General features: G+C 41.5%; 3 protein-coding genes and 1 non-coding gene across 16 annotated transcripts; 2 read left to right on the top strand and 2 right to left on the bottom strand.

Annotated features, from left to right (window-relative positions):
• The first annotated feature begins 23,412 nt into the window (after positions 1 to 23,412).
• On the top strand, positions 23,413 to 26,901 carry SAP18 (Sin3A associated protein 18). The gene is made up of 4 exons (XM_067290269.1): positions 23,413 to 23,536; positions 23,678 to 23,787; positions 25,377 to 25,499; positions 26,411 to 26,901. The coding sequence occupies exons 1-4, from the start codon at positions 23,465 to 23,467 to the stop codon at positions 26,565 to 26,567; spliced, it is 462 nt and encodes a 153-aa protein (XP_067146370.1). The 5' UTR covers positions 23,413 to 23,464; the 3' UTR covers positions 26,568 to 26,901.
• Positions 26,902 to 38,610: 11,709 nt separating this feature from the next.
• On the bottom strand, positions 38,611 to 55,452 carry SKA3 (spindle and kinetochore associated complex subunit 3). 6 transcript variants are annotated; one of them, XM_067290295.1, is made up of 9 exons: positions 55,108 to 55,452; positions 50,728 to 50,792; positions 49,665 to 49,830; positions 47,787 to 48,213; positions 44,318 to 44,418; positions 43,334 to 43,518; positions 42,922 to 43,125; positions 42,620 to 42,738; positions 38,611 to 40,864 (listed from the first exon to the last, which is right to left on the bottom strand). In XM_067290295.1, the coding sequence occupies exons 1-9, from the start codon at positions 55,415 to 55,417 to the stop codon at positions 40,798 to 40,800; spliced, it is 1,644 nt and encodes a 547-aa protein (XP_067146396.1). In that variant the 5' UTR covers positions 55,418 to 55,452; the 3' UTR covers positions 38,611 to 40,797. The 6 variants fall into 6 exon arrangements, with proteins under 6 accessions (XP_067146396.1, XP_067146422.1, XP_067146404.1 ...); XM_067290321.1 differs by having other exon boundaries at positions 38,611 to 41,717; XM_067290303.1 differs by having other exon boundaries at positions 42,922 to 43,122; positions 43,337 to 43,521.
• An 11-nt stretch (positions 55,453 to 55,463) lies between these two features.
• LOC106500464 (uncharacterized) lies at positions 55,464 to 56,802 on the top strand. The gene is made up of 2 exons (XR_010883275.1): positions 55,464 to 55,543; positions 56,642 to 56,802. It is a non-coding gene; the product is annotated as an uncharacterized protein (transcript).
• Positions 56,803 to 61,888: 5,086 nt separating this feature from the next.
• Positions 61,889 to 110,890, bottom strand: ZDHHC20 (zinc finger DHHC-type palmitoyltransferase 20). 8 transcript variants are annotated; one of them, XM_013962164.2, is made up of 16 exons: positions 95,564 to 95,581; positions 95,199 to 95,370; positions 92,244 to 92,767; positions 91,969 to 92,123; positions 91,368 to 91,394; positions 87,359 to 87,453; positions 80,973 to 81,093; positions 79,529 to 79,598; positions 78,380 to 78,412; positions 77,422 to 77,542; positions 70,671 to 70,803; positions 68,930 to 69,056; positions 67,560 to 67,649; positions 66,387 to 66,502; positions 65,889 to 65,966; positions 61,889 to 63,678 (listed from the first exon to the last, which is right to left on the bottom strand). In XM_013962164.2, exons 4-15 carry the CDS (start codon positions 91,991 to 91,993, stop codon positions 65,929 to 65,931), a joined length of 996 nt encoding a protein of 331 aa, XP_013817618.1. In that variant the 5' UTR covers positions 91,994 to 92,123; positions 92,244 to 92,767; positions 95,199 to 95,370; positions 95,564 to 95,581; the 3' UTR covers positions 61,889 to 63,678; positions 65,889 to 65,928. The 8 variants fall into 8 exon arrangements, with proteins under 8 accessions (XP_013817618.1, XP_013817621.1, XP_013817619.1 ...); XM_013962167.2 differs by lacking the exon at positions 95,564 to 95,581 and having other exon boundaries at positions 91,969 to 92,053; positions 92,690 to 92,767; XM_013962165.2 differs by lacking the exon at positions 95,564 to 95,581 and having other exon boundaries at positions 91,969 to 92,053.
• Between the last annotated feature and the right edge of the window lie 4,893 nt (positions 110,891 to 115,783).

The following is a 115,783-nucleotide window of genomic DNA, read 5'->3' on the forward strand; positions in this document are numbered from 1 at the left end:
CTATGTACTCTGCCCCCAGCCCCACACTTCTTGTCAATCATTGACTTCAGCAGGAGCCCAAGCAGCGCTCGAGAAGGCTGAAGGAACATGATGATTTTGTGTGGTATTTCACCAACATGAGCCAGTTGCGCTATCTGTTTGTGAAGGAACTGGCCAAATTTTCAAGGCCCTACCATCGACTTGCTGTCATTTCTTTGTTCAGTTACAGTGCAGATTGCTTTGGGCACCACATCCAATCAATTCCAAAATTTTAGGAACTGTTTTTAGGCATTTTTAGGGGCAGCAACCCTCTGATCCTGGAGAAAATGAGAAAGGGGAAATGGAGGACACATGAAGTCCTGGCAACTGACGTGGGCATGCAGCAACCACCAATCTGGTCGGTAATTATCTGTTCATCAAAGGCTGGGCACAGTAGCTGTCAGCATCTTCCAGCATCACAATACCCCCAGCACAGCTCTGCCCTTCCTGCCACAGGCACCCAGAATGATTCACCTTTCAGACAGAAAGAAAAGGTGTGGAGGAATGAGAGCGCAGTCAAACCCTTGGCTTGGGGCAGAAAACGAGGGACTTTGGACCTGGGGAGGACAAAGGTAGCTACATAAAGTGTCTGCATGGGGAAGCAAAGAGCGGAGGAAAATGAGGGAGCTGTGAAGAACCCCTTTCCTGAGGGAACAAATAAGGCACTTTTCTTCTCCAGTACTCTGGAGAAGAAAGTATGAAAGAATGCACAGAGCCCCTAGTACAGAGGTGGGAGTTTGGGACTAGGATGCTCCTGGGGTAGAAGCGGTGGGAAAGGAGCACCAGAGAGCTTGTGGAGAGGAATGAGCCATGTGCGTAGCTCGTGAAGGCTACACACTTTGCCCCCCCCCCCCCGACATGCACGCATACAAACACACATGAGTGAAAGGATTTCAGATCATCTTGCAACCGTACAGAGACACGGCATTATGGAGCTATCCAAGGCTTCAGACGGGTAATACTCTGCCAAAACGTTTCATATCGATGATTGGGGGAGGGAGTAGTAGTCAGGCCCTTTGAGCCGAAAATAGCATAGTTCAGCTTTCCTCCATTCATTGTCACACTTTGGGGCTGTCAGCAAACCACTTAACTTCTGCACCTCAGTTTCCCTGTCTGTAAGGAAAGGGGAATGATTCCTGTGTTTGGAAGGACTAGGAAATTGCTGGATGAAGAGCTTTCTCTATGAGCTTTCATTATTTCAGATTGATGCCTCAAAACCCAGTGGCATAGTTGAGCGTTAATTTGAAAGAAAGCTTTGCTCATTTCTCTGACAATTTACTCTACCTATTTAGAAGGCCTGGTATTAAAGTCCTGTGTAGCTCTACCCACTAGAAAAATATTACTTTTTAAAATATCTGTCAAATTTGCATTTTGACTGATTTATCAATTTAAAAACTGTTGGTTACTTAGGAATTTATTTTACTGTCTTTGTAATAAACGACATATTTTCAAGTGAGTTTTTCAGGAAAGGAGGTTTTCAATATGTTTCAACTATTAATTTGAATCCAGTGTTGTGCTGTATTCTGTTACCAGCAGTTGAGTGTAGGGGAAGAAATCTCCTATTTATTTCCTGTGATGTAGTAGGTTTATAGGAAGTCTGAAATCTGTGGAGCAGAAAAAATGGTGTCTCATTTAGTTGAGATTAAACTGGGCTACCTCGGCTGTTCAGACAAAGAAGTACAAGTTGGAAAGCAAAATTCTTAAACAGTTACAGTTCTGGGGTGAATTCATGGGGTATCCTCTGACAAGTTGCTTAAACTGGCTTTGTTTTTCACTTTTGCTTTGCAGGACAGAGTGTGGCTGGCTTAATATATGTGAACTCCCATTACAATGTCAGATACCATGCCACTGCTAAGCATTGCAATTATACCTCAGGCCATTTTATCTCATACAATAGTGATGTAAGCTAACGTATATGGAGGTAATACAGAAATAAGTTACTATATCAGTATAAAATGACGCATGCTCTATCCGTTGAGTAGTTCATTACTATTATGCTGTGACGGTGTGCTCCTTCCCCCCCCATGATGTGCTCTCTCCCCCTCAACCTGACCTCCCTGTAAACAGCATGTATGCAGGGGCTGGTTGAGCATGTGCCAACTAAGGCCCATCTAGCATGCAAATATGACTATGAGTCAATCATCTCCCCCCCCTAAATAGGGGGCAGCCCAGAGCCCCTTGAGCTCTCCTGCATGGCAGCAGGCTGCACTGCAGAACCTCCCCCTGAGCAGGAACACCTCTCAAGGTTACTCCTCGAGGTTGAGAGATTCCTTACCCGTGACAGATCCTTGGTAAGTGATTAATAGCATGCTGAACTTTTGCGAAATTCACGAAACTTTGCTGAGTTATATCTCTGACTAATTGCGCACATAATCCCTTAGACATAAACCGTTGACCAAGTCTGAGACTAGGACTGGATCCAGCTGCACCTAGGCTCCTCTCCGAAGGAGTTTAGAAAGCAAGGGCGTCCGGTCTGAACCTCGTGTCTCAACGGGAGGGTCTCCGTTGCACACGCATCTGACCCTGTCCTTCATGCAGTAAATAACTGAGTGAACCTTGCCAATCAAACTTCATTAAATCGTTCTTATTTACAATTGAACTTTGTTAAGTCGCTGTCTTACTGCAATAAATGTAGTGCTGCTTCCCTCTTACGAGTGAAGTGCGTCACTCCTTTCGTGACATATGCATAGGGGAAGTCTGAGATTTTTGCAATAAGACCCTGGGAGAAGAGACAAAGATGACTCATGTGACAGAGACTGTGATCTACTCAAAGGAAGCCCAAAAGAGTTGTGAACAAAACTTTCCTAAAAATGGATACTTTCAGTTAGTTACCTGCTTGGATGTCCCATTCCCCCAAATGTACCTATTAGACATCTCACTGGAGAGACCTAAGAGAAGTTTGCCAATAGGGAGATTGCTGGCAAAATGTCATGCAGCCACAGCAGGCACAGTAAGCGGGGATGCACACAACACAGCCTCAGGGTTATTTAGAAACCCATGTCCATTTGGTTGCAGACTACACTGAGTCATAGGCATTTTAACACAATTATGGCTAACCCTGCTCAGAACGAAGAACCAGACATTTTCAGAAAGCTTCAAGGTGTCCACATCTTAGGAACTGATAAGGAACCTTCTTGTCCTAAAATGAGGCTGAAGGTATTGCTAGAGAAAATAAATGTATTAACAAAGATTTTTGACAGAGAGGACTGTCAGTCCAGTATCCCTGGAAAATAAAACTAGATAGGCTATAACCATCTCAGCTTAGAAACATATAAATGGTTCTCTCCCAGCAAAAGGGTAGAATTGAGTCAGAAGTTAGTACTTTTAATAGGCTGCTTTATCAAAAGTAATACAAGGAAAAAGGCTTCAGAAAAGGACATCTTACAAGAAAGCATCAGATTAGATATCATTTGGACACATTTTGGGTTCCCAACATACTATGCATTTTAGACTAGATGTGGGACTCAAAGGAAACCATTCCTGTTCTAAGATGTTATTGGATCTCCCAGAGTCTGTAAAAAACAAGGAAGTGTAGTTGGAAAATTATCAAAATATAGAGACCATGGTCATGAGCTTTGGAGCAGATCTTTCAACAAGATTTGGATCTTTCCCTGTAAGCCTTGTTATTATGACTAAATCAGCTCAAAAGAGGAAAAAAAAACCCAACAGAGAATTTCAACTGATTAAATTCTGAAAGAAAACTAGACATGGAACAAAGTAAATGAATAGATGGGATAGAAAAATGGCTGCTGACATGTGTTCAAAAGTACTATTAATGTGTGTTCAAAGACAAAAAAAACAGTAGTACAGATGGACAAGGAAGTACAGTCGGGGATAAGAAAAAGACACATACACAGTGCAGAGGAAGAGAACAAGACAGACCACAGACTGACATCAGTAATGCACAGTGAAAAAAGGATGAGCCAATATAAAGCACAAAATGAAAACTGTAAGAGAGACTGAACTACATACATTCATATATTCTGTATATACTGAGTAAGACAACAATAGGAACAAGGACAGAGGCCAACAATGTGCTTTTAAAAAAATCCATTTGTACTTCTGTTTTTAAAAAGTCTCCTTTTGTATCAAAGGTGGTGGGGATAGGTTGTTGAAGTGACCAAAATTAAAACTGTTACAAAAGAAGAAGGAGTAATAAGACCAGCTAACGCAAGGCAGCCCCACATGTAGAACAGCTACTAAATGTGAACGCTCCAGACAAGTGTGGATCAAGTATCAGTTAATCTTGCTGTATTTGATGGTGCACTTGTAGGCTTCAATTGCTCTTGAAAAACTTATAGTAAGAGACAACCTCTTTGGATTGAGATTACATCTCCACAGATAAAATGGATAAAAGGTGAAAGGAGAAACACAGCTAGGTTACATGGCTATTCACAAGGAACCCAGCAATTCAATGGCAAAGCCAGGACCATCATCTCCTGAACCAAGATCCAGTGACTAGATCATACTGATGGGGGGGGGGGGGGGGAAGGCTGCAAAACATGAAGAGTCAGCGGGGATGCTCGATCTCCTTGGTTCTAGGCTGTTGCCCAGACACAGACTTCTGGTGGAAACCTGCAAGACTTAGGCCTTTTCTGAGATAATTTGCAGAAATTCAGATCCTCACTCCTTAGCCTCTCTTTGGTGCACAGTGGTTTTCCAGTTGTGCTGTAAGCCTAATCCTTTGTCTCATTTCCCTTGTTTTTTACAGCTGGCTTTTCAGGCGATTGTGTCAATTGAGTCGGCCTGATGCTGGCATAGTGGCCCAGCCCGTCACATCTGCAAGACACCGCTGGTGAGCACAGACACACAGGGAGGCAACGCAGCAGCCACTGGCCCACGGCACCATCTGCGTTCGGAGCGCGGCAGGGTTGCAGCACTGCCCTGTTCAAGGTCCGCCTGTGGACGTGGCAAGGTCTCCGAGCGCCTGCTGGCCTGGCCCGCAGCCACTGCCTTTCTGCAGCTGAGCAGGAGCGTGGTGCAGTTGTGAGGGGCAGCCTCCCTGGTTTGGGTTGCCTGCAGGAGGTAAGTGGGATAACATGCAACTTGTCAGGGCATCTCAAGGCAGAACAAGAAGCTCCAGTCAACAAACCTTACATATTTTGTTCAGGGATAGAGAAAGATACTGAGTAGAGAAAAACTACAGTCACACCTCTGTGTACTCAGGAACTGAGACCTTGTGTGCTTTGCATTTGTTTACATACCTTTATCAGCAAAGAAGGACACTGGAAAACTGAAAAAGAAGTATTTGCTATTGTCTATGAGATGAGTGACTTGAATGAATAAAATAACTTGGCTTGACTCCGACAGATCAGTTAGTATAATCACAACCAGGATGGAAGGATAGGGGTAACTATTGCCGTAGCCTGGCCTTTCCAATAGAAACAGAAAATTGCACATTGGGATTTGTCATCCACATGGGTCAAACCTCCATTTTAAAGCTAAAAGTTTTATGGAAATCAGGTTCAGGCTTACAGCCCCTAAAAAGTTGCTGGGGGGGAAATTCTGAGTACCCCCTGCGTAAGAGAGGGTGAAAACCCCAAACAGTCCATAATGCTGTACTAGAATATCATCACAGAATAATGTGAATATGAAAACAATATCCAAACTGAAAGACTTTTCACTCTAAAAATGCTTCACAACCACATGTTCCCATTTGATGACTATCATTAACACTGCTTGTCTCCTGGTCTTCCACACAGTCTTTCAACCTACATCTGTTTTGAACTTCTTCCCACGCCAGCCACTGTTTTTAGCTCACTTCAGGAATACTCACTTGCTTATCTGAAGAGCTCCGCCACAATTCTGGACATACTTTCAATTTTTAGCTGTTTTCTTTCAGTTTCTGCTGTATGTTACCTTTGCATACTGTGTCTGCACTCATAAAAGCTAACCTCCATGGTTAAAGAAAAAAAAGGCTTTGAACATCAGCGGTGACTTTTATTCATCATCAGTCACTAAAACTACAGAGTGGATAATAAGTGATTTGCAAATAATTAAATAAAATACAGAATTTGGTTATAATGAAAATCACCAATTATCTGACTCTGTAACTTAAATGAGTAAGGCCTTCTATAAATCTTGGAATATCACAAACATTAATAATAATATTATTATAACGTGAATTAAAGTGAAGAGAGACACACAAATCACAATAAATTGTTTTAAAGCAGCATCTCATGACAGCATGAAGAACACCTCAGGTTGCTCTGGCTTTTCTATCACCATGACTACAAATTTTCTCTATGCCCTGGCCATTACTTGCTTCAGGTTCTGTAATTTACTTATAGTTACTCTCCCTGCTCCTTTGCACTCCCTTTAGCCTAACAAAATCAGTCTGTCTAATTGCTCTTGCCTGTATTTTCCCCCTCTCAAATAACCACATATAACTCTGAATGTCTTAACATTCTCTGCAATGCCAAATCCTTGATCTGCACGTAGCAATAGGGCAGGCTCAGGATATATCCTGAGTTTCTGTGCACACCAGATCTGTTTAACTATCCGCTGTGTACATAGCAATAGGGGTGTGCAAATTTAAAAGTTACTTTTTAAGAAACCTTGTGAAATGTTGTGAAACCCGAGCAAGGAATGTGTTTGTGTTCAGTGAGTATTTTCTTGGCATTTGGAATTTCATAGTTATTGCTGTGCTCCACTTGGTGTCCATCGGCCCTGTCAGGGTGATGCCTCGTGCTGCCAGCTTGCGGAGGGGCACACGTGGAGCCGGCCACCTCGCTCCGTGCGCCTGCGGCTGTCGGAGTCGTCCGGCTGGCTGGTGACTCCTGAAAACTGCGCTGCCACTGGAGCTGCACTTGCCTCCATGAGGCACCGTCATTGCTGCCTCTGCCTTTCTAGTGGGGAAATGATTTTCTGTTCTGCCTCATGTCTGTCCAGTTTCACATCCCTGCCTTTCTGATTTCTTTTCCTGAAATCCTTGTTGCTATTACATATTCATTCTGCCGCAACTTGATTTTTTTTCAATATAAAAGTATCAGTTCCCTCTAAATCTACTTTCGGTGCTTCCACTATTTTTTCCTGTTTTGGGGTGAGTTTTTTTCTTTTCTGATGGCCTCATTATTCTCCTCATCTCACCATTTTTGACTCCCACTTTACTTTTCATTCATTTTATTTCATATAACCCGTCTCTCATTAAAGGCCTAATCTGAAGCTTTTAGTTTGTCTCAGTATCTTCTTCTTCTTGAAGTGGCCTTTGCTTTTCTATCACCATGACTACAATTCTTCTCTATGCTTTGGCCATTGCTTGCTTCAGGTACTGTGATTTACTCATAGTTACTCTCCAGGCTCTTCTCTACTCCTTTTAGCCTAACCAAAAGGTTGTTAATCTACATTCTTCTCCCCCACACTTTAAGGATACCATCTTGTTTCTTAATCTTTTCCTTGGCTCCCTGCCTCCTTACTCACGAGGAGCTCTCTCCTCTTTAGTGCTTCTCTCTCATTTTTCCCATTCCCCCCTCCTGCTTCCTGTGTGCCTCCCAGCACTCCCTTGCCACAATACCTCGTCTCCTCCCAGCCTCTCTTCTGCAGCCTGCCTTTATTTTGGTAGCTGCATGTGTATACAGTGAAGTAATATCAATTTTACGGATGGGAAGAACTCATACACAGATCGATTGAGTGATTCCTAAAGCTCATCTATAAGGTCCACTGCAGACTAGACAAGAGACCGCAGCATTTCTGAGTGCTGGCGAGTCATTCAGCCCCGGGTTCATTCAGCCCCAGAAGCCTCCCTCCGCAAACCTGGCCCTCAGACCTGCTGCTCTGGCGACTCTTGCTCTCTGCAGGATCCAGTTTTTCCCTCAGGACAATTGCCTCATGGTTTTTCTTGACCATTTTGACTCTGAATTCTTTGGGAATGAGGTTAGTGCTTTTGTATTTGCAAAGCACCCAGTTCACCTTTATAGTGCCATATAAATGCTTATCCCATTGTAATTATAGTAGCCAGTGGCTTAGACATGCTGTACTGTACTCTGGGAGGAAGCAGACAGATTTCTGTGCGTCACACAGAGGGAAGCGACAGACTGTGTTTGCTCGTTAATTAAAACATTTCAATGACTTGAGCTTGAGCAATGTAAAAACTGCCTTGGATAGCCTAAATGAGCCTCAATTAAGATTTCAGATAAGATCTCCTGCAAGAACTGAAAAGATGCCCTGGTAACAGTGACGGTCTGGGCAAACCGCCGGCTCAGACATACGGGAGCAGAATGGGTGACCCTGTCTGTCCCCTCGCTTTCGGGAGCCTTAAGGGACAAATATTCCCAGAAAACTCTTGATCTCTTAAAGGGTGAAAAATCTCCATCGGTTTTCTGGATTTATTGTTGTGACAGCTTCAAAGGCCCCTGGGCCTCCTTCCACTAAATTAACACAGCATTGCTTAGGGTAATGGTGACTTCTGTCCTGAACCAAGAGAGCTCCCGTGGGGCCACAGTGTGTTAAGCCCGTGCATCGTCTAACCTGCTCTTCGACTCTCGGCTTTTCATCATTAAGCACCTGCACAAAGTATGGCTTAGCCTTGGCCCATAAAATTATACCTAGTTATATCCAAAACTTGAGTCAGTGAGTGAATATCAACTACATTTATGAAGGTTGTACTTCTATTTAACTGCTTACCATGAAGGCAGAAGTTAACCAGAATGATCTACACTGACATCAGGTCTCTGGTCACTGCCTGTCCATCTTGCGCTGGGTCCTGCCCAAGTTTGTATCACCTACATGTACATGCTCCCCTTAAGCAGCCAAGAGCCGTGGTACATGGGATGCGAAGGCCTTTGTCCAAAACCAGAGCAGGGCGGGGGAGGAACCGCCTCGGCTGGGAATGGAAGTTCAGCTGGAGAATTGTTCCCCCCTAACCTTACGCTCCTATTCACATTTTTGATGACTAACACTTGGGAATCCAGAGTACAAGAGGCTGAATTTATTCATAGTCCGAACATTATGAAAGCGCCCTCTGAGGCAGTTTCCTCTCCTGCTGCCACACCATTGAAGGCAGCCGTGACCTTCGGGGACCACCCTCTCCAGGAATGGCGGCTTATTAAGCCTGCATCCTGTCTGCGAGCCACCCGCCCTCCGAGCAGCCGCTTGCCCTCAGCCTGTTGTGTCGGAGCGTTTCTGCTGCGGATCGGCACTCCTGAAGCGACTGGCCACATGCCTCGGAGCCGCTCTTCCTGCGGCTGGGTCGGGACTGAGCTCCCGCTGGGCATAGTGGCTAAAGCAGACTTGAGCCCGCAAAGCTGAAGGTGGCAGCAACCTGGCTGGCACCAGAAGGAAAACACACCCTCTGGGCATAGCGGTGCGTGTCGGTTAACCTCAGCTGAACACATGTAGGAAGCAGTGATCTGGCTTCTGCTACTCCTTATTCAAGATAAGCCCTTTGAAGTCCATGCAGTCCAAGCAGGGCCAGCTTGGCATTTTTGCCAAGTCAGTGAAACGTTTTGACGGCAACTGCTTTCCTTTTCCCCAAAACAACAACTGACCCTTGTTCTGCCTATTTTAGTCCTGAAATAAACCTTCATCGCATTTCCGTCTTGCTCTGCATTACTATGAGGGAACGCCATTACCACCACAGTTCCTCCTCCGCATGAATGCAGAGACTCAGGGCATACAAATCTCCCTTTTTGCAGTGCCCGGCCTCGCTAGGCTGAGAGTAATGTCTGTCCTAGGTTTGCGCTGGTCCCAGCGGAGAGGCTGGTGAAAGAGAGCAGGCTGCAGAGCAGAGAACAGACTGTGCCACCGTTGCTCGTGCCAGGGGCAGCTGAGCCCATCCTTCCTGACAGAGAATGGCAGGAATGTAAGGCTGGGAAGCATCTAGATTAGTCTGTCCCTCTTCGCTATTTTTGCCGCGTCTTAAAAACTCAAGTGCTAAAGATTACATGTGTTTCTCCTTGGCAGCTTGGACCAGTGTTTTGTGTAGTGTTTGAGGTTCTGGCTTGAGGCCTACGTCCAGATTTTCTAGGTGTTTTCTTTTTCTTCCCAGAAACGTAGCCTGCCCAGATTTTTGAGGATTGTACTGTACCTTGGATAGGAAGGCTACACATTTGGAAAAACTAGACATATCCCAGAACACGTGCTGACCTATTGTACAATATGTGTGCAGGAAATCTGACTAGGAAGCACTGCTCTTTCTCTGTGGTTGTGACACACTTGCTTGGATGAATACACAGTAAACTCATAGCATCCCAAAAGTATGGGATTTACCGCGTGTAAGCAGCAGATCTGCTTACAGAAGTGGAGAGGAAGTACTGGGTGTTCTGCGTGGGCACTACAGAGTATGATGGAGGCAGCGATATACTGAAACTGTGATTCTTAATACATGTAACAGCAGCTGCATGATGCCCGAGGCATCAGACACTGACATTACTGCAGGGTCTTTCGGACTAATCTTGCTTTGAGTCCCAGCCATCCTTTGTGGCCTGGCCCAGCTCTCCTGGGCCTCCACCTTCTCTTTCTTCCCCAATTATCTTTTTTCCCTACATCAGACTCACTAAAGTGAATGTGTATTTTGGGGGGACACCCTGGATATAAACACAGCAGCCCTGTACTGGCTGCAGGAAGCCAGTTATGTTAAATGTCTGGATGTGCTGCTGCACTATACCCTGCTGCAACCCCAATCCTGCACCGCAAGCAAGGGGTGCCATGGTACTGGGGTAAAGAGCGGGGGGAAATCAAAAGATACCACGTGAGATAGCCAGAAGGGATATGTAATTTTGGGGAACTGTTCCTCCCCCGCTTCTCCCACCTGCCTCAGTCATGCCTTTGTCCCAGCACAGCTGTTTGCGTGACTGCATGGTGACGTAGAACGTGACCTACATGAAGGGGAATTCCACAGCAAATAATATTTGGGGATTTGTTTGGGTTCTTTTTGTATCAGCCAACACGTGGTTGTGCTGCTCTGACCAGAGGTGCCGTCTGACTGCCTGTGAGTAGAAGTGAGCGGCCGGGGCGGAGGTGTCTTAGAGCAGTGCCAACTGTGGCAGGGTGGCACGGCAGCAGCAGCGATGCTCAGACCAGCTTCAGCCGTGCCCACCCAGCCCAGCTGACCCCTCCACCACCACTTGCCTACGGCACGCAGCGACGGGGTTGCCTCTTGGGTGAACCGGCCTGGGGAACTGATCCAGCCGAAAAATAGTTCACTAGAATAAAAACAGCAAAAGAGAGCCCTTGCGGTGCCAGCACTTCCTCGGTGTGGATCACGGCACAGCCCCGCAAACGGCTCTGAGTGCAGCCTGGACTAGAGACGAGCAGCCAGCGGCTGGCGCTGGTTGAGCCTGCGCCGCTGCCAAAAACGGCCCGTGTAACCCACAGCTTTGTCATGTGAAACCACAGCCTGAGGGTGGGCAGTTTCTTCACGCCTAAATTAACCATATTCTCAAATATTGTTTCTTTTAGTTTTCTCAGCACAGTCATCTGTTCTGAAGGGCAGGGTGGTAATTTTTCTTGAAAATTCATATTGTTTTGTTAGCAAACAAACTAATTTTTGACCCAACATCCCCCATTTCTGCCAAATCGGCAGGCTTTTCTTCCTTTCCTCTGGCTCTTTTCCGCCTTGTTTTTTTCCTTCCAGTGTTATTCTCTCAATTTAGACTGGACCCTCCTTTAACAGCAAGTTAGTGACTTGCTTTGGGCAAAACAATTTGTACACTAGATTTATTGTCTTCCTGCTTGGATGTCCATCTCGTAATGCCTTCCGCATACAAGCCCATCCAAGTTTCTTTCTCTCTTTTTTTCCTCTTTACTTTGAGCTTAGTGTTTTGAAGGAAGTTGATTAAACTGAGCATTCTTGTGAATTTGAGCTTGGTTGCCAAGAATGCAAGTGATTCATCCCCCTGTAAGGAAAAGTGCTGGCAATAAAACATTCCCCATTCCTCTTTTTTACATGCAAAATACTGTTACTGCTCAAAACAAGCAAACCTTTCTACTCAGAACAAAATGCTATGCCATCAATTGCATGACAACTAGAATTCTTAAAATACTTTTAAGGCCTATTCTTAGAAGAAGGAAATATTATCACCAGAGGCCTTGACATAGATGAGATGTGAACTACACAATGAAATGGTACCTCACCTCGCATCCTTGATATTGTTACCTTGTCCTCAGCAGGACCCAATTCCAGCAGTTTTTCCTTTACACTTTGTCATGGCTATTTTAAGAACTCTTCAGGGAATTGCAAAGTAATTTCAGGGGGGAAACGTTATTTACTTTAACGAGGACAGCACCGCAGCTGGAGTTTTCCATGCCTGTTTGTCCCCTGTGACGGCGTTGGTGCAACAGGACAGGAGTTTGCCTTGGCACCACTTAGCACGCTCCCGGGGACCTTGCATGGCTGCATTCCTGACATGTGGAAACCCCCTCTGCACTGTGCCTGTCTAATCCGTGTCCAGCTACTGCACTCCAGCAAGGGAAAAGTTTCTTAAACGTCCGTCAAGCAGAACGATTTGCATTCTGCACACTCCTCCCTAAGAAACCAGAGCGACTGTTTATTGTTTGACAATAAAGAAAGATAGTTGTGGATTAAATATGCATTTTTATGGTCAGGAAAACAAGATTCATTTTTTTGAAGAGTCTTCAGTTAAAAGTTGTGGTGTCAGTAAAAGACTGCATTGCTGTTTATCATAGCTTTATCTTTGTCCCTGACTTAGCCAGGAAACAGCATGCATAAAAATATAATTTCCCACATTTCAGCAGTATCCCCACAACCTTGATTGCACTCACAGTTAGTGACACATAGACAGGATCAACACTTTTATCTGACGTTTTTCAAACCTACCAAGAAACAGCCACCTTTGAGTACCTGTTACCAACTATTATCTCTGCCAGCTAGTTTCTGGTAAAACCAGCCGTAACCCTGAAGAATCAGGGATCCTGATGACTTGGGACCGGAGGGTCACAGTCCCCGCAAGAACCAAGCACTCGCTTAAGCAGCATAAAGAAAAGGTAAAATCTGCTGTTCTGCTGTCAGTCTCTGGTGTTTGTGCAGATAAAGGAGCGGTACAACTCGCACTCGACAGAGCTCAGAAGGAGGATAAACCTCACTGCCCCCAGCATCAGGTGCAGAGTCCATTTCTTACTGGCCTTCCATCACTGACCCCACTGAAAATTAACAGCTTAAGAAAAAGTACTCAGTGCAGGATGGAATGAAAGTGTTCACTCACATATATCTACTTGGGATTATACTTGCAGAGTGCAATGCAGTTTATCTGAATAGACAAATTAGAAGACACACAACCGCAGTTGCATTGCACACGATGCATGCGTGGATTCTGGCTTATAAAATCAAGGTAACACTGAGTGCAAGATGAAGTGAGAACTTCTCCCTGACTGACCAGTGACTTCATCTGCCATGTAAACATAAAATCATGAAAAACGTGTAATGTCTTTGCATCCCAGATCATTTGCTTCCACTGGCCATAGTTCGAAGAGAAACTGCAAGTTATGTTAATTCCTGCTTCATTTGCAGCCCAAGAGGGAGGAACATTCATGAATTTCTTAGTCAGTCTGACAAATCTTTGTTGTTTCTAATCAGAAACTGATTAATAACTTCTACAGCTTATAATTTCAGCTTTGGTCTTGGCTAAAATTCTTTTTGAATCTCTTTTACGCTGAAGCATGCTTGATCAGTAGTTCCATATCCTTTTGGGTGAAGTCAGACCCAAGTGTGAAACAAGTAATCAGCAGCAGAACTGCTGTACTTTAATGGCATTTTAACATCTGGCCAATACATTACACTTTGAATGCAAGAATTTAACAATAAGTGTGCCCTGTGTTCTAAATATATCACTTTTTACATTGTGCTAAGCTAATTGATCATCTCTAATAATCAGTGAACCTATTTGTAACAGAATTTTTGCAATTCTTGTATTTGAGAGTTTGACCTCCTTTCATATAGGATATCTCTTTTTCTATTTTTTATTGAAAATTCTGATACCTGTTTTCTGAAGACAGTATTAAATGATAACGGTCTTTTCTAAATCTGAACAATTAAATTGATCTATCAGCTGGAAATTATTATGCCTTTCCATTCCCTAAGACCAAATAAGACAAATTTTATCTTCCTTCATCTTGTAACAAATCTAGTCTAAAAGGTGGAGAGGAACTTTTTCTCTTGCTCTTCTATGCCCCGAAGTTTTATATAAATGGATCTGAATTATTCTTAACTTTGCAACAGGTGTAACAACACATAAAGCTGACTGCAAAATAGCATCAAGCTAAATTTTTTTCAATACACTTCTTTTTAAAAAGTTTCTTTCTTTCCTTTCTCTTTCTTCATCTGCAGGATTCCCCCCCTCCCCAAACCATTGAATGAGGCAATGTATTTATTTTCTGAAGTGTTGCACTTTCAAATTTCTGGTATGAAAACCAAAATGAGTAGCACACATAGCAATCTAAAATGTCGCAGTCTGCTCTATGAGTGCACTGCGCGTTATCGGAAAGCACTAGGTCATGGGCAGATGTCATCTGCTGGCCCTGGCTGTACCACTGCAAGGGGATGCCCTTGACCACTGTTCCCTCTGGCCCACTCCTGTGCCAGCAGAGCTGCTCATGTGAACCCTTCCTTACCCATTTCAGGCCATATTGACAAGATCATAGTACACAATGTAAATATGAAGTCTTTGCTAATCCATTTCATTTTAGTAAATTTGTGGGGAGCAGCTCTGCCAGCAGAGCTGAAGGGGACTGTGCGGCAGCAGCATGACAAGGACCAGCTGGAAATGCGAAAGTGGTGACTTCTTCCTACTAGCACACTGTCTGCAGTGTGCACATCTGTCTCTGCCCTTATGGTTGTTCATCTGTGACCTGGATGTGCCTACGTCGCTCCATAACAAGACATCGTAACTGTGCAACAAAACGTCCCTTGACTTCGCAGGGGAGAATTTCCCCAGCATCTTTTCCCATGTGCAGAATGTAATGTGATATAACCAATAACAACAGTCACCAGTACATAAAAGAGGTTATTATTTTTTAGTCAAAGGAATAGGTATACACAAATTTTTCTATTAACTTTTCTTTGAAAGAAATTGAAATCTGGGAAGCCTAACGGATTCTGTCTTACATTATGCCTACAGGACATACTAGTTTACTGGCACCATTCCTGCCACTACAGTTAAGATTATGTCAGTGTTTCCACTAAGCACTCTGTCTCTGAGGAGTTTATGGCAACCAAGCTGTCAGAATTCATTTTGGGTTCAAACTTCACATATTGTAAATTCTCAGTGATGGACATTTCCTTTCTTAAAAAAAAAAAAAAATCAAATTAATTGATATCACAATACGTATGATGTAGCATTCAGAAAAGAATTTCATTTTATATTGAACCATTCAAAATATTGCCGGTAATTTACAGCAGCCAGAACATTTTGGTCATGAATGACCATTCAGGCAAAAAAAAGTTACAGAATTGGGTTTTCTGACCTGCATGTTTAGCCACAAAAGATATTTCTGTGATTTCGAGGGACTGTGTAGGATTGTGGAGGTTTGCTTTATGCCTGACAAGGCTTGCCACATGGAACTACTTACTTTGGAGAGAAGTTTTGCTCCATCCTTTATTATGATGTTTTTAGAAGCAGGATACATCTAATGGCCTACATGACATCAACCTTTGTCATGTAGGATATGGCATTGCTCTCATAAACTTTTTTTATGGCTCCGTGAACCCCAGAACAATGCTGAATAAAGCTGAATATTACTATTGTTGTGGGCTTAGTCTGACAAGAGAGGATTTATTTATCAACAGTTTAGTTGTAATAAAAGAACCAGTGTGAAATGCCATAAACACAGGGAGACTCTTTGTGTTAAGACCATCCTGGGGCAGGAGAGAAAAAGAAGGAAATATCTTGTCCATGTGTGGGGGATTCATCATTATTCTTCTACTATTTTCAATAGAAACTGTGTGTGCCACATACTGGTAACTTATAGAGAAGCATGGGAAGCTGAAGAGCAGCATACCCACAGAGCTGCATAGGAAATGTATGTGCTAAGACGTAGTCAGATCTCTTGGAATTTTCTATTCAAAAAATATTTATAAGAAAAAGCTTGATTCTTTTAATATCATTCTTCCATGGAAAGAGAAAAGAACAGATATTTAGGGGGAAGATGCTGGCATAACCATCAACCTGATCTGTTAACTCTTACTCACTGAAATGTTTCCCCCAAAGTGCGAGCCAGACTGCGACTACGCAAAGTAGATAGTCGCCTCCTTCTCAGACGTCTCTGTGCCTCATTCAAGGATGGGATAGTACGAACCCAGGAGACAGCCAGGGAGGGGATGTGCCTGCACAGGAGACGTGGAAGGCAGCGTTAAGGACACCTCTGCCAGGGGACGGTGTTGCGAGGGGGACGCGCCGGCATTGCCACAGCGGTGCCTTGAGGACCGTGCTGCCACCCTCTGAGCAGCCAGCCCCAGCGGCCCCTGGCAGACTAACTGGGTGAGCGCAACGGGGGCAGCAAGACCGGCAGGTCACGCTGGGAAAATCACCAGTGATGAAAGAAACCTTCGCACCATGGTTTGCACCAGGGTTTCCACTGCTGCTATCACTAGCGGAGCTGCCCTGGCAAAAGAAAAAATGGGAAACATAGCTACGAAGGAGCACAAAAAGGGGCTCAGACTGCCAACCTAACTACTTCTAGTGAATTATAGTCTCACAAACTTCTGATGTTAGCTGTCCTCTCTGTAAAACATATCTATAGGCCATTTTAAAAATGTCCACTTACCATAACAACCCATTTATTCCTTACCTGCAGTGTACGAAAATTTCTGTATTGAGGTATTTAATACAAACAGTAGGGGGGAAAACCAAGAATCTATGGTAGAATATTGTCCAAGTTATAAAATCAGTTTACTACTCTATTGTGTATCTAAAATTCTGGAACACTGTAGCAGATGTATTTTATAGTGAAATGACAACACATTTTAATGAAATCCAGGTTTAGATTCTGGCAACATTTCTTCCTTAATTTTATATTTTGTAACTCTGAGTCTACTACTCCACCAGGAAAAATCAATAGAATATTTAGTGCATCTGACCATTACATCTTAATATATATTTACATCGAGAAGAAAACAATTGTACACGACATAGTAGGACCTTTTCCTTACTTGAAACTGAAGTCTGTCTTCCTCTGTTGAAAATTACAAGTTCCAGTATGTTCTGTTCTCTTTCAGGTGAAATTCAAAGAATCACTACAACTTTTGCCAGTGGACTTCTCTTGTATGTGGCATATGTACTCTACTGGTCATTTAAATTGCAAGTGATTTTTCTCTAGGCTGGTCTGAAACGCTACAAAGCTGCACTCCAGCTCTCTCCTTACACTGCTCAGGGAACCGGGACAGTATCACATCCTCTGCCCCTCACTGTCACCTACCTAAGAGCATTTAGTTGCCCAGTACTAGCACATATCTACTGACTATGGATAAATTGCATTTTTAAAAAGATTATAGCTCAGTCAGACTTATTTGCTTTCTAATGAGAACATTCTGACACGTAAGCACCCCTGCCAAACTGTGCTTCTTTCTCAAAAGTACGTAGATGCTGCAGCTTTGCAGAGAAACAGCTGTAGGTATGTAACGTGAACAAAACATAGTAGAAATATGGTAAGTAATAACTCTAATCTGCCTAATATTATCCGCAGAAACATTTTTTCTGAAACTGGAAAAGGTGCATCCTGAGGAAACACCTGATCTGGAATAGTTCCATCTGAATGGCAAAATTATGACAGCTGGCAACATCACAACAACTAGAGACAGGGTCTTACAGTGGTAAGCGTGAGGTTACTTGTTTACACAGCTCTGCCTTTCATACAGTGTTTATGTTCCTGGAGAGTATGCAAGCCCTTGGACATTGATCAGTGCTATCATGACTTAACCATTAAATAATAACTTTGCAATAATGTATAATATTAAAAAAGCTTCAAAACCTTTTTGTCAACTTGTGGTCTCTCTGATGACTTTGAGGAGTAAGCAGAACCCATATATATGATCTATACACAAGTATAGATGCCTCCCAGGCAGTCAAGTCTTGGTACTCTTGAGTTAGTATACTGCCTTGGCATCTCCTCATGTCTTAAGTATACAGTGATAGAGTCATTTTATATATTACAAACTAACAGCCAAATCCTGCTAGTCTTTCACTTTAAACTCCCCTGTAATATGCATGCAGGTTTAGATCCCATGTCTGATTTTGCAGAACCCAGTGTTTAAGAGCAGCGTCTGATTAGCAGTACACAACACCACAGAAGATGCTCTTTTCTACGTACCTGCTCATATCGTGCTTCCTGGCAGCATGCTACGCACCACAGCGCTATGCAGTATGTCATGTTGCACTATGACAGTAGCTAAGCACCTTCCAGCAATGCATTCACTAGAACAACTAACAACCGTCACAGGTGCGTTCACCTGTCCTTGGGCTGGAGAGAGGATTTTGCGCTCTGTGTACTTTATAAGAGACACCCGAATCACTCATTACTCACCAGCACTGGCATGTAAGAGATTAGCAAGGGCAGGGAATCCAGGTGCACTCTTCGACTCACTGACCAATCGTGTTTTTGTACTCTCGGCCAAGCAGATTGCACCACAGTTGCAAACTCTCTCAGCTTCTTCCTTTGCTTCCCTTTGGTGAGTGAAATAACTGCTCCTCGTCTGTGAACTGACCACGCTCAAGTGCTGAGCTATTTGGCTGCAGTGTCATTCGCACACTGCTGTTGCATGAGACCACGCTGTCCAACTCGCTCACCCTGTGACTACACATGCGAGTTGAATCGGACCAGAAAAGCCCAACAGCTGGTTGCACCGTGGTGCATTTTGCGATCCCAGATCATCCCAACGCAAGACAGGACAGTGAGGCAGAACATCCTACTCAACTGAAGCTTCAATGAAATTTTGGAGCAGCACTACAGACATGGAATCACTTTTCAAAATCTACACTAACTTTAGTACAAAATACAGGAGAAAAAATACTAATAAAGGAAATACCAGCAATCCTATTTGCAAAGAAAATGTAACGGTATTCTTCCAACTTTGACCCACCAGTTAAAGCCTGTCTGCAGTAGAAGCTCCATCAAGTTTGAGTTTTCACTCACTGGGTTGATTGTAAAGATGTTCAAAACATGATCGTGCTGTTGCCAAAAATGATAAATCTGGATAGAAAGGCAGTTGAACTTTCCACAACCTTGATAAAGACCGTCAGCTCTTCAACAAACAAGCTTTACTGGATACATATACGACCATGAAAAATTAAGGAGTGGTATGTAGTCCTGGTTAGCAAAAACTCACAAGTCCATAGACCAGATATCCTGGGAGCCTTGGGCACCTATTCACAGATCTGAAACGTTCACAGTTCCTTGTTCTGGTCATCTATTATGTTTTTTCCAGTTTCTCTGAGGTTTACCTCAGCAGTTGATTTTCCAGGCACAGCTCTAATACTACTTCCTGTATCTTTCCAATCAGCTCTGTTCTGCCTAGAAAGTTTTAAGTCACCTAATGTCAACTGCTCTTTTTTTTTTTCTCTCTCTCCTCTCCTTTCAATCACAATTTACTTACAGTAGCTGTTTCTTCAGCCAGCTACAGGCTACTTGGCCTACATGGCTCTGCTCTGACTGGCTGTGGAAGCTTTGCCAAGCTCCATATCCCAGTGGCACCAAAATGTGATCTCATTCATACCTTTTCAGATGCTCCCATAAACAATGAAAAGTTCACTATTTAAATAACCACTTAAATGGGAATGTGTGTTAACAATTATTGAAGAGGTAATTCACACATCCAAGACCACCTGTTTCAGTTCTCTACAGACTTAACAGACACTCATATGTGAAAATGTTTGATTCATATTTTGTATATCTCCTTTACAACAATCAAGGCTGGAGACTTGCTTGTATGTACAGTCTTCTGCAATTTCACTACTTCAATGAAAAGCTTTCATTTTCTTTATAGCATACACTAGGGCAAGTTGAGACATAACACAGTATCCCTGACAAGCAGGGGGGAAAAAAGGCCTCCCCAAACAAAAAGATATATAATAATTGAAGCAAATGTTAAGACAGGGTGAAGCAATCAGCCGTCTCACTGCCCCTCAAGGGACAGACCCTGCTCCAGTCCTCCCCCCTCCCCGCCACTCCTGACCGCTCACTCCCACCAGGTCTATTGAATCGGCCTAGAAAGTGTCAAACACAATAAACTGTCAGAAAACTAACTCCCAGCTGGATAGTTTTCTCTTAAATTAGTGAATTTAATCTACTCATGGAGGCATCTGGTGAGGGCCAGAGCTGGCAAAAGGGAGGAAACAAATCACATGATTGAGAATAAGGACAAGCAACAGGAAGCTAAATCCCCCTCTTCTGGCAACAGCAAGCTGTGAGATTAACTCAGGTACATGAGGGACCTCTACTAAAATTGGTGGAAATCCAGTTTATTCTGCTGTGCTTTGTTTAACCAGACTGTGCTGTCTCCAATAACACCTGCATGCTGAAATCCATGTTACAAATCACATACTTATATTTTCATTGTCAAATAAGTTCTACTTTTCTCTTCCAAATATGTTACATAGATAAGAATCTAAATTTCAGACTGAAAATAAATTGTGATTGTTAATATAATTCATGAATAATAAAGTCATGCTTGAATTTTCTTAAAACTCAAGCACATTAGGTCATTTTCACATATATAAAGCATTCAAAAGTACTAACAGAAGGAACTGCTTAGATTCATAACAAAATCATGCTTTATTTGTTACAGCTGTTCTTTTATGATACCTGATCCTAGACATAAACTCCTTTGTTTTGAAAATGGTGGTTCACATCCTAAGCCCAAAGCATATTATTATCAAGGCAAATATAATTAATTTTAGCAATGTAATAAACTGTATCGTTGCCTGGGAAATCAAATCCTGCAAATGATGGCACGGCTGAGTCATTTCCTTCGATAATAAACTGATGATATGCTATAACTCAATATAGACTAAAAACTATACAATACTATCCAAGCCAGCACAAAAGAAAGTTAATAAAAGTTGAGGGCAAACTCTAATGGGTTGTTGGTTCTCTTGTCATGTGTTAACTGTGCCATAAATCAACATTTTAAACCAGTGAACTGCAAGTTTTTTTTTCTTTTAAATCTAGATTCATGTTCCTTTTTCTTCTTTTTGATATCTACAGAAGCCTGACAGATGAGTATATTTTTATCATTTTTCCCCCCTTCCATCTTTTAAATAATTAATAGACTGAAAACACCCTCTACTGAGTTTGGAAATGTGAAATCAAACTACACCACCCTTTGTGCATATTTATTTCAACAGTTATAACAGTTACAACAGCAAGCATATGCTTTTTTCATAGTGCAGAATTTGTTATATTTATATCTCTTTGATACTAGCCTTTTACTCAGGAAAGCAACCCAGCACATGTGTAAATCTGCCGTGAATTGCCTTGCTCAGGAAAGTACATTGCTGAAAGAGGACCCTAGTCCATAGGCTGGGCAGCACAAAATCCTGTGTAGTTGTCTGCAGCAGATATCAACATAAAATTATATGAGAAACATAGCCACATTGAGAAACACCTAAGTAGTAAATATGCTACAATTGTAATAATTTTAATTTATAAATAACATAACTATTTATTGCTTAGTTTAGCACTACTTTTTCATAAACCAAACTCATATCAATTGTACCTCCATAATAATTCTTAATAAAATATAGTATTAAGCATAGTTAATGGGATGATTAAGCAATTGGCGCATCTGTCATGCAAGGAGAGGCCGAGAGAGTTGGGATCCTTTAGCCCGGAGCAAAAAAGGCTGGGGGGGAATCTAATCACTGTGTATAAATACCTAATGAGAGAGAGTAAAGAACACAGAGTCAGGCTCTTCCCAGTAGCATCCAGAGAAAGGACAAGAGACAATGGGCACAAACTGAAATACCGGAAATTTCATTTAAACATAAGAAAAAATAAAAAAAGTTGTATTTCTTCTAGTGGTCAAACATTGTAACAGGCTGCCCAGAGAGCCTGTGGAGCCTCCGCCCCTGGGGATATTCAAAACCTGACTGGAAATAGCCCTGAACAACCTGCTGTAGCTCACCTGCTTTGAGCCGTGGGGTTGGACTAGATGATCTCCACAGGTCCCTTCCCACTTCACTGATTCTGTGAGTCTCTGATACCTGCATATTCTGCATCTGCAAACACACACATTTCTGCATAATCTTACAAAAGAATTCAATTTCGTTTTACTCTTGAAATGAGAGATAAATTCTCAGCAGTTCAGTAAATTATGTAAGTATGAATTCCAACAAAACAAGTACACCCTCCCAATTCAGACCTGAATAACAACTCCCAATATAGAGTTATCACATTAGAAGCTCACATCTCTCTGTCTTATTTTGTAATACATAACAGCAGATTCAAATTTAACTTAATCTAAGAATCTTTTCTTGGAAAAACAAAACCATAAATGGAAAGCATGTGTGTTTGGTCTTTCCAGCATATTAAAGGAAACTAAATTCTAAATACAATTTACCCCTAATTTATTTACTCTACCCCTAGTTATAGCAGTTGATTTTATTACATATTTATCTACATTAGACATCTGTTTAAATCTTTTTCCCTATAGAAATGTCTTTCTCCACGAGGCATAAATATCATTAGCTTATTAAAAGCTTTCCTAAGTATTAGAGAATGCAGGCAGTGCTTTAGAGAATTAATTTGTGAACATGAAATGGAACAGGAGAGAAGCCCATTACAACGCACCCTACCAAAGCCAAAGCAGCTCTGAAGAATGAGAGATTCTGCTCAGATCAGTGACTCTATCCTGAACGTTTTCGGGTTTTAGGAAGAACCATTTGGCGGCCTGTTAAGCAACTGCTGGTAACCGTGACGCTGCAGAAGCAGCTTCTGCGGCTAGCAAACCCTCGGCCAGGACGCCGCCGAGCCGGGCTCGGGGGCGGCATCTCACAGCCCGGGCAGCCCCGCCGCCGCGGCCCCGCAGAGCCGGCCAGGCTGCGCCCCCCGCCCGGGCCGCCCCTCGCCCGGGCCGCCGCCTCAGGGCCATGGGACCGCCGCGCAGGTCACGGCCAGCTCTCGCCGCCGATGCTCAGGGCGAGGGAGCCCAGGGCCGCTGCTCCGGCCGCGGCAGGCAGCGCTCGGTGCAGCCGTTTCCCTCAGACCCCGAGGCGAGGCCTAAGAGGCCGCGTCCCCTTCCCCGCTGCAAGCCGCCTCCTCGTCGCGGACGCACCGGCCTCCAACGGCCACCAGCCAACAGCGGCGGGACAGGAGAGGTAGCCCCGCCCCGCCCGCGACACCCGCGTTCGTCCCCTCCCCTCCCCTCCGCGCCTGCGCGCGACCCGCCCCTCCCACAGCGGCCGCCTCCGGGGCTGCGCGCGTTCCTCTCGCGAGACTTGAGCCCGCCCCCGAGACATCCGGGCCTCCGCCCGAGGCTGGTGCGGCCCGTGGCGGTGGCAAGATGGCGGTGGAGTCGCGCGTCACTCAGGAGGAGATTAAGAAGGAGCCCGAGAAGCCGATCGACCGGGAGAAGGTACCGGGGCAGCTCCGCGTCCCTCCTCCGTGGGTTGGGGGCGGGGGGGGGGGGGGCGAGCCTCGGTCCCGGGGGGTGGGGGGGGAAGCGGCCGGGCGGCGCGGCGCGGCCCTGACTCTCCCCCTGCGCCTCGCCCCGCAGACGTGCCCGCTGCTGCTGCGCGTCTTCACCACCAATAACGGGCGGCACCACCGCATGGATGAGTTCTCCCGCGGCAACGTGCCCTCCAGCGAGCTGCAGATCTACACCTGGTGAGTGCCCGGGCCGCGGGGGAGGAGGCGGCTCTGGGGCGGTTGCGCTGTGGCCCGTTGCGAGGGCTCCGCTGGGGAGGGCAGCTGCCGCTGAAGTGCGTACAGCGCTTCTCTGTGTGGTCAGAGCAGCTCGGACGTGGCATCTGTGCACGCATGCAGAGCTGCAGCGAGTTGCTGATTGCCGCATACTTTGCGATTGGATTGCAGAATTACTGATGTACATCATCAAAGACCTGTATTTTAGCGTATCTCTGATTATTGCAATGCAGACAGTCAACACAGAGGCTCTCTTTTTCCTTAACTGGTGCTTAAGTCTGTGTTTAACAACCCAATTTTTCAGTAGAAGTGGTTGTCCTAGAAAGTCAGGAGAGTTTTCTGATCTGTGGGTTGGTTTAAGCAAGTTAGAACCTCTTGAGGGTGAAGTAGCATTTTTTTCCTTTTACATGGTCAAGTAACAGTGGTTTAATGGGGAGTTGCTTTTTATTGCTTTTAAATTTAGCTTGGGGAGCTACTTTAGCGTGTGTTGCTAAAGCATTAGTTTTTGTGTTGTTTTGAAAAATGCCTTTCAAAGTGAGTTAGGCTATTTTCTAATCTTGTTTTTCTTTTGAGGTTTCTGTTAGGCTTATAACTTGTACGTCAGTATATAGTTGAATAAATCTATTTTTGTGGCTAGCAAAGCATGCAGTTCTAACTTACTTCCTAATGGGATTTATGGACTCAGTCCAGGCTATTGATGATGTCTGAAATGTTTGCCATCTTCAGAAGTCAGAACGGGCATTGTGTGTCAGCACACTGCTCTTTGGTTACTTTGCAGCTTGGAGTGAATATGCAGTCTATATAATTAGAGCTGCTTTAGCTGTTATGATTGGGTCCTTTTGTTCTGGGAATTCTAGAAATGAGTTTTAGCCCCGTTTTTTGTTGAAGGGCGAAGAAGGAGTACTGCTTGTTAGGGCAGAAATGTAAATCTTGATCTAAGTCTATTTATGATTTGTTACCCCTACATTTTGTCTAATATGTAAAATGTTATTTTAACATAAATATCGACTTAGATGAAGTACTTATGCCATGTATTGTATAAGTATATAAAACTAGCCCCTGATGTTTAAACTGTAATTTCTTTGAGAGACCTGAAAAAGCAGATCTTGAAACATACATGGAAGGGGGGAGATTTGTATAATATTACAGTAAACTAGAAGCTAAACTATGATTAAAACCACTTCGCCTGAATCTTTGTGCATGTTTTTGATGTTTTAGACCATATTGCCTCCAGTGTCCAGTAGGTGGTGAATTCTCCCAGATGTTACAACTGATAACTAGAACAAAGTCTAGTCACCTGATCTTTGGATCTGAATATTTTGTTTGAAATGTCACATATTTGAGAAATAAATGGCTCACTATATTGTTTAAACATGTAAAATTTTAATCATCATCTTCTTTGCATGCTTAACAAAGTATGCAAAGGCAAGGAAACATACAGCAAAGTAATACCAATATGTTGATGTCTGCGTTAAATGGGTTTTGGAAAACTCCTCTTTTATTATTGTTTTTGAGAACATGAGCCACTTTTTTTTTTTTTTTTTTTTAACTAGGATGGATGCAACTCTAAAAGAGCTGACTAGTTTAGTGAAGGAGGTCTACCCAGAAGCACGGAAGAAGGGCACACACTTCAATTTTGCAATTGTTTTTACAGATCTCAAGAGGCCTGGATACAGGTAAATGGCATTTCTTCTCCAGATTAATATAAGACTCCAGTCACCAGAGCAGTAAATTATTTTCTATCAACACTGATTTAAAGTTCAGAATGCACAAATCAAACTTCTAGAGTTCTTGATAGCAGACTGCATGATGACCCCTACAAATGAAACTTTCTTTAGTGACCATCATAGTTCCCAAAACAACAAACATCTTTGCTTAAAGACATTGGTCACTATGTTGGCAACCACCCAGAACATGGACCTACAACTTGAAGTAAAGGTTTTTCTGATGATATGAAGAGTGATAGGTCTTGTGTCTAACAATGTATATGACTTTTTTTTTTTTTTTTTTTTTTTGGTGATCTTGTTACAGGTATCCTGAGAACCCTGACTGATTGTCCCTTAGTGGCTAAGGGATAATTTGGCCACTGAGACCCTGGCTCCTGCTGGGCTCTAGAGAGGCCATCTGAAATGACTGTTAGACATGAGTCCCTTGCCTTTCCATCATCCCTGTTCGGCTTCTTGTGCCAGGTCACCACTTAAACTTTATTAGCTAACCTTCCGCAGTAACCAGTGGCTATATCCTGCCCTGTAATCTGTAGGGATCTTGTTTTCTGGGTTTTTTAGTGGTGGTAGTGGTGGGTTTTGTTTTGAGTGGGGCTCCCTCTCATCTCTCTAGGTATTACCCTTAATGTAGTAGTTGGTTCCACCTCCAGCCTCACCCTGCCACCCCATCAGAGAGTAGACTTAATGTAGCTTTTTTTTACCCAGTACTGGAAAAAGTAACCATACTGTGAACATAGCTAAGTGCCAGAAATGGTGCAGAGGATGGAATAGGAAGGTTGTAATGACCCGATACTGTTCCCGTGTTGGACACCTAGAAAGATTTGCTTCTGCTAACTAACTTGCATTTTGTCTCCTGTGTGCAGGGTGAAGGAGATTGGCAGCACGATGTCAGGCAGGAAGGGCACAGATGATTCCATGACGTTGCAGTCTCAGAAATTCCAGATAGGAGACTACTTGGATATAGCAATTACTCCTCCGAATCGTGCACCACCCCCATCAAGCCGCATGAGACCATACTAAACTGTTGCTTCTTTGTATGACTGTATTTTCAGTTTATTCCTACTTGCTGTTCTAAAGCAGGCTTACTTTTTGCTTTTGTTGCTAAGCAAGAACACCTGAAAACAAAGCTAAGCATCAGAAATGAAACTTAACTTTTAAACTTTAACTTTTACTGAATTTCTTTAGAAGGACGACTTTTTAGAAGCATCATCATCCTTTTCCTGACTGTTATAGTTTGAAAAGTAAGTTTGTGTGTCCAGTGTTTCAAGATTTCTGTAAAATATGACCAGAAATATTACAGGTGTTCTGTAGCTCTGTCATGTTTGGAATAAAGATTGATGTTGGTATCTTTTGACTTTGATAGCGTGGGGTTTTTTTGTTTGTTTGTTTCTGTCTTTTTGACTGGATTTTTGCAGAGAAATTCTGAAGTCGGCTTTTAAGCAGAAGTTGAAATCCATAAAAGTAGGGCGCAAAGCCTTTGTGTGGTAACTTTTGGGCTTGTTGTGTAGGGTAGGTGGTCTAATGGGGGTTCCTTTCACAGGAGGATTCTTTAAACCACTGATGGCTGGATTTGGGAAGATGAGCCTGTGAAGAGCTGTAGGCAGGCCAGCTCAGCGTTGTTCTCCCTGCTGATGTGGGTGTGCTGACTAGAGTAGAAGGTGGAGTGGTGTAAGGCTGGCTGTCCTCCAGCAGGAGAGTGAGAGTGAGGGCAGGACACTGTGGCTTCCCAGAGCAGTGGGTGGCTGCTCCATCTTGTACAAGGCTGATGTCAATCCATGATATTCTGAAGTGGTCTTTGTGGCACCATATATCCCAGGATACTGAGGAGCTGCTGACCTTATTAGAGAAAGGACTGATTCAGCACTCTTGCCTTACTTGAATTTTAAAGAGGTTGGTGTATTTAAAAATGAAGGGTATAAAACTATCTTTCCAAGTCTTGCATTTTTTTAAGAAGACGGGATATCTGTAGAGACCTGGCTAGAAGAAATTCAGTGTTTTCAGATGAAGGTTGACTTAAGTGGCCTGAGGAACAGGCCCAAAATATTAAAATAGCCTGGGTGGGACTAGTTGACCAGTGTATATTTTCAACCTAGTGAAAATATAATTGTAGGCTCCCTGCCCACAGAAACTCTTGCCTGCAATTTAGAATAATAGAGGGGAGGGTGAAGCAGCAAGTTTGTACTCTGGTAGTATGTGTGGAAGGGAGTCCACCTGGCCCTGACCACCGGGCTGCTCTTGACCCTGTAACCTGGGGAGTGGAGGCTGTGAGACAGTTGGCTTACATGCCTTCACCTGCACTAGGTCTCCTTGGCAGTTGACTGCAAAGAGTATACTGTACTGTCAGTGTCTGCCAGCTGCGAGGACCACACATATCTATCCTCTTAGTTACCTTTGTCTACTCTATAGCTACAATTTTGAACATTACACAAGATGACTTTACAAATACTCGCAGCTTCTGTTGAGCACCAGTTCCTCAAATTACTGCAATCCTTGGGTGTCAGGGCAAAGCCAAGCCAACTAACAGTTCAAGTATGGCCTAAAATGTGTTTTAAGTTGCTGATGAAGCTGAAGGTTGTTGGTGAATGTGTAGCAAATGGTGTCCAGAAGCTCAAAATGGAGCAAAAGGTAGCATCAGGGGCTTTCTGTTGCCCTTGGGGAAGTGGAGCTCTGGTCTGTGAGCTGGGCACTGCTCTTGGGGAAAGCAGCTGAGGTTAGTTAGCACACTTTGAAGGAAGAGGAGAGACAAGCGATGAGCCATCTCCCAGCAAATCAGGGTGAAGAACTGAAGGCTGAGGCCTGTAGTTCCCTAGAGCCCAAAGCTTGCCTGTTTCATCTGTCACTGCAGAGGCAGAGCAAGGGACACCAAGGAGTCTCAAGTTTTGCAGCATGTGCCAGCTGTCCTAGCACTGCATTCCTCTGCAGACGGGCCCTGAGCACCCCAGCTGGCCAGGAGAGCCAGGCACTTGCTTTCTGCACATTGTGATAATATGTGCTGAGAGAAAGGCAATACCAGGAGTAGAAGCAGTATGCAGCAATGTTCTGCTCCTCAGGGCCTTCATCCTCCTCGTTTAAAGCCTTAGCAGAGCAGAGGCTAAGGCTGAAATGTTCTTACCTGTGGAGCATGAGCCACACTTTCTGTCACCAGCTGTGATTTTTTCCCACTAGAGTCCTTGATACAGTGTAGCCTGAGTGATTTGTTGATACAGTTCTGCTCATGGTTGACCCTCTTCTGTCCCCCCCACTAGCTTCCAAACTAGGGAGTTGCTATTTCAGCCTTCATTAAAGAAAGACCCTCATTTGCAGAATCACCTGCATCCTGCAGTCATTTTTTCCCTTAAGACAGAAGAGGTTGAACAGTGGTCCTCACCTTTTTTTTTTTTTTTTTAAGAGCGATCAAGGAATGACAATATCCCTGCTGTTCTGTAGGGAAGAACAGTAAGCCTGGAAGTGGCAATGGAGCTAGTCTAGCATGGCCAGGGGTGGGGTGTTTTCCCAGGGTGAACGCAACCAGCTCTGGTGCAAGCAAGAGGTGCTCTGGGAAACCGCTGCTATTAGAAGTGCAGATGTCATAGCAGGCACAGTGCTTAGTCACCACCGGCTGGTTTGGGCAGACTCGGGACCACTGTGGCAGGCACACCCCAGCCTGTGTGCTGGGCAGCAGCCATCGGAGCAGCAGTCTGGCTTTTGGTGCATCATGGAATTGGGCGGACAGGAAAGTAAGACCACACTGAAGTGGCCTGCTCACCACGTGGCATCATCCGTGCTGCAAAATGAACGAGGTGAGTCCTGTGGCAACTAGTATGTAATTACATCATTTACCAGCCTCCTACCAAACACAGAGAGAGCCCTGCAATTAGAGGTACACAGGAATCTTGGCATTTCCTCATTTTTGTGTTCTGGTTCTTGCTTTGACTGTCTTTAAGCATAATACTCAACAATTAAATGTAGTCAATTTATAAAGCAACAGCAGCAAGTGAGCCTACGCCTGTGACTCATGGAGCAGCTCTGAAGGTAGTTTGGCTTTGCTTCTGGCATGGGACACAGGGCATAGCAAAGGGTCAAACATGCTCGTGGACACAGCCCGCAGCAGGTCTTCACATGCTTCAAAGGAAAACAGCAACCTATTGGCTTTATTTCTGGCAGCCTCGAAAGCAAAATGACTGGGAAATGAAAAAGCACAGCTGTCTTCAATAGCAAAGCATTCAGCGCGAATGCTTAGGCATGGAGTTTCACCTTCCTGTGACTGCCACAGAAGTATGAACCTCAGCTGACCTCTTCCCTGGGTGCCTCCGGCTAAACATCTGTCTAAAAAGAGATTCGCCCTTGAACACTTGCTCTTCACACATAAATGTAATGCAGAAGTGAAGAGTTCAATTTTCTCTACTTTTTTTTTTTTTTTTTTTTAAGAAGAAACACTTGAGAAGTCATTGCTGGTGCGTGTTCCCTCAATCCCAAATCACAATCAAGATCAGCAACAGCAGTTATGAAATCAGACATCAAGATACAACCTGGAGTTCTGAGATTAAACAGCGTCAGGATACAACCATCTGGGTGTTGTAAGAACTGGAACTGTAAGTGAAAGTTGTTACTGGCTGAGTTTGTGGTGTTCAGCAGGGAATCCACTCATGAAAATAAGCTCATGTGTCTCCTTCAAAACTACTAGAAAAGCTGATGAAGGATATCAGTCACTGAGAAGAATGATATTTTTACAACACTCTCTGGTTTGGGGAAGTTAAAACACAGTCCTAAAATTCAGCAATGGTGAGCAACACCGTATACTCGGGGAGGCGATGAGGCAGTGCCATAGGCTGCAGCCTGCGGAGGAGGGCGGCAGCCCTGAGTTGGGGCCATGGCTCACTGAGCCCAGTGACACCTTGCTGAAGGGGAAACGCAACTTTTCGAGAGAGCCTGTGACAATCTTGATCAAGACTGCTTTCTTATCCACTTGGAGTTAAAACATCCAAGCTGGAGAAAGCAGTTTAAATGGTAATTTATCAGCAATTTCTCTACTGTGCATCACAGCCTTCACTAATATATCTAAAACTGTTTGTTGATAAACAACAAAACTGGGTTAGGTGTGGGGACAGGATGAAACAAACTTAATGCACAGATCACCACATTCAGGATCCTGATACAATGCACCTGCAGTGCTGGGAGCAGGGACTGGATCTCAGACCTGCCCCCGCCCTGGGGCCGACCCCTTTAGTGATTACAGAGAGGCTCCTTCTGCCTCGCTTTCTGCCTGTCCACATAAATCTAGCATGTTTATTTGCATAGCACCCAGAGGGTTTTAGTCTGCCCCTGTTTTGTGCCTTATTGCAGTTAGGGGGAGGGATTTTGGCCATTTCCAAGGGATGGAGCCGAGGGGTAAGCAGCCCTGCTGGGCTCCCGCATCAGGGACCTGCTGGTCCAGCCAAGGCAGCGTCCCTGCAAGGGAGTTTCCTCCTGGGAACCTAGGCAGGCCTAGGAGAGCCTGTTGAAAGAAATGATATCAAGTTGAAGAATGATGTAATACACTCTTCATATTTCCCTCCCTGATTCCTGACTGGTTTCTAGGCCTCAGTTTGGGAAGCCTGCCTGCCGGGCGCCCCACAGGCAGCTCTGAGCAGGCATTGTGCAGGCTGCCCGAGAGATCTCGCCTCCTGCCTGGACCTTTTCAGCCTCTCATGCCGTGCCCAAGAGCGGTGCTCAGGAGCTATGCAGCAATGTGGTGTAGAAAACACCATACCCCAATCTGTCAGTCAACAGGCCTTTCTTTGTATTCAGAGATTTCACGAGGAATTTTTGTCCCTCATCAAGGCAGCTGAATGAGGTATATTTTTCCCTTATCTTTTTTGACACTTAAAGCAGTAACAGATACAATTCTCAGCTTCACAGCTGCACTCTCATCAGAAACCAGCCCTCTGCTAAGCTTATTTTTTAAATCTAACTGCCTAACTTAAAGAATTAGGACGATAATTTTCAAAAAAAGGTCTCCTTTTCATTTCTTTTCTACCACACACAGATGCAACCATCCAAAACCAGCCGGGAGACCTCGCCTCCTGCCCAGGCCTTTCCAGGGATACCACAGATGCCTCCCCCTCACAGGTGACCCTCCAGGTCTCATATCATCCCTAGTCCTTCATCTCTGCCACTTCAGAGAGGCTCAGTTTTTCCTCTGCCTTTCACCAGTGAGAAATGTCAGCCTCCCTCGTACACTGGCCCAGGCTGTGCAAGGCAGAGGAGGCCCATCCTCTTCTCCTCTGCTGGGGGCATACGCTGGACTGGGCTCTCCCACACCAGCCGTGGCCAGGGGAGTCTCTGGGCTGGGCTCTCCCATGCCAGCCACGGCCAGGAGAATCGCTCCACACTAGCATGATGAGCAGCAGAACACATGGATTCAGCTACAAAGCTGAGGAAACTGCTCCCCTAATTTCCCCTTCCTACCTTTAGTAGCAGGTAACCTGGTCTGCTCTGCTCCTGTAGATGTGACTTTATGTTACTTTATTCCATTTGATGAGTTTGCTGCTGTTCCAGGCTTTTTTTTTTTTTTTTTCTTTCCTAAATGGCTCTCTGCTCTGCTTCCCCAAGCACACTTTGTTCTTGGAATTAACTTTTTTTTCCTTGGATCATCCATCTAAACCAATACTTTTTTCAATTCAATAAATAAAAAATGCTTTTTTAAAAATAAATAACATGTTTTTTTATATCAAAAACCACCATTACATTGTTACTTCCTGCATAAATATTGCTGCTGCTGATGATGATTGTACTACAGGCTTTCATTTAGCATAGGTGGAAAAAAAAAATCAGACTCCTCTTTGATGTGCTCAGGCCTTAACTAAGGGCTCTGTCTGACACTCCCCCTCTAATTTCACTGCTCCTCCATTATAGGCTCCTGCTCCTATAGCAGGGATGGTATGTGCATCCGCCCTCAGCTGTTGCTGTTCACAGCCTGGTGCATTACCATGCATTGAAATCACTGGTGGATTAAATTAATGATGTGCCAGACTGTGAACTGCAATGGCTGGAGATGATGATACACTACAACTGTTCCCTACTGTGGGGCAGAAAGTTATGGGTGGCAACCTCATCAGCTGCCATGGCTAAAACCAATCATCTGGACTGAATCTGCAACCCCAAATGAAGATGGTCTTGAACAGGGAGATGGGCTTCCCTGGGTCCTGTGTTACTGCATGACAGTGGGAGAGTGAGTGAGTGAGTGTGTGCGTGTGTATGCACATGTGGGCCGGCATGCCCAAGAAGGAACAGGATACAGCATCAGAAGAGCAGACATTTCCTGCCACACAATGGCAGCATGATCCTACATAAAAGTTTTTATGAAGAGCTTTTGAGAGAGGCTGGCTGGCTTTCTGGTGAAGTGGTTCAATTCCCTCTTTAAGAAGCGAGGACAAGCCTAGCCTGCACACTTTGCCACTAAACTACATTACATCCAATACATTCCTGGCTCCATCACCATGTTCTTCTTCTGACCGGAACAATTGTGAAGGTTTAAGTTTTGCTTTACAGCTCTGCTCAAAACCAGTAACAGCAGCGATGCAGTGGGGAAAACTGAAGAATAATTAGCAATCTCTTACTCTTGCTTTAGAAAGCGTGGAAAAATGATCATCCCTTGGAAACCCTGATATGTGAGAACAAATCAATAACAATAGCTATGGTACTGTTCAGCAAAACACTACTTTAAAGTAATGCAACAGCTAAGACATGAACTGCCAAAACCGAGGAGATTCAATTAACTGCTGCTCTTGTCTAGCCCTTGTGTCTAGATATTACAGCAGATCAGCTGGCTTTAAAAAAAATGCAGTAGTTCCTCTGACAGAAGACGACACTGAAGTATGCGGATTGTAAATCACCCTCCATCTTGCACAGCAGCTGCAAAACTTGAGCTGTGCCTGGCCACAAATTCTTGTCACTGGAATAGGCAGATGCCTGGCCAGAGCACCAGGAAACAGTGCCGGATATACAAAATAGCTCAGGTTTGGGTTCAGAGCAGCCTGGGTGTTTGGGAAGCTCCCCATCTTGGGAGTATTTCCAGTCTCACAGAAATGACAGGCTTAAGTAGACACATGCTGGCCTGAAAACTCACTTGACCTCTTCATAGCTCAGCAAGAAAATTCAGTGAACGTTGCAAGTAACAGCTTCAAGGATACGTTTGGGGTCTCTGCTTAGTGTTGGCTAAGGGCATGAATATCCCACCCCCAGCTTTAGGTGTGTATAAACAAATGGATTAGTGTCTTCAAGGTTCAAGGGATTTAGGGGTCTTTCACAGAAGCCTGAAATCTGCACCTGCCCCAGACAACCATGCTGTGTATGCTAGTTTTTGCCAAAAAATGTTTACTCTCAAGTTCCATCCTGCTCTTATTCTGTATATTTAGGTTACAGCTGGAGCGATTATTCTACTTGCGTTTTCTCCACAGCTGAGGGTGCCCACTTGAATACAATGAATCACTCAAGTAATCCTTTCCTCGAGTTCCCAGTGCATGCTTGGAAGGTTTAAAAGACCTGCCAGCACTCAATTGCTGAGCAAGAGAGAGGAACAAGAGTATCTGGCCTTTTTCCATCTAGTCTTCTACTGAAATCTTCTAGCTGAAAGTCATGAAACACATACCCTAGGCTTCAGAGGGCAAGAGGTGGTTCACAAGTGGTGCCATGTTAGCCTGCTGTCAAGCATGCCACTCATTCCATTTTGTTCAAAGAAAGAGCTGAGCCAGAGAGTGGGAGGGTCAGTGTGAATGCAGTGAACCTGCATGCTCAATCACCTCTCTGAAATGCCTGTACACCAATGCATGCAGCATGGGGAACAAACAGGAAGAACTAGAGATCTGTGTGCAGTCGCAGGGCCATGATCTCATTGCCATTACAGAGACATGGTGGGATAGCTCGCATGACTGGAGTGCTGTCATGGATGGCTACGTGCTTTTTAGGAAAGAGGCCAGGAAAGTGAGGTGGTGGAGTTGCTCTTTATGTGAGAGAGCAACTGGAATGTATTGAGCTGTGCCTAGGGGTGGATGAAGAGCGAGTCGAGAGCTTATGGGTAAGGATCAAAGGGCAGGCTAGCATGAGTGACACTGTTGGGGGTGTTTACTACAGGCCACCTGATCAGGAAGAGGAAGTCGATGAGGCCTTCTACAGACAGCTGGAAGTAGCCTCACGATCCCAGGCCCTGGTTCTCATGGGGGACTTCAACCACCCCGATATCTGCTGGAAAGACAACACAGCTAGGCACAAACAGTCCCGGAGGTTCCTGCAGAGCATTGGTGACAACTTCTTGACACAGGTGGTGGAGGAGCCAACAAGGAGAGGTGTGCTGCTGGACCTCGTACTAACAAACAAAGAAGGACTGGTGGAAGATGTGAAGGTCGGGGGCTGCCTTGGCTGCAGTGACCATGAGATGGTGGAGTTCAGGATCCTGTGAGGAGGCAGCAGGGCACCAAGTAGGATTGCAACCCTGGACTTCAGGAGAGCAAACTTTGGCCTCTTCAGGGACCTACTTGGAGGAATCCCATGGGTTAGGGCCCTGGAAGGAAGGGGCGTTCAAGAGAGCTGGTTAATATTCAAACATCACTTCCTCCAGGCTCAAGAGCGGTGCCTCCCTGTGAGTAGGAAGTCAAGCAAAGGAGGCAGGAGACCTGCGTGGATGAGCAAGGAGCTCCTGGCAAAACTCAACCAGAAGAAGGAAGTCTACAGAAAGTGGAAAGGGGGACAGGCCACTTGGGAGGAATATAGGAATGTTGTCAGAGTATGCAGGGATGCGACGAGGAAGGCTAAGGCCTGTTTGGAATTAAATCTGGCGAGAGATGTCAAGGACAACAAGAAGGGCTTCTTCAAATACATCAGTAGCAAGAGGAAGACTAGGGAACACATGGGCCCTTTGCTGAATGGGGTGGGTGCCCTGGTGAAGAAGGATGCAGAGAAGGCAGAGTTACTGAATGCCTTCTTTGCTTCAGTCTTTACTGCTCAGGCCAGCCCTCAGGAACCCCAGACCCTGGAGGCAAGAGAGAAAGTCTGGAGAAAGGAAGACTTTCCCTTGGTTGAGGAGGATCGGGTTAGAGATCATTTAGGCAAACTTGACACCCACAAATCCATGGGCCCCCATGGGATGCACCCACAAGTGCCGAGCGAGCTGGCGGACGTTATTGCTAGGCCACTCTCCATCATCTTGGAAAGGTCATGGAGAACAGGAGAGGTGCCTGAAGACTGGAAGAAAGCCAGTGTCACCCCAGTCTTCAAAAAGGGCAAGAAGGAGGACCCAGGGAACTACAGGCCAGTCAGCCTCACCTGCATCCCTGGAAAGGTGTTGGAGCAGCTCATCCTGGAGGCCATCTCCAAGCATGTGGAGGACAAGAAAGTGATCAGGAGTAGTCAGCACAGCTTCACCAAGGGGAAATCATGCCTAACCAATCTGATAGCCTTCTATGATGGAATGACTGGCTGGGTAGATGAGGGGAGAGCAGTGGATGTTGTCTACCTTGACTTCAGCAAGGCTTTCAACACTGTCTCCCATAACATCCACATAGGGAAGCTCAGGAAGCGTGGGTTAGACGAGTGCACAGTGACGTGGACTGAGAACTGGCTGAATGGCAGAGCTCAGAGAGTTGTGATCAGCGGCACAGAGTCTAGTTGGAGGCCTGCAGCTAGCGGTGTCCCCCAGGGGTCAGTACTGGGTCCAGTCTTGTTCAACTTCTTCATCAATGACCTGCATGAAGGGGCAGAGTGCACCCTCAGCAAGTTTGCCGACGATACAAAACTGGGAGGAGTGGCTGATACACGAGAGGGCTGTGCTGCCATTCAGAGAGACCTGGACAGGCTGGAGAGCTGGGTGGAGAGGAACCTCATGAAGTTCAACAAAGGGAAGTGCAGGGTCCTGCACCCAGGGAGGAATAACCTCATGCACCAGGACAGGTCGGGGGTTGACCTGCTGGAAAGCAGCTCTGCGGAGAAGGACCTGGGAGTGCTGGTGGACACCAAGTTAAGCATGAGGCAGCAATGTGCCCTTGTGGCCAAGAAGGCCAATGGTATCCTGGGGTGCATCAGGAAGAGTGTTGCCAGCAGGTCGAGGGAGGTGATCCTCCCCCTCTACTCAGCCCTGGTGAGGCCACATCTGGAGTACTGTGTCCAGTGCTGGGCTCCCCAGTACAAGAGGGATGTGGCACTACTGGAGCAAGTCCAGCAAAGGGCTACAAAGATGATTAGGGGACTGGAACATCTCTCTTATGAGGAAAGGCTGAGAGAGCTGGGCCTGTTTAGCCTGGAGAAGAGAAGGCTGAGAGGAGATCTTATCAATGTGTACAAGTATCTGAAGGGAGGGTGTCGAGAGGATGGGGCCAGATTCTTTTCAGTGGTGCCCAGCAACAGGACAAGAGGCAACAGGCACAAACTGAACCACAGGAAGTTCCACCTGAATATGAGGAAAAACTTCTTCACTGTGAGGGTGACAGAGCGCTGCAACAGGTTGCCCAGAGAGGTTGTGGAGTCTCCTTCTCTGGAGATATTCAAAACCTGCCTGGACGCGACCCTGTGCAACGTGTTCTAGGTGACCCTGCTTTAGCAGGGGAGTTGGACTAGATGATCTCCAGCGGTCCCTTCCAACCTTGGCGATTCTGTGATTCTGTGAATGAGGAGGGGGTGAAAGGCTTGCACTTGAACGGGAATGAAGCATCAGAATCTCATGCATTTAGCAGTCCTGAATGCTTGAACATGGTTTCACCAGCACCATGTCAGCATAACCAGCATGGCCAGGAATGAATCATACTGCCCTCCACCTATAGAGCGCTCTGCCCCGGGTAAGGCTTTTCATAGTAGCTCCAGTCTAGTTCATACACAACCACCCAAGCAGATGTTCAGGAGCAGGTGGATGTGGGTTCAGGATTAGGAGTGATGGGTGGTGGTGAGAAGAGGGAACTGTTTCAAGTTGTCATTGAAGTGATGATGGAACCATGGCCTCACTGCAGCCTCACCAGAGCAGCTGCGCAGACAGCTGGCTTGGTACCGGAGTGCCAGGATACTATTCCCTGGGCAGCTCCTACCCCCTGTGAAAGAAGAGGTCATTGCTCCCCCTCCATCCTGCCTCTTCTCTTCTCTTGCATCAGCATACCACTGTTCTTGGTGGTGAGCAGTGATGTGGGTCAGCTTGCAGATTCCACGAATAATTAACCTTGCAAAACAACAATTAGTTACTAGTGGTTGGATAAGCTGGAATGTCCTCCAGTAGCAACTGCACTGATGCAACTGAGGGTGTGGGATCCTGTAACTGAGGGAGAGGAAAGGTAGGACCATGCAAAAAGGCCTTAGATTGGTTTACAACAACTGCACAAGCACCACTGAGGGTGCACAACTGCACAGCTTAAACCAGGAATAAAGCGTGCCAAAACTTGGAAAGGTATTTGACCACTTTCCTGCCATATATTCAGCAGTATGGCAACTCACCTTTATTTGTTCTCCCCCCTGGAGAAATGTCATTGTAGCAGAGCATCTTCTTTCTTGGAACATTTTTCCTGTATGCACGTGTGCACATATATATGCACACACACACATTTTTTAAACCTTTCAATTTACTTGTTCCTATGTACTTGAGTTAGACGAGACAAGGTCAAATAAATTCATTGCCTGGGCAGCTCCCTACCCTTATCTTGACTGTCTCTTTGCTAAAGTGGCTACTGCCCTAGGAATAACATGAAGTTTCATGGTTAAGTTGATAGATAACACAGCCAGTATTGATTGATATCTTAGTAGAAGGCATATTTCTGTGGAACAGTGTATATGTGATTCCATAGTATGGCCACTGGATGTTGTCATTGTTCATAACAAATGTTAAATCTCTGTATTTGCTATCCCATGGAGAAACAAGGCACAGGACTCTGAATGATACTCCCAAAACATAGGGCAGCTCCAACATCAGCTACAGATGTTGCTGGAACACATGCAACCACCATGAATACTGTAATGGCCGAATAATGACAAGTGGTTTTCCAAAACAGAACAAAGTAAATTTCACATCTTATAGAAAAGTTAAAGCATCCATGAATAATCAAGCAAGTCTGGATTCTAGTTACTGCTCCAGTGATTTATAAAAACATCAATAAAAGCAAAACAGGAATCGTTGTGTTGCTTGTCATTTGTTCATTTGACAGCCATCTGGGAAGTTTAATTTCACTGTGAGATCTATATTTCTGTTTAACCTCAAGCAAAATATTTCCAAGATAACAAAGCATTTACTACTTTAAGGGGCTTCCCGGGCAGAACAATTTGAAACATTCCTTTTATACTAAATGTGGTTAAAGAAAGAAGCTTCTCTTAGCTGACACATTTTACGTAATGAAACAAATGCAAAGAGATTAAGAATGATGTAGTGAATGAAGGAAAACTAAAAGCCACACTTTTTGTTGCTTCCCAGATGTTTCTAAATATTGAAGTGCAATTTCATGCTATGGTCAATCTGTTCTGACTGCAGGCTACCACTGGAAGATGTGGTGCTGTTCTCACCCTTCCCTTATATCTGATCATGCAAACAGAAGCTGAGTTTGAGATATTGATCTCCACAGGGAGTACAAACAGGAAAGAAACCAAGATATTAGTCTTTCAGTGGCTCAGACGGAACTAACCCACTGTAAAACTGCACAACCTCTAAATTCTATGCTGGTGAAACAGCCTTTAATAGGGGCAGCCCCCAGTTAGACTGGATTAAACATAACATCCAACTATACCCCTGACTCAACTTTGCCTATTTTCAGGCCACTATTGTCCCTTGCAGAACCAGCGTGGCTGTTACTTATTTAGCTGCAGCTTATCTAAACTGCACTTCCGGACAGACTACTGCTGTTGTCAGATTCACCTCACAAATATCAACATGTAACTTTTGTTTCAACTTCTTTTATATCATAAGACCTCTGACCTGTCTGTCATACTACTTTAGTGTGCAGCTGGACAAGCATTTCTTCTGGAGCAACACTGGCTTAAAAAGGGTCTTAACCTCATCTAGCCCTATGGCTACATTCATGACTGTTTCAGTATCTCAATTTGTGTGGTCACCATACGACCACACAGGAACCTGTGTGAGGGAACTTACCTGAATAAAAAACAAACATTTTTTTTTCCACAGGGTTATTTTGGATCAGAATCAGTTTCCTAGGCTGCTGGTCTCACTTCTGCCAATTGACCCCCCACCCAGATACTCAAACTACAGCTTAGGTGTTACTGAAAAACTAGTCTGTTTTATTGCTGACTACAACCACCTCAGTGTGATATTCCTCTTTACACCAGAAGCATAAGCACATATAGTAATATTACTTGTATTAGAGTAATTTTGTAGGCAAGAAGCAAAACAAAATGAACTTGTCAATTTTCATTTGTAAATTCCAAAGAATAATCTTATGCCAACAACATTGTCATAAAACCTTACGGTCTACTCAAGTGATTAAGAAGATTTCAGTTGTCATCTTGAAAAACTGTATCTCAAAGTATCAGCTGAATCACTCTTTCCTACTAGTTAATGAAACAGCTATAAAACAGTTAAAAGCATTGTTTCACGTGCAATAAAAAGAAAGATGATACAAGCGGCTCACAGTGAGAACCCAAACACTGCTAGGTATAACAGTATGATCCTCCAATGGGGGGAAGATAGTGCAGTGCAAAGCTGTTCTCAAACTTAGGCAAATTGGGTAATCACACTTACCAGCTCTTTTGGAGCTTAAACAGCCATGGAGTTCTGCGTAGGGAGAATGCAGGCTATGAAACCCCTCCTGCTCAGTGTTGGCAAGTCTGCCTGCTTCAAGGATTCTTGCTCTCAAAAATATTTTGTACCTTTTCGGGATCATGAAATTCAATGGCTAGTCTGTCAACTACTTGTTCATCTATGAAGATGCTGGAAGTACATCTAGCCTTCACTGTTTGATGAAGTTGGGTAGAACAAGCAAGTTTATTACAGTAGAATCTGATTTTTCCAAGCAGCCGCATAGCATCTGAGACAAGAAATTTACTTAGCATTCAAAGTATTGATCAGACTCAGAAAGTGGCATACAACAATACATATTATTTTTAAGCAGAAGCTGGCACAGAAAAGTGACAGCGTGCCCAGGTCAGAATCAGTAGAAAGTCAAGTTCTCTGGTTAGTTTGACCTATACCTATCGCAGAAAGTGATTGGAATGGCAGGGAAAAGGCTCCTATACTTGCTAGATTTAGCCAGGGCAAGTCCCTCTAAGCAGCCGGGCAAATACCTCCAGGCATCTCCAGATATTTGCATGTCCTTAGGACTTAAAAGGATAGCACACACTTCTCCCCATCTCCTGAGCCAGTTAATCCATTCTCATCTGTTGCATGCCTGTATGTGAGTGACAAAATTTTGACAGTCAACAGAAGACCACATACAACTGATTAAGAGCAGTACTGGAGTTACTCAGAGGAATCATGACTTACCAGCTGACACTGGTAAGGGCAAATTGGCTCCGAACAAGGATACATACTTAGGATTTATTTTGGACAGGAGTGAAGTCTCTGATGGAAAAAGTGCCAATTGCTATGACTACCAGATACCAAAAAACCACCAAACAGGTCTGAGAGCTTAAGTTTGGTCAGCTACTAAATGAAGGTATTTGCATTATTGAAAATGACACCACCACTTAAGAAACTCATGTGGCAACAGCACAGGGGAGAGTAAAGCAATCACCTACATGCCCGCAAATCTTTCCAGCGGCCAGAGACACAGCAGATACACAACCAGTACCAATTGCACAATATTTTCAGATAAATCATATTCAAGACTGTTGCCCTTTGGCTGTCAAAAGGGACACATACATAGCACCTAACATGATGTCTATGTAATAAAATGTAATTGCAAGAGAAGTACTAAACAGTACATGGCCCCAGTCCTCTTTGAAGCATATATATATATATATATAGAAAACAACACACATGATATTTTTATCAGTAATTTCAATTAAAAATTTAAGCACAAAGTTGTTAGTTTTAACAAGTTGATCCACATCAAGCTTTCTCCACAAAAAGGCCTTCCTTTACACGGTTCTTTACCTTCCCCCCACCCCCCCTTATTTTCTATTATCTTTTGCTTTTTGAACTTGCTACAATTCAGTGATAAGCTCCATGAATGTGAAACAGGCTCAGCATGGTCACCAGCTTGATTTCAAACATTTGGCTTGATAAATTCAGGATATCCTCTGCAAATATATCCAGAAGAGTTCATAAATTTAACATCTCAATCATATTTTGAATTAACAGAATAAACAAACTTTGAAAACTTGTTTTTAGTGTCTTGTCTGACAAGAAAAAAGGGTCAGCTAAATAAAAGCTTTCCTCTGTTTGGTTATTCAAATGGATTCCAACTCCAGGCAAATAAAGATATTTACTTTTCATCTTCTCATTTAGGGTTGTTGTGATTATCATGGAAATGCACACACTTTCCTTGTACCTCTTACCCAAATAATCGGAACCAAAGCCAAGTTTAACAGATAGTCAACAAGTGCAATATACCTTACAGTGAATCAGGAATGTCAGAGTGTGTGAAATATCTGTACTTGATCAAGTTGTCACAGAACTTTCAATTCTGTAGCAGTTTTTTTTTAAACTTATTTTCCATTATTCAAATATTATTCATACTTACTGTAGGCTAATTTCATCTCACGTATTGTTTATAAAGTATTGGTTTTGCATTTCAGAGAACTTACTATTTGTTAAAATGACCGTGTAATTGGCTGCATCATTTATATAGTTTTCCCCCATGCCCTAGTTTTATTGCCCAAATTTAATCAGAAAAAGGCTTAAGGCATTCACTGGGGCTTTGATTCCCACAAAGCAAAATATGCCTACAGATAAAACAGTAAAATTCTATCTTCATTTGATTTTTTAACTTGGGAGGATTCAGACACAATCAATTATGGTATTTGTTCTTTACAATAAAGGCAGTCAGACAGTATGCCAAAGATTGATTATTTAGTCACCCCAGAATTATTTTGGTAGCTGAAGAACAAACAACTGCATGATTTTCTAAAGTGCATTAAAGCATCTTCCATAACTCCTCCAAATTCAATTACTTAGCCACATTCTTAAAATTTAATCATACCTGTTCTCTTTGTTGCAATAATCTGTGAAATTACTTTCAAATCTTGTAGTATTTCCTGCTTTGGTCTCCATCTTCTTGGCTTTAGAAGAGTCTATTTTTTGATTATACTTTGACAGAATCTACAGGAAACATTAAGAAGGAATAAAAATAATTATCTAGGAACTCAAAACAGGATTATGGTTGCTACTTAGTTGAAAATGCAAGACAACTCTTTCAAGAACAAAATTTGATAGAAATAAGCCCTTTTAATATCACTATTTTGACATTAAAGACTGTTGCAAAACAAAACAAAATTAACTAACCTGTAGAACATCATCTGGTATTCTTGTTATTTCTGGCGGTGGAGGAGTATTAATTAAATGCTCATAGTCCTTTATTTTGGGAGGAGAAGGGTCTTCAAAATGTTTAAGATATTCATCAGAGCTTACAGCAGATGGAATGCTATCTTCTATGTATAGCTTATTTGTTGCATCATTTTCCGTCACTGACTCAGTCTTTTCCCCCTGCTTTACATGTTGCATAAAAGGTTTTAAATACCTTCAGTTATTTTACTTAAGTATTTAATAAATATTCTTACAAGATTGCTGTTAAAAAGATCTTCCACAATGACATAAGAAAAAGTAGTATGGTAAAAGAATCCCAATTTGACATTTTAAAATCTCTAATTACGCTAAAATATGTAAAAAAAAAAAAAAGTATATAATTGTTACTTACTACCTTAGTTTCTATTTTTAGCCATCTTGTTTCAAAATCTGGAAGTGGTGGAGTTCCTGTATGACTAGGAAGACGTATTTCATTTGTCTCTGGTGATTTCGATAACACCATACCATCTGTTCTGGAAGGGATTTTCACACCCGGTGTACAGAATACAGGTATCAGAGGAGAAGCCATACAATCAGCTGCTGGGGGTGGGGGGGAAGACAACACACACGGCAATATGGTTGGATGGATAAACTGTTAACAGCTCCAGTGTCTCAGTTCAGTTTTCTAAGTGTATTAACTTTCCACGGATTTATTTACTTATACTACAACACCTGTATCATTTTAGCTGATAACAAAGAAACATACAAATTACATACAAATTACTTTCTAAAAGCAACGAAAGCAAGCAAGAACAACAACAAGAATCTAGTTCCACTATTGTACATAACTGAAAAAGCCCAGCTTAAATCAACATTTCTTTAGTTTTCGTATACACAGTTGTCAACATGCTTGTTTTGAGACCTTCATTTATTTTCCAAGAGAATATATTACATCTCCCCTCTAAGAAATTGCAGAGCTTCTCTTGAAAGATCTAAGTCAGTGTCTGGTTAACCTCTTTTTAAGTAGTTTCTTTCCTATTCTTTTGACTTTTTAGCTTTAAATAGATCTAATGAACATTCTTGGAAAAAAAGACTAAGTTGGCATAATAGTCTTTTTATTATAAATGAGGAAAAGTTGCAGTTACAAAGTGACTGATCCCTCTGCATAGTTCTAGACAGGCATTAGTAGAAGAATAAACAGAGATATACACTGAGGCAAAAAGGCTTCCCACAGAAGCCACCAACTTTTGTACCTATTAATTTTCTGAACATTTAGTATCCAAATAATAACTGGGCCTGAATTAACAATCTTTAATAAATACAGTTTAAAAAGTGTTAACAAATGCAGTATGTACAAATTGCTTATGTATATTTATTTTACATATTTTTAACTTACCATTCCCATCAGTCTCTTTTGTTTTTGGCCCAGGAGTAACCATGATTTCCCTGGATGTCATTTCTGCTACATTCACTTCATGATCATCTTTCTTAGGCAAGCTGAAGTGAAATGCCAAAACCCACAATTAACTCTCAAGTAGTATGAAGAAATCGCAGTTAAAGGAATACTGGCAACTTGATCACTTTGCTAGTATTTGTCAATCAACATGCAAGTCTAAATTCTTTTCCTCAAATAATTTATGATCTCCAATTCTACTGCTGCAATTTGTAGCATGCAAATGTTGCAGTCCATCCACACATTATCAAATACTCAAAGAGAATTTAATCCAAGGCATTAAACAAATAAGCAGTCCAAAGTAGGCTCAACTTTCTCGTCCCAGATGCTCAAATCTGTATTATGGGGACAGTTCATTTTATTTTGAATTGCCTGTTGCTGGCAAAATTCTAATTAACAAGAGAAGACTGACAAAGATAGTCAGTGGAAAAATCTCATCTTATGGTGACTGGATTTCACAGGTGTTTCACACCTCTAAGCATCGCAGGAAGTCTAGCACTGTATGGGAATTTTCTTGACTGGGCCACAAATGCTATTAAGTGGGCAAGCTGAAAACACAGACCTGTTTCTGTCTAATCTTTCAGTCACAGTTTACCAACACGCTACTGAAAGAAGAAACAAAAGTAATCTTCAGAGAAAAGTAAATTTTTAACACTCTCACAAGACCCATATCAACTCATTTGATATTCTGGGTGTTTTTTCTTTTTCTTGCTCTAGACCTACTAACATTATTTTGAACACTGAAGAATTTTTAATTCAGTTTTAAGTTTAAATAAGATTACTCATGCTAATCACTAACCAGCTACAGAATGAAAAAAAACCATTGAATATCAATTGCACAAAATCTGAAACTGGAAACTGAATTTTGAAAAAAATTTCATGTTCAATATATTCCAGCAGAAGAAGGGTGTATGTGTAGGCAGTCCAGAGAGAATGCCAGGCAAAATGTGAAAGCTTTACCTAAACTCTACACAGAAGCATATATAAGAAACATTTTTAAATATTTAAAAGATTATCTGAACTATGAGAACCAGATTTAAACCTCCTTTACAAGAAGCCTAACTGAAAAGAAAAATCTTTTTCAAGTAGTATATTTTATTTAAATGACCACACCTTGAATTTTGAGGTGCTACTTTTTTCAGTGAGTTAGGGAAAAAACATCTCACTTTTCAGGTCATTTTTTTTTTTGGAAGTATTATAAAATACCTGATATTGTATTATTTTTAGTTTTAATATGTATAGGAGCAAGTATTACAACAAGTGCTTTTGTGCAGACACTTTCCTTTTTTCTTTCCTATTTACTTCTGTTTTCAGTTTTGTAGTAGGTGTGTGCAAAATATTCTCTTCACCTGTTTCAAAATGGAAACGCTAAAAACAAGCAGCTGGCAGAGATGAGATCTGCTAAATATTTGTAAGGACTTTGGGATGATTTTCAAAGTGTTTTTCACACAATGCACAAAGCTGATAGGCAGATTTTAGTGAGGTATGAGACCTAGCTGGCACAAGCAAGGGCCATGAAAGGCCAGGACTGTCCCCAAGAAAGTCAGTGTCATTCTCCCTCTCTGTACCTGGAAGCTGCAGGTATGATGCCACCTCACTTGTTCTGGGTTTTGTGCCTGTCCAATCCTCTGGGAACAGACTCCACCCATTACCCAGTGGAAAAAAAAATACCTTCACTTTCTGCTGGCTTAGTGTCCTGCTCTTTCAACAAGCTGCATCCTCTCACTAAGAGGTAGGATGAGTGCTTTTTGGAGGCAACAAGCCCCTAAATCGTTTCAATATTTCAGATCAGCTGTAAGCTAACACTAACTGAAAGCTGCAAAACAAACAAAGCAAGTAAATAGGCTAAAACCTTTTAACACTAACGACTTCCCATCATTACCACTGACACACGCCCCTAATTCTGAATCAATGTGTAGCTTTATTCACATTATTGCTTGTGTGCCCACCTATTTTGCTGATTAACAATGATGATGTGATAAGGAGCAGTCATGTTATATTTAATTCTCTACAGAATTTTAACTTTATTATTAGGGGTACGGAAGACTGCTAGCGTGTTTTTTGTGCTGTTTATAAACATACGTACTCTAATCATTTCACCAGAAACCACAGAAATGGAATCTAAATTTGTCATGTATCCATGTATATATTTTGGCCACAATTAAAGCTGAAGATCATATTTAAAACAATTATTGTTAAATAGGAAATGAAGTAAAAGACATGTAAAAAGTTATGGATATCAAAAGATCTCTAATTGTGCAATAAGTTGAAATTATTTTTAGAGTATTCTCTGAGATGGATTAATTCGGAATTAGTATCTGTCAGGATTTATTCAGTTTCTGTTTCAAATTTCAAAAATATGAAGCATTATAAACCTTACAGAACTTACATAACTATTCAGAAATCCCCAAAACTGTTTTAAAATAAAATCTACCTTTCAATTTTACATTTTTTAAAAATAATTTCAGTGAGCTTTAAAAAGAGAATGACACTCAAAGTTTATCCATTATGATAAGTTAGATCCTGGGGGGTGGAAACCACCAAACTTGGCAGGCTCAGAAGATTTTCACACCACAGTATCTGTATTGCAACTATCAGAGATTTTTTTTTTTTTAATGCAGAATGATTATTTCCACAAATTATTTTTAATATGGTTCTTTTCTGCTAGATTTCCTCTAAACACAAATATTAAACTGCAAAACAGTAGGTTTCTCTTAAATAGTGTCAACTTTTATAATTGAGTGTGTTTCTAACAATAATTTGAAAAGCACTATCTATTTACCTTTACATTGCCTTAGAAGCATAGAAAAATATTTCTGCTGTTAAGGTGTTCAAGCCCTTCCTGATGCAATGGTTAAAAACCCTTCTCCAATTTTCATTAGAACAATAAAAATCTGAAACAGTCTTTTCAACAAAAGTAGACTGACTGGAGCAAAAAGAACTTGCAGTGTGGCTTTGGATAATATAAGAGAGAGAATACAATGTGTTTCTACAATAAGGCATTTAACTGAATGCTTCAGAAGTTCCTTCCAGTGCTACGTTCTTACAGCTTTTAAAAACTTTAAATCTGAGGTTAGGGAAAGCAAAAGATGATAGATATGCTTTGTATTTTTCCAGTTTAAATAGATTGTATATGGGAGATTTTTACAATGGCACAGTAAATGGAAGGAGTATATCCAAGATGCGTATCATAGCAGTATTTGGCACTGCAAACAGGATCTGAAAAGACATGCAGAGAGTTGGATATAAACACAGGACTACCTGACTAGAAGGCAATAACAAAGGAAAACAAAAAACCATGTTTGCAAAAGGAAAAAAAAGAAAAGGTAAGAGCAACAAGAAATTAGCATAGCAAGAAGAAACTACAGAAAATTTGGGAGAGAAAAAATTTGAACTTAAATAATTTACTTACTTTTTGCTTGTCTGAGCAGTTTTATGAATAAGTGCCATTGTATAATCTTCATTCATACACATGGTATGTTCACTAATGCCAAAATGTTCAAGTTTTGGTGTTAAACACTCATAGTCATCCATCCTTAGCATACATTTTGGTGTTTTGGGCAAAATAGAGGGGGCCTGTGTTTTTAGCGGAGTCCTGTTTTTTGAATTTTCTTGATGTGCATTTGTTGGGTGCTGTCCATTCAATGCACTCCAAGACCTGGAGAAAGCATATTGTGAAAGACCAAAATCAGAAAGTTGGGGGTGATGCAGAGGGTCTCTGGGGACCAGTGGCTTCTCAGTACAAGCAGGAAGATGAGGTACATCATCTACTTTCTCTTGATCAGATTTATTCTGGACAGACACCTTTGATTGACTGTTAATTTCCTCCTCTTCCTCATCTGTTTGACAAAAGTTAATAAAAAAAAAGAGAGTCAAATGTCTCAATTTTAGGAATTTATATTATAAATTGGGAGCTGTCCCATGTCACCCTCCCCCCCACCCCAAACAATACTCAACATTTTTAATTTCTTGATTATGGTATAAAATAGATTCCTTCTCTCATTTTAAAGTGCTGAAACTGAAGTTAGAACTGATATCAAAAGCTCATATCAGACTAAGCTATATTTATAACATAGGTTACACATTAATTTCCATCTATTGGTATATATTATTTTTAGAAAGAGAAGAAACTGAAAATTCTATACAAGTCCATTTTTAATAGAATTCACCTCCCTGAATGGAATAGGCAGCAAGTGCTGATCTTAAACATAAATATTTTTCATGTTTTTATTTCAGTGCAAAAGTATAAACTTATTTAAAAAGTACAACATAAATGGTGTTGGAAACAAATTTTATACACATATATACACATATGAAAGTGGTTTTTGAAAAAGAGAAAAGGTTAGATATAGTACTAGAATGCTCATTCTTCTGAAAAACAGTACTGAAGAAAAGTTAAGCAGCAGCAACTAAAAGTGCCTAAAGAAAATTGTTTTTTAAATAACCAGAAGAGCCCACTGTAGAACTAAGCAAATGTGTCATTCATACATTGTTGTAGTTAGACAAACTAAAACAGCCCAAAACATTTGTGAATTCCTGCACGATATAAGAAGCGAAAGAAAAGCTATTTTAAATAATGACAGAGGTAGTACCTTCTTATGTATTATGTAAACAGATACATTTAGTTTAAAAATATATCTTGAAAAAGTTAGCCCTGTAGCACTATTTGGAGTCTTCACTAAAAGCGGACAAAGAAAGGGAAAGTATTATAAAATTAGAGCACTCTGTTTACAGTCATATCTTTGTAAAATACTTGTAACAGCTTAACTCTCAGGTGAATATGGTCCATGGCCACAGTTCTGTTTTGTGTCATTACTGGATAACACTCAGGTGAAGGTTAAGGCATGCCCTGACAAAGGGATCTTAAAGACAGATCAGGCCCTCAAGTCAGACAGTGGTATCTGTAGTATAGACAGTAATATTATTTTGGACTCCTTTGACTCAACTGGTGTTTTCATACTGGAGAGTTTGCACTTTATAACTGGATTAATGATTCCCCCCCTCCCAATGATCAAGCTACTAGAGCTTCATGGGTTATCATGTGTCACTAAGCCCTGTATGTGTTCATCTTGTCCCACTTACGATATAAAACACATTAAGTTAAAATTTCTCGTATGGTGGTTTAAGTTGAAGGAGTAACTACATACGAATATGAACTAATTTAGATAGATCTACCACAGTGTCTCACACAAGAGAAGCAGAAATAGGGTAATTCTCCAAGTTATTACAACATATTTGCTAACATGTTTTCTAAACATATGTATTACTCAAGACAGAAAAGAAGTATTACCTGTGGAGTCTTTGACAGGTGGTTTATAGCCATATTTCTGGAACAGCTCTCTTATTTTTCCAAGATCTGCTGCATTTCTTTGCATCAGTATTTCACTCGCCTTCATAAAGTCTTGAATTTCTTGCCTTTCAGAGCAACTCTTATCAAGACTGGTGTTAACATCTCCCTTTTGAGGTGGGGGGAAGACAGAGATATGGGTTTTCAAATCACTACCAGGAAGTTCTTTATACATGAAGTTTTTTTGAGAATAGCTATTAAACTTCAATTCATATGAGGGTAGGGAGGAAAATTTAGGTCTTGTCTATACCTGAAAACTGGGTTACAAAGTATCAGGAATATATAGGGCATGAGCATACAAAAGTTTATAGAAATTAAACTAAGAGGACAGTTCACAGTGTAACTACTTGTTAGTAACCTCTCAAAAATATATATTTTTACTCCATTAAAAAAAAAAAAAAGGACATAACTTACATAATTATTTTGGATTTTCACTACTTGGGCACAAGGAATTAGTGGAGACAGATGATAAACCTCAAACTGATACCCTAGCTTCTCTCTCAGTTACCCATACACTTGCCCATTCTTCTAGCCTATTCTTCCTACTTCTATTAATGACAAAAAGTTGAGTGCATTCTTCACAAGTTTGGCTGAAGGTACAGAACTTTCTGTGAAGATTTGCTTTATTCTAAATGCTAGTCATTGAACCAACACAGGTATAACTTTTCTCTAGAGAGCAGCTGCTCGTGAATCCTGGTCCCCTAAAGCAGGACAGCTACAGTTTCCTTGTCACCTTCATCCCCTACTTACCTGAGCAGTGACAACGCTGACTGCAAACTAACAAGTGCAGCTAAGTGTACTGCAAGTCGCACAAAACTTTCTTGGACACTGCCCAGTACTTCCAGAACCATTATGAGGACTTACAGGTAAACAAATAAAAATTAGAGTCAGAACTGTTGACTACTAAAACTGTATAGTGGCATACTGTTTAAAGTATAACTATAAATTTATGGAACCCCTCTCCTCCCAACAATATTTCAAGGAAGCAAGTAACTGAAGACATTACCTTCAGAGTCCTGACTTCGCAATGCAGGTCATGTAAGACTCTTACTGGAGATTCATCTTCAGAGTCTGACGTGCACATTCACATAAAAAGGTTTTGAAAGAAAAGGAGGATTTGTATTTTAGCATGCAAGTACATACTACTTCAGTGTGTAATCTCCTACAATCATATGATAGAGGTGGAGAGTCAAGACAGAAAGTGAAGAGGAACTAGCTTATACTGTATATCAAGTACCTTGTGCAGCATTAGACTGCAATTTGCACAGGATGGTTAAACTACACAGACAAAACTGCGCAGACTTCCATTTTACTGTCCCAGCTAATACTGTAAAAAGTAATATATGTCAGATGTTGCTACAATAGGTAGGGTCCAAGACAGTAAAGGATTATTTATGTTAAATTTTAACCCATTAAAGAGTTTGAACTTGAAATTTATAAAAGATGGGGGGGGAGTGATAAGACACCCCTGAAACATATCAGCAAAAAGTTGAATTCTCCTGACTTATCTGCATGCAGGCAGATACTAGTACTGTACACTTAAACACGCAGCAGTCAAAAGCAGACATTAACCTTGGTTTCTAGTGAAATAAATAATGCAAATAAGTAATACAAAAGAGAAAAACAGGTATGTGACAAGATACAGCAAAGCAAAGACAAGAAAGTGATAAATCCAGTCTGGCTCCAACTTTTCTGTAACCTCCCTCCACAGAGTTGAAGACTGCCATTAGAGCCTCCTCAGATGCCTTTTTTCCAGACTGAAAAAGCCCAGTCCCCTCACCGTCCCCTTGTACCTCATGAGCTCCAACCCCCCAGGCATTGTGGCCTGCTTTCTCTGGACCCACACCAGCCTGTGCAAACCTTCTTGTTCTGGAAGGGCCCAAACCCGGACACTGTATTCCAGATGCAGCCTCACAAGCTCCAAGAAGGGGAGAGTAACAACCTTCCTCTACCTGCTGGCTAGTATCTTGCTAACGCAGCTCTCTGTGGTTATCCCAAGTTAGCTGACCAGGGTCGCAGATCTTCTTCTGCAAAGCTTCTACGCAGCCAGCTGGTCCCCAGCTTGCACTCATGCATAGGATTGTTCTGGCCCAGGGGCAAGACTTCGCCTTTGTTGGACTTCATGAAGTTTACATCAGCTCATTTCTTCAGATCGTTAAAGTCTAAATGGCACCCTGCCCTCTAGTGCAGTGACTGCCAGTTGAACTTCAAGTTGTTGACTACTGCACGCTGACCGGGTCCAGCCAGTGTGCAATCCATCAGTGAAGAAATGCAAAGGAAACCGAATTCGAAGTGAAGATTAGGAACAAGTACAATCTAGATTTCCCCTTAAAGTAGTGCAGATTCATGGATGTTTTTAAAACAAAATAAAGCTATTGAAGCTTAAAAAACAAAACAAAACCCCAAAATCAAAAAAAAAAAAAAAAAAAAAGCGAGCGAGAGAGACCGCAGTAGTTAATTCTGGTTGTACGGATGATGTGGTAGGAGCAAGAATACACAGGAAAGCAGTTGCAGTACTCATGTTTGACAAAGCCAGAAGTGAGTAAGATTCTTTGGTTGCACCAAGCACTGACACGAAGAGACAACGTTGAAAAGCAGTCGTGGGCATCTTGTAAACAAATGAGATGGAGAAATAACGTTTTGAATGAAAGTTATCCTTACGCATTAAGCAAGCCAAAATGAAAGTTGGAGGGGAAAAAAAAAAAAAAAAAAAAGGATACAATTTTGATTAAGGCGATACCTCTTTCCACATAAGTATTTAGCCCATTCAGTTGAAGGAACTTTCCTTAAGTTAAATCTAATGGAAAATGTATTCTAAAGAAACAAGAATCTCTATTCCCTCCTTAATTTATTTCTTTGATTATAAGTAATTGCTATGGACATGCACTGCAAGCCAGCAAAGTCATCAAATCTAGCCTTGGAGAAAGGTATAGTAAGAACAACACAAAAGAAAAAGAACAACAACAACAAAAAAAAGAAGATGCAGAAAAGTACAGTGCTAACTTGCAATTCATAAATTAAATTATATTCTGCTTTTAAGTTCAAGTTAGCAAAATAAAAATGCCTCGTAAGGAATACATTATTTAAAGGAACTGAATGTGAACAAAACCATAACTACTTTGGTGACTGTTTTAATTTACTTTCAAAGATTCTATTTCCATTTCTGATATTTTTGTTACTAGTTCTTTGAAGAGGATGACCGAGTTGAAGTATGGTTCTGTTATTACTTCTTCAGGGATTTTTCTCCCAAACACATTAAGAAATTTACTATGTGGATATAAGAATTCACAACAAAATTTTCTAATAGGTATCTTAAATAAAAATATGAAAATTAGCTCAAATTATTGTTACATTCTGCCCTCCTATTTTTAGAAAGTGCTATTTGGGGATATTCTCCAGCTCCTCGAGCCCTACGGGAGGAATATCAGAAAGGAGGAGGCTCAGATAAGCTGAGAAAGAAACACTTGGATGCCTTCATCCTGCATGATTGCTGGTGAACAACCCAGAGGACTGTCCCTGCCAGGTGGGGGTAGAGCACAGCAGTCCCCATCGCCACAGAAGAAACTCAGTTTCTCAGTGGGTTAATGGGTTTCCTTCAGGCTGCTAGTATTCATCCCCTGTGTATATTATACCCCCCTGCCCCACGGAGATTTTCCTTCCCATTTTGAGAGGGGATACACTACATCACAAGCTCCTAAACCATGATCCATGAAGAATTCATTAGTCATACAGAAACGTTCTTATTTGCAATTACTGTATTTTATCTGTAAAGGCTGCTAAAAATACAGTATTTTAATCACACTGTGCTTTCTCACTACTGTTATAAAGTCAAAGCATGTCTTCTCCAGTTTTAAAAAGCAGGACAGGAATTAATAAGTAACCTACAAAAAGGTAGTATATGCTATGGAGATTACAACATCCCCCCAAAGAGAACAGCAGTTCTCCAGCTGGGAGAGCAGCGCATCAGAATACGCTCTCAAGGGAGGCAGTGAGAATTCCCTGGATTTCATCTCTCCTTTCCCCTCTTCTCTCCTGAGTTTTTCCTTCTCTCTGGAAGCAACCTAAGGACAGGAATACGACAAAAAAGGCCAAAGGCTGGGATTTGGGTGCATCGTGTCCTAGGTGCATTGTGGCTGCGTAAAAACTTCTACTTCTTTCTCCCTTTCTTCTGTGCAACAGAATGCCAAGAAAGGTGCAATTTCTCTGCCAGATGAATCCACACTACAATCAGGCCTGGGCTTCTTTTTCCTTGGAGAAGTCAGACCCACCAGCTAAGGAGGTAAGAGATGTGTGCTCTTCCTCAGACAACATCTGTGTAAGGAGGGGACAAAGAAGTCCTGGAACACAGGACCATTTGTGAGCTGTGCAGGGAGCTGATTAGAAAGAGAAAATCCAGAGATTAAAAAGAAAGGGGAGGGGAACAGAGAGGGGGAAAGAGAAGGTGTCTTATTTAGCTAGATGTGATCAGTGTTAGCTTTACATTTTTCAGTTGAACCTTAGACGTCAAATAAAACTAAGTGCCAAGGTGTGCAGGATTGCCAGGAAATAACAAATAAATCTATACACAAGAGACTTACGAAAAGGGAAAAATCCAAACTGTTGCAGGAAGAAAATTCAAACAAACAAAGAAACAAACAACAAATCTATTACAAATAGCTCTAAGATGCATCAAAGTCCTAACAAACAATTTGGTCTTTTGTACTTGTGCTGTCACACGTTTGGAGAAGTACTCCTCCTTCTCCAGCATCTGCCAGACTACACCTTTTTTTCCCTCCTTCAAACTGCTTTACAAAGTCTACTTTATTGTGATACAAATAAATTTGGAAAACGTTTGATAAAGGTTGATGATGCTCTAAAACAAGTTATCATCATGCAAACAAGTATTTTAGTATTTGCCTGTAATCTCCTATTTTATGCTCAGGATATAACCCTTGACAGAGAAGTTCGACTCGGTCCAACATCCCACTCAGCAGACCCTTAGCCCCTGATTACTGGTGCCTGAATAATTCAAGCAATTTACAGAGATATGGACTGCTCAAGTGATGTACAGCATACGAGTAAAATAACAGACAACGATCAGAAGCAACTGGGACTACTAAGAAGTGTGGAGAAGACACTTTAGCCTAATAACATACAATGCTTTTAGTGTTCGTAATTGCAACGTGAAGGAACAAGATGAAATACGCTTTAAAACCAAGCATGCAGACGGCTGAATCACTACTTTCCCCCCTCCTAGGACAGCTACAAAGTGTTTCGAAACAATCGCTTTGCTCCCTGTGAGGAAGGAGCGGTATGACAAAACGCAGCGCAGGATTTACGGCCGTGCCGAGAGCGAGGGACGGCGACACCCGGCAGGGAGGCGAGGCGAGGCGGGCCGGGCGCTTACCTGGGTCCTCCCTGCGCAGAGCCCGCTCAAGCTGCTTCGCCTCCTTCTCCAGCGTAAGAGCTAAAGCGCGCAGCTTCCCGAAGAAGCCCCTCGACACATCCATCGCGCGCGGGAAGGAAGGCAGCAGAGAGACCGAGGGGGGACGGCGCCAGCACCACCCGGCAGGCGCCGCCGAGCCCGCCGCTGGACGCGGCGCCTGCGAGCGGCTGTTAACGGCTGCGCGGGGGTCGGGGCCGCCGCGCGCTGCTTCCGCGAGGCCGTTGCCGCGCGCCGCCGCCCGCTTCGAACCTGCGGGCACCTCGCACCCCATTGGGCGCCGCGAGGCCCCGCCCGCCTAGCGGCAGGGCACGCAGTCTCGCGAGACGGGCCCAACGCCCGCTAGGCTGAGGCGCCATCTTGTTTTGCTCTCTGGGCGTTGGAGCCGTTACCGGAGCTGGTGAGTCGCGGAGGGGAAGGGCGTGTTAGCTGCGGGGCTCGGAGCGCTGCTGCGGCCGCTCTCTCCGCTTCTCAGCCGTGACGTGGCCGCGTGTCCCTCGGGCTGGCCTGTCCCCTGAGCCGGGAGATAGCCCCGGCGGCGGACGGGGCAGTGGGGGTGAAGGACACCCTTTTCCTTGGCCACCGGTGCGGGCCGGGAGGGGAGCCGGGAACCGAGCGGTACCAGTGCCGGTCCGGCAGCTGCCCCGCAGAGCCCCAGAGCTTCAGCGTTAACTCGGATCAGGGAGTTGAACAGTCATCACGCGGCTGCCCCGTGGGAACGGGGTAAGGCGGGGGTGGCTTCTTTTAGCAGTAGGGTCGAGTTAAAGTGTTTGGCCGCTTTGACAGTTTTATGAACACCTGAGATTTAGGAGTTAAGGTTGTTTAGGACGAATAAAAAGGTTAATAAAGAGCAGCTGTATTTACTGTAAATTTAGCGTGGCCTTTCTTACCCTTTTGTCACACCTGTGGATTATGTTGGAAACCATATTAATGATTTCTAGTTATGCTAGTTAGTATTATAGAGGATATTGTCTTTCTCTACAAGGTTTATTCTACTAGTTCAGAAATGAGACTGAGTAATGGTACATACTAGTAAGCTTATGTAGAGAGACTCTAATTGGAAACTTTTAAATACTGAGAGAAGGCCATAATGAGAACCCATATCTAGCTGAAACAAGAAATACTCCCAATTTTAACAGTGTAATTAGCTATTTGAAGTAATAAGGAATACAATGAATCCTTTGGATTTTTGATAACATATGGAGGGCATGCTATAATTTCAGTGTAAGGGTAATTAAGTGAAACTCTGGCTAAATTATTTTTTTTCCTTTTTAAGTTTCCAATATGTCTGTCATTGTACTGTCTACCATACATAGTAGTTGTTTGTCAACATCAGGTTCTGAACTTTAAGCTTTGTAACAGCTAGAGAAAAGGCAGGGGAATAAATATGTGGGGATTTTTCTTTTTTTCCTGTTAAATTTGTAATTTGTTCCTCTAAGATAATGGGTATTTTATATCTTTTTGCTTTTATTTTAAGGTATAATGTTTTTAACAACAGCATTACTCCGAAAGAGAATTCCTGGAAAACAATGGATTGGAAAATACAGGCGACCGAGAGCGGTTACCCTTTCAATGAAGCAGGCGATGATCCGAAGGTTGGAAATTGAAGCAGAGAATGAATATTGGCTGAGTCGACCTTACCTGACACAGGAACAGGAATACAATCATAATGCAGAAGGGAGACATGCAAAATGGGAAGCTTTCAGAACCCTGCTAACATCCAAGTTTCCTGAGCATAGATATATCAGGGATCATTTGAACCACTTAAATGTATCGAAAAAGTGGACATCTTGAATGACACAGTGTATTTGTATTGGACGTGTTGTGCGCTACCATGGAATCTGTTATGTACCTGTTATGGTAGTTTTGTATTCAGTGTAATAATGAAGGGTGGATGACAAACGAGACTTTTCTGAAAACCTTTCCTTCGTCATGCTGTATGAAATCTTACATTAAAAGTAGTCCTGCAAAACAATACGATGTTTTCTTATTATTGGCTCATTAGAAAAAGAAGTCCTTTGTGTGGCTCTCTACCATCTGTTCTACTTTTCTTGTAAAACAGTGCAAGTTTCCAAGTGCTGTGATGATGTGAACTGGATTTATAGCTTCACTAATTTGTTTTTTGAAAGCTAGAACATACTTGCTATGATGAAAGGGATTATTTGCTTGTACCGATAAAATGGCTCTTACTGGTCATTATCCTTTCTGAAGGGATACTTCTGTGTAAATTAAATTAATACTTGGGACCCAATTGAAGCTAATTATGTACTAATTTCATTAGGCTCAAGTCTAGGCAAGGATCAATGAGTGGAATTATAAAGTTATATATGTATGAGGCTGGAACTAATGGAAAATTATAAAATGTTCCTTTTTTTAAACTTTGAGGGGAAAAAAAAGTTGAATTTAATTTAAATGCAGTGTCAGTACTGCACTCTCTTGGAGATTAATTCTGATCTAAAGGGAACACAGCTGACTTTTTTGAGTCGCAGTCTGTTTCCTAAATAATGCTTACACCTTCCTGAAAGAATAGCCACGTGGTTTTTCTTTTCTTTTTTTTTTCCTCTTGAGACTTAAGTAACCTGGAAGATATATCAAGAGTGAATGTAATCCATAGGTTGTCACAGCTGGACTCTACAATCTGTGAAAGTCCTATTATTTCCACCAGCAGTTAAAGAAAGTTTCCCATGTAGGCAGTTTCTCCCACTGTTCTAATACACATATGCAATCTAAGCAATTTTCAGAATATTTCAGATAGTTTTATTAAGTCAATGTTGCATTCATTGATGAAGTCAAGTGTCAAACCCATTAATATTTTATCACTTTGGAAAAGAGGGCATAAAATGGTACAACTTTTTCTTAAACATGAATTGTAATCAGAGATGTATGAACAGGTCTCAACACCAATGTATAAAATTTGGATTGCAATCTTCCAATGGTTATGAATGGCTTAATATAGTATTTGTGGAAAAGTATACATAGGGAGAAATTGCACAGTACAATTAAAAATATGAAGAAACTTCCAGGCAAAGTAATGTGACTTTATATTTAATTCCTTTATAAAAGCCCATTTTAAAAAGTTACTTCAAGTATTAAACTATAAATGGCAACATGTTTTCTTTATGCATAGGAATATTCCTATCTGCAATGTACAAAATAGAGTAAGTGTCATTATTACATATTTACCTTTTACACTTCAAATTTAAATACAGCTCATTACAAATTTACACATCACAATTAAAAATAATTACATGGAAGTAGAACAGCTGAGACACTGTGACTAATGCAAATGGTGATTATTGCTGGCAAATACAAATGTAGTTGCAAAGATAACCAGGTATGTTTAGTTCATATAAGTTTAAAAAGGGGGGCAAGGTTTTAACAGCGGGACTGTTGCCTATTTCTGTGATATTTTTATGATTTTAAATATTTACAATTCAGAAAGATTTAAGTTTCTTAAAATACTCAAGCTGATGCAACAGGACAAGTTAGAGAGGAACATGCTAAGCAAGTAAGTTGTTATCTAAATAGTGTAAACAGAAGGGAATCTGCATTTCACCATTAATGCTGTGGTGCCAATAAAGGTGATCCCAATACTTTATCCCCAACACATTTGCTTGACTGCTAAGCATGTGCTCTCAATTTCTTGTTGCAGGGGGAGGGGAAAGAAAGGAGGGGAAACCCCCTAAAACCAGTGAAAGCAATCTTGTAAACATCAGACTTTACTACCTAATGGAAACAAGATTCAAGTAATGGCTGCAGAAAACAGTCAAACAGTTTTAATCAGTATTAAAATTAACTGCAATTTGCATTTTTCAGTACATTTCATGAAAGTTTTATGATTAAGAAAAATGCGTACAAAAAGCTGTCTATATATACAAAATAAATTGATAAAATGAGTGTAATAAATGTGTTCAGTATTATAATAAATAACCATATGCAGCTGCTCTCTTTGGTGCTGTTTAGGGATAGGAGATCCTCTTACTTGCACACCTAACTATATTCTAGGTATTATGAAAAAACATTCTCTTGCTGATCTGCATTTACAGTCAAAGTAACTGCTATTTGGAGCCTCTTTAAATGCGTACCCTAATCCCTCAGTTATGTATGATTTTAGACATGGTCCTCTGAACATATAGTGTGAAGTTGAAAAGTATTTTTTTTATAAATATGGTCAGTCACTGCTCCAGATGTGGGCAGATCTGGTTAATTTATGTCCGATCAAGTGCATAACTTGATGCATCCGCCACAGACGCTAATCTTTCCATTACAAGTGCTGCTTCTGTTCTCCTCTTGGGGCTCTGGTGAGCTACAATGGGACCATACTTCATGTTGTACTGAACAGATGTACTTTGAATGGTTATTATAAAAGTAACTTCAGGTAATGAACTTAACCGAAGCATCCAAACCCAAAAGGTTATTTACAATAAAGAAGAGCCACACAAGATCAAACAAAAGGAAAAAAACAGTACTTCAAGAGTTTACACATTTAATACTCTGGAAAACATGCCCAGTTTCTACAACTAGTGTACCAAAAGTGGCTTGGTACCTGGGCATGCCACAGTAAAGGGGAAAGTTTAACAACGTTACCTTAATTTCTATTCAAATCACTAAGTGCGAGAACTCCCTCTAGAACTACCCTCTGAAAATTTAAAGTACAAGTTCTCAGTTAAAAGCTTATTGTGCAACTAACTTGTGACATTACAATTTTAGGACAATATTCTAAGAAGTCAGTTATGACCGAGACCCGTACATCTCACTCCCCCCTTCCCATAATATACCTTAGGTAGGAGCAGCAATTATGGTCATCTAGTGCAGTCTGCAGAGGAATCAATTGTCATAAGAGGGAAAAGAAGTATTAGCTGAGGCTTCTGAAGTGGTTTCAATTATTTCTTTCTAATTACGTATCTCCTTGCCTCATCCACAGAGGGACTATTTTATCACCTTAAGACATTTCATAAATTTTGAGGAGAAATTTTCACATTGAAATCTCGTCCTGTGTCAGGCTTCTGTCCTCAGACTAGGAGTTTAAGTCATTTTGTGTGTGTGTGTGTTGTGTGCATGTGGATATTTATTTTTTAAAGAAAAAAATCAGTAAGAAATACTAAAGCACAATTTGTGATTGCAGCCAATGTCAACTACCCTACAATAACTAAAGTAACTACAATATTATTTCTGGCTTGCAATAGCAATTATTTTGAGGGATCTGAAAGCTTAAGAGCTGTTATTTCTTAGTGACAATCACAGTATTTTCAATACTTGCTGATACAGAGCAGGTTAGAGCAAGCACAAAATCAAAATATACATGACCCAGCATGCTGTAACAGTCATTTTCTGTGGACGGATCTCCCTGCCCTTCTCTGCTCCCTGAACAGGTAGGTCTGCTCTTCTCACTGCACTAACAGGAAGTTTGAGCCATTCCGTGCACAGGCCTGGGCTGAAGGGACCTACTTACTGGTATACTCCTACAGACCCTCTGCCCCTGCTAGCAATGACTGGGAACAGTCTGCTTGCAACTCAACACCCAAAATGCTTTTTGTCCTCATCAAGGTTATTTTTCACTCTTGGCTTGCTCCCTCCTTTTGCCTATCATACTCTTTGACACAGCACAGAACACCCTTGCTTACTGCTAGGGAGCTGTCAGGACAAGTACTCTAAAAGTGACAAAACTGAAGACGTTGTCCTGCCTTAGATGTAATGCCTCCTCTGCAGCCAGGGCTTGTAAGGCCACCATCCCACGCACTGGTGGACCCTTAGACAGAGTTCACTAATACAATTCCCTTAGAGAATTTAATTCAGTGTCATGGTGTTTCACCATATCAAACCAGGGTTTCTCATCAGTTCTCTAAAACAGGGGTGTGTGTGTGTGTGTGTGTGTGTGTGAATTTGGAAGGGTCACATTTGAATCATTATGTTTCATATTTGTCAGTGACCTTTCCATAATACCTGCTTTTACACCAACAGCAGCTCCTGCCTCAACAGTATCCCAAGCAGACTGCTCTCCTACTGTTCTTATCTGACATATGAGAAAAATCTGGGATAAAATATGGTATTAGTGATCCACATAAAGATGTCAGAAACATCAGCTCTTAAAGAAAAGCCACAAAAAAGGGCCATCAGATACTCAAAGAACTGGTTTCAGAAGATCGCAGCTTGCTAGAGAACGCACACGGATTTAGCCCAGTCTGTTTATGTGCAGTGTTTCCTGCAGTTCAACTTTACTCACTTGAGAAACCAACCATGCTATACTGACGCTAGCCTGCAGTAGGTATGTATTCATATTGGTATATCGAGCACTTCAGGCCAGAGAACAAACAAACAAACAAACAAACAAAGCAGCACAGGCTGTATTGCTGAATCAGTAAGATTTACCATGTTAGAGACATGGATTCTCCTTCTAGTTCTGCTAGAAGACAACTCTGCATGTATTTGTTATCTTGGCTGTAATGGCAGTGATGCAATGAAAGACAGATGCTGTTCAGACCCGCCCCCCATTACAATTCCACCAGTGTTTGACAGTGTGAATTCTGGTAGGTAGCAGGGCAATCCGAACTTGAAATCTTCTGTCTCCCCTCTCTTCATCCACGATATTTGGCTGATGCATTCTCTCTCTCTCAACACATCAGTATTGCTCACAGCTTGTTTTCACGTAAGCACATTCATTTGACATTGGACAGGAAAAAGCTAAAGCTTTCAGATACTGTGTAGCAAATGTTTTTTGTAAGTTTTAAAATCAGCAAATGCAAAATTTCTAGTATAACGTTTAATGAGACATTTTGCAACTTTTATAAAACATGCAAGTTTGAACCATTAATTCTGTCTCAGGAATATTCCAGGGTGACCAAAACATGCTTATAAGTTCATATAGTCCCCTTTCTCAAAGTATTTTTGTACTAAAAGAATATTATTTAAGAAACAGTCAATTTATGCCTCCCAAAGACAAAATACTTGTTTCATACCTTACAGTATACTTGTTACCTTCGTATCTCCACCCTAAACATATTGCACTTAAGTAGCAATCAGTCTGGGAGAGAAACCAAATAGGTTCTTTTGTCCTGATCACCAACTCAGCTATTACCTTCAGTTTGCATCAAAAGGACTCATGTTTGTGATCAGTACCTGCTAAACAGCAGAAAAGCTACAGATAAGAATATAGTATTTTTCACTTCTGCTAGGTGCAAAATGCCAATACCACCCAAAGATAATTTAGCAGTCTTCTCTACAGAGGAGTAGGAAAGAAAAATGTTGTTTGCTGTAGGTCTTGAGTTTAGGATGGACTTTATTCCTCACACAGGAAACACATATTTTGCCTTTTGTGAACAAGGTATGTCACTGCACAGAGCACTCATCTTTAGCAATTTCAGTCAGTGTCACTTAGAATGGACAGTGGCAGACTAAAGCATACAAAGTTTCAGTGTGTTAACACAGATGTATGATCCAACACTAATTTTCTCATAAGTACTTGAAATATGTTTAAATGGTAATTTAGAACCAATAAAAACATGTGCCTTTATTAAAAAGATAAAACAAAAGTATAAAACAGTATTTATAAGCCATCAAGAGTCCCATATAAAAAGCAGTACTCTTCCAGTTCCATTCTCTAACAACACACAACTGCAATAAGATTTTTCTCAGGGGTACTTTGCTGTTTTCTTACTGCCTCATACAGAACACAGCACACATTAACAGAAAATGTAATAGTTTGTTAATTCCTTTTTGGACTGGCATTTTTTTTGCATGATGATAGGCAATTGCTGGAGAGTAACAATCCATGCTTTTTCAAGTAAAATAAAGTTCACTTCTTTGAGTTATATTCTTGATACGGTTAAATAAATCAAGTTAAAATGACGAGGGGGCTCAATTCTGAAGCAAAAAAGCAACACCCAAGTAAAAAGCTTTTCCTTTGTTGGCACTGCACTGCTCCAAAGCATGGCTAGTATAAGGAATCCTCAATCCCAAAAGACGTACAGAGCTGATCATGGGGTAGGCTGCTTAATAGGAAGAGGGGGGATCACATTATCCAGCCCCTTTCTCATCACCTGGTGTTTGAGCTACATATAGTTGCATTTTTGCACTTCAGACTCACCAGCCATGCTTTATGTTGTTTTTTCCTTTTTTTTTTCTTTTTTTTCCTTTCTGTACCCAGGAGATGTGCTACGGAAGTGACCTCTGCAGCGCATAAGGTGTGAAGTTTGCCTGTGGGGAGGTAGGGGTCTCTGCAGATCTACCTACCCCTACCACTGCTGCATAACAGAAATGCATAGTTCCCCCTCTGGACCTTGTGCATCCAAGCAGGGCACTTCAGGATTTGGCCCTTTGGTAGCAGTATGTAACTCAGTGTGCATAAATGCACATTAAGAATCTTAAGGCATCTGTCTTACTTCCCTGCTCTGCAGTAGTGCTGACAAGAATCCATTATACTGTGCAGAAACTTGAATTTCTTGTATCTTCCTAAGATGTTCATGTTCCATTTTTTACTGAGCAACTTCTTCCAAACAAAATTAAGTAATATTCAAGCACAAAATGTGTTGCACAAACCTAATGAAACAAAATAAGGTAATCAGTGGAACTGCACCATTAGCTTTGAAAAAACAGATCATATTGCATTATAAGAATGTACCTAGTTAACAAAACATACGTAACTTAAAGACTTCTGATTCAGGACAGCAGTTAAACTAACTTCAATACATAACTATTAGCCTTCTAGGAGGTGTTTTTTTTTTTTTAACCTTTTCTAATGCTTTAGAAGATTATCTGCACCAAGAATGTCCGTCCATTACTACTGGCTTGTGACTAAAATCTCTTGGATCCCAGATTGGCAAGAACTGCTCATTCATTTTGGATTGAATTGCCAGATTTATGTCAGCGATAACTTTGATTGCTCCTGCTGCATGTTATAGGTATAAAATTGAAAAATACATCTATCAGTCTGTTAAAGGGTATTGGAAAGTGCATGGAACAGATGTTTTGGATCTCCTGTCTTTTGCATGGTTGCTTGCAGTTGCAGGGGGACTGGAATTAATGACCCAAGCCTAAAGAAACTGGGATCAAATCCATCTGAATTTAAAACAGCTAAAACTTCATGCTATGGAGTTACACTGTTATTTTACATAAAGCATATGAAAAGCTTCTGCATTGGGTTCAATTATGTATCATTTAATTATACAGCTCTTAAAACTACAGCAGTTTGGGAAAGTTCTACACATAGCACACAATCTTGCCTTCTTAAATTTGGTCTGACTTCAGGAAGAGAGGGAGAAGAGAAAGGAAATCCATCTCAAACGACTACCAGTTAATAGTCTAAGCCAGTCTCTTATGCCCTCTCTAGGTCAGTGGAAAGGAGAATTAAGCCCATTCAATAATAACCCTGTCAAAGACTGCTGGGATGAACTGGTCTCAGAAGTTATTTATTTCTTTCTGTGAAGAGTGGAAAAGCCTTAGCAACCTCTTTAGATCAGATCAGTTTTTAGATAGCTAGTGGCTGAGAGAAATCCCTTGCTCGGACACTCATTTATACATTTATATAAGGTGTTAAAAAAGGAGGGGGGAGGGAAAACATCTTTTTTATTCATGTTAACCATTTACTCATGGTTGAGTAGGTTTTGTAGAAGTACCACTAACTAGTCTAATTTTGGTTTTGTTAGAGTTTACACTGATCCGTATGACCAACATCATTCCAAACATCATACCATCCTCCGCAAAGACCTTTGAGACAGACTTTTTTTTTTTTGACAATGACTCTACGCCAATAGGCTTATTTTAAAATATTTAGGATAGACAAATGATCCTAAAATGACTCAGCTCCCCACACTCAAATATTGTGTTTTCTTCCCAAAGAAAATGGCACTTCCTTGCACGATGCCTCTGTCTCCCAGTTTTTGCTGCACTTTCCTTAGGGGTCACAAAAATGCATTTCCTCATATGGGCCTTCTATCTTGTCTTTAAAAGTAAAAAAAAAAAAAAAAAAGTCAAAAAAGGACAAAAAAGAAAAGAAGAAAAGTGGGAAAAGACTCAGCACACTGCAATTATGGTAGATAGTTATCCAAGTGAGATTTGTTGCTCTTGCAGAAAGTAAAAATTAATGGAGGTTCATAAGCTCACCACACTGTGAAGTTAACGTAAGAGTAGTCTAATTTAGTCACCAGAAGTACACCAAGGGAAGTTTTCATATATGCACTCACTGAATTCCCTAAATGCCAAGTAGGGAGACTGTGCACAGAAGCTCTTACATAAAGAAGATCACTGTCAAATCCAGGTGTGACGAAGCAGTCTGTATGCAGACAGTGCTCACGGAATTTACTTATTGACCTCTCTTTCCTCACGCACACACATTTTTCTTAACGTATAAGACGAGAGCATGGCAAATCAATATATGTTCATGAAAAAATATGGTTAAGGAGCTGTTCTTTGAAAGAGTATCAAGGCTTCATCTGGAATTTCCTATTTAGCAGATTACAATCTTTTCACTGGTCAGGTAACAAATACAGCATTACCCACTCCAGTCTAATGACTGGATTAGACTGACTCATCTCAGGCCAAGCCAGCCCAGGTTTCCTGCACTACAGCTTTACTCTTATTCTTGTCTTCCTGGATAGCCATTTTGTAACTTAAGATTTTTTTATTACTCATCCACTGAGCATTAGAGGACTTCTCTGCATTCCATGACTTGTGACTTGTGACAGACTCAAGGTGTCTGCTTTAGTTTACTCATATATATATAGAAATAGTGATCAATTATTTGGTCTTACCTGTTTCTCATTGAGATGCTTGGTTAGTAATAAACTGAGATCAGCTTTCCAATGAAACTATAATATGCTTTTTTGTACCTAAAATGTGAGAGAAGCTCAATTATGTGTTTCTGCAGATTTGCACAACAAATAGTAAAGATGATGTGACTTAGTGACTTCAGACAGAAACTACATTAGGTAGTTTGTGCCTAAACATAACAGCAGTGCTGTGCCTACTTTAGAGAAATATTTTCCTCCCCCTAATCCGACATGTAAAAATCTAAAATATCTCAGAACAGGAAGCGAGAAAGCCAGAATTATCTATTCATTACCTTAGTGTAATAACCAGTTTAGATCAGATCATGACACGCAAGTCAGCCTTAATGTATAAAGGTGCTGACCTGACTCTGTTTAACAAATTCTCTTCTACCAGACTTCAATCAATTCCAAAGGATTTTTGAGGCTTAATTAAAAACAAAACGAAACAAAACAAAAAAACCCAGGAGAAATGCAGGCTACCTGATTTAACATTTTCCTCTTCAGAGCCACTTTCTACCCACTGACAGTCACTGGATAGCAATCGATTCTGTGATTCACTGAGTGGTCGAGTAGGAAAGGGCTGGCTGGATACAGAGCTGAAAAGTAAGCAAAGTCAACAGGAATTTTGTAATAGCAGTAACCAATGAACAGTCTAAGCCCTTAAGTGACATATGTCACTTATAGTTCTAATAGACTGATAGACAAAAAATGGTATACTGAGAATGCTACTGCCACATAGTTAAAAAAGAAGCCCAACCAGAACTATCTGGAAATGAGGACCTAATGCTATCTTATCCCATCCGTAAAAGCTAGGCCATTCTCCTGAACATCTTTCTAATGCAAAAGAATATTCTGCAATTTGTAGAGTCCTGCTCTTGTGTAAATTCTACAGGTTATACTGCAGTTGAAGCAACATCTCAGTCTTGTCTTTAAACCCCATAACACCCGATAACCCAGGTGTCCTTGTTGTTGACAAAGACCTTCATCTATAAATTCACCAAACTAAACAGAAGGCTTCTAAAATGGCTGTGTAAACATCCTCAAAAGTTTTACATACTACTATGTCTTTGAATCTGAAGCAAGAAAATACACTGAAGATACAAACCATGCAAATTTGAGAGGATATAAAGTAATGAGCTGAAACATTTCCAGTGCTGAAAACCAGCAGAATCAACAGTAGATCAGCCTCTCTTGGAAACTATGTCTCAGTATCCCTTTTTAAGCAGGCTGGAGGAGGCTAAATGCAAATAACATATACCTTCCTTTTTCCTTATTTTAAAATAAATATTTTTTTCATGAATCATTATTCACTGTTCGCTAGAGCTTTTATGTTTTTATTTTTCTCTCTGGAAAAAGCAACCAACTCTAAGTCCAAAGACAAAGATATGCCAGCAAGCTCTTTATTTTCTGTATTACTCTGTTTTCTTAGAGCCATAGCTTCAGTTTTAGGTCAAAAACAAGAAACAGCCTTTCTGCATCAAGACAACATTGAGTTAATTAGTATTGATTCACCCCATCCTTCTCTGAAGGCTTACAAACTCATTCTGAACCTGACAAGAAGTACAAAGAATTACAAAAATAATTCTGAAACAAGATCTTCTCTGGATGAAATACAAAGCAATACAAAACTAACATTTTAAATGCTCTAGTTACCTTTTGGCAGGCTCATTTTGGCTTGAGACAGTAAGCTGCTCTGGATCCATAATCACCAAACGAGTTGGAAAATTACACCCATCGCCCAAACTAAACCAGAAACAAAGATTTAAATCACCGTTTGTTGTTGACTTAAATGAACTGATCAAGTACCCATGCAAATGGCAAATGCTACAGGTCCAAAGCAATTACTGAGTGCAGCACCGAACCCCAGACTTGAGCAAGGTAGTCCTACCACTAAGCCTCATGATCAGCTAATTAGATTTTGGAGTGCAAGTAATTCCTACCCTGTCACTCAATATGGGCTACGGAGCACAGGGCTAGCCTACATGTTTCAGAAGCAACACAGTGATTCTCTAGATTGTAGCCCTAGTCTTCCCCCAAACCACCGGGCACAGGTAGTCAGATGATCTGGTATTTATACGTCTGGAAGCTGTAGCATAAATAATATTCTGGTGATCAGGCATCATTTGAGTTTAGTTAAGCCTTCTTTTAAAGCAAGTCTAATCAAGCTAAAATACTTTGGGGAAGCAGATTGATCCATCTCCAGTACAGCTTCCACTTTTTTTAATCACATGAAGACTCATGTTAGCTGAGCAAATGGCTGAGGCAACCTAAGATGCTATTACCTCTGCTGTTTACTACCAGACCTCAGTTTAGCAAAATGGTTCACCAGCATTTTAAGCTGGTACACAAACCCCACAAAGCAGTGTTGAAACATGGCACCTACTTTGTTCTGCTAACATTTTGGAGTGGTGGGAGTGGGCAGCAGCTCAGTCTTGCTTCATCAAGCTTCTGTGACGATAGTCTGCAACACCCCTAACACTGAGGGGTTTTAAAATTCACTGAGCTGAGGAATTTTAAAAGTAGTATTTTCCACCATATCAGAAACCCTTTTTGTACTGCTACTTATTTACACACACTTTAAGGCTTTCAATAAAAAAACTGTCATCCACAGCAAAGGGAAAGCTGTCAAGTTTGTTGGGGCAGGAGAGGGTGTTTTTAGACTGTTGTCCTTTTCAATGCAGGTGAAGCTCAAGTATTTGGGTCTCCTCTCTGTTGCTGATTTCTGCTCTATAATTGGATATTAATACTACCAACAAAACATATACAATCTTCAAAACATACTTCTCAAAGGTTTCCAAAATTCCATATTTAAAAGGCCCCTGTCAACGAGGCCCTTGCCTTTGAATGAAAACCCTGTACAGAATTTGCTCAGTTGTCTCCTCCAGAATTCCCACACCAATCTTCAGTGTGCAGGATTTACAAGTAGGCTCTTCAGTTGTGCTTCATTTTTGGGAGAAACAGAAGTGAGGTAAGAGTCATGGAACCAATTTATTCCCCAATTTATTCCCATTCAGATTGAATACCTGGTAAAAATAGGGAGTAGCCAATACTTCTTTTCATCTCCAAAAACCTCCCTCAGATTTTTGCTGCATCCAAGAGAAAAGCCATTTTTATCAGGGCCATTGCGAAATGTGGGTGCACGGAATGTTTCTGTAAAAGAAAGAGCAACATTTCTAAAGGGATGAGGGTGGGGAAAGAGGAATAAACAGATTCAAACTTTTCTATTGTGAAAACAGTATCTGGTAAACTGGAGTCACCTGGATGTCTATTATGGAAAAATTGTAACAGTCACCTGGAGTAATTAGCATAAAAAACCCACAGTGTCAACAACAAAACAATGAAAGGTAAAAAAGTTCACACAGGAGGAATGGTTATCTTTTTCCCTTTACATTTAACATAACGTTTCAGACAGAGCTAAGTAGCATGAGCATGCCAAAGATACCACATCCCATCTCCATTAGTGGCTAGCTCTTTCTTTGGCCTGTACATGTTCTTGAGCAGAAGAACCACTCCTCTGCACAAATAAGCAATTTACCATAGGGCATTATCGTACCAAAGCCCATACAGGATAGCTTTTTCCACTTCTGCCAAGGTCTGAAGTTGAATTAAGAGCATCCCGTGGTATCAGAGAAAGATGAGATCTATTATGTTAGAAACACGGACACACCATCAACTATAGCAAACCACCCAAACAGTTAATGTAGTATTTTTCTAGTCAGTCTGGTTATACACCCTTGGCCAAGAACTGAGGAGATTCATAGCTCTCCCCAGACAAATGGCTTGTCTTTTCACAGTCATGATCAAAAAAAGGAAATAAAGTACCCAGTTATGTTGCACTGACTTTTGGGCAGGGAACACATTAAAATTCCTTCAAAGCTAGAAGAGGGGCTGTGAATATTCCCTAGCTGCAGAGACGTCAAAACAAAAAGATTCACACTACCCTCCCATCAAGCAATCAAGAAAATTCCCTTTTCCCATCAAAACATTCTGGCAGGCTGAAAATAATTTCACTTTCAATTAACCCATTTATTCTTGGGGATGGAAAACTAAGTTCCATTGAAAACTGTAAGATTTTGACTTCTTAAATTGTGGGAAAAAAATGCAAAAACATGTTCAAAAATGTTTTAGCAAGAACTTCAGATATTTTGACTAATGCATTTAACTTGCTTACTTGGTCAACATAATGCCTTTTAGAACAGGCACAGGAATTATTGGCATCTCTTACTCTTGTATATTTAGCAAATGCGCATCAGCAATTCCATTTTTACTGCAGTGCTTTTACAAGTCACTTTCTAATAGCAAGGTCTGTTCTTATTTTACAAGACTTAAGAATACTCCTTGGGATCTGCTTCAAAATGTATTTATACAGAGTAGAGTCTCCATCCGGGTTGGGGCCATTCAGCTAGTATAAGTATTATAACAAAGTAACTGGCAAGCAGTAATTGTTACATACTTAACACTATATAAAAACACAACAGAAATGCACAGTGCTTCAGGGATCTCAAAATACAAACAAAAGAAATCAACATTCATCATCAATCTACACGCTTGGCTCTAGCAGAGAACCCACTACCTAAGTTTTATTCTCCCACATGCCCTGCAACCAAGGATGTTTCATCCATAGTACCTTCACCAAAAATGTTCCTTACTATACAATATTTAAATTTTTTCCTCAAATGTGATGGCACATCCTGTAGGCCTCACATTCCCAGCGACTTGTCAATTTGCTGGACAAGCAACAGTTGCAGACGGCAGGTAACTGACCTATGGTTGATCTGTTTTTGCCAACTAGCCAGCAGTGGTAGCTGAAGAGTGACAGTATGCTGATGAAGAACATGGCTGCCACAAAGAAAAGGAAAAGTACGTGGAACTTTGCATGGGTATCTGGCAATTCATTCTGGGAAGAAAGAGCAAAAGAGATTAACACGTTAATGCTTTTTAGCAACCAATGCAGTATTATGACTAAACATTTCCTTCCATACCCAATCTGCTACAGGTCTTTCCTCTCACTTTTCACAATGAAAAACAGCACAAGCAGGGCTCCCCTTCCACGTTATGTGAAACTGGTGCCTCACAGTAATTAGGGCTGATGAATTCCCCCTTCTGAATTGAGTAACAGGAGTGCACATGCTCATATGTTTGACAACACTGTGTACAATTCATTTCCCAATCTGGTTAGTTTTTGAATTTCCAGAAGCAGGCAAGAAAAAAAATCCCCTTACTAAAAAATGTTGACTGTGCAGCCGCAGCCAGAGAGACACAGGGAAAACATGTCCGAAATCACTGTTTTTGCAGGGGAGAAAAAGCAACAAAAACATCCCAACCCTTTACTGGCAAATTAGTAATACTGAACCTACTTCTGAACTGGTGCAAGGAAAGTAAAAGGGAAATGGCCCAGTCACATTGTGTTTCCAAGACTGAACCTTTCACTAGAGAAGACCAGTTGCCTGGGACTGATCTTCCTTTTGAGGAGCTCTCAACTTCAGGCAACAACCAGCATGTATCTAGCTGAACAAATCTGTCACGTCTGGCCAGGCAAGTTATTCACCAGAAGATCCATATGAAAAATGTTTTCAGTACAACCATCATATAAAAACTAACCTCCTCACCCATATCTGATAGCCAGTTTCACCCCCCAACGCAACTATTTTTAGGGTTGCACTTTCAAGAGGCCAATGAAATTTGTAACAATGACTATGCCAGTTCCATATCCTCAAAACCATTGTACTTTTAAGTAGCTGACCTTTAGCAGCATTAGGAAAGTAGAGAGGCTATTTTTATTCAGCATTATAGTTAGCATTATTGCCATTTCTTTTTCCATTAGGTCATCCTATACACCCACTTATCTGAGGCTGATATCTCAAATATATTTTGATTAAAATCAAGTACACAGCTTTATCTATAGCTACTTACATGGCCTGTGTTACATAGGGAACACAGATTACAAGACTCCTTCCTTTCAATTATGCTGCAAACTGCTATCATGAATGACTGGATTTGAAAAATTATAGTAGGAACAATTTTAAAATAATTACATCAATATTGGATTTTACCTTTGGACAATTCTCTGCAGATTTCCTGCGGCAAAGCTTTGCGCAAACAAAGACAATTTATTACACACTAATACTACGTTAAGACAAAGTGTTTGAACACAGCACAGGGTTTGTCAAGAACGAAATGGTCGGTGTGCAGAGGTGCTCTGGGGCGTGCAGGGTTCCAAGGCCCATCAGCAGTCTCAGTCCCATTCTCCAAGAACAGGGAGGTGAGAGTACACGAGAGCATATTACCAGCTTCTAAGGCATGACATTTTCTACTGATGTATAAAAGTATTGCTGTATACAAGTACTGCTGTTCATACTTTCAAGTGGTTTGCTCAGCTTGAGCAGCGTGACTGCATCAGACACATTCTTTGCCATTTTTTTCCATCATAAGTAAGGTTTATGTGAATACTGGGTACGACATAAACCACTCGGAAAAACCCAGAATACTCCAGAGGTATAGAGCAATGGTTTATAAATTACAAAATCATTCTGACTTCAGAACATATCTATTATCATTAGAGGCACTTTCAGCCAAGACCATAAAAAATAAATTCCCATTCTTTGCCTAATTTTCTTTGTTAAAAAAAAAGAACCCATAAATACCAGTACTGTTTTCTTCTTCCCAATATCCTTCAATATTGAGATTTGTGTATGGGATATTCATACCTGAAATTAAACCAGCACTTAAGAAAACAAAGGAAGAAAGGGAACTCTACCTCCAAAAGGAAAGCTTAGTTTAAATTAGATTTTAAATTCTACACTTTATATTTAAATGGTGAGATTAGTCATCTTAGCTAACATGCTAACACTTAACAAATCTGTTTCAGACAAGATGTATGGCTATTAAGCTGAGCAGAAACCCTAGGGAGAGCCTGAGCTTTTAACATGGAGTCTGGCATAGATTAACAGCATTTTCAAAAATGTTGGCTTCCCTCAGGTCATTCTAGAGCAAGCGATAGCAGAGTCCAGCTCTCTGAACTGACAGCTAAGTTCAAGTTCCTCATCTACTACTTTTTTTTTTTTTTGAATATAGTTTTATTTAGACAATTTCTGTAACAGCCCCTCTTCCCCACCCTAGGAACATAAAGTGTTTTGTGATTCCTTAAAATCAAGGCTAGCAAAGGGCATACTCCAACTGCTGCTTATTCCTGGCCTTCCTGTTAAAACTACTGTGACTTTTCCTACTTCAGAGCACACTGCAGTTTCCTGGGAAACATGATTTCCAGAATAATTTTTGTAACTTCTTGATGGCATAGATATACCCAAAGAGTCAGGCTTGCTAATGCAACACCAGAGTTTGCAGTGTACACAAAAACAAAAAGAATTAGAGCTTCCAGGTTCAGGCATTTCACTATATAACTGTAAAGAGAAAGACCATATATAATGGGAACCTAAAGTACTTCTAAAGCATTAAAAATTTTATAGGGCTCTTTTGGAGCTCCATATTCAAACAAAATAGTCCTCTATAAAGAATTCTCAGGCCAGCCGGCTTTGAAGCTCAAAAGAGAAATAACAGCTTAGCCTTTATGTAAGCAGATGCCAGACAAGTAAAAACTGTTTCCCTTGGCCATTTTAAATCATCATTATACAAAAAGCACACATTTGTGTGTTCTAGTAGTATCTTACATATTTGCATTAATACTATAATCAACTTTTAGGTCAGAAAATAAGGTTACTTCAGTTGTATCTTCCTATAACGGTAGCTCTGTTACCTAAAGAAAGATTTTTTGAATTGGTCATGCGCGATTAACTTGCATGATCTCCAGGGAGCATCTACCACTTCTGACCACGCAGTTTCAGCCACTGGTTGTAAGTTCTTGAATGACAGTTGGGGAACTCGAGTGAAAAAAGGCGAATTCCTTCCTGGAGAACGGTGCAGATTTTGAGTGCATATCACAGCCTTACTCACAGTTGTGTTCTAGCAGCACTGCTAGCTCCATGTGCCACAGCATGTGTAAAGGGAGTGAAACCTCAGGTGTTAGTTATTTCAGATCCTCGTGCTCAGTGGCTGCATGAATGCAGAGCTTGCTGGTGAGAGAGCTCCAGAGTTTAGAAAGGGAAGCGATTTGCACAACAGAATTTGGGCTGCTTAGCACCCACAACAGACAAAAGCCAGCCACTGTTCTGAAAGGTTCTTTACAAACTCCTTCACAGAGTCATTTGAACATCTCACTTAAAGAAGAAGAAAAAAAGAAAGCCAAACGTGAAAACCTTGCTGTCAGAGTTTGACTTGTTACTCATCTTTTAGTAGCTTGGTCTAGCTTAATTCTAGAAAAAATTCAGAACATCTGGCACACATTCTTCTGTATTCTATACTAAAGGACCAACTTGTAGCTAAGGACCTGGAATTGCTTTTTTGAAGTACAGCCTGAGTTTTTCAGAAGCCTGTGCCATCCGCCTCAGAAGACATATCACATCCTTGAGTCAGCTATACTCAGGACTGCCAAAACAATTTAGAGGACACTGAAAGGTGCTGAAAAAAATGGAAAATATACATGTTTCAAGGGGGAGGGAAGATAGCAAGAATGCAAGTGGATACCAACAATACAAATATACACTGGAAAGTACTACTGTGCACTAGGTAAGCAAGGCATCAAGGACTGTGATTCCGTGACTGGGCATTTAGCCAGTGCTGGTGTTTTTGTCATACACATTTTGTTAAACTGAGCTTTTATCGCCTCATCTCTGACAATTGCCTAGGTAGAAATGAAACTTTCATGAATACAGGAAAAGGAGTCATGAGAATAGAAAAAGGAGTCATTCACATTCCCCTGATCTACAAAATGGATTTTAACACCCACATCAGAGTATAAGCCTGTGGTAAACATCTGCAGCCAGCACGGCTGCCCCGTCATTGCATGAATGGTATTAACATCTTTCTTCAGCACTTCTGCATAGAGCATGAAAGATGCAATGTAAAAATCTTGCATGTACATGTGGGATACACAAAGTTTTCCTTCAACAAAAGAGGTAGCTGGGCATCTCTCACAATGTTTGCAAGTATCTGCATGTGTGTTGTGTCTATATACAAGTATTATCGACATTGCAAAACCCTGGATTGCTAGTTTGTGTAGTTAGCATGTACATCTTTACAATCGCATTATTGCAGATTCTGAAGTGATCAAAACTATACTCCCTAAAAAGCAGTTCATTGTCCATCCCAACACTGTATATCTACAGCAGTTTGGTGCACATTTTCTCTGAAAACATTTGTGAGGAAGCAAAAAAGAAACACTAACTTCTGAAGGTAGACTATAACATTTCTGAGAGTTAGGCTTTGTGGGGAGGGGAAATCTAGAGAGCCCAAATAGAAAAAATGAAAAGTTATCTGTCTGACGCTGTAGCAAACAGAAAACTGAATATCAGCAGTATATGAAAGCAGTCTACAGACAGCACGCAACAGCAGTACACTGCTCTAATCTTGATACAGTTGTAAAGGGAAGCTTTGAGGAGTCTATTCTGCAGTCAACAGCACTTGCCTAGAAGAGCTTCTACATACTACAGTCATACTAAATTTTGCAAGCCTACACAACTATGGCGCTGCCACCTCTTTCTGGAAAGCTACTTTAGCTGATAAGATCATAGCTATTACGATTAGCTGTGTGGAACAAGTGATTTAATACAAGTAAAGTGAGTGGGAGTTCTACTGGAATTGTAAGACCATGGCATTACAAAATTCTGTTTTGGAAGTAATTGGGAAATGAAAGCAACAAGTGCAAGCACACAACTACATTTTATAGCGTCATATTCCAGAAGTAGCCCATTCTTGCAGGAAGCATTTAATCAACTGAATCATTAAAAAAAACCCTCTTAAGTTTACTTCCTCTGCTCAAGGGTCCACTTCAATATTTTGTCCAACGGGCTTTGGAATAGGCTTGCTGTAAATGCTGGTAGTATTAAATGTTCATTGTGGTCAGATGTCCTGGGGACTTTCACTGCAGTAACACTTATGAAGTGAGGTGACAAGCAAATTCATTTTCTTTGCTCAAGCACTGACTGGTAAATATGTAGGAGCGCATCTACAATTTCATTAGAAATTGCATACAAAGCACTGGAAAGCAGCCAGGCAGATGTCTGGGAGTGGCACAATCACAAATTAAAAAATTAACCATTTACAGTCAAGCAAGACTGAACAGCAGAATCAGACCATTTCATTTGGCAAATGTGTGAAGCCACAATTACGACTGATAAATATATTTATAGCTTTCATCTCACACAATACTGAAAGCTCAGTTCCCACTGAGTTCTTTGCTCTCCAGTGACAGGCAGCTATACAGAACTGAGACTGAGACACAGCACTTTGGCAAATCAGACCTTAGGTGAAGACCTTAGGCTTAGATGAATATAAACACAACGTACTTTTTGCACCATTTGCCTTACCCATCTGATGACAACTGTTTCAAAGTACAGCTATTCTGAATACATGATGAAGCTTCTCTAACCTTGACCTGGCAAAATCTTTTTGGTCCAATAATGATTATTTTTATAGCTATAGATAATTACTACTTTCCATAGCTATCCAGAGAGCAACCAGCATCTAAGAAATATATGCTGTTATTAACTTTAAAAGATGTGATGGACAGCCTTCCACTCACAGTGATTTTTCCCATGCTAGTTAATGTAGCTCTTGGTTAAGAGAATTAAGAGAAGATTCTTTTGTCTTAAAAGACAAGAAGGAACAGTATAAGGTTTCAGAGATGAAAGGGAACAACACCAGAAGACACTCTATTCAGCCTGGAACATAACTAGAACAAAACTGATAGGAGGAACAACACTGATGTACACGGATGCATATACTTCACATACATGTATCTTTCTAGAGATAATAGAATAAAGGTGTATAGATCATTTGACAACTGGTAATAGTTGCAAGGAAGATCGATATTATTAATATTGTATGTATCTTAATATTCTACCCATATCAGATCAATAAAAGCCACTAATATGAAGCTCAAATACTTGTATATAGGAACATCAAATCAGAGACTGGTGAATTCCCAAGTTCAGCTGCCTTATCTGATAGCAGAGTATCCATAAAGAGGTTTAAGAAGATACAAAATTGTTATTTATATCTGACATTTTTCAATATTTTTATATATACATGTGTGTATACATACATATATATATACACACACATATATGTAATTGTTTGATAGAGCTAGTTGTCTCTCTATATCTACATATCTATATCCAATAGTTTCAAAAAAACCTGAGCTGTGCCACTCGGTTTTGATGGAGCAGAGAAATTGCACAGTGTCCTCATTGGAACTTCTTTTCCCAATTACTCATCCAGGCCAGTGTAATACATTCAATTCATTAAAATTCAGAGGGTTCTCCTGCTTCAGTCACCTCAACTGATACTGTTAATGGTAATGAACTATGAAACAGAGTAAATGGTGAGTGACAACATGCTGATGTAGCCTTCAATAACACATGCAAGATTAAACAAACAACAAAAAAGTCTTAGAACTTACTGTCCAAAACTTTATGAAGTACTGCAAGACTGTAGCAGCAACAAACAAACAGTACAGTAAGGAATACATTAAAAACAGCAGGAAGAATTTGTAGTTAGAAAATCCCACACAATTATTCACCCTAGAAGGAGGGGAAAGAGAAAAAGGTTATTATGATATAAAAAACAAATAAAAACAATACATTCAGCTGTTTTTGCAGAGCATCATACACTGTGCATGGTGTTATCAGTATGTCCAAAACAGGGTGGCACTAGTTTTTCAGAAGCATTTTCGGCCACCATTTTGAGCAAAGTTTCTTCCCTCAGGCCAAGTGATCTGGGCCCTCCCATAAATTTTGCCCCCACAAGAAGTTCTACAGGACAAGCCATGAGCTAGCAATGCGTATGATACATACAGTCTGTATAGGAAGCTTCTCACGTACTAGGAACTAACTGCAGTCCTTGCTGAAGATAATACAAGTCTCCATCAATTTCTGTGGATGTTGCTTTGGTCGCAAAAAGTCCTTCAAGTCAACTACTGATAGCAGTATTTTTGTAATGACGATAGGTAATATTTTTATTGGTTAGCAGTGAATACAAATTGCAAAAGAGTAACTGTTTGAGTGGATCTTATCTACCATAGATCTAGAATTGGAGAACTGAATTTCACAGTGCAGTAGATACCTTCTCTCCTGATAATAATACCAAACTAACCAAAAGAAAGAAATGTCATTTTTCATAGGTCTCGTTAACTGTTTCTCTGTATAAGGCGAGAGTGCATGAGTTGGGTTACTGGGCTTACAATTCTAAGTTGCAAAACACATTAGGAAAAAAAATATATTTACACATATCAAAACCTCAAGAAATTCTATGAATATCAAGTTTTATTTAAAATTTACATTTGTGAAGCAGCATGTAGGATCCAGTTCATTATATGTCATCACATTATACTGATCTGTTTTTTATTTTCCTAAACTTACCATGGACAGTGATGGTCCATTTTTAGCACGCATCTGAAAGAGAGAGGAGATAATTTCCAGTAAGTTAAAGCAAAAAATACATTTACTTTCTAAGACATATGCTTTTAGTTTCTAAAGGTTTTTGGTTTGGTGGCGTTTTTTTTAATTTAATTCCCCTCATTATGCCAAGTTTCCATATTACAGAAGCCATCCTCTCACCCAAAAGGACTAAGTGAGATTCAGAAGAATCAGGATGAGCTTCAAAATTCAACAAGGGGAGAATTACTGAGCAACAATTAAAACATGTTATTCATAGTTCATTAAGCCACACTAGTCTTACAAGCTCACTGAGAGAAAACAAACCCTAAAACAAACCCTTTGGAGCTGTGTGGATAACGTATGTTAGCCCGGCATTCACTTCAACTAAGTCTACCTTAGGGCTATTTTTGCTACCTGCTTGTTGTTTGTTTTTCAGAGTTCACTGAGGAAAAGAAAAGCACAGTAGGCAATCTGAATAGTCTCTTTTCACCCAGCTACAGTGTAAGGACAGAGGCTACTCATTTCAGACAGACATTCACTGTATTTCTTAATAAATTTGATTTTAGCCAAAAGATGTTTACTTCTTTAGTTAGCTAGATTTCCGTGAGCTCAGCCTACTGAAGTCTCACTCACAGACTCAGTCTTCAGTGCCCTATAGATTTCTCTGATGACTCAGAATCAGGCTAATGTCTTTGAAATGTCTAAGGCGTGTAATTCTGCAGCTCTTTGAAATAAAGGGTTTTACCAGTACTGGTAGCAAGTGCGTGTTTCAAAGATGGAGAAGCAAGATACAGTAAAAGAGAGTTCTATAATAAGCATTTGCTGGCGCTGGTGTCTCAGACTTGTCTTTAATTTCAGTCACTGATCCTTTTACATAGGCATTGTTTTATAAAGCTATAAGCACATTTCCTAACAAGTTCTGCCACTTCAGTCTATGGAACTGCAATAATAATATTGCACCAACAGGAGGAATTCTGTTCTTTCCTGAAATCCAGGTACTGAGGGGCTGAGAGTGGAACAAATAGTAAAATCAGCTGTTATGCAAGGGCTGACACACATAAGACATGAACACAAAAAAGTGATGACTGGAGGAGAGAAAGAAAATCCATCATTTTAGATTCAATAACTTACATGTCACATGCAGAACAGTGGTGGCAGCGGTCAGGTTTGATTAGCTGGCACCGATCACAGTATCTGATGGCTGCATTCAAATGGCAAGGGTCAAGTCGTTAGAACTCATTTAATTTTATGAATTTTTCCCCTTCTTAACATAAAGAGAATCTTAAAGAGTTCACTGCCTCCTGCCCCAAACACCTGTTTTCACAGACCTTCATGTGCCTACTCTCATGCAATACATACTTTTGTCTGGAGTTTTTTGGAAATGTAACACGCACAAAAAAATAGTAGTTTCATCCATTACTATTGTATTGAGCCTGTGTCTTAACTTCTGCTTTTTATTTACTATCTGGCTCCTCAGTTTTTCCATCCCTGATCCTCTGGCACTGATCCCCTAGTACTTGGTTTCCTTCTCCTCTGGACAGGGTATCCAGGCATCCCATTGTGAAACTCCCTCCTTTCATTAAGCCAACTTTCAGCATTAGCTTCCTCTGTCTTCTTCAGCAAATAGAAAAGATCTAACAGGCTGTTCAGTAAGTTAGCTCTCCCTCATCCTTTCTGGATATTTTTAAACAAGGCTTCAGGCTCTTCTCAATGGAAATTTGACGCCAGTGCAGGCAGTTCGAAATGAGAAGGAAAGCCAACATCTACAGCTAAGCAGAACTGTGAAAAGCTGGCAAGAACTTCCCAGACCACTCCAGGAATTTAAGACTGGGATTCCCTCAAAAGGGGGTTTGTATTCAAAAAAGCCAGGTGTCCTTCCACTTTGTTTGGAAAGTCACAGTCAAGTTTGGTAATAGTTATCTTGAGCAGTTTATGTTTTGGAGAAATCTACAGCATTGCTAGTTTCAAGAAAGAGAAACAACTATATAAAAATAAATATAAGCTATTTTTTTAAATCTACATATGTGTAAGACAGCGGTTTCATAGATCATTCTTGTATTAGCTGGAATAACAATGCTTATAAGGGCAAATACAGAAATAGCTCACAACAAGCTATTATTTAAACAGCTCTGTACTGAATGATGGGATTGAAATAACATTTATTGGTTCTTAAATTCTAGCCTTAATGATGAACTTTCTACTCTCACTGAACTGACATAGCTCAGAAAGAGAAGTTTAAAGTGGGATATAAATGACCGTAAATTTGAGTAGAAAGCTGAACTGTAATCTATTTCTAGCTGTATTTCTTTGTTGTATTTATTTTTATAGCCAGAGTGGGAGATAAATATTGTCATCTGTCTGCTTACTGGAAGAAGATGTTGTTTGAGAAAGCTTTTCCAAGTGCTGGCTGCATGTTGAGATCTACAGACAAAGGACTCTGGTTTCTCATGGGGAAAACACAAGGTCATGGCCTTTGCAGTATGTGTTTAATAGATTGTTCATTCAGTAACAACAAATGAATCCCACTGAATTAATCTCGCAGCTTTCAGAGAGCAGAATTATCTTTGTATCTCACCTCTTGACGCTGTTGTCGTATAGATAGGCAAGTCTTTAGCAGCTCTTCTCAAAATTTCCTGCTGGGATTCTGGTCTCTCTTCTTTTTCATATTGTTCTTTATCAGCTTTTGACAAGCAAAACTGTGAGGGAAGGCAAAAATGGGAGGAGGAGAAGAGAATAATTATTACTTTGTGTTCAACTCAAGCTCTAAGGAAAAGACCCTATGGATCTTAATCCTATCTCTTTGGACAAACTTCCAAAACAAACATGAAAAAGAATGCTACTAAGTTACAGGAGATCCCCAAAACCACAACGGGAAAGGACACAATGGTCCTGGGGATATCTTAAAGAGAATCATCTTTGTCCCTCTTCCATATCTTTTCAGTTTCCCTTTGCAACGCAAAAGCCAGAGATTCAAGGGAATGTTAAGAAGGTGAAAACCTTCCTTGAACTCATGATGAGCATAAAATCTAAATGATCCATGAACCAGCGGAATGCACAACAGTCCTCTGTTGCCATAAGAGACTGAAGTTCTCCTACCCACCATCCTGCTGACTTAGAAAAGGGTTCAAGCCAGAGGAAGAAAGGGGTGGGAGGGCAAGGAGCAACTTTTCACAGCTGCAGCACAGAAGTTGAATGAGTTTAACTGGAATTTTTACTTGGGAGTAGTCAAAACCAGTCTCAAAATCTGTTAGCTGTATTGAGAGCAACTTCAGCAAAGCCTGTGGAATTTCAGGGAGAGTTACAATCCTGAATTAAGCATAAGCAGCATTCCTGTTTAAGCCTTGCTGAAAAGTAAAGGTTTAGCAGAAGAAGCCACAGAACTTTTACTCACTTCTGAAACACTAATTTTTGTATCCACTGAAATTATAAGCTTTACCATTAAGTCCCACAAAAACCAATGTACTGATGAGCCCCTGTGGAATGGTGTCAGCATAAACTGAACTCACTATTTCTCTGATATTTTCTGTTCTGAAGCACTTTTAAACTCTGAGCTTCCAGCAAGGACTACAAGAGCCCTTTTTATGAGCAGACAGAGACAAAGTATTCATGCTGGTGAGCGGAAAATGCTGTGTCTGCAACTGGAATGAAAATTGGCTTAATGTGGTTTAATAGGACCATATTTTCCTACCAAGAACATCTATACGATTAGTTCATGTGGATTTTCCTCTCATCCTGTACTTTTTCCTCTTCAGGATTCTAGTTGGCTGGCCAGCAACAACAAAGACCCCGTTTACAGCAAAAGAGGAAGCGGTAACACATTGCTCTGATTTCGCTGTGTTATTTCCTAATATAGAATGCAGACAACTCACCCCATGTCCCAGGGAATCTAGATAAGAGCATGTTACATATTTACATATATACATTCCAGCTATTGCGCCTGCCCAGTCATTTAAGGGTGAAAGGAGAAACACTGCCCCTTTTATTGGGCATGACTGGCAGGGTTTGGGTTGCAGGGGTGATCTGTGTGGGAGGAGGTCATAAGCTGCCCTGTCACAGCCAGTTCCCCCAGCTCTGTTCACAGATGGAAACAAGCCACCGTGTGCCAAAACTTCAACCAGAGGAGCACACAGTGCCTCTTGTCAAACGTATTCAAGGAAGGGCCATAGCTGCTAGGAGCTGGAGATGGCACAGCAGGGCACACGTGAGAGAAAAGAGGGCACAGCAGGGACGTCTCTGAAGGGAACGCAGCCCAGTGAGGAGCCATGCTGGAGCAGGGACACCTCTGATAGGAGTGCAGCCCATGGAGGACCATTAGCAGGGCAGGGACACCTCCAAAAGGACTGTGGCCAATGGAGGACCCACGCTGGGGCAGTGGAGCATAGGAGGCAGGGAGCAGCAGGAAGAGACTGCCCAGGTGCTGACCCCAACCTCCTGCACTGCCTGGCGCCTCACTGAAGGGAGGGAGCCCAACATGTGGCAAAATGAAGGGCAGTGGAGACTAGGAAGGGGAAGCTGAGTGGGGGGAAGGGCATCTTCTTAAGTGTTCACTTAATTGCCTTCTTTGCTTCTCAATACCCAAACCAGTAGTTAAAAGCCTACATTAATTGACAATAAATTCAGTGAAAATCTCCAAATCAAGACTGCTCTACCTGCAACAATAACTGGTGGAGAATGCGGGCAACACCCAAAGCAGGCACGGGCTGGGACTGGAGTAACTGTAGTGACTTTGAAACTCTGGAAGGAACCTTGGTTCTGGTATTGGGAATTTGTGGTGTTTCGCTCTGGCAGAAGCAGCGTGCCCATTGTATTTAGGGGAATAGGGATGAACAACGTACAAACAGCAGAGAAACGGAGAATCTGAGGCGACCGGAGAGAGCTCTTGCCAGATGAAAAGGCAACTGGGAAGAAATGGGACGGCCCTGCTCCAAGCTCACGGGTCTCCATGTCCAGGATCTAAGAGTGCTAGCCTGGGGGCTGCAGGGACTGTGACACCCCTGGAGAAGTGTGCTGCGGGGTGCATCGGGCTTATGATGTGCTCCCAGCAGGGCTCCAGATAGCCTGGAACCACTTAGCAGAGCTGGGGAGACAGCTGACTGTCAGAGCAACAGGCTGCTGATGGTGGCGTTAACCAGTGCTCAGAGGAAAGGGAGGTCCCTGGTCAGCAGTGAGCAGCTCACAGTGCCCAAGTTGCCACACCGCAGCTAGATGCCAAGCGCCCGGGCAGCTGCAGGAATGGCCACAGGCTGGGAATGATTGCCCTGGGGGGACCCAGCACGCAGAGTGAGAAACTGAGGACTTGGGTTATGAACTAGAAACGGAGCCCTTCAGTTAGGGTGGTTAAGCAGAGCTATGGAAACAGGAGCACTGCCCCTGAACGTGACCACTCAACGGCACTTTACTCAAAGTGAACCTAAAGAAACAGGGGACACCTACGGCCACAGTGCCATGGATGCCCCTGCAGAGGCTACGGCAGCGCTTGAAAACTAGAGCAGCTGAGATACAGCTGATGGCTCAAGAGAGCATTGCTTTGGTGAGTCTGGGGCTTATGCCACTTTTAAACGTTGCCCTGCACAAAGGAGGGAGGCTTTGGCATCAGCTGCTGGAGGGATATGTGGAGCAATGGCCCAGTCCTTCAAGTGAGATACTCCTGTGGAGGGAGTGGGAGAAGGAGGTAATTGACTGCAGTTGCTTGGACTGCTAGAGTGTGCGGACAGGCAAGGGGGAAGGGACTCTAGAAAGATAGTGATCACTCATGCCATGGCCCAAAAGCTCTGACAACCAGGCCCCTCTGGTATCACCTGATAAGATGGTGGGATGCCCTACTGATCAAGTCATGACCTGTATCTTCAGTCGGGGGGGGTACAGGTGTGAGATCAGCAGCATGGCTGAGAATGATGCAGAGTCCAGTAGTATGGTCAACCTTGAAAAAGGTGTCAAGAAGAGCTGAAAATTTTCCATGCTCTTGCCCTACAGATCAGAACTTATGGATGTTGCTGAAGGAAGAGGGGGAGGATTTGATGAAGTGGTGCAGAAAGGAATTGCAAGGGCAGGGGAAAGGTCAGAGCTCAGTTAATGCTGTCAGAGGGTGCAGAGCATGCTCCAGTCCCTTGGTGCATCCTTTCACTCCCCTAGTAAGGAAATGCTCCCACTGCATCAAGTGAACAGTCTTCACTACCTATTGTGGGTATGGAAGAAACCCTAGAGTGACTGGAGTCGTGAGCCTACTGGTACCTCCAATGGTGATGGTACTTGCTGCTCATACAGTCCTAATCATTGGTTTGTATGCTAAAGCATAGTGAATATTCAAACTGCCAGAATGTTCCTGGCTGTGTATTTTGCAGGGACAAGGCCTGAAGTGTGTAATAACAGTTCAGAATATTATGATGTCAAATCTAATAATCTAGTCTGTGGAGATAAGGGGTGGAGTTTATAATAGATATATGTTCAAACTGTTACAACTTTCTTGGTTTTGTGTTTTGCAGGGGCAAGGGGTGAAGTTTGCAATACATTCATGTTCAGTTTGAGCAGAGGCACCATATGCTCCTCTGATTGGTTGAAGTTTTGGTACATGGTGGGCTGTTTTAATCTATTACAGAGACAGCTGGAAATGGCTGTGTCCTCCACAGGGCAGCTCATGACCTCCTACAATCAAAACTCTAACTTCTATGCCCAATACATCCCTTTCAAATCATCAGAAATCAGGATCAATCTAGTAAAATGCTGAACTTGAGATTCATTCTTTGAAGTCATTAGCAAGAGTTTTTATATCTGTCTCTAAGCTAGATGCTTACTCAACTATGAAAACTGGAGATGCTCACATCAAAAATGTAAGACAGATAAGAAACATCATGCCAGCTAACAGCAGTGCAATATGCCTTTCCGCTATTGCCTCTTGTGAACCTGCTAGGTGACCAAATGCCTGTCCCATGACCTGTAATCAATTAGAAGTTGCATTAGACAGGAAATACTACTTCTAGAAGACATTTCTATGGTAAACTATTAACACACAGAATAGAAACTAGGTCACAAGAATTAACTTTTTGAATTTGTCCAAGTAACATAACATCACTCCAAAAATCCTGGACGAGGATTTCAGTTTCCCAAAGCTATGTTTCTGTTCTTATTTCAGAAATCAATAGGGTCACAAGACCATAGCCTCTTTGGACAATGGCAGGATATGTATGTTCAAAAAACATCAAAAGTTGTCTATTACCACATTGCCAACAATTTCCAATGAGGTTCCAGTAGTTCTTATTGAAAACAGAAAGAGTCCTTTTGTTTCCTTCCTCTTTCTGGATCTTGCATAATGTTGATTGTTCTTTCTTATGACAAATGGACAGGGATTACACTAGGACAACAGCAGCTGCAGAATCTTTTTTTAGTTCAATAGTAAGATCACAGGATGCTATTTGTTTTGTGAGAAGACCTAATTTAAATAACTAAAAATATATACGTTAACACTCTAATACAATGGGGAAATTCTGAAGCCAGGTTTTGTTTTTAAATAAAACCAGCGTAAATTATTTACTGGAACATGAACAGAGGGGACTTTACCAGAGAAAGAAAGGAGTGTTTTCCGAGAATTATTTTTAAGATAGCTGTAGAAGAAAATTATATATATATTAAGCCTGATTTCTGCTCCACACTTAAACTAGGAAATATTCATTATGTGCCATATGCCCAAATCATCCCTTTAATGCACTGAATATGGAAATCTTGCTACAACATTACTGTAACTACAGTATAGATATTGTCAGAAGAAGGTATCCATTATTAAAGAATCCAAGTAGCCAGTAAACATTATTAGACATCAGCTTTACCAGCAGCCTAAGTTCACACAACTTTACAAGATCTGGAGTAACACAATTCCAATCACATTTTAGTTGGCTAACCTGCCAAACATTATCATTTGTCTACAGAAACATCTCAGAAAAAGCCAGACACACCACGCTGGAGACAAGCTCCTCTGAATTTTCAGGTTTAACACTATTCGGTGCTACTCTTTTTGCTTAGTTAAAGAGTACAATAGTCTTTTACTTTTTTCAACTTAATATTCTGTAGCTTTCTAAGGTAAAGATATCTAACACATAATTAGGCGCTGCAGAGCAGTGTTTGCTTTTCCATAGAAGCATGTTTTTACTTCCTTACAGAAATGTTTAAGGCTAAGACATTAACACTGATAGTCAGTCTTGCCAAAAATAGAATGAATGTGCAACCCCCACAGAGCAACCAAAACCTCTGTTTAGCGAATTTAAAAGCTTTATAAAACTGAGGAATAATTTTTAATTTGGTGCCACTATTTAACCCCTATACACAACACCATTAGAGAAAATGGACAACAAGATAACCCATCTCAGGGTCACTGCAATTAACACCATTCTCTTTCAAAACAAAATTTCTTATAGTCATCATGCATCCTTTTGTTATTGTGTAAAGCCCCTTTATAAATTCCCTTCTCGGTTGTCACTGAACCTTAACTCTTGATTTACTACTAAGCACTTCAGTCCTTCAATTTATGAATATACACTGCATTACTAATTTTCTTACCCCTAAAAGGTCAAAATTGCCTATAATTGAAATACAAAAATGCTGTCATTTTATTTGATTTATTGGTTTTAAAAATTGTAGGTGGTAAACAAAATACTGCATAGCAAAGCCCTGCAACCCCAGAACTTTCATATCTTTATTTCATTAGCACATATATGTGAATGTCAAACTTGTGATGAGTTAAACACACATTTCATATAAGATAATGTCACTACACGTGGGATACAACGTTTTCAGAGTAATTTGATGATTTCCATTCATGATATGCTGTCATGCTGTACTATTTTAGATAATGAGAACAGAAAGGTGAATCATGCAGTACTGCAAACAAGTTTCATCACTGAAAACAGTTCAGCTATTTATATAAAAAAAGGGGGGGGGAAAGCATTGACACTTTTCTAACATCAGATTTACCTCCTTGGAGGGGGATGCGGGAGATGTGAAAATTGTCTTCCAATAGGACCATACAAACATGACAAACGACAGATGAAAAACCACAAGGTAGACAACTGCAATAAAACACAAATAAGAGTTTGGTGAATATATCTGAAAAAAGCAAGAGATAGAAACTTATCTCTGATAAGGACTAAACTATTACACTATGAATCGCCTGTTAAGATTAAACTACATTAAACTTCTGCCTGGGTAGATTTAGCACTCTAGGAGGGCCAACTTAAAAAAAAAAAAAAAAAAATGACAGTTGCTATTCCTCAAGGTGAGTCACTGATAAACTCCATATCTATGGCAATCAAGACATTGGTTCTGAGGACTTCCCTGTTAAGATCATTGTTTCCCCTGCTTAAAAGCTATGAAACAAGAACAAGAGAGATAGGTAAGTGTTACCAGACACATATATTGGGTACAACAGTTGAATACTTCAGAAAAGTGAAAAAACCTTCAATGTCTGGTGAGACACGAAAAAAACCCAACCACCACTACACCCCAGGAAAGTGAACACAAAGAACATCTTAAATGTTCAAGTACAGCCAGCTTACTTTACAACAGAGTCCACCACATGCATTATTAAATCTTCATCTTCCCACTAAATTCTAAACATCATTAAATAAAAAACAATGTTATGGAGTACAATATTCTAAAAAGCCCCATAAGCATACCTTCAGACATACATTCATATACATTATTGCTCGTCTGGACTTCAATTTGGTAAAGTGAATGCCTTCCCTTCCTAGATGAATCAATACATCAGTTTTCCATAGTATGAACTCGGCTAGAGGAGTTGGATTAGATTTCACACCCTCTCTGTTACCCAATTTTGAACCAGTTAGGTCTGAAGTCCTGCTAAACTGATAGAATAGTTGCCTCTGAAAGCCTCCCTCAGGTCTTTTGAAATAAGGTTAGACACTAAGAGAAATATAACATTAGGACACCCAAACTTTACATGCTTAAATAAGGCAGACAATCCCAACTGAAGTAGCACCATTGTCCATTCATTTCCTAAAAATATTCCTTGTCCCATCAAATGGAAGCGGGGGAAAGGAAAGTTAAGAGCATTATGATTGCAACTGTAAGAAAGGACAGATATTTAACCTCAATTTTCCTTTAAATCCTAAGCAGCCTATTTGCAGTCTCAATGGCTTAGAATATAAAGAACTTCCAGGTTTATCAGTATCTTTTCAATTCTGAAGCTTGTCTCTCACATGTACCCCAGTAACAATAACTAGCACCTTTTCCACAGCTGAACAATATCAAAAGTACTTCCCTCCTTAATTAGATTAAATCTTAAATTTTTGGAGCAATTACAGGTCAATTTATCTAAACTTCATTCTTGGAGGTTTTCAAGACTCAACTGGACCCAGCCCTAGGCAACATGCTCTGAATTAAGTGTTGTCTCTGCTTTAAGCAGGAGGCAAGACTAAACAACCTCCCAACGTCCCTTCCTACTTGAATGATTCTGCGCTATTATGTATGATTCTAAAACACCTTTTGAGAGGGGAAAAAAAACAGAAGTGAAAACAGTTTTACCTGTGTCATGTAACTAGCTAACTTTTTTGGATAAAGAAGATGCCATAATTCCAGTAAAGGTTGCAGTAAAGCATTTGATAACTGACCTACAGAATTCTATTTAATTTCTTTGGATGCATCAAGAGATGTACTTCTAACAGAAACAGCAAAGTACTGCCCCACTATAGAAGGCACTGGCAATGAGAGTAAAAACCACAAGCCAAGAAGGGAGACGACTGCACCCTGAGATGAGAGCTGACTGTGAGTGAAAAATTGTTTGGAAATCTTACTTCCAATCATCGGAGGAATGTAACCTGGAATATCCCTGCTATTAGAGTCACGGTGGCAACAGAACCAATGGCTTTAGGATGGAGTCAATCAGTTCATGAATTGGCCTATGTGATATGATTGCTTTAAGGACCAGAGATCCAGACCTTATGATCCAGGAAGTTTCTTCCAATCTTATTTCCTCTTAACAGTTGCTTTTACCGCTTGTCAAGAGAAAACAGCTGCACGATGCCAGACAGCAAACCCAAGCAAAGAAGTTACACAGAATGTTTACATTATCTTCATTTATATTAGAAGGAAACTTGACATACTTCTCTGTGCAGATGAAGAGAGTCCTTTAAGAAGTTAAATTCCATACTTCCATGACATAAAATTGCCCTGGAAACAGCTGCACAAATCAAAACTTTTGGGGAGAACGGGGTGAGATGAATTGAATAGAAGGAAAGAGGAAGTGAGATATAGTGGAGGGCAGAGCACACTAAAACTAACTTAGACAGTAAACAGTTTCATTCTGTCCATAAAAATCACCCTCAAAATTCAAGTTTTTTGAAGGATTATTTTTAGTGCACACACAATACTTCAAAGAGTAGAATCTTAAAGTCTTGTGATAGGCGGTAAATGCTCTGATAACACACACACTAACAGACCAACAGACAGCATGGTTAGCTGCAGCAAGGGTACAAATCTGTGGTAGTGCTACCAGTAGTTAGTAAAAAGAGGCAGCTGTTAGAGGGCTCTTGTATTTTGCAATATTGCTTTCTGCAATAACTGAGATCTCGCAACCTGTCAGCGTCATTAAAAGCCAAGGGCCTGTCCTCAACAGTCAAAGGGGCACCTCAAGGAAAAACAATACTTTTACAGCTGTTCTGCTGATAGGCCCCATCTGGGCAACACCTAATACAGAGGAGAAAGACCATGCAAAAAGCAGTCCATACTGGCCTAGCACTGAATAAATTCTAGCTTCTTTTCCTGCTCCAGCACTGCCCATTCCTACTGTGATTAGAGGGATCTCTAATCTAGAGGCTGCGTAGCATCTGAGAGGATGAACAAGAGATAGACAGGGCATTCTCGGAGACCATACAGCTCCAGGACTCCCAAACCCCCACAGCAGTGGAGTTGCCAGAGGGCTCTGTGCCGTGTGAAATGGTATATTGGTACATCGTAACACTGTAGAAGAAGGCTGGAAACTGGTCACTTCTCGTAGGAGGAGAAAGTCTCCTACTCCTCCTGAAGACTTGCAGTTGAGGAACAGGTTTAGTGCCCTCCAGGATGAGGAGGAGCTGGGCATGGCTTCAAGGGAAGCAACTGGGCCGACAGACCCTGTGCCTTGACAGACCCTGTGCCTTGTGGGAACACCTGGAAGAAGTGGTGAGTGATTGTTGTGGGTGACTCCCTGCTGCAGGGGACAGAGGCACCTATCTGCTGACCTGATCTCTTATTTAGAGAGGTTTGTTGCCTGCCAGAGGCTCAAATACGAGATGTCATACAAAGACTGCCAAGGCTTGCCCATGCTTCGGACTATTACCCTCTGCTGCTCTTCCATGTGGGCACTAATGACACCGAGGGCAAATTGGAAACCATCTGCCAAATGCAATATTAAGACTGAAGTAGGATTTGTCAATACAAGGCTGTAACCACTTCATCTGAACATTTAAAATTATAATGTATGGTCACCTTTGAAATGGTTATGGTTATGCACAGTTCTAACCAATCCTGAAGAATGGAGTTTTGCAGAATTTGGTAAGCTCTGCAAGCAGCAGAACCACAATTCTTCCAAAGTGGTTCAGGTTATTGGGTGTGAGGAGGATGGTAAGATGAATATTCAACATCCCTTCAGGAATAAATAGAAAATGGTCTTGTGGATCTGCTGCAATTCTTTCTGTCTTCTCCTTTTTCTCTTCTTAGAAGGTGCTATTTAAAACACTAAAACTTAACCTATTTAAAAATATTTGCAAACCTAAATCATGGTTGCATTACTCACAGGTCTTGTCATCATCTCAAGCTTGTGGTACTAGACACTCAACAGACTAGAACTCACAATATTTACCTGGTTTCTTAGCACCAACATTCACTAGAGACCTTACACATAAAGGAATACATTTAAAATCTATAACCCATAATACTAGTGTACAAGAAAATTATTCAAATCTTCAAAAAACATTTAAAAAATTACCTTTTTCTGCAGTTGAGGAAATGGTAACTGGAAGAGAAAAAAACAAACATGGTAAGTAAATTTGTACTGAATCAAAAGTTTGGTTAAAAGTGAGCTAAATGGAGATAGCTGACTTGTCCCAAAGCACGTTTCAGCTGTTAATAGAGCCGCTCTATCCCTCTGGGATAAAATGGGAATTAATGTTCCTTCTCCTAGTCACTGAGGCCTGGCGACTCAGAAGAAGAGTTGAAGAGATTCAGTTCCCTGCTCCAGCTAAACAAGCATATTCCTTTTCACAGACATTAATTAGATCATAATTTATACATGTTGCCTTTCGGATATGCACCTGCCATGTTTTGTGAGGCACTTAAACAAGTAGGCTAACAGGTATACACTTGGAAGGCAGAAAATGGAATAAAAAGTTCTTACGAAAGTCCCTGTGAAACTACATTACTTACATGTCTTCTACCACCACTTCTCTCTTCCTCTGTCACAAGCTATTTTTGACTTTTCTTCCCCTGACCTGAATTCTTGAGGCATAGTTAAAACCTCTCCACTTCCTCCTCTCCTACATCGTCAATCTCTTTTTATCCCAGTAGCAAATTCTGTTGTTCAAATCTACCTTGTATTCTGCCTGACTCGGGCATCCTTCTTCCCTCAGGCTTCTCCAAAACCTTCACAGTTCATTCACCAGGACATGCAAAATGCTGAAAAGAAAGCAGCTGCTCTTATTGGTCGCTCTGCTCTTACCGCTCTCCTCGCTCAGGCACCGAATTCCTGAAATTCAATAAGGAAGGGATCTTTTCCTGTCTCTTCATCTAATAAAGCAAATGTAAGCTTCTCATCATCAACACTAGCAAAAGGTCAGCAGAGCACTGCCTGCCTGCTGCAGCTCACCTCACTCCGCCCGTCTCCTCTCGCTGTCAGTTCTGACATTTCTGCAGTCTGCACGCCAGTTCAGAAGTGCTTTTTCCATGATGCGTGCTACAGACCTCGGTCACAGAGGTGGCATGTTTCTCGCTTAACTGTAGATATCTATAGCAAAGGGGTCTGCAACTATATTATGCAACCTAGCCTCTTTTTATAGTCAAGAGACATAATGAGGCGATACCCCAACGTACAGATTTTCCCTTTTTGCTCAGAAAGGTGATTTTTATCTCTTAAAATACTCACTCAGCACCCTCTATCTGCCCATGGAATCTCTAGGAGGTTAACGGAAAAGGTTTCAAGTCCTCCCATGTAAAGAAGGATGGAATTTATCACTTAGAATAGAACAAGGTTGTTTTCAAACTAAAGGAGGTTAATCTGAAAGAACAGCTTAATTTCACATTAGCTATGCATACGTGCACATCCTCCTCCTGGCGCTCTGTCTAGGGCACAATCCACACAGAAAAACAGTCCTGAGGCACACGACTACCTACCTGCAAAGCATGTATACATTAGAAATGTGTCACGAAATAGTCTCAGTATTACTGCACTGCAAACTACAGATATCACATTATTTTTAGAGCAAATACTATACATGTTTTTGTTTAAAATTTTATTGTGTTATTTCTCCATTTCTGTGTTAATATTAATTTTTTAAACAATTCCTTGTTAATATCAAATTTTTAAATAACTCAACATAACACAAGGGAAAGATTAAAAAAAAAATCAAAAAAGGTGAAAATTAAAACAAATTTGCCACATAAAGTTTTTGTTCAGCTTCAAAAATTACCAGAATATTTTAGACTAAGCTCCTGCTCTATCATAAAGATCTTTGCACACAGTTAGACAAATAAGTATTTCCCTAGATAAGAAATATTAAAAAAGATCTTAATTATCCTCTAATGGCATAGCAGAACATCATTATCTATAAAACTAAAGGATTTTTTTAAAGTAATTCTGTTTAAAGGGTTTCATAATCTGTAGTCTCATTTCTGCTGTTAGTACAAAACATAAAATTCAGAGTCAAATTTGATGCTAGAAGATTGAAAATAATGAACAGTTTCTACATGCAGGAAAAGTTTAAGATTATATCACATATTACTTGTGAGACTTCATCAAAAATCCCTAAAGTAATTTCATAAACATTAATTAAAGCTTCACAGCACCAGGAAGATAATTTTCTCATGCCTACCTAGGTCCCTTAGGTCAGAATGCACAGCTATTAGACCGTGCAGAACAATCTTAGTTTGGCAAATTCCTGAGGTTTGAAGTAAAACCCAACAGTGAAACACTTCTGATTTTCATTCTCTTACCATCCTTACATGAAATAAAAATAAAAGATGGCCAGTTCCCTTCTGCCTCAGAAGTTTGTGTAAATTTTCTGACTCTGCTTCTAGGAGTCACAGACAGTTCTGGGAGAAGGGGAGAAGGCACAGTCCTGACCTCAACCAACAGTCGCTATCCTAGCTAGCATGGGTTCCCTTTCACTGATATTATTCCCATTCACAGATGAATTAAACGAAGAGCAACGCTGAGGATCAGAGCCTAGTAATTGTCCACAGTCATTCGGCAAATGACAAGTCAACAGTTTCATGGGATCTTTACACTGTAAGACGAAGCCTTCCTTCAAATAAGCTAATATTGAATCTTTACATAAAGCAGAACTTTAAGCATTTGCTAGACTGCAATGTAACAAGCAGCTTTGTACCATCAGAAAAACTATTCTAGCTTTTGAGTTTGGCTTCAGGAAAAAAACAACCAAACAAGCAGAACAAGACATTACCATTGCACCCCACCCCTCCAGCCTGCAGTTTTAGTTACAAGTTCAGCTCTCAATTTTCTGCTTCCTCCTCTGCTGTTTCTAACTAGTTAGATATTGCTGTCAGCTTCCAGTGAAATGGACACCACTTCCACTTTAAACACTTCTAAACATTTTTTTTTTTTTTTTAGGGGGGGGAAAATGTGAGAAATCAAGTGGTGCTGCCTTTTTGCTTATTGATTTTTTGGAACAAAATAATCACAGCATGTGATTTATATATTAATACCAGGATGCAATAGCACTGCACATTAAATTAGATGAACCAGCACAAACTAGTGCCTTCAACACCGCAGGCAAGACGAGCCTGTCATATTTCAGAAATGTAAGCATTACAAATAAGCTTTTGGTTTGAGGATTCAAATATAACCTTTACCAGTCTAGTGCTCAGCTACAAAAAGGAAAATAAGAGCAAAAATACTAGGATTAGCTTCTTAATATTAGGTTTTTGGTTTCTAGAGAAGCCTTAAAAAGTTCTAGCAAGATATTGGATAAAATATGGCTAGGTAGTGACAACTGCAGTTTACTTCAGCCCGGCAAAGGGCCTAGAAGTATATAGTCATGCACACAGCAAGTTTCCACAACAGCCTCAAAACCTCAAAGGATTCAGCGTTTCAGTGCCACAGCACTGTGCAAGTCTGTGAATAACGTGACTGTATCTTATCTGTTTGATTGCAGCGCAGAGCTGTACCTTGGCCACCTCAGCTATCCGAGGCGGTCTGAGTAAGGAAGGAGCTCAGCAAAGCCCGTCTGTGAAGAGAGGGAAACTGGCCTAAACCAAAGTCCACACTGCTGCAGCTTGTCCGGGGACATACCGGCCTAAAGTGCTACGTCAGACAGTCCCATGCCACAAACCAGCTCACACATAGGATCTCTGACACTTTGAGGTCACCTGTGATATGCAGCGCTCAAAACTAAGCATATAGTTTCACTTCCTACAGCACAGGGTCTCCAAAATTCACAACGTAGCATTTTATTAGGTTGGATTCAAATATACTTTTTAACCTGGTCAAGTTAGAGGACAAACAAAAACTCCAGTTTTGACTTTGACATACGAAAAAGTTGTCTAGTTTTAAGACACTTGGCATCATCCTTGGGAGTAAAGGCACCTTTTTCCTTCATGATCTCTGTTGTTCCTTATTCCTAGCAATTCTTCCTCAAATCATTCTCCGTTATCTTTCATCTTGCCTGTCACATGAATTGAAAGAGGTGGAAGCACACATTGTATCCCAGAAAATCCTGCAGTCACAGGGACATCATTGGATTGTCTAATAAATGAGCCTGGGGGAAAAATGTCATTTGTCAGAAGCAGCTAACAGTTTTGGGTGCTTTCTTCTTGCAATACAATCTGACAGAGGTGCAAACTTCTGAAAGCATTGAACATCTACCTTCTGAAAATTTGTTAAAGTTCCTTCAAGAAAGCCTCCAGAACATCTTGGAAGTCTGTGTATGTTTAAGGAGCTGGTTTGCTTACCATTTACAGGAGTATTTTCAGGATTAATATGAAGTGTTCAGGCACCTCCAAATCACTGCATGAAATGAAAAAAAAGAAAAGAAAGAAAAAAAAGAAATCTCTCCACTCTGAGGCAAGAGGTGAAATGATTGCCAAGACCTCACAAGAGGCTTGCTACAGGAAGACACGTTCCCCCTCAATCTCTAAGGAAAAGAGGGAAAAAAACAAACAAAAAAAACAAATCCCAAAACACACATAGTGCAATTCCCTACTCCCCTAAAATGCATATTCTAGTCAAACCCATCCTTTTAGAGTTAGATACTTTCTTTCCAGAGCAAGAAATTCAGCTACAATTAACGTAAAAGCATACAAAAGGAAGTGATCTTGTTCCTTATGTGCAATGCTTATTTCCCCCTTCCCCCTTTTCCCTCCCACAGAGATTCCTGACAGAAGTCATATTTGGGTATTGCAGCCTCTCCAAGAATCTCAAAAGTAAACTTCATATTTTGGCTGACGTTCCTCATGGGGGGGAAGAGAGAGTGATAAATGTGCAAGTGCATTCCTTCACCAGAAGTACAGCATTAACTTCTCTCAGTTTCTAAGGAAAAGGGTTAAATTTTACACACACACACATATAAAAATCATTTTTTATAAAAATGTTATTTTTATATAAATTGATGTATATATGTATTTCCAGAAGTTATCTACAAAGGTAAGCATCACTTACATCAAAGTTTTACACTTGTTCAGAGAAGGGTATTGAATAGAAAGTATAACTTAGATTCATGATAATGTAACTCCCATTTGCTCATACAGACCTTAATCATCCACATAAACATGGTAGAAACATTACCTACTGCCACAATTGGGACAGATATTGAGTGCACTTATGAGACCAAACACTCATTTGACTTCGGTTACAGACCTAGGCAGTGCCACTGCACTAAGACCTTAGCACCTCGCCACCGGTCTCCGAAAGCCGTACTTCTGCAACCTTTCTAACTGAGCGATTTCTTGTTTCCTGACTGGCAGTCACCTACTAGCACTTTCTTCCCTACGCAGCAGGGAGTTGTTTTTAGACAAATGACTCAAAATGACAGAGTTGAAAGCATCATGTGGCCAAAAGCCAACACAATAAGATGCTGTCAGGCAATGCGTGCTAGCCTTTCCCTGCTGAAAGGCTACAGGGGCCCAGAATCCCATACATCTCTCGTCACCAGATGGAATGAGTGTCCTGGGCAGAAATTTGGGCCACACCAAGCTACAATTGTTTTACCTTAATATGTTGCTGGCTTGATAGCATTTTTACTCAAGATAACCAGCAACAGGACCCAGGTTTCTCCACAATGCGCTGCTAGGTCATTAATAAAGCAGAGGCATTTTTTTGAAATGTGAAGCAGGAGGAGTGGCTCCACGGGTCTTTGTGCCACACCAGCACAAGGAAACACAAGTTGCTGCACTGTGCACCCATCGCCCAGAAGGTCCCGCACAATGCTTACCTCAAAGGCATCATCTGTGATGGACAACTCTTACTGCAGGGGCATAAGAAGCTACCCAAATATCTACCCACCTTCCTACAGGAGACAGACGTAGCAAAAGTGAGCATTTGCCTTCTCCAGGCACTTCAGCTCAGTCCATCGTCTTAAATTTAAGCTGGAAGGCAAGTTTGAGTGCAGACAAACAGCAGTGAATTGCACTGATGAAGATATCAGTGAATGGCCTTTTGCTGTCCTGGGTTACAGAGTCAGTCACAAGATGGGAAAGAAAGTCTGCCAGGGGCCACTAATAACTTAAAGTAGTGTAATAATTTCCACAGGCACATGAGCTAGAGCCCGAACTCCTCATGAACACTGTGCACAGCAACATCACTTGAGCGAGTGACGTTGCAACTTCAAGTGATCACAAGACCATGCCTTCAAGGCATACGGGGTGGGAGCAGGATGGAGCAGGGAGCAGGGTGGGGAGCAGGAAAAATCGGGGGGGGGGAAAGGAGGATGAAAACACAGCCAGACAAGAGATGCCTTGCTGCAAGTGGGGGGTTGGTTTGTTTGTTTTTTTGCCAGCATAAACACCACCTAATTTTTATGATCATGACCATCATCTCCACTGCTAGAGGAGTCAAAGCAGCATATTCATTGGGACAGGTAAAGTGCATTAATTCTCCAGATAAGGCAGTTAAGGTTACAGTTGCACACTGCAGACTTTTTTTTTTTTAAATTATTTGTTACCAAACATGGTTACAATTTGTTGTATGGTTAAAACAATATTAACAAAATTCTTTAACTAGAACAAGTAATTTAGAGTGGCCATGAGGCTTCTTGCCCAGAAAACATTCTCTTATCGCAATAACAAAGGAGGTTTTTATTTATGCTAGGTGTTTTCAGCCTCAATGCAGAGACCATGTGCATAAATACAAACAGGGCTACAGCAGGAATTAGCATAATCAATGCAAGATTCTCCTTGGGTACTGTGTTACATTTGGCAGTGAATTAAGCCATGACAACTGAAAAGATTTCTGCTCTCTATTCTGGGAACAGTAAATTCTGCTTTACCACTTTCACAGTTCAAGAACACAGCTACAAAGGCAGCTGGAATCCACCAAATCCTACAGATGACTCCTTACCTCTGCAAAATATTCTTAAAAGTAAAGCCCAAGGCCTCTCAATGGTTTCCTTCCTGAGTGTACCTATATATTTTAAAGGATCCCAAAACCAAGAGTTGTACTTGACTAGTTTGCAGAAAGAAGTGTTGCCAGGTTGAGAATCTTCACAATCCCACAACTGTGTCTGTGCTTGGAACCATAATGTATAAGGACATGTTATCAGCCCAAATAACTAAAGGCTTTTTCTGGAAGTAGACGTATGACATTACTATTCAGCTGCAAAAAACATACTAGCTTTGTTGTCCCTGAAAAGCACTATTCACTTTTAATTAACCATAACTGCACATACAAAAAGCCCAAGGAAACTTAACTTGTAACTTCTTTTTTCTTCAGCTATTTAATCACAAGTGCCAGGTGCTCATTCTGTTTGCATTTTGATGCATTTTAAATATTAGCATTACTTCTATATGATTTCCTCAGCTGTATAGTAAAATTACTAGGCTTTCTTCTTTCAGATCTTTCCCCAAAATTCTGCTCTTCTCATAGTAACAGCTTTATTGCCCTGTAGTTTAAAAGTAAGTGCTGCACGTAATTTGTTTCCAATATTGCCTTTAAAATATTATACAAAGCCAAAAGCAAACATGTTTTCTTCTTGAAAGACAAAGAGATCTATCAATCGCACAAGTCAGCGAGCTGTGAAGGAATCCCTCTGCCCCTTCTGGCACATGGGGGAATGGGGGGGGGGGGAAAATGTTAAAAAACAAAACAAAACAAAACAAACACCCTGCAGAAAAGCATGGAAAGCCAGGCATCTGAGTGGAGCTAGCTTATGTCCACACCACAAATTAATTACATTTGCATTTGAAGGAGGGGTATTTACACTCAGGCTGGCCAGATCAAGCTCATAGTAACACCACACTCAAGTATCTGTATTTGTGAATGGGCTTTTTGTGTCAGGAATAACTCCATCTGGTTCTGTAGTTAAGATTGTATAAGAACACTTGCAAGAGATACAAGACACAAATAAGATAATCAGCTAGTGTTGACAGAACCCTAGTATCATGTGTTGTACCCGGTTGTCTTCTATATCCTTCACAAGATTAGGTATTCTAGAGGTTAATACTAGAAACCATCAATACATTTAAGTTAAAAAAACAAAAAGCAAACAAAAAATCCCCCCACCCCCAAACAAAAAGCAACTCATCCTCATACCAAAAATTTTAAGGTAATTAGGGAATTAACATTGCTTCTTAAAACAGAAAACCTCTTCACTAATTCATGGTTATAACTGTCAGTCAATACTTGCCTTGAATACTAAGGTCATGAATGCCTTACGGCTCAGGATGCTGCTAATAAATCCATTTACTTTTAGTTTAGATAGATGAAAACAGAGAAACAATCTTGATTTAACTATTCCAGACAAGTCTGGAGGTGTTAGGAGAGGTGTGCAGCTGTATCAGCTAGGGGGAACAAAAACTCTAGACAGTCTGACCTTCAAAATGTGAACTATCCCCAACTGGCTGACAGTTATTAGACTGTAGATCTCTTCTTTTTTAATAAGATACCTATCTTTGCATTTGGCTACACAGACATCAGGGATTAAGTGTAAACACTGCATTTTCTAAATATTTTTAAAGGTTATGTTCAAAAGGATGAAATTAGTGTCTCAATGTAACAAATCATACACAGAGCAGATTTACCAACATTCAATTTGACGTGCTAAAAGTAAGTTCTCTTGCAAGTCTTCTGCATGTGAATTTTAGTGACAGAAAAAAGAATAAAGCTTGAAAGTTTTATACAGAACTTGTTGATAGGCTTTTCTTTCCATCTCTTCCAAAATCAGTTTTCTCCTGTACTTATGGACCCTTCTCGCAGCAAGTTTTTCCTCAAACATTAGGCTGGATTAAAAAAAAAAAAAAAAAAAAAAAAAAAAAAAAAAAAAAAGCTTATAAATCTCATCACAAAGTATTAGGCACTCTTTTTTGGAGAGAAAGATTTTGCTGCTGCCAAGTTCATCTAATAATGGGAGAAACCAAACAAACTAGTCAGCAAACAGAGATCTTTTTTCAAGCTTTAGGTCACTGGACTTCTCAAATGGAGCTTTAAGTTCAAATTTTTTTGTAATGCTGGTCAGGTTTGATCAGTCTTTGGCACCTGAGATTAAATACAGAACTGGCTATGGTGAGCAGAGTTAATTTTTTGCCAGCAATACATTAACAACATAGTAGACAATATAGTAATTTACATGAAGTCCCACCAAGAAATTAAAAAGTCTTTGAATAGGGCCATTTAAGGAATTTTTGTTTTGAAAAGCATGTCATTGCCTATTAGTTGTGGGAAAGTTTAATAGTTGGAAATTCATGCCTTTAAAATGCCAGACTTGCAAATATTAAAGGTGGAATAAATATAAGTTCAAAGACTTCATATGATTTGGAGAATCTGTCCATATATGGCTCATCAAGTTTGTTTCTAGCAAATGCTGCTGTCTTTTGATGATAGAGGCTTCATTACTTGTTCTTTTGGTGAAACAAAATGTCACGCATTAAACCTTTCTCCAGTCGAAATATCTTGGGACAAACCTTGGCTGCAGCTAAAGCTACTTCCTCTAGTTTCTTTCCAAAAAGGGAGAAATAAACAGTCAAGTCCCCAAGAACATAACAAAAGAACCAGGTGCTGGAGAGGGGAAAAAACATTAAGGATAACAGGACAGAAAGTTTTGGTTAGAAGACAGGATCAGAAGGACATGCTTTTGTTGCACCGGATCTTATTTAACCGCTAGACCAGCTGGGCCATAAAAAGCTCACTTACAGCAGAAAAATTACATGAGCTACTGCAGAGGGATTTCTGGATACTCCAGAAAAATCTGAGCAGAAACTGAGAAAGTCCTCCAGAGTAAACAGAAGGAGGCATATATAAACAGGAGAACAAAAACCTACGCCTATGTATTTTTCATTCAGTAAATACTGCATTAAAACAAACAAACAAACAAAAAACCAACTCGGAGCTCACCTGCCTGCTGACTGTTCACCACATGTTCTTGGAAAGTATTAACTCAGAGCTGTCTAAATGGGTTGGCTGAACTAATACATATCCTAACGCAGCGCGTGCCAAGGGATGAAACAGCGCTGCCCGCACTGCCTCAGAGACGCATCAGGGCTCCGGTGGCAAAGTACTGAATGGCACACAGCTGGAGGGGCAAGCTGCCTAGCAAGAAACGTGTAAAGAGTTTGATGCATGTGCATGACCCCAAGAGAATCAACTTCTGCTATCATCTTCCTGGGATATCTTATACTGTAATATAGTTGTAAGAGTATCTGCATTTGCGGGTAGGCGAAACAGAGTGGTGCGCTAGTGGGAAACAGCAAGTTTGTGAAGACCAGGAAATTGCTGTCATTGTCAACACATAAACCAGGAAACACTTTAACTTACATAGATCAGAAAAGTGACCACTTTCAAATGTCTAGAACCACGGGCAAAATGACCCAGACCTTCAAAACTGCTACTTCCTGAGAAGCTACACAGAAACATAAAGCTGGATGGGCTGAGGAGGCGCAGACCACAGCGGAGCCGTGCGGAGAGTGGAGAGCACTGTCGCGTGGCAGGACAGGACGCAATCCCCAAACGGGGCAGCTGAGGTGGGGCAGCACAGCTCCTGATGTCCTGCATTTGCCTAACGGTTTTCCCAGACCTCAGCTCTGCTCACAAACGTATCCCCTTTTGCACTCATAAAAGCTCCTTAGCAATAGTGTCTCCCAAATGGCTCTGTGAATGTGGGAAGAAGGGAGAAAACAGGATCATTAAAAGTTTGAAAACCTCAATAGAAAGCAAGCCACACAAAAAAGATAAAATAATTGAATCTAATTCTGAACAGTTCTTAAGCTTCCCTTTGTTAAATATGCCTAAATTATGAATTATTATAAAAGTTCAAGCCTGCAATCTGCACCGCTGGCTTTACTCCAGCAGACATCTACCCCGCAATGTAGCAAGTCATATCTTTATATGCAATTACTAGCCTAAATTCAAACTTAAAAAAAAGAAAAAAAGAAAAGTAAGGAGCAGTAGATGAAACTGATTTAAAAAGTATGCGTACACAAAAGGAGTGAATTACAAATCCCCAGAAATACCCTATGCATGGTTTGCATTCTTTTCTGGATACCACAAAAAAGACTTATATGTTAGATACTTATTTTTCAGAACAGAAGAGAAACCACAATTCTGTTCTGTTTTGGGCTCCTTTGCCATGTTCAGGTAAATCTGAACGTTACAAAATCATAGATCTGAAAACCTTCAGGTACCATCAGTCCCAACAACATGGGGATACGCTTCACTTTTCTGTTTTTTATCCAGACTTGATGAACCCAAAAGCAATGACTACTCGTCAGGAAGAATGATGCACTAATAGATTCTCTCCATTCATAGCAAGAAAAGACAGCAACTGAGACACAATGTAAGCTAAGTCCACCACAGGCAACTGTAAACCAACTTGTAAAATAACTTTCTGTTCAGCTCATTTCAACCAAATCAAGCCTGTTCTTCTCAAGGTTACTTAAATTTAATCTGAATTTTGTTTCATTCTCTCTGCAGTAACAGGTTGCCTAATTCAGATGAACTACTATTTCCAACTCTAAAATTGTCCCAAATAGGCAAAAAAGGTATCTCCCTGCTAAGTGCTTCACAGTACATGCATGTGAATTCCCTACTTTGAAGACAAACACACACAAGGATGCACAACCTGAAGACCACAGAAAAACCCCTTACACAAAAACCTCACTCACTGTCTCTGCAATGCGCGTGATTAAAATGGTTCTGCAAGCCACGTTCAAGACAACATTGCACCATATCCGGTATCAGAGAGAGACTGTGGCAGAAATTGCAGAGGCAAAGCAAGAAGTCCTAATGGGATACACAGTGAAACTATTTGCTTGGAAAATGATGGAAAGGATGTGACTAGACACAATCACCATGAAAGGAGACATCTGCAGCAGCATTTTTGATGGTATAAGAGATGAGGGAGAAGATAAATTGTGCCACAGAAATAAAATGATCGGGTTTTCTTTGACAATCTTGTACTAATAAGACAATGTTAATAGGCAAAAGGGAGTATGAATAAGGAACGGATGAGCCATTTGGCCTTTTGAGAAAAAGGAAAAAGCAGATGTTTGACATGCTGCAGAGGAGGAGGCTGCAGAGCAGGAGGAACTTGATTTTTTTTTTAGCACAGGTAGGAGGAGATGGTCAAAGGTTATGTAGAACACACTCCACAAAGATTTTCTTTTTCTAGGAAGGAGGTGGAGGGTAGAAGAGAGGAAAAGTCCTTTTTCACCTTGGCACAGGACAGGAGGGGTTAAAAATATCCCACAGAAAATAATCCAGTGACAGAAGAAGGGGGCGGCATTGGAAAAGTTGCTAAAAGAGTGGATGCATCTATTGCTGTCTCATTATCCCTCTTCCACCTCATTCACCTTGTTGGAGATTCAGCTCATGGAGCAAGGTATTGTTATTTCTCAGATGCTTCTATTAGATTCCATACATACTAATCAGAGAAAATTGGATACTCTTGCCCTGTCAGAGGAAGAATACACATCAAGGAAGGAAAGAAAAAAAAAGAAAGAAAAAAAAGAAAAGGTTAACAACTAAGCCAAAAACTCCATAAAAGCTGTTTCAGGAAACTATAGCATTTGGAAGGAAAATACATCCTAAAACAGCATAAATTGTCATCAGTTGTAGGACAACTGTTGAACAAAAAGAAAGAGAGTTGGATAAACACTGATGTACTGAATGGGGTAATAAATAAATAAATAAAATCAAAACCCAACAAACCCTCAGCATTTACAGGAACAATTTTAGACAGGCAGCTAAGATTTCGCTATTCCTGTTTTCCATCACAGACAGTCTCAAGTTCCAAGGTAAAAGATAATCAGTACCATTTAAGTGTTTCACCTGCTGCAGTTGTAAGAGGAACTCAGTTCACATATCTTTTTAACTCCATAAATTCTTCGGAGAAGCACATCTACATTAACTCATAAAAATATAAGCTGCTAGAGAACAAAGTTTTCATTCTTTAAATTTCAATAGATAGCAGAACCTGAAGTTCACAATACACAGAGCACCATCAACCTTAAAGTAATGTCTATTTAAAGCATACACTTGAAATTCTGGTACTTTTATTGCATAGTGTCTTCCAGGAAAACTGGGAAACTAAAAAGTGGTATGATAATAGATGGAGTAATGTAAAATCTGATTAAAAGCAGAAGTGAATTTTTAATTCAGGACTATTTTAACTCTAACAACCCAAAGCTTCTAAAGTTGGCATCAGAGAGAAAATTGAGAGGTTACTTTTCATAATCTTTATTACTCATGCTAGCCAAACAACAGACAGAAAACTTTACAGTCCACATCTGAAAGGCAATTGGCAAACGCTGATAGCAAATGCTCCAGTGAAGACAAAGACCAGCCGATTGCAATTGTGCCTGAGGAGAAACACCTCAAGCAGAGCTCTTGGTTTGGCTCAGATAACTGTCCTCAGCTCTCTGCTTTCCCTAAACTCCTCCCCTCCCCTACCCCAAAACTATCCAGCCCAGTGGCCAATTTTGGCCAAGTTCTGAAGTGCAATGCATGTCTCACACTAATTATACTTCAGAAAATTTAATGAAAACTATTGGATGGGTAGAAGAGCAAAACTTACACTTGCTTTTAGGAAATAGCTACTCTGAGCTCAGGTGTTTTCTGTTTTGCCTGCCGAAGGCTAATCAACACCACCACACTGGTCCCTACACTGTGCTGCTTCTTGCCCAAATGATAACACAGAAACAAGGACAGAAGAAACAAGGATACAGCATATCTGCTGGGAATGTTTAGCAGATATAAGGGAAAACTGAAGACAGAGGGCAAGGCGGGGGAGAGACTGAAGATAAAATGGGGGAGGGGGGTGCACAGTTGGGGGGAAGAAAGCTGAAGTTATTCCGCTGCAGACAAGTGGAAAAAAAGTGGAAACAAGACAATTCCCTACGAAACCAGGCTGAACTAGTTTTATAGCTCTTGGAACAATTTTTTCATTAGAGGACTGCCAAGGGAGCAGATATCATACCATATAAAGGGCACATGCCCACCCTTCCTTATAAACTAATATGACCAGTAGAGTGAAAAGCACCATATAAGAAGCTTGATAAACTTTCTGCTCAAGCTGGGCATCTGACTTGTCAAAATATTTGCATCCAGTCTGAGCATCTCAATAGGAATTGTATTTATTCATAGCAACAGAAAAGGTTCTCGCATAAGATGAGAATACGCATGCCTGAGCTAAGACACTAAAACAGTATTAAGTTTATCCAAAACAGTTCAATTTCTTTATTTTGAAACTCATGGAAGATGCATATAAACATAGTTAACTGTTACTAATGATCTAAAGTAAGCATTTAATTAGCTGTTCGTTTTCTTGAATAGTAGCCTCCTTTCCTACTGGAACGTTTTTGTTTGCGTAACATGCAAATACTCTACTATACAGTTGATACTTCAGCTTTTTCTGGAGTCAGAAATCAGAAGTTACTGACATACTGCTGTTAATATGACCTTGCCATTCTTGTTAGCTACTGCATTAACATTTTTAGTACAGATTTCTTCCAAAGAGGCAGATGGAATTACTTTCCCTTTGTTTATGCAACAGATTCTTCAAACAACAGATCAGCATGTGCTTCTTATGTGGACTACGCTTTGGGGAAATCAGAGATCTCGTTGTACTTAGAAGAGCTACTCCAGCCTCCTAGAATAGTAAGAAGGAGTTACATTTGTATCATTATCACAAAGCTATGAATCCCAAATTACAAACGCTTTCTTTGCCAAGATTTTACACTTGTTAGACATTACACAGTATTAAAAAAAACCCTAAACCCTTCTGTAGGTAGATGCAATGAAAGAACACGCAACTAACTACTCCAGTGGTCTTCAGAATCACAATTTGCCAAACCTATTTACACAGACTTTGGAAAATTTTAGGGCTGAAGACACTTATGTAAACTACAAGAGTAATAACTGCATAAAAAAGTAGGTCTCTTCAGAACTCTCAGGCCAGCAGAAAGCCAGGACTGCATTTTTCAGAACATACAGTGCTAGCAATAGAAGTAAAAATGATAACCTGAAGAAGATTAATTTTTTTTATAAAACCAGCCAATACACCTTAGTCATGACCTGCAGACAACTCATCCAGAGGTAACTTCCCTCTCTTATGCAGCCCCTAGTAGCGTTTATTGCCTGGCCAAATTTTGCTAGCTTTTTAGCAAAAGGGTTGCCTGGCAGGAAATAGACCGGTCTCACTTACCAGTTCCTACTACATGGATCACTATAGTGTTTTCTGATCAAGGTCAAACCAGCCTGGATTAAAGCTAATCACCTATAAAAAGGTTTTGGGGATGGTGGGATTGGTAATAAAATGCAAGTCGGCCATAAATGAAAATCATCCACAAGAGAAGAGCTCACAAATTCTGAGCTTCCAAGGGACGTGGAAACCAGAAACAATCAGTTCAATTCACTATCAACACAGAATACAGCCATTGTTTACAAAAGCAATCTGGAAAGCAAAACACGTTTTGAGAAAAAGAAAGAGCACATAAGGTGGATTTAAACTAATGAAAAGTTATTTTAAAACATCAATTATCAGTTCTTGCAAACAGAGCTCAGTGCAAGTTATATGTAAAAAAAAAAATTAATCTAGGAAGAGAGTGGTCATTCATCAGTTTCCACTTTAAAACATTTAAAGAAAATCAGAATCAGATACTGCCTCAACTCTTCTGCAGTTCCTTCAGTTAGACGTGTTCACTGATTTTTTTCCACTTTCCTGACATTCCCTTAACTCTTATGCATCTGGTGAGAAATGGTTGTTTTAACCTTTTCAATTAGCTTAATAACTAATTTACCCGAGGGATCACAATTACACAGCAATAGTGGTCTAAACAGACCCGTGTTCACTACTGTGCATCAGCAATGCTTCAGAGAGATACACTGATGCTGGCAGTTTCAGTGGGCAGAAAACAGAATAGCTCATGCTGTGAATCTCCTTTCACGTTCTCCATACCAGTCCTTCTAAGTGTTCACACCAGTACCTAAGGAATATAATTTATGGTTGTAGAAGGGGCATAACCAAGTAAATACATGCAAGCTGTGAATTACAGAGTAAGTCCAAGTCCATTAGACAGCAAAAACAAGAACTTGAGCAATATGTGAGTGCACCAGCAGAGGAGGGAGGGGCAAGCTGTACAAAGAGGCAAAACTGAAAGGAAAAAGGTGATGTGATACTAAAAGCAACCCCAACCTTACTATACCATATACCTCTTTATCAGGAACATTTTATGACACTGTGTGAAGCATGGTTTCCCACTAACTGAATACATATGTTTAGCCTTTAATACGATGAGCAGGGACTATAAGGAAAAAAAAAAAGCAGGATGGGAGAAATAGTTGGAGAAATTAAGACTTTCTTTCTTCTTGTTTCCTTGTGTTGTTAGCTTCACAACTTAACGACTAGCTATTCTGTAGGAATACCTTTGAAAAAGACATTGCTGTCTATGTGGCTTCAACTTCTGTTTTACTCACAGTATTTACTCCAAATTTTCTATTATGCCTTCTCTTTTTTTTAAACTTCCCTTCTTCCATCTGTCACTCCGTGGCCTTTACCCAGTCACACATCACTTGCATACTGCGCCCTTCGCCAAGGAAAGGGACTCAGTAGTGCAACAAATGACAAGCCATACTTTTGCACTTGCTGAGTGTGCACACCTGCAGAGACCACTGACACTTCCTTTATTAGTAGTGCAATAAAGGCATATCCTTGCTCTTCCCCATAGTACACAGTGCAGTAATTCTCAAACCAAAATAAAACACGTGGAGCACAGGGAGAAAGTAATCATGCTTGCCAAGAGAAATAGAGAATCCTGTATTTTGCTATAAACCCTCTCTATGTTGGTTTGAACTCAACTGCAGTGAGAAGAGCACAAAAAAAAAAAAAAAAAAAACAAGGAACAAAACACTACCTTTCCTCTGCCTTGTTGATGAGTCAACCTTTTATCAAGAGTAGCGAACAAAATACAGTAGAGGCTTAAAAAGTCAAAGAACCAACTATTAGTCACAGGAAAACAAACACCTTCGTCACCAAGTATGATTCTGACAGGTAACAAGTCTGGGATTCACTGACAGCAATAAAAATGTGAAGTAATTTTCTTACTAAAGGATCATTATTTCTGTATTGGCAGATGTTAAGGATAAAATAAGGTTGATCTGTGAATAAAAAGCTCCAGATGTTTAGAAACAAGATTCATACATGTGAACTTCTTGCATAAACAGACACCAACCCATTCAGTAATTTTCACACAAATGAAACCCTGCTGAATTGGGACAGACTCTGCAGACTCGCTATGCCTGCAAAGGTCCTTCATAAGATCTCGGTCAACGATTTTTTGGGCAGAATTATTCACCAGCATCTGGCACTGCCCCACCCTGTGATCAAGGCACAGAATTGGAACTCGGAGATCGAGGTTCTGCTCCTGATTCAGCTGAGGGTGACCTGCGTGGCCCTGAGCAAGTCATTTCACCTCTAAGTTTCTGTTCTTTATTTTTGAGAGGAAACCCACACCCTTTACTTGTCTTTTGTCATCGTACTCAGACTCTCAGTGCATAGAAATAACGTCCATGTCATGTCCGTAACATGTGAGTCTGTAACTTCACATAGTCCTTCTCAGGACCACTGTAACAACTACTCATGCCCCCAGACCTTCAGTATTAAAGACTGTCTAAAATTTGCTTCCAAGTGTTTATAGTTTTAAGTAGGATTTTCCAAAAATAACAGTATTATTTACTCAGATAGACTACTAAGCCATAGCTTACAACTTGGCAAGTTTGGACACACTGACATATTTGCAACTCTTTTGTGTCAACACTTCATGTAGTATATCAACAAACTTTATTTTAAACATTTTTAAAAATTATTTTAAATCCAAACAACTTTTTGCCCATGGTTTGCATTGAGACTGTTTTTCTAGTCCACAAATGTCACAATGTTTTAAATTTCCCAATCTAAAACAAAGATTGGGAAATATGATGGGCATTCAGAAAAGTTATCCAAAAACTGTCCAAGTCCTGTAGGAACCCCTCCCCTCGATTATTTCTAATGGACATACATCCTCACAAATTTGTCCAAGTATAAGGTATACATAAGCCTTATATTTCTAGTTATGAATATCAAAACATTTCAAACATTTTACATGAACAGCAATAAGTATACAGTTAAAGGGCCCACAAACCTAAGTATACCTATACAGAGAGCTTAAAACATTTTTTTCATATTTTGGAATTTTATTTCTGTTCATTTCAGCTTCTTTACTAAAAATGCAAATCCCTACATAGTGTGTTTCTTAGATTTTCTACAACGCTTTCAGATTTTAGCAAGTTAGATGAATATTGCGCACCACTATGTTGCTCCATTTATCTTAAATGAAGAAAGCCAGCGTGCTACTGAACTCCAGTTTAAGTTCTTCCTAAGGACAGAAAAGGTAAATATCATCCTGACTGACACCGTCTACAAATAACATTTACATAACACCGAACTGTGGTACCAAAAGCCTTGACGCAGTCTGACAAACCTTTAAGCCCTAAATCCTTCCCTCTGCCTGCTTAAGCAGGATGGCTTCAGCCTAATTACACTTCAATGACACCGGGGTCTAGAATTCTTAATTAGAAGGGAGGGAAAAAATGTACCTACGACGCATTCAAGGGGTTATTTGCTCAATCAGGAAGTTCTGGCTCAGCTTATAGAAGGGGGGAAAGAAAAAAAAAAAAAAGAGGGAGAGGGAGAAACTTCTCCAAAGGGACCCCGGGCTGCGAGGGCGCGCTGAGGGCACCCGACTCACCACCGAGGGACGCCGGGACCGGCCCCCGGCCGCCACCAGCTCCCGCGCTCCCCTAAGGTCGCGTCCCGAAGCGCCGCGGCCCGGCCCGGCCCCGGCCCGGGCCCCGCCGCCCCCTGCCCCGGCCCCGGCCCAGACCCCGCCGCCCCCTGCCCCGGCCCCGGCCCCGCCGCCCCCTGCCCCGCCGCCCCCGGCCCCGGCCTCGGCCCGGGCCCCGCCGCCGCCGCCCCCTGCCCCTGCCCCGGTCCGGGCCCCGCCGCCACCACCCCCTGCCCCGGCCCCGCCGCCCCCGGTCTCGGCCCGGGCCCCGCCGCCGCCGGTCTCGGCCCGGGCCCCGCCGCCGCCGCCGCCCCCTGCCCCGGCCCCGCCGCCGGGACGCGCCCCGCGGGCTGAGCCCTGGCGGGCGCCTCGGGGAGGCAACAGGTACCGCCGGCCCCGCGGAGCCCCACGGCGGGCACGGCGCTCGGCAGGGTCCCGCGGCGCGGCGGGGTCCCCGCTCCGCGCCCGGCGCCCCGCTTGCCGGAGGCCCCAGGAAGAGGCGGGCGGCGGGGCGCGCTCCCCGCCAGCTCGCAGCCTCCCCGCCAGGGCTGCGGGAGCGCAGGGCACCCCCGCCCTCCGGCAACTCACACACACACAGCTCCACCACGTAGGCGTAGTAGGACCAGGCCACGACCAGGGCGATGAAGGCCACGGGCACCCAGGCCAGCACCTTCTGGCAGCACTTGAGGACGTGGGACGGCGCCATCTTCCCTGCCGAGCCCCTGCAGCCGCTGCAGGAGGCATCGGCGCTGGCGCTGCACAGGCGGCGGCGGCTGCAGCTCCTGCTGCCGCGGCGGGGCCGGCCGTGCCCGCCGCCGTGCCCGCCCCCGAGCGGGCGGCGCGGGCAGGCCCGGGGCGGCCCGTCCCGGCGGGCGGGGGGGCGGGCGGCAGCGCGGCCACTGAGGCCGCAGTGGGCGGGAGCTGGGCGGCCCCAGGCGGCAGCCACCGCCCCCTACCAGCGGGCCGCTCCGCGGAGGCGCCCCCCGCCGCGCCGCGCCGCGGGGGCCGGGACGCGGCGCCTCTCCCGCCGTTGGGGCTGCCGGGCTGCGGCGATTCCCGGCGCGGCGCCCCTGCGGCCGCCGGGGACGGGGGAAACGCGGCTCTCCCCGCACCCGCCCGGCCGAGCTCCGCTAGGCGCTTCTCTCCCGCGCCTTTCACGGGACGAGGTAAATGCTACGGATTCATCGCAAAACCTGGCGCTCTCCCCATGCGGCCGGGAGCCGGTGCCCCCTGGTGCCCGCGGAGCCGCCTCCTGTTGCGGGCGGGCGGCGAGGTCCAGCTCCGGCACAGCCTGCTCTCTACCCGGGTTTTGCCTGTTTTGTTATGCTAGTCAGTACAGATTCAAACGCTTCAGCATGCCGAGCATTTCTCCCTTAATAAATACTTTCAACATAGTTCAAAACTTTTGGGGAAGTAAGTAGGGCAGGCATTCACATTGGGGTGGAAATCTTAAGTCAGCACTGAGAAAGGAATCACCGTAATGGAATTATCCTGTGCACTTAAAGAAAGATGCACAAGGACAGAGCACATCTTGGCTCCCAGGCGGTGGGCAGAGTTTGGGGCGCTGGCAGGCAGAAAGGGGGGTGCGCGCTGGCCTGCCGGGCGCGGGTAGGCAGCTGCAGAAAGGCATCGTTCACACGGATGTCTTGTACATCAGAGAAACCGCTGAAAGAAGTTTTAGATCTGGCAACAGCTACAGAATTTCTCTCTAGAGTAGGTTAATTGTTAGGTTTGCAAAAAAAAGAAAGTCTTAATTCTGTTGGTCTTAATCCTAACTGTGTAAGCTGATACTTAGTTTATAGGTTTTGTGGCTGCAGTGTACTTGAGAATGTATTTGAAAACTTCAGGCCAAATGAAGTATAAAGTTATTCTTAAAGCTTTTGGAAAATACTGGCCCTTCACATCATATTCCTTCTGCACGTCAAAACACACCTAGAAAATGGTTTAATTTTCACACTTCACAAGGATGATATTTTTACATCTAGATGAATACAGGACTAGGAATTTATCTGAGATGGTAAAAAAAATCATTACGAGGGTTGGGATTAAATCACATCATTCATTAGCTAGTCCGTTTCTAGACAGGATTCTCTTCTAACAAAAAAATGATCCTAAATCTCAGCATTGCTCTTACATACTCTTTAAGGTTAACTGCATAGTGACCATACAAGCAGAACACTTATGTGCTGAACAGTGCATGAACACACTGAAAAACAGGGCCCAGGTAGGGATACCTAAGGCCATGCCAGGCTATAATATGCTCCTACTGACAAAATCAATATACTTATAGGGCTCAATTAATTTACTGAATACAGCAAAGTGCAATATTTATAATTAACTTATTATATTGTATTCTGAACTTCAAATAATGCCTGAAAGCTGTGTGCAGTATCCTGATTCTCTGCTTCCAGAAATGCATTTCTGCAGTCATGCTGCTTTGTAGGAACTGACTTTTTCTTTAGTGTTGATTTTCTTTAATGTTGAAATGTTTCATGTTTGAATTGTTTAGCCTGACTGTTGGTAGAATCCTGAGATTCAAAGGAGTTAGCACATGGCATGACCAAGTCCCCATGCATCCTCAAAGCAAGAGGGTGCTTTTTGTTTGGAGCACTGCCACGTTTTCTCAGTTTATAGAACTGCAGGATATAATTTAAGGCCAGGTGCTTGGCATCTAAGAGAAATGTTTCCCTCCTTGCACAGTCATATTGCTAATCTAACTTTTCTATCAGTCACACTGCATTATGAAAACATTCTATTTTTAATCCATATTATCCATATCCAAATACAATTTTTTATTTATAAATAGCCTTTGAATGCAGAGTGGAGATACAGAATAATGTGGAAATAATGTAAAAGCAAAACCGTCAAAGTGGGAACCTGAATGCTTCCAGATTGCCAAGGGCTGAGAGTTTGGAAATATGTCGTATTTCAGAATACACCTGTTATAAGTAAACGTGACAAATCGTAATGACCACTCTAATTGGGTTGCATAAATTCCAATTTAATAAAATAATTGAGCAAGTCACAAGTAAGCAAAACAGCGCTGGGTGGCCAGGGAGTCTCTGCTCCACCAACGGCGCGCAAAATTCCCCCGCTCACAGTCTCCTTATATGCGGCTCTAGTTCCGGGTATACGTGGCACTTCCTGTAACTTCTGCGGTTGCGCCGACTGTTGCTAGGGGGTCTTCTGCAGCGGGGATGAAGGCTGCAGTCTTCCTCTGCGTTGCGGGTGGTGACCTTCAGGCCGCGTGCGCACATTTCACAATACAGTTCTACAATATTACCATATTAGGCAATCCAAACTAACATTGCAGTTTCAGTTCTCACATAGGCATCCAGTCTTTTCTTAAAAAAAAAACCAAAACACTTCCTGGTTTGATATAACAAATTTCTCATATTACACACCTGTAGGCCAGATCTTGCCCCTAATGAAACCTGAGGTAAAATTTAGCTCAAGCGTCAGTTTGCCTATCCTCGGTCACGTCTTCCTACCACAGCGCTTAGACTGCTAAGCCGGTATCTCTTACAGTAAATCAATCCGGTGTTAGCGGCGGCCGGGTGTTCAGACTTTTCTTAACCGTCCTCCCATCGCGTTTCCGCGGGCGATGCGCGGCGGAAAGGCGCTAGGGGGCCGCGCGTCGTGAGTGGCCTTGGGGCGGCGCGCGGGCCGGCGGAAGGCTCCAGAAGGGCGCGGGAGCCATCTTGTGGCGGCCGCGCTCCCCTGCCGCCGCCGCCTCCCGCCGCCCGCCGCCCGTCATCGCGGACGTGGTGTCTCAGGCGCGCGTTAAATCTCTTAAAAAAACGTACTGACTGTTAGGCGTAAATCAGAGACCGCGGCCAAAAAGATTAACCGCTCCCTTTCTCAGCCTGTGCAGGCGCCCGGGACCTGTCCGCAGTTTTGTCCATCCTGGCTGATGTATTCCAGGTGATGAGGATTTCCACCAATTCCTGCAAAGGCTGTTCAGCAGTGTAATACATCTACCCAGTGAGGAATTTTACTGTAAATTTGAATGACCTTTTCACTTTCACCATGCTGCATCTAACACCTAATGTTGTACCCTTGCTGTACCACAGTAATTCATTTGTATCCCAGGCACTTCTACATTTGTAAACTAGTGTTATCTTTGTTATTTTCTAGACAAATTCTGTGTATTTATTTAGTTTTTCTAATCTCTTATCACAAGTCAGTTCTGTGACTACCAAATCATTATTCTCTTTTTTGACACAATCCTGATAAAGAGCCCAAATATTGCACAAATATTGCAGGTTCAGTCACAAAAGTTATATAAGATTTATATATTAATATTTATATATTCCTAGATATGATATGTAGATCAGTATTGTATCAGTCCCATTGCTGCCATATAAAACTGCAGATGTTTTTGTTTCGCCTTTCACCTTACATTTTCCAGAACTTTCTGAGATAAAATATATGCACTCAGGTCACTAAAACGTGCTTTATTTTTGATGAAAGACTTTACATACTCCATTTAAAATGCTGTCCCTTACCTTGAATCAAAAATATCACCACTGGCTTTTTAACAGCAATTGTTGATTTTGTGATATAGTACATTGGCCATGAGCACAGACAAAATGTCCCCACTTAGAAATACCATTCCCTCCTTAAAATAATTAGCAGAATGCATCACTGCATCACAAAATGCAGTATGTCTTCTTTGCGTGATTATGGCAGCCAGTTTACAATGGAAAATTGAAGACAAAGGGGGAATATTTAAGGAACCCAACTCTGAGGACTGAACTCTCATCTCCCACATTTCCGCATTTCCACCAGCTTCTTAACTTCAATCCTACTTTTCCAAACCAGAATGCCGTTTCCTCTCCCTGGGAATATTTTGCATTCTCTTACCACATAATCCATCTCCCATTATGCCTCCAACCCTCTCTCCCAACCCCATCTCCCTTCTGTCATTCTGCCTCCCAGGAACAAATCTTAAAATGACAGAATTAAAAAATTTCAACAATTATACTCATCCTTAAAGGACACTAAGGATTAGAGTTCCCAACCCGTGGTGTCTGTGAGATTCACCTCCACCACAGTGTTGTGGAACCCAGCAGAAAGGGGTTTTGTGGAGGTACAATGTGTATTGAAAGAGGGAGTGGGAAACTGGAAATACTTTCTCAGTCTGTATGGGATCGGAAGCAACTTTCTCAGATTATTGGAGTCCTCCACTGCCAGGGAAATCAGTTAGGATATCAGCAGTAGAGGGGAGATGCTGAGGAGAAAGAAGGCGAAGCCTAATTATGTGTAGAGGAAGATAAATTGGAGGGAGGATCAAACATTCTGGGGATGAACTTTCTGTCACATTTTAATTTGGATTTGTCAGAGAGGAAATTATGTCATTTTGCCTCCACAAAGAATTAAGAGATCTTAGAGGTCCCTGAGTCAGTCTGGGCTAAAAGTAAAATGGAAGCAGGCCTGGTAAATGAAGAATATGACATGACTGAAACAGGAGATCCGATCTTCCAACCCCAGTTACTGGTGCAGTATGGAGGCAGAGACAGATATGGAGGGGGTGCTAATACAAGGGCTGTTAAAGAAAGGGATTACAGAAGAGGAAGAGAGCTTGTGGAACAGCTTGATCTGGCCTGTTTATAAGGCAAATGGCCAAGGGAGCATGGGCATCAACCTGAGGAAGATAAATGGGTGCACACAGTGATAGCCTCCTCCAGAAGCAGACGTTCATAGGGT

This window comes from Apteryx mantelli, chromosome 1, assembly GCF_036417845.1.
Source record: "Apteryx mantelli isolate bAptMan1 chromosome 1, bAptMan1.hap1, whole genome shotgun sequence".
Classification (NCBI taxonomy): Eukaryota; Metazoa; Chordata; class Aves; order Apterygiformes; family Apterygidae; genus Apteryx; species Apteryx mantelli.

What these genes read in the sequence shown, in the direction of transcription:
- ZDHHC20 (XM_067290340.1), bottom strand. Translation starts at nt 110,780, where the DNA reads ATGGCGCCGTCCCACGTCCTCAAGTGCTGCCAGAAGGTGCTGGCCTGG. An exon ending in CCGCATCCCCCTCCAAGGAG is followed by an intron (nt 81,094 to 87,358) that starts GTAAATCTGATG and finishes CTTCCCTCACAG; the next exon opens with TTTTGCTTGTCAAAAGCTGA. An exon ending in AGAGGAAAATGTTAAATCAG is followed by an intron (nt 65,967 to 66,386) that starts GTAGCCTGCATT and finishes CTCACATTTTAG; the next exon opens with GTACAAAAAAGCATATTATA.
- SKA3 (XM_067290282.1), bottom strand. Translation starts at nt 55,417, where the DNA reads ATGGGGTGCGAGGTGCCCGCAGGTTCGAAGCGGGCGGCGGCGCGCGGC. An exon ending in TACCAGATGATGTTCTACAG is followed by an intron (nt 42,739 to 42,921) that starts GTTAGTTAATTT and finishes TGTTTCCTGTAG; the next exon opens with ATTCTGTCAAAGTATAATCA. An exon ending in TATTGCAACAAAGAGAACAG is followed by an intron (nt 40,865 to 42,619) that starts GTATGATTAAAT and finishes ACTCACATACAG; the next exon opens with GCATGCAACAGATGAGAATG.
- SAP18 (XM_067290269.1), top strand. Translation starts at nt 23,465, where the DNA reads ATGGCGGTGGAGTCGCGCGTCACTCAGGAGGAGATTAAGAAGGAGCCC. An exon ending in AGCCGATCGACCGGGAGAAG is followed by an intron (nt 23,537 to 23,677) that starts GTACCGGGGCAG and finishes CTCGCCCCGCAG; the next exon opens with ACGTGCCCGCTGCTGCTGCG. An exon ending in GAGCTGCAGATCTACACCTG is followed by an intron (nt 23,788 to 25,376) that starts GTGAGTGCCCGG and finishes TTTTTTAACTAG; the next exon opens with GATGGATGCAACTCTAAAAG.